Source organism: Aedes aegypti, chromosome 1 (genome assembly GCF_002204515.2).
Source record: "Aedes aegypti strain LVP_AGWG chromosome 1, AaegL5.0 Primary Assembly, whole genome shotgun sequence".
NCBI classification, from domain to species: Eukaryota; Metazoa; Arthropoda; class Insecta; order Diptera; family Culicidae; genus Aedes; species Aedes aegypti.
The window spans coordinates 200,218,999-200,362,559 of record NC_035107.1 but is presented as its reverse complement, the minus strand read 5'-3'; the positions used below and the strand labels follow the sequence as shown (position 1 = coordinate 200,362,559).

Below are 143,561 nucleotides of genomic sequence, written 5' to 3'. Positions count from 1 at the left end.
GTCCAGCGCATGGCCCAAGTGACAGTTGTCCATACCAATTAGTATCCGCGGTCGTACGTTACGATAAGAGTTGACTGGTAAACTATTCAGATAGTGATATTGTTGCGACAATTCCTTCATAGAAAGAGTTTGCTGAGGCAGAGCAAGACTATTCACAGTATGCACCTTCGGAATCCAGTAACTGCTTGTATCTTTCAGTCCAGAAATTTCCAACGGAAGCATCACAGAGTTCGTCTCCTGCCGCTGATGATCAGCTGTCCAGCCTAAACACAAGGGATACGGTTTGCCTTCGAGGTTCAATTCCTTCAGTAGGTCATGCTCCATCAACGTTGCAGATGAACCTTCATCCAAAAAGGCGAAAGTACGAACAGATTTTCCTCGGCCATGCAGGAGAACTGGAACGTAACGAAACAGAACTTTGTTGTCATTGCTTACATGAGTGTTGCATGTTTCAGTAGGAGATTGCGTCGGCGCTTGTGAAGTTGGTGCTTGAGTTTTCTCCCTTTGCTGGTACCTGGAATCATCATGCAACAACTCATGATGCATATATGAACAGCCATTTCTTCCGCAAGGTTGCTTCACGACACACGCCCCGAAATGCTTCGCAAGACACTTCCGGCACAACTTGTTCTGCTTCAGCGCTTCCCAACGTGCCGCAATATCAAGATCCTGGAACTTCTTACAAGATCCTACGCTGCTACATCCTCCATGGCAAATGACACACTGCTTGCTGACTGGTTTAGACGTAACTTTGGGGGTGGCCGATGTGCTGAAGCTCTGACTTGAACTGGTATCAACGTGGACGTGAACTTCTTCCTTTCGAACACGCTTCTCTGGCTTTCCAGTGTATGTACTGATTGAAGATGGAACAGTGACTATACATGCTGCTTCTACAAGCGTTCCCAACCAGGTACTGAAGTCCGATAGTGTGATTGTTTGCAACGTTTGCCGATGTCTCGCCCAGTCAAGCTTAATAGTAGGCGGTAATCTTTCAACTAGCTCTTGAAGAAGTGCCACATTGCAAAGATGCTCGTTCAATCCACAGGCCACGATCGTTGCGCACATGTTCTGGACTGCTACACCGAAATCGATCAGAGTTGCTAATTTCTCCGTCTTAGGCGCTGGCATTTCCCGAATCTTGCACACCAGCGAGTGCACAATCACTTCTGGCCGACCGAACAGCGTTCGTAACGTACTGATTACACCTCCAAGCCCGGCTGGATACAATAACCGACTCCTTACCACCTCGAGAGCTTTGCCCTTCAAACTCCGCTGAAGCCGAAGTAGGTTCTCCTCGTCACTGAAACCGCACATTTTGGTTGTGCTTTCATAGGTGGCGATGAATAGTGGCCACTCCTCAGGATTTCCGGCAAAGATGGGAAGTTCCTTTGCCACTGCTTGCCGCGCAGCTAGTTGACTTCTACTGAGCTCGTGAGAAATAGCTACCGAAGATTGACCAGAACTACGGTCTGGGTCAAATGAATCCGCATTAACGTTCAGACCACTTCTACTCCTTCCTACAGGATCGTTGGTTCCAATTTCCATCGCCCTTAATCGACCTTCAAGACGCTTCGTCTCTAAATCTTGTTTCTTCGCCATCTCTTCAAGCTGCTTTTGCACCAGCTGGATCATGTTGCAAACATCGGTCGTGGCATGATTTCCCCCTCCTAGCGTGGTCGAATTTGCATTAGGTAAAGCCACTGCAGGTGGAATCATCAATTCATCTTGAACTTGTTGCTCCCTTTGCTCCAAACGGCGCTGGAACTGATGCTTCAAATCATTAACTGCATTCGTCATCTCACGGTCTTTCTCCTCGAGCATCCTCTCGTACGACTGTCGCTGCTCTTCGAACTTCCGCTGCATATCTTCCATTTGCTTCTGGAACTCCATGAACTGCCTTTCTAGCTGCTTATTCTGCTGATCCTGGTTGCTGTGGGTTGACTTGGCCGTTCTATCTTGTGCTGGAACCGTCAAATGGGTCGGTGTGATCTGAGCTGCCCGCTTTGCTTCGCACGCTGTACAACTCCAATCTACTTCTTCGATCCCTTCGTCAACGCCCACGCACATGAAGTGAAACCATCCTCCGCAATCGTCACAGCACACCATTCGACTGTCGTCCGGATCTTTGCACACAACGCAACTCACACCCGGCAACGCAACTTTCCCACGATTCTTCGACATAATTTCCGCCACCCGATCGCGAATAAACGAGTTTTTTAAAATGTTGCAAATAGCAACGAAAATAAGACAGATTCCGGTTCTTTGAACGACGTGTATTTGGTGTTAACTTGGCTCAACGACGACAATGACGACGGCGTTAAAAAACTCCTGCCAATATAGTTCATACGGTAGTGTAAGTTTATACTGTACATAATAGAATAAGTTGTTTGCTGTCTTATGTTTCTAGGTTTATATAATTCAATAGAAATTTAGGAAAAACTTACGTTTAGTGTCTTTTCTGTCTTCGTAAATTCACTCGGTGTTGGGAATGCTGGAATTCGGGGTTTCTTAGGTTAAGTATAGGTTAAGATTGTTGTATTACTGCTTTCGAACCATACCTGCTTATGTCTGTTTTGGTCTGTTACTGACTGAAATCGTAAATGGCCCTTTAGGAGATGCTAGGCTGTGACTGTGTAATAAGTTTCCAGTAAGTTTTAGGATACAATTTAGATCAATTCACTAACCTATTCTGACGCACGACCTACTAATTTCGTCTTACTGGGAAAGCGGTACTGGTAACGTTTCAGTGACTGTTAGAGGAATCACGAACTGAAATTACAGACTGTACACTACACTTAGAAAATTCACAGACTTTTTAACTCGAATTCGTTTAAATAAATGCTGAAATTAATTGAAGCCACTAATTGTGCGCCAATTCGTTGAATTCTGACTCTAGGGCCGTTGTTAATTGTACCACGATTTTCTGGTGAGTTGCAAGCTTAGTGTCAATGATGATGTCGCGCTACACGATGATTGTTCATCTGCAACCAGACAGCTCACCAATCCACCAGGAGGTGGATCGTGCTGAGTTGTTGAGTTGAAGGAGAGCGAAAGAAGGAAGGCACAAAAGTCTGTTTGACAGCTCTGCAGAAAGCGCGTGCGCACGGAAAGAGCGCCAGTTCGGCTCGATTTGCAATGATCGGTTATTATTATTATTTTTCCGCTATTGGATATTCTATGGTTTGGTTGATCGATGTTAAAGTTTGTTTTAAAAGCAGCTCCACTTATTTTGAAACATGTTGCCGTGTACAATAGTAGACAACACAACTAATTTAATTAAAATAATTTGAAATTATAATAAGTACATAAACAAAAGGGGAAGAACGTTTAGGCTGGTTGTGCATTACGATAAAATCTCTTAACATAAGCAATGCTCGTTGTTGGTTCTTGTGAAAGGATCAACATGTTCGGCTTAACGAATCTTATTTTAAATATCGAATAACACCACATGCAGTTGAACAAAAAGGATGTGATTACAATAGACTTTTAATATTTTCAATTCTGAACCACCGCAAAAAAAAATATTGGGAATCAAAATTCTCCTGAGAGGGATGATGTGGGGGAGGCTCATTCTAATTAATATTGTCGTTCAATTATGGGGATAAATTAAAATTGTTATTGTTCTATACATACTTATTTATTATAATTACCTGTAAATATTGATACAGCACAATTCAAGTATTTAAATATCAAATAGCAAACATAGATATGGTCAGTGTTCAGACAGACTGAATCAAGTGTTTTTTTTAATCGAGTAAGAAAAATGTACCCCAAACATGTGAAACATCAAAATAGTATAGATATTTACTGTAATAATGAAACTTATCTATGTGATGATACATTTGTATCAAAATAACATGGAAGATTTAAAATTGATGGAGTTCTTTACGTATCCTTAGAGGTTCAAAATTCATCTAGTCTGGTCTGTCTAAACACCGACCATATGATCCTCAAAAACTCATGAGAATGGTATGGTAACACGGGACAAGTGAGAATCCGGGGTAAATGGGGCGTTTCGTCATAGCTCACTTAGGAAACGTTTTTCATGGTGGTATTCTTTCAGAAAATTGAAGATACAATGACAATGAATGTATTTAGTACTAAACATATTGTTATTTATATTACCATGTGGTTCATGTAACAGTTGTCGGTTCAGCGCTATTTTCAACTTGCATGATAAATTGTTACACGTTTCACGTCTTACATTGACTCTCAAAAAATAAATGTGTTATAAAGCGAATTTTCATCAGTAAGCTATAATTTTAAGTATTATTACAAGCTGCTAACGATAAACCAGTATTTTATTTTCATTTCATATGAAATTTTCGATAGTCTATCTTAACCCAAAATATCTTTGTACCCGGGGTAAGTGGGACCTATCAAAACAAAAACCAGAATCAAAACTTTTCGTATACGTTTCATACATTTTCCTAGAGAGTAGCACTAAAACATTCAAACAAATGATTTTTATCAAATAAGATCAATCTCAAATTACGTAATTGCATAAGAGGGAGAGGAAAAGTGTAATTATTCTTTATTTTTTTTTTATTTCTGAAACACGACTTCAAAGTTGAACAAACACAAAGATGAAATTTGAAATGCATCATGAGAACGATCACTTTTCTATTTTATTTGAACTTTATTTGTTATTTCTACCAAATTAAGTAGTGATGGAAAACAATTCCACCCAATTAAGTGGTTTTCTGCCATGCATATAAATAATAACAAAACATATTTATAATTTCGTCAATTATTGATTGTTTATGTGCTACATTTTAATTAATAACTTATAAATGGTATATTTTGAACATGTTTAATCCCTCTTTACGCTTTTATTGAGGAATTTTCAGTTAATATTAAATGTGAGGTGACATACTATTAAATAAAGGTTTTCTTCCTAAAACGTTACGTATTTCATGGTTGATCCCTTATGTACATCAAATATGTACTTAAAATTAAAAATCTATGATTTATCAATCCTTTTGTTGTAATGGTTAACTTGCTGATGTTTATTGACGCATGAAACTGGATGTGTCCCACTTGCCCCGTTTAGCAAGGTAACTGCGGCTAATGGCTCATTCTAAAACTTTCTTCCAAGGTTTTCACAATTTCGAAATTATTCGATCAGTTTCATGCACATACACTCAAATATGTTGCCAAAATATGATTGTGTTGTTGGATTTGAAAAATATTGACATTTGAAAATTTTATTAAACAATTTGTTTGAACTATCGTTTTTTTCGTTCCTACTTGCCCCGCGGTACCTTATTTTACTCTTTGAACTGTTATTCAATTTGGATGTGCTTAAAAGATTTATAAATTAAATTTATTATTGATGTTACGAGCTGTATCTGCAGTGAAACTTAATGCTACACAAGAAATATATTTGAATTTGAAAGTATTTTTATATATAAATCATATGAAAAAAAAAATTGTTCCAGAAATTACTCTAGAATTCTTTGGCAGCGTCTCCCGGGATTCTTCCTTAAATCACTCATGAATCCTTCAAATCCTTGCTGGGATTGTTCTGAAAATCTTGAGATTATTTCCGAATTTTCTTCCAGATATCGCTTTGGGATTCATCCAAAAAAAACGTTACCATTCCGGTATTACTTCTGAGATTCTTCCGGATATCCCATTGCGATTATTCTGGACATCTTTTTGGATTTTTTTGCAGAACTCTGTATGTGATTTAGGATTACTTTTGAAATCCAGGAAATTAAATTCTTTGAAATTCTTGAAAATTGTTTTCGAAATACTATGGAAGATTTTACCATAAATCCTGATGCAATTCATTTGGATATTTAAAGAATATTTAATCAAAAAATGTACGACTCTACTAGAAATTCTTCGAGAATTCCTCCGAAAATAACTCTAGATTTTTTTCCGGAAATACTTCTGGTATTCTTATGAGAATGCCTCTGGTATTCTTCCGAAAATGACTTGAGATGCTTTCGGAAATCTTTCTGAAATTCTTCAAGAAATTCCACTGAGATTTTTACGCCAATATCTTTGAAATACTCCTGGGACTCTTACAAAAATCCTGTTGGAGTTTTTTTTCGGATACCTTTCTATTCTAAATTTTTCAATAAATTTTGCTGGGATTGTGCTGTAAAACCTGCTAAGATTCATCCAAAAATACAACTGTCATTCTTCCGGATATCATTCAAGAATTCCACCGGAAGTTTTCGTGAGATTCAACCGTAAATCGTTCTGGTATTTTTCAGAAATTCCATTGAGATTCTTAAAAATATCCTTCTGAAAAATTTTCTGAGATTTGTTTTGGGATTATAGAAGGATTTCCAGAAGAATTCCAAGGCGATTCACAGAAACATCACTTCTGTATGAAGGATTATCGTTAATATCTGAAATAATCCCATGAGAATTCTAAATCCAAATTACAGTGATATTCAAAAGAATCCCAGAAGTTATTTCGCCAGAATACCTGAAAGATTTAAAGGATATTGACAGACATCCAGAAGATTTCATGAATATTTTCCAGAATAATTCCGATGTCCAGATGAACTGCAGAAAGATTCATGGAATAATTTCAAACGGGATTTTCGGAATCATTTGAAAGTAACTTTTAGAAGATTCTCAGAAAAAGAAATCAGTAATCAAAGTAATCGAAAAAATCTCATTATTTCAAGCAATGCTCGTTGGTTCATGTCGAAGGATCAACATGGTCGGCTTAACGAATCTTATTTTAATTATTGAATGACACCACATAGAATTAAACTAGTATGTGATTACAATTCTGAATCACCGCAAAAAAAAATATTGAGAATCACAATCCTTCTGAGAGGGATGATGTGGTGGATGCACATTCTAATTAAAATTGTCGTTCAATTATGGCGATAAATTAAAATTGTTACTGTTCCATAAATACTTGTTTATTATAATTACTTGTAAATATTGATACAGCATATAAAAAGACATTGGTCCAGAAATTACTCCAGAATTCTATAGAATTTCCCTCCTGGGATTCTTCCTTAAATCACTTATGAATCCTTCAAAACCTCTCTGGGATTGTTCTGAAAATCTTGAGATTATTTCTGATTTTTCTCTAAGTTCTTCTGGAAATCACAGAATACTTCCAGATATCGCTTTTGGACTCATCTAAAAAAAATCGTTAGCATTCCGGTACTATATCTGAGATTCTTTCGGATATCCTTTGTGATTCTTCTGGACATTTTATTGGAATATTTGCATAAATCTGTATGTGAGTTTGCGTTTATCTCCTTAAGGATTACTTTTGAAATCCTGGAAATCAAATTCGAATCGAAATTTTCGAAGATTCTTTCGGAAATTCAATGGAAGATTCTAACAAAAATCCTGATGCAATTCTTCTGGATATTTTTAGAGCATTTTGCCAAAAAATGTACTACGACTCTACTACAAATTCGTCGAGAATTCCTCCGAAAATAACTCTGGCCTTTTTCCGGAAATACTTCTGAGATTATTATGAGAATACCTCTGGTATTCTTCCGGAAATCACCTGAGATGCTTTCGGAATCCCTTTAGAATACTTTCGAGGATGCTTCCGAAAATCTTTCTGAAATTATTCTAGAAATGCCACTGAGATTTTTACGTCCATATTCTTGAAATTTGTCTGGGACTCTTCCAAAAATCCTGTAGGAAATCTTCCAGATATCTTTCTAGCATTCTTTCGGGAAGCCTTCTGGGATACTTTCGAAAATCTTTCTGAGGATCCTTCAAATGCTTCTGTTAAGGATTCTTGCAGAAATTCTTCCCGAATTACCTCTAGACTCTGGGAGTTTCCTGAATTTTTCAAGAAAACTGTTATTATTTCGACTATCTCTCTAGGATTCATTCGGAAATTCTTCTACAATACCCCCAGATTTCTTTCTGTTATCCTGCTGGAGGACTTCAAAACATCTTTCAAATATTCTTCCAGAAATTTTACTGGAATTTTTCAAGAAATTCTGCTGCGATTCTTCCGTAAAACCTGCCGAAATTCATCCGGAAATACGACTGGAATTCTGCCTGAATGATAAGCATATCCTTCTGAATTTTTTTCTGGAAATTGCTTTGGAATTAAAGGAGGGTTTCCGGAAGAATCCCAGGTCGATTTACAGAAGAACCACAGAGAAATCACTAAAATATTATCAGGGAGATTTCTAAAGGAATTGTTTTAAGGATGCTCGTAAATTCCTGAAACAATCTCAGGAGAATTTCGAATGGATTTTGAATGTTTTTTTTTACAGTGATATCCAAAAGAATCCCAGAAGTTATTTCGCAAGAACCCCTGAAGATTCAATGAAAAGTCACAGACATCCAGACGATTTCATGAATATTTTCCAGAATAATTATGATGTCCAGAAGAGCTCCAGAAAGATTTATGGAATAATTTCAAATGGAATTTCCAGAACCATTTAACAGTCACTTTCAAAAGATGCTCAGAAAAAGAAATCAGTAATCAAAGAATCTCATAGGTATTTTTATAAAGTCCCAGTGGCTGTCCGGTAGTTTTCTTGGAGGATTTCCATTTGAAGTCAAGAGGGATTTTCAGAAAATTCTGCCAAGGATTTAAGAAAATTTTCAAGGAAAATCAATGATAAATCACGAAAAAAATCAAAAACACTTCCTTATGAATTTCCAGAAGAATCTCAGAGTTTTTTTTTTCTCAAAAAATCTTAGAAAAAAATTCTAAAGAATCACGAAGGAATTTTCGGAAAAATTCTGGATATACAAAATTATCTCAGGCAGAAACAATAAAATCAATACCAATAAATCTGTAAGAATATAAGAAGGATTTCTGTAAGAATATAAGGAGCAATTCTCGCTGAAACCAGGCCGCCATCGGCACCCATCGTTAGAATTCCAATTTTATGTCTCTGATCGCTAGCTTTCGATAAAACTTAAGGGTGGTCCTTTTTGTTTTCTCAAATTGGTGGACCCCTCGTACGCCAGCTAGCTAAACAGTTTGCAAAAAAGCCCATTTTTTGATAAATCTTGGGTATTTCTTCACGTGATATGTCTCATATTTCCCTTGGAACACATACCAAACTTAATGGCATCGTATAGAGAAAGGATATAGCTTTCATTTGAAGTTAAAAAAAATCCGGCGGCCATTTTGAATTTGGCCGCCATGTTGAATTGTGTTAGAAAAATCGTTTTTTCACCATTAGCGCACCGCTCGTTTTGAATTCTGAGATCACCATCAGAAACCTGAGGAAAAATTGCGTAAGATAGGCTACAGAAACTAGGTGTGCAATGGTATTTACCCTATGAAATGAACGATTTTCTAAAACATGTTCCACGATTTTGACGTATATGGCGAGTGCAATCAATGCAAACATCATTTTTGGTACAACAAAGATACATGTTTTCAATAGTTGGTGTATTTTTCGAGTCAGATGAAGAATAGGAGTATTATTTTGAGTGAAAAAATCTGGCGGCCATCTTGGATTTTGACGCCATCTTGGTTTTAAGTAGTAGAATGAGTTTTCACCTTGATAACACTCAACATGTTGAATTTTAATGCCACCGTTACACTTACTATTCTTCTTGTTCTTCTTTTTCCTGACGTTACGTCCCTACTGGAATAGAGCCAGCCCCTAAGCTTCAAAAATAAATTAATAAGTAGAATTTTTTAACGCTTATTTGCCACCTGAATGATTGTTCTGCATATCTGCGAGTTGGAAAATAGCATTAATTCTTTCATTTATTTGGTCTAAGACCATTGATAGAAATGAACAATCTGTTGAACAGCTAAAATAAGATAAGAAATAAAGAATCTGTTTGTTTATTAACGGAGATCTTTAATTAATTAAACATGAAGAGCGCTGAGATGGTAAAAAATCATTCTACTGCTAAAAACTAAGATGGCGTCGAAATCCAATATGGCCACCAGATTTTCCAAACTCAAAATGATTCACCTGAGTTTCGGCATTACGTCCACATTAGAACAAAGCCTGCTTCTCACCTTTCAATTTCGCTATTTTTCACATGCATGTTGGGTGTTAGTAAAAACAATACTTTATGATTCAGAAAATCAAGGATTTTTTTTGCTTAAAAATTTAAGATTTCCATTCTAAATTAATGCACTTTTGGAAATATTTTACGTTAAAACTACAGATATTACCACAAAACTTACTAATGTCCCAACGCACAATTTATAAACTTCATTCGATGACAAAAAAGCATATGGTAAAAAAAAATTTGTTTATTTCAATCAATGTTTTTGGACGGTTTTTATTCATTAAATTTATTTATTCATAATAACTGAATTCAAAGATATGTCGAAGAAATATTCTGTTATTAAAAATCGTATTATAAAAGAAAATTCCTATTTAATAACCTGTATTTATAACTAATAAAGCTGAGTATCAGGCTCGGTTCCACTAGGGACGTAACGTCAGGAAAATGAAGAATAATAAGAAGAAGAGTATACGTAACCTTGTTTTTATTGGTAACCTCTAAATTCGACATGCTGAGTGCTATCAAGGTGAAAAATTCATTCTACTTGTCAAAATCAAGATGGCGTCAAAATCCAAGATGGCCGCCAAATTTTATCACTCTAAATAATACTCCTATTCTTCATCTGACTCGAAAAATACACCAACTATTGAATACTTGTATCTTTGTTGTACAAAAAATGATGTTTGCATTGATTGCACTCGCCATATACGTCAAAATCGTGGAAAATGTTTTAGAAAATCGTTCATTTCATAGGGTAAATACCATTGCACACCTAGTTTCTGTAGCCTATCTTACGCAATTTTTCCTCAGCTTTCTGATGGTGATTTCAGAATTCAAAACGAGCGGTGCGCTAATGGTGAAAAAAACATTTTTCTAACAAAATTCAAGATGGCGGCCAAATTCAAAATGGCCGCCGGATTTTTTTTAACTTCAAATGAAAGCTATATCCTTTCTCTATACGATGCCATTAAGTTTGGTATGTGTTCCAAGGGAAATATGAGACATATCACGTGAAGAAATACCCAAGATTTATCAAAAAATGGGCTTTTTTGCAAACTGTTTAGCTAGCTGGCGTACGAGGGGTCCACCAATTTGAGAAAACAAAAAGGACCACCCTTAAGTTTTATCGAAAGCTAGCGATCAGTGACATAAAATTGGAATTCTAACGATGGGTGCCGATGGCGGCCTGGTTTCAGCGAGAATTGCTCAAGGAGGATTTACAAACAATTACAGAGGAATTTTCGGATGATTTCCATAAATAAAGATTTAAAAAAATCCCCGTCATCTGGAAGATTCTTAGCAGGATTTTCGGAAGTATTCCACAGGGATTTCTGGGAGAATTCCATTGGGATTTACAAAAGAATTCCAGAGGAATTTCCGAAAGAATCCCAAGAATTTGCACGGAAGAAAGTGAAGTGAAATAATAGATTTTTTTTATTATAGTCTCAGGCGTCTTTCCGAGAGTATTCTAGAATAATAGGTATAATCTAAGACATTTTTCGGAAAGAATCTCAAAGGGATTTTGAAGAGCTTTCAAAGAGTTTCACGGAAGAAATACTGAAGAATTACGAGGAAAATATCAGAATTTAAATAATAATTTCGATTGGATTTCCAGAAGAAATCCCGAGAAATTTTGTGAGAATCCCCGAACCCAGATTTTTAAAATAGATTCCATTACACTGGAAAGCAATCATTAAATCATTTTCGGCAGAATTCCAGAATTTTACGGCAGAATTCCAGAATTTTACAGCAGAATCCTGAAAGGATTTCCATAATAACCCAAGATGGGTTTCTGGGATAGTCCAATAGGAAGTCCCAAGGAGGTTATTGGAAAAATCAGAGCGATCAAAGAAATAACTACATATAATAATTTCAGAAGGGTTTCTGAAAGAATCTCAGTGAATTTTCAAGATGTCCTCTAGCACCACAACTAATATATACTAATAAATACAACTCAATACTTAATTATAAATTGCGTTAAGCTGAGTGTACGCCATCCAGTTTGGGGGCGGATTGACGGTATCGAAGTGAATTAAAAACAATTATAGGAGAACGTGTGGAAAATACATATGAACTGCGCAGAATACATCAGACCGATTTACCATTGCTGATAATGATCATCAGTTGATTTTCCGCTACTGTTTTTTTTTTAAATCACAATTGTTATTTCTTTCCGTGCACGCGCTCGGGAAATGAATCTGGCCATGGTGCAACAACCGCGCTACATTCGATGAATCCTATGCGACAAAAATTGTCAGCGCTATCCGTCAAATTCGCTCACCAAAGCTATTTTGGTGACTTTAACATCACAGCTTCTGACTTGCAGTTTTGATCGTAACTATCTATCTGTCTGACGTTTATCATCGTTTACTTCTTATTACTACTCACACTAGTCCAGTTGTTAATTACACCTATCGTTTGTCTGGTGAGTTGCACGCTTACTGTCAATGATGATGTCACGCTACACGATAAGTGTTCATCTGCAACAACCAGACAGCTCACCAATCCACCGCGAGGTGGATCGTGCTGAGTTGTTGAGTTGAAGGAGAGCGAAAGAAGGAAGGCACAAAAGTCTGTTTGACAGCTCTGCAGAAAGCGCGTGCGCACGGACAGAGCGCGTGCGCACGGAAAGAGCGCCAGTTCGGCTCGATTTGCAATGATCGGTTATTATTATTATTTTTTCGCTATTGGATATTCTATGGTTTGGTTGATCGATGTTAAAGTTTGTTTTAAAAGCAGCTCCACTTATTTTGAAACATATTGCCGTGTACAATAGTAGACAACACAACTAATTTAATTAAAATAATTTGAAATTATAATTAGTACATATACAAAAGGGGAAGAACGTTTAGGCTGGTTGTGCGATAAAATCTCTTAACATAAGCAATGCTTGTTGTTGGTTCTTGTGGAAGGATCAACATGTTCGGCTTAACGAATCTTATTTTAAATATCGAATAACACCACATGCAATTGAACAAAAAGGATGTGATTACAATAGACTTTTGATATTTTCAATTCTGAACCACCGCAAAAAAAAATATTGGGAATCAAAATTCTCCTGAGAGGGATGATGTGGGGGAGGCTCATTCTAATTAATATTGTCGTTCAATTATGGGGATAAATTAAAATTGTTATTGTTTTATACATACTTATTTATTATAATTACCTGTAAATATTGATACAGCACAATTCAAGTATTTAAATATCAAATAGCAAACATAGATATGGTCGGTGTTCAGACAGTCTGAACCAAGTGTTTTTTTTTCAATCGAGTAAGAAAAATGTACCCCAAACATGTGAAACATCAAAATAATATAGATATTTACTGTAATAATGGAACTTATCTATTTGATGATACATTTGTATCAAAATAACATGGAAGATTTAAAATTGATGGAGTTCTTTACGTATCCTTAGAGCTCCAAAATTCATCTAGTCTGGTCTGTCTAAACACCGACCATATGATTCTCAAAAACTCATGAGAATGGTATTTTATTCTTTGAACTGTTATTTAATTTTGATGTGTTTAAAAGATTTATAAATTTAATTTATTATTGATGTTACGAGCTATGTCTGTAGTTAAACTTAATGCTACACAAGAAATATATTTGAATCAAAGTATTTTTATATATAAATAATATGAAAAAAAAATGTTCCAGAAAGTACTCTAGAATTCTTTGGGAGCGTCTCACGGGATTCTTCCTTAAATCATTCATGAATCCTTCAAATCATCTCTGGGATTGTTCTGCTGAAAATCTTGAGATTATTTCTGAATTTTCTTCCAGATATCGCTTTGGGATTCATCCAAAAAAAAACGTTACCATTCCGGTATTACTTCTGAGATTCTTTCGGATATCCCATTGCGATTATTCTGGACATCTTTTTGGATTTTTTTGCAGAACTCTGTATGTGATTTTGCGTGTATCTCCTTAAGGATTAGTTTTGAAATCCAGGAAATTAAATTCTTTGAAATCCTTGAAAATTGTTTTCGAAATACTATGGAAGATTTTACCATAAATCCTGATGCAATCCATTTGGATATTTAAAGAGGATTTTATCAAAAAATGTACGACTCTACTAGAAATTCTTCGAGAATTCCTCCGAAAATAACTCTAGATTTTTATCCGGAAATACTTCTGGTATTCTTATGAGAATGCCTCTGGTATTCTTCCAAAAATGACTTGAGATGCTTTCGGAAATCTTTCTGAAATTCTTCAAGAAATTCCACTGAGATTTTTACGCCAATATCTTTGAAATACTCCTGGGACTCTTACAAAAATCCTGTTGGAGTTTTTTTTTTCGGATATCTTTCTATTCTAAATTTTTCAATAAATTTTGCTGGGATTGTGCTGTAAAACCTGCTAAGATTCATCCAAAAATACGACTGTCATTCTTCCGGATATCATTCAAGAATTCCACCGGAAGTTTTCGTTAGATTCAACCGTAAATCGTTCTGGTATTTTTCAGAAATTCCATTGAGATTCTTAAAAATATCATTCTGAAAAATTTTCTGAGAATTGTTTTGGGATTATAGAAGGATTTCCAGAAGAATTCCAAGGCGATTCACAGAAACATCACTTCTGTATGAAGGATTATCGTTAATATCTGAAATAATCCCATGAGAATTCTAAATCCAAATTACAGTGATATTCAAAAGAATCCCAGAAGTTATTTCGCTAGAATCCCTGAAAGATTTAAAGGATATTCACAGACATCCAGAAGATTTCATGAATATTTTCCAGAATAATTCCGATGTCCAGATGAACTGCAGAAAGATTCATGGAATAATTTCAAACGGGATTTTCGGAATCATTTGAAAGTAACTTTTAGAAGATCCTCAGAAAAAGAAATCAGTAATCAAAGTAATCGAAAAAATCTCATTATTTCAAGCAATGCTCGTTGGTTCATGTCGAAGGATCAACATGTTCGGCTTAACGAATCTTATTTTAAATATTGAATGACACCACATACAATTAAACTAGTATGTGATTACAATTCTGAATCACCGCAAAAAAAAAAATTTAGAATCACAATCCTTCTGAGAGGGATGATGTGGTGGATGCACATTCTAATTAAAATTGTCGTTCAATTATGGCGATAAATTAAAATTGTTATTGTTCCATAAATACTTGTTTATTATAATTACTTGTAAATATTGATACAGCATATAAAAAGACATTGGTCCAGAATTTACTCCAGAATTCTATGGAATTTCCCTCCTGGGATTCTTCCTTAAATCACTTATGAATCCTTCAAAACCTCTCTGGGATTGTTCTGGAAATCTAAAGATTATTTCTGATTTTTCTCTAAGTTCTTCTGGAAATCACAGAATACTTACAGATATCGCTTTTGAACTCATCTAAAAAACATCGTTAGCATTCCGGTACTATATCTGAGATTCTTTCGGATATCCTTTGTGATTCTTCTGGACATCTTATTGGAATATTTGCATAAATCTGTATGTGAGTTTGCGTTTATCTCCTTAAGGATTACTTTTGAAATCCTGGAAATCACATTCGAATCGAAATTCTCGAAGATTCTTTCGGAAATTCAATGAAAGATTCTAACAAAAATCCTTCTGGATATTTTTAGAGGATTTTGAAAAAAAAATGTACTACGACTCTACTACAAATTCGTCGAGAATTCCTCCGAAAATAACTCTGGCCTTTTTCCGGAAATATTTCTGGGATTATTATGAGAATACCTCTGGTATTCTTCCGGAAATCACCTGACATGCTTTCGGAATCCCTTTAGAATACTTTCGAGGATGCTTCCGAAAATCTTTCTGAAATTATTCTAGAAATGCCACTGAGATTTTTACGTCCATATTCTTGAAATTTGTCTGGGACTCTTCCAAAAATCCTGTAGGAAATCTTCCAGATATCTTTCTAGCATTCTTTCGGGAAGCCTTCTGGGATACTTTCGAAAATCTTTCTGAGGATCCTTCAAATCCTTCTGTTAAGGATTCTTGCAGAAATTCTTCCCGAATTACCTCTAGACTCTGGGAGTTTCCTGAATTTTTCAAGAAAACTTTTATTATTTCGACTATCTCTCTAGGATTCTTTCGGAAATTCTTCTACAATACCCCCAGATTTCTTTCTTTCTGTCATCTTTCAAAGATTCTTCCAGGAATTTTACTGGAATTTTTCAAGAAATTCTGCTGGGATTCTTCCGTAAAACCTGCCGAAATTCATCCGGAAATACGACTGGAATTCTGCTTGAATGATAAGCATTCAAGAATTCCACCGGAAGTATTTGTGGGATTCAACCGTAAATTGTCCTGGTATTTTGTTTAAATACATTGAGATTCTTAGGGAAAAATATACAGGATTCTTAAAAATATCCTTCTGAAAATTCTTCTGGAAATTGCTTTGGAATTGAAGGAGGATTTCCGGAAGAATCCCAGGTCGATTTACAGATTTACCACAGAGAAATCACTAAAATATTATCAGGGAGATTTCTAAAGGAATTATTTTAAGGATTCTCGTAAATTCCTGAAACAATCTCAGGAGAATTTCGAATGGATTTTGAATGTTTTTTTACAGTGATATCCAAAAGAATCCCAGAAGTTATTTCGCAAGAACCCCTGAAGATTCAATGAAAAGTCGCAGACATCCAGACGATTTCATGAATATTTTCCAGAATAATTACGATGTCCAGAAGAGCTCCAGAAAGATTTACGGAATAATTTCAAATGGAATTTCCAGAACCATTTAAAAGTCACTTTCAAAAGATGCTCAGAAAAAGAAATCAGTAATCAAAGAATCTCATAGGTATTTTTTTAAAGTCCCAGTGACTGTCCGGTAGTTTTCTTGGAGGATTTCCATTTGAAGTCAAGAGGGATTTTCAGAAAATTCTGCCAAGGATTTAAGAAAATTTTCAAGGAAAATCAATGATAAATCATGAAAAAAATCGAAAACACTTCCTTATGAATTTTCAGAAGAATCACAGAGTTTTTTTTTTCTCAAAAAATCTTAGAAAAAAATTCTAAAGAATCACGAAGGAATTTTCGGAATAATTCTGGATATACAAAATTATCTCAGGCAGAAACAATAAAATCAATAGCAATAAATCTGTAAGAATATAAGAAGGATTTCTGTAAGAATATAAGGAGGATTTACAAACAATTACAGAGGAATTTTCGGATGATTTCCATAAATAAAGATTTAAAAAAATCCCCGTCATCTGGAAGATTCTTAGCAGGATTTTCGGAAGTATTTCACAGGGATTTCTGGGAGAATTCCATTGGGATTTACAAAAGAATTCCAGAGGAATTTCCGAAAGAATCCCAAGAATTTGCACGGAAGAAAGTGAAGTGAAATAATAGATTTTTTTGATTATAGTCTCAGGCGTCTTTCCGAGAGTATTCTAGAATAATAGGTATAATCTAAGACATTTTTCGGAAAGAATCTCAAAGGGATTTTGAAGAACTTTCAAAGAGTTTCACGGAAGAAATACTGAAGAATTACGAGGAAAATATCAGAATTTAAATAATAATTTCGATTGGATTTCCAGAAGAAATCCCGAGAAATTTTGTGAGAATCCCCGAACCCAGATTTTTAAAATAGATTCCATTACACTGAAAAGCAATCATTAAATCATTTTCGGCAGAATTCCAGAATTTTACGGCAGAATTCCAGAATTTTACAGCAGAATCCTGAAAGGATTTCCATAATAACCCAAGATGGGTTTCTGGGATAGTCCAATAGGAAGTCCCAAGGAGGTTATTGGAAAAATCAGAGCGATCAAAGAAATAACTACATATAAATAATAATTTCAGAGGGGTTTCTGAAAGAATCTCAGTGAATTTTCAAGATGTCCTCTAGCAACACAACTAATATATACTAATATTTACAACTCAATACTTAATTATAAATTGCGTTAAGGTGATTATAGAACAAAGCCACACCTCAAATTTTCAAAAGCACAAGACTTGAGAACCAAACAGCTCTCACCGTTGAAAATTTATCCCATTAGTCACCACCAGCAAGCAAGCAGATTGATTGGTTTTCAACGCAAACTGTTGTCAGATTCTCCAGTCTTGTGCCCTTGTTTGGCTTCGTTTTATAATCACCTTAAGCTGAGTGTACGCCATCCAGTTTGGGGGCGGATTGACGGTATCGAAGTGGATTAAAAACAATTATAGGAGAACGTGTGGAAAATACATATGAACTGCGCAGAATACATCAGACCGATTTAGCATTGCTGCGCACTTCTAAAAGCATTTTATTTTTATTAAAATGTTTGATAATAGTAGAACGACAATTATCATCAGTTGATTTTCCGCTACTGTTTTTTTTTTTAAATCACAATTGTTATTTCTTTCCGTGCACGCGCTCGGGAAATGAATCTGGCCATGGTGCAACAACCGCGCTACATTCGATGAATCCTATGCGACAAAAATTGTCGGCGCTATCCGTCAAATTCGCTCACCAAAGCTATTTTGGTGACTTTAACATCACAGCTGACAACCAACACAGTAGTCCAGTTGTTAATTACACCTATCGTTTGTCTGGTGAGTTGCACGCTTACTGTCAATGATGATGTCACGCTACACGATAAGTGTTCATCTGCAACAACCAGACAGCTCACCAATCCACCGCGAGGTGGATCGTGCTGAGTTGTTGAGTTGAAGGAGAGCGAAAGAAGGAAGGCACAAAAGTCTGTTTGACAGCTCTGCAGAAAGCGCGTGCGCACGGACAGAGCGCGTGCGCACGGAAAGAGCGCGTGCGCACGGAAAGAGCGCCAGTTCGGCTCGATTTGCAATGATCGGTTATTATTATTATTTTTTCGCTATTGGATATTCTATGGTTTGGTTGATCGATGTTAAAGTTTGATTTAAAAGCAGCTCCACTTATTTTGAAACATATTGCCGTGTACAATAGTAGACAACACAACTGATTTAATTAAAATAATTTGAAATTATAATTAGTACATATACAAAAGGGGAAGAACGTTTAGGCTGGTTGTGCATTACGATAAAATCTCTTAACATAAGCAATGCTTGTTGTTGGTTCTTGTGGAAGGATCAACATGTTCGGCTTAACGAATCTTATTTTAAATATCGAATAACACCACATGCAATTGAACAAAAAGGATGTGATTACAATAGACTTTTGATATTTTCAATTCTGAACCACCGCAAAAAAAAATATTGGGAATCAAAATTCTCCTGAGAGGGATGATGTGGGGGAGGCTCATTCTAATTAATATTGTCGTTCAATTATGGGGATAAATTAAAATTGTTATTGTTCTATACATACTTATTTATTATAATTACCTGTAAATATTGATACAGCACAATTCAAGTATTTAAATATCAAATAGCAAACATAGATATGGTCGGTGTTCAGACAGACTGAACCAAGTGTTTTTTTCAATCGAGTAAGAAAAATGTACCCCAAACATGTGAAACATCAAAATATTATAGATATTTACTGTAATAATGGAACTTATCTATTTGATGATACATTTGTATCAAAATAACATGGAAGATTTAAAATTGATGGAGTTCTTTACGTATCCTTAGAGCTCCAAAATTCATCTAGTCTGGTCTGTCTAAACACCGACCATATGATTCTCAAAAACTCATGAGAATGGTATTTTACTCTTTGAACTGTTATTTAATTTGGATGTGTTTAAAAGATTTATAAATTTAATTTGTTATTGATGTTACGAGCTATGTCTGTAGTTAAACTTAATGCTACACAAGAAATATATTTGAATCAAAGTATTTTTATACATAAATCATATGAAAAAAAAATGTTCCAGAAAGTACTCTAGAATTCTTTGGGAGCGTCTCCCGGGATTCTTCCTTAAATCATTCATGAATCCTTCAAATCCTCTCTGGGATTGTTCTGCTGAAAATCTTGAGATTATTTCTGAATTTTCTTCCAGATATCGCTTTGGGATTCATCCAAAAATAACGTTACCATTCCGGTATTACTTCTGAGATTCTTTCGGATATCCCATTGCGATTATTCTGGACATCTTTTTGGATTTTTTTGCAGAACTCTGTATGTGATTTTGCGTGTATCCTACTTTTGAAATCCAGGAAATTAAATTCTTTGAAATTCTTGAAAATTGTTTTCGAAATACTATGGAAGATTTTACCATAAATCCTGATGCAATCCATTTGGATATTTAAAGAGGATTTTATCAAAAAATGTACGACTCTACTAGAAATTCTTCGAGAATTCCTCCGAAAATAACTCTAGATTTTTATCCGGAAATACTTCTGGTATTCTTATGAGAATGCCTCTGGTATTCTTCCAAAAATGACTTGAGATGCTTTCGGAAATCTTTCTGAAATTCTTCAAGAAATTCCACTGAGATTTTTACGACAATATCTTTGAAATACTCCTGGGACTCTTACAAAAATCCTGTTGGAGTTTTTTTTTTTCGGATATCTTTCTATTCTAAATTTTTCAATAAATTTTGCTGGGATTGTGCTGTAAAACCTGCTAAGATTCATCCAAAAATACGACTGTCATTCTTCCGGATATCATTCAAGAATTCCACCGGAAGTTTTCGTGAGATTCAACCGTAAATCGTTCTGGTATTTTTCAGAAATTCCATTGAGATTCTTAAAAATATCCTTCTGAAAAATTTTCTGAGAATTGTTTTGGGATTATAGAAGGATTTCCAGAAGAATTCCAAGGCGATTCACAGAAACATCACTTCTGTATGAAGGATTATCGTTAATATCTGAAATAATTCCATGAGAATTCTAAATCCAAATTACAGTGGTATTCAAAAGAATCCCAGAAGTTATTTCGCCAGAATCCCTGAAAGATTTAAAGGATATTCACAGACATCCAGAAGATTTCATGAATATTTTCCAGAATAATTCCGATGTCCAGATGAACTGCAGAAAGATTCATGGAATAATTTCAAACGGGATTTTCGGAATCATTTGAAAGTAACTTTTAGAAGATCCTCAGAAAAAGAAATCAGTCATCAAAGTAATCGAAAAAATCTCATTATTTCAAGCAATGCTCGTTGGTTCATGTCGAAGGATCAACATGTTCGGCTTAACGAATCTTATTTTAAATATTGAATGACACCACATACAATTAAACCAGTATGTAATTACAATCCTGAATCACCGCAAAAAAAAAAAATATTTAAAATCACATTCCTTCTGAGAGGGATGATGTGGTGGATGCACATTCTAATTAAAATTGTCGTTCAATTATGGCGATAAATTAAAATTGTTATTGTTCCATAAATACTTGTTTATTATAATTACTTGTAAATATTGATACAGCATATAAAAAGACATTGGTCCAGAAATTACTCCAGAATTCTATGGAATTTCCCTCCTGGGATTCTTCCTTAAATCACTTATGAATCCTTCAAAACCTCTCTGGGATTGTTCTGGAAATCTAAAGATTATTTCTGATTTTTCTCTAAGTTCTTCTGGAAATCACAGAATACTTACAGATATCGCTTTTGAACTCATCTAAAAAACATCGTTAGCATTCCGGTACTATATCTGAGATTCTTTCGGATATCCTTTGTGATTCTTCTGGACATCTTATTGGAATATTTGCATAAATCTGTATGTGAGTTTGCGTTTATCTCCTTAAGGATTACTTTTGAAATCCTGGAAATCAAATTCGAATCGAAATTCTCGAAGATTCTTTCGGAAATTCAATGGAAGATTCTAACAAAAATCCTGATGCAATTCTTCTGGATATTTTTAGAGGATTTTGCCAAAAAATGTACTACGACTCTACTACAAATTCGTCTAGAATTCCTCCGAAAATAACTCTGGCCTTTTTCCGGAAATACTTCTGGGATTATTATGAGAATACCTCTGGTATTCTTCCGGAAATCACCTGAGATGCTTTCGGAATCCCTTTAGAATACTTTCGAGGATGCTTCCGAAAATCTTTCTGAAATTATTCTAGAAATGCCACTGAGATTTTTACGTCCATATTCTTGAAATTTGTCTGGGACTCTTCCAAAAATCCTGTAGGAAATCTTCCAGATATCTTTCTAGCATTATTTCGGGAAGCCTTCTGGGATACTTTCGAAAATCTTTCTGAGGATCCTTCAAATCCTTCTGTTAAGGATTCTTGCAGAAATTCTTCCCGAATTACCTCTAGACTCTAGGACTTTCCTGAATTTTTCAAGCAAACTGTTATTATTTCGACTATCTCTCTAGGATTCTTTCGGAAATTCTTCTATAATACCCCCAGATTTCTTTCTGTTATCCTGCTGGAGGACTTCAAAACATCTTTCAAAGATTCTTCCAGAAATTTTACTGGAATTTTTCAAGAAATTCGGCTGGGATTCTTCCGTAAAACCTGCCGAAATTCATCCGGAAATACGACTGGAATTCTGCTTGAATGATAAGCATTCAAGAATTCCACCGGAAGTTTTTGTGGGATTCAACCGTAAATTGTCCTGGTATTTTATTTAAATACATTGAGATTCTTAGGGAAAAATATACAGGATTCTTAAAAATATCCTTCTGAAAATTCTTCTGGAAATTGCTTTGGAATTAAAGGAGGATTTCCGGAAGAATCCCAGGTCGATTTACAGAAGAACCACAGAGAAATCACTAAAATATTATCAGGGAGATTTCTAAAGGAATTATTTTAAGGATTCTCGTAAATTCCTGAAACAATCTCAGGAGAATTTCGAATGGATTTTGAATGTTTTTTTTACAGTGATATCCAAAAGAATCCCAGAAGTTATTTCGCAAGAACCCCTGAAGATTCAATGAAAAGTCACAGACATCCAGACGATTTCATGAATATTTTCCAGAATAATTACGATGTCCAGAAGAGCTCCAGAAAGATTTACGGAATAATTCCAAATGGAATTTCCAGAACCATTTAAAAGTCACTTTCAAAAGATGCTCAGAAAAAGAAATCAGTAATCAAAGAATCTCATAGGTATTTTTTTTAAAGTCCCAGTGACTGTCCGGTAGTTTTCTTGGAGGATTTCCATTTGAAGTCAAGAGGGATTTTCAGAAAATTCTGCCAAGGATTTAAGAAAATTTTCAAGGAAAATCAATGATAAATCACGAAAAAAATCAAAAACACTTCCTTATGAATTTCCAGAAGAATCACAGTTTTTTTTTCTCAAAAAATCTTAGAAAAAAATTCTAAAGAATCACGAAGGAATTTTCGGAACAATCCTGGATATACAAAATTATCTCAGGTAGAAACAATAAAATCAATAGCAATAAATCTGTAAGAATATAAGAAGGATTTCTGTAAGAATATATGGAGGATTTACATACAATTACAGAGGAATTTTCGGATGATTGCCATAAATAAAGATTTAAAAAAATCCCTGTCATCTGGAAGATTCTTAGCAGGATTTTCGGAAGTATTCCACAGGGATTTCTGGGAGAATTCCATTGGGATTTACAAAAGAATTCCAGAGGAATTTCCGAAAGAATCCCAAGAATTTGCACGGAAGAAAGTGAAGTGAAATAATAGATTTATTTGATTTTGTCTCAGGCGTCTTTCCGAGAGTATTCTAGAATAATAGGTATAATCTAAGACATTTTTCGGAAAGAATCTCAAAGGGATTTTGAAGAACTTTCAAAGAGTTTCACGGAAGAAATACTGAAGAATTACGAGGAAAATATCAGAATTTAAATAATAATTTCGATTGGATTTCCAGAAAAAATCCCGAGAAATTTTGTGAGAATCCCCGAACCCAGATTTTTAAAATAGATTCCATTACACTGGAAAACAATCATTAAATCATTTTCGGCAGAATTCCAGAATTTTACGGCAGAATTCCAGAATTTTACAGCAGAATCCTGAAAGGATTTCCATAATAACCCAAGATGGGTTTCTGGGATAGTCCAATAGTAAGTCCCAAGGAGGTTATTGGAAAAATCAGAGCGATCAAAGAAATAACTACATATAATAATTTTAGAAGGGTTTCTGAAAGAATCTCAGTGAATTTTCAAGATGTCCTCTAGCAACACAACTAATATATACTAATATTTACAACTCAATACTTAATTATAAATTGCGTTAAGGTGATTATAGAACAAAGCCACACCTCAAATTTTCAAAAGCACAAGACTTGAGAACCAAACAGCTCTCACCGTTGAAAATTTATCCCATTAGTCACCACCAGCAAGCAAGCAGATTGATTGGTTTTCAACGCAAACTGTTGTCAGATTCTCCAGTCTTGTGCCCTTGTTTGGCTTCGTTTAATAATCACCTTAAGCTGAGTGTACGCCATCCAGTTTGGGGGCGGATAGACGGTATCGAAGTGGATTAAAAACAATTATAGGAGAACGTGTGGGAAATACATATGAACTGCGCAGAATACATCAGACCGATTTAGCATTGCTGCGCACTTCTAAAAGCATTTTATTTTTATTAAAATGTTTGATAATAGTAGAACGACAATGATCATCAGTTGATTTTCCGCTTCTGTTTTTTTTAATCACAATTGTTATTTCTTTCCGTGCACGCGCTCGGGAAATGAATCTGGCCATGGTGCAACAACCGCGCTACATTCGATGAATCCTATGCGACAAAAATTGTTGGCGCTATCCGTCAAATTCGCTCACCAAAGCTATTTTGGTGACTTTAACATCACAGCTAGTGGCGCGCAGACGGCTGGGCGCTTGTCATCGACGACAAGGCTATAGAAAAGAGGTTGGTTCATAAGAGGTGTTTGATTGTATGGGGCGTCGCACGCGAAGTCGCGACAATGAGCGTGTGGTTCTACCCCGGGCGCTCCGTAGAAGGGCACTTGATTCTGCTCACGGTGGACACGTTGGTGTAATGGCCATGAAGCGTGTAATGCGTCAATTTTTCTGGTGGCCAAAGATGTCTGCTGAAGTTTCTCGATTTGTTAAGAACTGCGAAACATGTGCCCTCTTGTCTAAACGCAATCCTCCGGTACCACTTGTATCCAGGGAACTTCCAGATGGTCCATGGGAAGTTTTACAGATTGACTTCTTGTCCGTTCCCAACTTTGGTTCAGGTGAGTTTTTGATTGTGATCGATACGTACTCCAGGTATCTTCATGTCGTGGAGATGCGATCTATGGATGCAGAGAGTACGAATTCAGCCTTAAGTGAGGTGTTTCAGACCTGGGGACTACCAATCGTGATTCAGAGCGACAACGGACCGCCGTTCCAAAGCGCCGTTTTTATCAAGTTCTGGAAAGAAAAAGGGATCGATATACGCAAACCCGGATAAAAAATACAATACAAAAACAATATAGCGTATTGCAACAGTACCATTCAATATATTGGAAATACAATACAGTATATTGTACAATGACAATACAATTACAGTACAATATATTGTTTTGAACAGTTCACTGTATTGTATATGAGATTTTGGCAATATAATGTATGGGTGGTTAAGTATCGTAACAATACAAATATAGATATTTTCTCATACAAACATTTTGAAAATACAATACGATATATTGTTCATGTATTGTCTTGATTAGCAATTCGTGTATTGTTGTACAATACAAAAACAATTCAACGAACTGTATCATGATTGCATTCGTCATTACAGCTAATGTCAAGTGACTTCTAAAAAACTACTTATTTTTACTTTTTGAATATTTTTCACCCAACATTTCTTGCTTTCTGAACTTGTTTTGTTTATTTCTTTCAGCAAAGCTACATAGAAAAAAGCAACAGTTGTTTTACTCGAAAATAGGAATTTGACCAAAATTGTAAGGTATAAAACCAATTAAAAACAATACAATGTTCTGTTACAATATATTATATTGTTTTTGAATTGTTTATCCAAACAAGAATAATATTGCTTCGACATTCAATTACAATACGCTGTATTGTATCCAATACGTTATATTGTACATTAATGGTTTATTCCATTCACTGAATGATACGTTTTTATCCGGGAAGCCATACCTCTTAGTCCTCAGTCTAATGGAGCTGTCGAAAGACAAAACCAGGGTATTATAAAAGCCCTATCAGCTTCTAGACTTGATGGTAGAAATTGGCGTGATGCTCTCCAGGAGTACGTTCATCGTCACAATACACTGGTTCCCCATTCGCGACTGGCGGTGACACCTTTCGAACTGATGGTGGGCTGGAAACATCGTGGCACTTTTCCCAGCCTGTGGAGCGGTTCATCTGAGCTTGATCGTTCAGAGATTCGTGATCGCGATGCAGAAGCGAAGCTTGCAAGTAAGGTGTATGCGGATTCAGTGCGTGGTGCGAAGGAGTCCGATATCAAAATCGGCGACGTGGTTTTGCTTGCCCAACAAAAACGATCAAAGACGGATTCAACATTTTCAGCGGAGCGTTTCAGAGTAGTGGCTAGAGAGGGAGCAAAAGTGGTAGTTATGAGCAAAACAGGTGTTCAATACGCGAGGAATGTTCAAGAAATCAAGAAAGCGCCTGGCTTTGTTGTGGATCCAGAGTCATCCGAAGAGAAGCAGGATATCCATATAGATAACGGCAGTTCTTCAATGCTTGAGAGTTTTCCGAACGCAGCAGATGGTATCAGCCCGTCTTCTGTCATCCCGACAAACGATTCAAGATTACTTCGCAAGCGAAATTTGATAAAACGTCCTTCCAGATTGAACGACGACTTCATATACCGTGTGTTCCATTAGCTTTCACGCTACTGAATAGTTTTTTTTCCTGAAGCAGTGGAAATAATTTGATGAAAATGTCATGGCAACCTGACAAAGAAAAATTGAAGTGTTAAGTAATAAAAGAGAAAAAAATGTTACCTACTTTGTTTTTTTATTTCTCGTAGCGAAAATTTTGTCGAATGTATTGGGAACTTTGCACTCCAACAGAAAAGTAATCGCCTATCTTGATGCGTGGGAAATTGCTTCCACAGAAATTATCACTTTTCTTGAGCGGAACAGCATAATTAGTTTGATATCTGAATTTAGTTTAAGAATACGCATTTAGCGTATATATGGTGTGTGTTCGATGTCGTTTTAAAAGTTATTTTGTTTAGAAAAATAATATCAACTAACAAGATGTTTTTTTTTTTCTTGAAGAGAGTACAGATGGGGAAAGATGTAGTAATCTAGGCGATAATTAAAAATAATAATAATAATAAATGTTTATGCTAGACAAAAGTTTCTTTGTTTAATATTGCAAATATTGTTCTGATAAATTTCATAAAGTCAAAGTGTCTTGACCTAGAAATATAAATAATTTATTATTGTTCATCTTGCAGATTGAACATTTATTTTTTTAAAGTGTATTCCACGAGAACTTTCTGAAGGGGAAAACAGAAAGAGAGAAAACGCAAAGATGAAACGCCAAGTTCGAATCGGATGCCGGTTGGGAGAGGTAAAAGGAGAAAGGAATGAAGCGAGGCATTCTGTGAACGATTTTAAACGCGAAGGTTCGGGTATTTTGCAGCTCCGAAAAAATATTGAAAAATACATAAATTCGTGTAATTTTCTCGATTACGGTTGAGAATACGACACTAGGTAATAGCAAAAAAAAGTTACACGCAGTGTTACTGGAGCGGATACGATTCGGACTTTCCTATAGCAAACTCGGTTATGTGGGTAGTTGAGTAAGCTTCAAGCTAAAATATATTAGCATTCCATTAGCGATTAAGTTAGATTTAATAGTTTGTTTACTTACAATATAAGTCTTTCACGTGTGCAAATGTTCTCCGTCGTACAGTAACAATTGTGTGTAGATTACTATTAAGCTATAAATCATATTTTAAGTGTTACATATGTGTTGTGTCAAATTCATTTATTTTACTTACAATTTCGTGTAATTATTTGTTAAATGTAATCGAATTCAAATAAGAATCTATTAACTTTATAATTTTTACTTCAATTTGCTTCTTCACGTGCAATGTTTGATGTCTTCAGTTTGTGTACCTTTTTTGACGTTTCATTTCATCCTCCTTGTGTCATTGTAGTTGTCTGTCACTTCACCAGTGTTGATCCCTGTTGAAAAGGCTGATTCCGTGTTGCCAACATGCCCCCACCCGTATTGCACGAAGTTCCTTCTGCTATACCATTACCTGGCACTTGTACGTTCAGAACAGCTAGCAGGGTCACTGGCCGTTGAATTATGCCGGTAGAGGTTTGGACATCCGCCTTCCGTACTCTTCCATCTTTCCCAGGATAAACTCGGATCACCTTCCCTCTTGTCCAGCTATTACGGATGTCGTTCTGCACAACGATTACTAGATCACCGACTCGCAGGGTTCTGACTTCATCAAACCATTTGGTTTGCTTGGAGATTACGGGTAGGTATTCCTGGATCCATCGTGCCCAAAACCGATCTAACATTGCACGGACTAAGTTCCAGTTTGAACGCAGCACCGTTTTCGGGTCTACTGGGAGCGCTGATGGTTGATTCACACCGGAAGAACTCAAGAGTAAAAAATGATTCGGAGTTAGCGCCTCCTGCTCCGAATTCTCCAGCGCCATGTAGGTTAAAGGGCGAGTATTCACCATACTCTCTATCTCCACCATTACCGTCATCAAAGTTTCTTCGTCCGGATTTTTGCTCACTGATGTAGCGTTCAGAGCCGCCTTTACAGATCGCACGAGCCTTTCCCAAGCTCCTACCATATGCGGTGCATAGGGAGGGTTGAACTTCCACTGTGTCGTAGTATTAGTGAAAGTGCCAGCCAGAGAGCTATTAATAGCGTAGATCTGTTCATGAAGTTCTCGACTCGCTCCTTGAAAGTTTGTGCCCTGGTCGGAATAAATTTCTGACGGAGCTCCTCTACGCGCTATGAACCTCCGAATTGCCAATTTGCAGGACTCAGTGGAGAGGCTCATGGTTACTTCCAAATGGATAGCACGAACCGTCAAGCACGTAAAGAGTGCAACCCATCGTTTTGCATTGCTGCGACCAATCTTCACAGTTAGCGGACCAAAGTAGTCCAACCCAACAAAGGAAAATGGACGGACGTAAGGAGTAATGCGTACAGCTGGTAAGGGGCCCATCGGTGGTGTTTGAGGTTTCGCCTTATACACTCGGCACCAGTTGCAGCGTGTGCTTACAGTTCTTACTAGAACTCTAAGTGCGGAGACAGCGTACTTTTGCATAGCCTCGTTCACTACAGTTTCTCCGTTGGCATGCTTGAATTTACGATGATACCAGTCGATTAGTAGAAAGGTCACGCAGCTCGATTTCGGTAGGATCACTGGAAATCGCATGTCATTGGGAATCCAGTCAACTTCTCCAGTACGCCGTTTCATTCGGATAAGATTACCCTCACCAATTATCGGAGACTTACTATAAAGAGCACTACTCTTCTTGATCTTCATCTGTTGACTCAGTGGAACATCTTGGTTCTTTAGTAATAGCTCATATTCGTTCGGATAAGCTTCCAGTTGCACCATTCTCAACACAGTGAACTCCGCATTCTTCAATTCTTCGCGACTCAAAGATAGTGTGAGATATGAACGTTCACCTTTCGTCTTCTTCTGACAGTTCTCGTAGAAACGACGAACAAAAGCGACAGTACGTATTAAACGTTCCCATTTTGAAAAACGCTTGAACTCGATCACCTGTTTGATCACGACATGGGTTTGTACGTGCACCGATCGTAATTCTTCTGAAGACTCTTGCAACGGAGGTTCACGTCGAGGCCAGCAGTCTTCGTCTTTATATAGAAAATTGGGTCCTTTAAACCAGCGACCGTTTGGCTCAATATTAGGCCCTGCGTTCCATTTGGTAGCTTCGTCAGCGACATTACATTTTGTTGGGACCCATCTCCAATCTTCGATGTCAGTAGCTTCCAAAATCTCCCCGATCCTGAATCCCACGAACTGCGTGTGGCGCCGTGGATCTGATCTCAGCCACGAAAGCACTGTTGTGGAGTCGCTCCATAGCACTTTGCGACAAATTTTAAGCGTGTGATTGGTAACGACTGTTTTCATAAGGCGTGCTCCCATAACCGCAGCTTGGAGTTCAAGTCGTGGAATAGACATCGGTTTGAGTGGAGCGACTTTTGATTTCGCCGACACTAGACAACATCGAGTGACCCCACGATCCACTAAACGGAAGTACGCGCAGGCTGCATAAGCGGTTTCACTGGCGTCCACAAATATATGTAGCTCCAACGAGTCGTAGGCCAGTTGCCCGTAGGCAGGAAAATAACAGCGAGGTATCTTCACCAGATCGAGTTGCTTCAACATCTGTATCCATGTTCTCCAACGTACGAGCAAGTTTTTTGGAATGTTTTCGTCCCAATCCACGCCAGAGCGCCATATGTCCTGAAGCAACACCTTTCCGTGAACGAGGATCACTGCCACCAATCCCAACGGGTCGAAGACGCTCATCACCAGACTTAAAGCTTTTCGTTTCGTCGGTACTGCATCGTCGGTTATGAGAGATTGAAGATTTTCACGCAACTGGAGAGAGAACGAGAAAACATCCTCCTTTGGCTGCCACGTCATTCCCAAAACACGTTCTATACTGCTGCACTTGTCCATCACGAATATTTTGTCTGTGTCCTCGCTACATTCGCCAATTCGCTGGATTACCTCAGTTGAATTTGACATCCAGTGCCGAATTTCGAACCCTGCCTTAGCGTGTATCGCTTTTACTTCTTCCGCCAACTGTATTGCTTCGTCAACCGTATCCACGCTATCCAAATAATCATCGACGTAATGGCTTTTCTTCACCGCCTCGGCTGCCTTTGGAAACTCGTCTGCCTGCTCGTCCGCGTTCAAATTTTTAATGTATTGCAAAGAACACGGAGAGCAACAAGATCCAAAAGTAGCTACATTCATGACGAATACTTGCATCGGGAGCAATGGGCTGTCCCGCCAGAGGAAACGCTGTGCATGTCGATCTTCCGGTCGTATCAAAACCTGGTGGAACATCTCCCGTATATCTCCACTGATGGCCACTTGTCTCTGACGGAATCGACTTAGCACCGCGGTTAATGAGGTGAGTAGGTCAGGTCCTTTCAGCAGAACAGAATTCAGTGAGACACCTTGTACCGTTGAGGCCGCATCCCAGACTACACGCACCTTTCCCGGTTTCTTTGGGTGGATGACGACCCCTAAAGGCAAATACCAAACTCGCTTTGGGTCTGTTTCTTCTAGTTCCTTGTCCGTTGCTATGTGCGCATAACCTTTGCGCTGATATTCAGCAATTTGTTGCTTCACGTTATCATACAACTCTGGTGATTTCTGCAGCCGCTTTTCTAGACAGACTAAACGGCGCTCCGCTGTTCGTCTACTGTCTGGGAATTGAAAATGGTCATATTTCCATAAGAGCCCCGTCTGGAATCGACCGCTAGAGGTGCGTTCTGTAGTTTCTTCAAGGATGTTTCGAGCGCGCCGGACGTCGGCAGAATCAAGAGCGTTTGTTGATGATACCCCCGTGCCCTCAATACGGAAGAAATTTTTCACTAAATCGTGAAGCACCTCATCACTGGACTGTTTACACAAGTGAAGAAATCGATGAGAAGAATTTTCTCCTGAGCCTCGGTTACGTCCGAATACAACCCAACCAATCCGTGTCTTTGCTGCTACTGGCTCATCAGGTTTACCTTCTCTAAGCTTTAGAGTGTTTTTAACCTTCGTGTTATCTAGCCCAATCAAAATCCCAGGGGATGCGTCGTCATAGCTCTTCACGGGAAGTCCGCGAAGGTAAGGAAAATCTCTCTGGAGCACGTCGAATTTCAAGGATTGTCGAGGCAAATCTAGACTCCTTACGGTGTGTACATCATTCAGTGCGAAACGCTTCGTCGAATCCAATCCAGAAATCAAGAGTTGAACTTGTTGCGCCATATCTTCAGTACGCTTCACTCCATTAGTCCATTGTATGCACAGCGGAGCCGGTTGGCCCACTATGCCTAGCTGCTTCACTATCGAGTTCTCGATCAGGGTGGAATCTGAACCGCTATCCAAAAAGGCGAAGGTTCGAATTGATTTCCCATTAGCGTGTAACAAAACAGGAATTATGCAGAACAGTATCTGACTACGTAATTGTTTATGAACAGCTACTGTGCCCGTGTTGTAGTTCATCGCAGTTCTATTACCCCCTACTTGTGGTTCGCCAGGATGAAGAAGGCGATGATGGCGCTGCTGACATCCGTCTACACCACATGTTGAAGCTTTGCATGGCCAACGTCCATGTGGATACAAACACCTCTTGCAAAGGTGAACTTCAGATGCGATCTTCCAACGATCAGCTAGATCTTTTTGCTTGAACATATCACAATCCTTCGGCTTGTGCCCAGATGTTTTGCACACTACACATGGTCGATCCACTTTGATGTCCGGTTTGCTCACATCTGAGCTTGGTACTTCTTTACTCTGCCATGGCGGTGAATCTACCGTCGAATGGGGATTTACAAATGCCTTTGTCTTCACCTTTTGTCGTTCAGCCTTTTGAAACGCAGGTTCAACGATGGTCGTGACGCTGCTAGCCGCTGTGACCAACACGTTCATGTAGTCAGCGAAAGCGCGAAGATCTGCTACCAGGACACGTTGTTTGTAGAGCGCCCAATCCAGCTTGATGTTTGCAGGTAATTTTTCAACAAGCTCTTGCAATAGAATCGGATTCGATAAATGCATATCTTGTCTTGTACTCACGAGGTGCACACAAAGGTTCCTAACTGCCAGTCCAAAATTGATCAGGGTCTCCAGCTTCTCTGGTTTTGGCGGTGGAGTGGCTCGTACTTCGTTTAGTAGTGTGTGTATTATAGCCTCGGGACGACCATATAACGAATGCAATGTGTTCATCACTTCAGGCACATTCGATGGATGCAGCAGGAAGCAGCTTACGGCTTTCCTAGCCTCGCCCTTCAGACTACGCTGTAGCCGCATCAAGTTTTCCGCATCGGTGTATCCGCACATTTGTGTAGATGTATCATAACTGCTCCAAAAGAGAGGCCACTCTGCTGGATTTCCCGCGAACGAAGGGAGTTCCTTTGGCACTACATGACGAGCGGCCAATTGCTGAGAATTAGGGCCAAAGGACTGCTGCATTGGTATGCTGGGTTGTTGCGGCACCGAGAAAATTGGAGTTTGATAACTGGTTACACTTATGCCGGGATATTGTTGAGAGGACAAGTTATATATCCCCCCACCCACACCAGATGATACCATGGACGGTAGAGAAAGGCTACTCTGCGTAATACTCGGAATACCTGGTGGTGCTGAGGGATAACCACTTTGCGGAAACGAAGAGCACATAGGGCCACTTGCCGGTACAGAGGGGCGCGCCGGTAAACCTTCTAACCACGAAGGGTTGATCGGTGCGGGAACACTAACTCTACTAACAGGCATTTCACCGCCAGGTTGACTTGCCCACGGTATTCGATTGTAAATAGACCCTATAACTGTTCCAACATTACCCTGTCCGCCCAAAGCATGGCTTACATTTTCAACAACATTCGGTCGATTACTTACTGATATTGTTGTCGTGTTTGGATAAAACGAACGGTGGAGAGTGTTTGTACCTGGCATGCTTGCTGATGGATGTATCGAGGTAGGCAATAACGAAACGGTCCCTAGCACATTTGCTGCTGAACTCCTCGGTGTGGATTGTTGCAATGGAACTGATGGGACGTTGCTTGGAGTTGATGTTAGCGTTTCCACTGGCAGCCCTGGGTAGGACGTCGTCACAGGCGAAATTAGGTCCTTGAATGTTGGACCAAAGGACGTAGCGCAGGAGATTTCTTCAGCAATTCCCGCAGGTTGACTGCAAGCGTTTTTGTTTACCGTTGATGATGAGGGTGGATGAAATACGTTGGATGCTGTAGATGTGAGTCCAGTGGGGCCTACTCCTCCAGAATTGGAACTCAGGGTCACGGCTGGCTGTGCATTCATCCACTCTTGGACCTTGTCCACTCCATGGCGGACACTACGGTGACTTCTGTGGCTTATTCCATCGTCGTCTTCTTCCAATCGGGCTTGCAGCAGTTGGTATTTTTTGTCGATAAACTCCTTTTCTAACGTCATCAAGTCAGAAATCGCTTTCTCTCTTCGTTCTTTTTCCAGTCGCATCGCCATATCGTGCATGTCCTTATCTTGCTTTTCCTTCTCCACCAGCAATCTAGCCCGTAGCTCCTTCTCTTCGGCTAGGCGTTGCATTTCGAGCCTCAACTTGGCCTCTCGTGCGCTTGCCGTTGTCGATTGTGCTATTGACGAGCCAGGTGATGTTGAACAGAAACCGCAGAGATATACTCTGCTCTCGTTGGCAATACTATCCCCAACCGCGGCGCATCTGAAATGATACCAGTGCCTACAGCCGTTGCACTGGACCATCTGGCTGTCTGCCTCATCTGGCTGGTTGCAAACGCGGCAATTTCTATGCTCTGTCGCCTCTCCGACATTGGTCACGGTCTCAGACGGTAATGTCGTCATATTTTCTGGAGCTTATCCCGACCGTCGGCAGATGAGAGGTTAGAATGTTTATATTCTTGAAGTTTGTTACTGGAGCGGATACGATTCGGACTTTCCTATAGCAAACTCGGTTATGTGGGTAGTTGAGTAAGCTTCAAGCTAAAATATATTAGCATTCCATTAGCGATTAAGTTAGATTTAATAGTTTGTTTACTTACAATATAAGTCTTTCACGTGTGCAAATGTTCTCCGTCGTACAGTAACAATTGTGTGTAGATTACTATTAAGCTATAAATCATATTTTAAGTGTTACATATGTGTTGTGTCAAATTCATTTATTTTACTTACAATTTCGTGTAATTATTTGTTAAATGTAATCGAATTCAAATAAGAATCTATTAACTTTATAATTTTTACTTCAATTTGCTTCTTCACGTGCAATGTTTGATGTCTTCAGTTTGTGTACCTTTTTTGACGTTTCATTTCATCCTCCTTGTGTCATTGTAGTTGTCTGTCACTTCACCAGTGTTGATCCCTGTTGAAAAGGCTGATTCCGTGTTGCCAACACGCAGTGTTGATAGACTCACACTCAAAATCTCAATCAATACGCTCTCCCGTGAGAGCAAACTCATTAGAGATCTGCTTCGCAAATCTCACGCTTGAGATTTTGATGAAAAATCAACTCAATCAACTCAAACCGTAAAAAATGATTCAAGGGGAGTCGTGAGTTCGATTCTCACTGAGAAGACGTGTAACTTTTTCGCAAATCTTCACATCAATTTGTCCATCTAATCCAATTGCAAATTATATGTAATGATTAGCTTTTCGGTAGTTGTTAAACTTCCACTCGGCTGGTTAGCCGTAAACCACGATTCATAATTAAAAACATGTATTTATCGAGCAACGGACTCATGTTCCGTAACCGGTCGTTTGAGAACGTCGCGACCCATTGGAAGCCCACACAATAGATACCTCAGCCAGCGCAGTTGCTGGCTAGTGTAGTGTGCTATTCCTATACCTAAAAAACAATGCGCTCTCGGGCTAGGCATTGGATATATATATAGAAAGCGTTGTGTTTGGATGGGCATCTAATTCTTCCGAAAGAGGTGCACTTTGCGAAAAAGGACCACTTGATTATTGAGCTGAAATCGAATTCAGGTTAAGGGGACACGGGAGACCGTGTTATTTTCCCTATCTTTCGTCTCACTCTAACAATAATCATCAAAACTTTGTGAAAGCAAATCTCGAGTTTTAGTAAACCGATGAAGCTGAAAATTTATTGGGTTGTGCGCTACATATATAGAATCATGTTGATACATTTTTCGCATCGATATATGGAGTGGTTCTTGAGATTTGCTTCTTGAAATGGATAGGGTGATTATGATGACGTCCCGTGCGGCCTTAACCTCTGCGTTCATGAGTCCTCTCATGGCGTAGTGGTAACGCGCCCCAATTAGAGATCGGGGAGTCGTGAGTTCGATTCTCACTGAGAAGACGTGTAACTTTTTCGCAAATCTTCACATCAATTTGTCCATCTAATCCAATTGCAAATTATATGTAATGATTAGCTTTTCGGTAGTTAAGTGATTATTGCCGGGTGGAAATACGAGACATTGAGTTAAAAAGGTGAGCCAACTCATCCGTGATTTTTTGACTGCTGAGTTGCATGATTGACAACTCACGCATGAAAAATCTCAAGCGTGAGTTGTGAGAAATTGAGTTTTTCACAACACTGGTTACACGAGCGGTCGCACTGGTGTACTAAGTACACGCGTAAAAATTTAGGTTAAAAACACGATGTTTTCGAATACTTTTTGTTGATTTTTTTCGAAAAATTTCTTCTGTACAAGCAAGAAGGAGAGTAGATCTTGGAATAGGACCAACACCCGGATCAATTTGAAGGGATTTTCAACGTGTTTTTCGACTTTTCGCATGGTGCGTGTACTCAGTACACTAGGGCGACCGACGGTAGGTTAAAAGCGTTTATTTGGTTCAGCTTGGGTGTATTATAAGCTATCATCATCTCCAATAATATCTGTAGAAAAAGAGTTACCGATTAATATTAATGATTTATCTCTATATACGGCAATAATGGGCAAATTACCCTAAAACATACATCGATGAACGATAGCTCGACAGATTCTTGACTTTCTTTGCAAACATAATTTGATATTGATGACAATGCTCTCGAAACTTTAACAAATTCCATTGTTGAAGCAGGCGCCAAAATGTATGCAGCTTGTAGGTATGTCAGGCATCTGTTCGGTATTCATATCCGGGTCGCACACCCGGGTAATCAATCACCACGATCACCACCACGAATTTCACCATTCACACCACATAGGGCGCAGAGCTACTTGTGCACTTCCATGATTCACTTTGGCGAGGGGGGTTTTTGTCGGCCGAATCGTCTGAGACCTTGCAATAAGATGCGCTTTACTTCGACGCATATTGTAGACAAATATGAGCTCTGTAGCTATCAAAAAACCCAAAGCCGTAGTGAATCTAGTTCCATGAGTAAGATCCGGCTCCCTACACGTAGTCACAAATAAATTAAAATTTGAATTATTTTAACTCAAATCGGCCCTTTCGAGGGATAATTCAAATTTGGCTTAACTGCAAAATAGTCGAGACGAACTGAATTGCGGAAAAACAGATAAAAAAGCAAAGTGCGATTTCCTCAAACTTGGGCTTTCAAAACATATATATTATTGCGGTTTTTTTTTTCGGGTATAATCCGGGTTGCACACCCGCGTTATTACTCACCACGCAACTCATCATTTTCACCACAGAAGAATTTCGGCCAAACGCGACAACCTGCGCGCAACAGTTCCCTTGATTTTGTTTACGTTTTCTTTGCGTCTGTTTGTTTATCCGAGGATGCACAGATGCACCCGAAAGTGCAACTGTCACATTTTCTAACGGAATTTTGAGCCCGAAAGAATCGATTCCGCCGCGAAGTTGTTTGTTTCCGATGCTTGGAAACCGTTGAAAAGTGGAAAGTGATGTGAAAAACGTTCTGCTTTTGCTGTTGAGTTGAGTGGAAGTGTATTATTTTGCGAACAATGGCCAACTTTAGTGGAAATTCCCGCGTCACCGATCAGATAATGGAGTACTACACGAAATACGGCCAGAATCGTGATCTGGAAAAGTTTCTTCGACTGCGAGCAAATACAACCCGGTCATCCAGTGACGGAAGTATCCCAACGTCCACGGCATTGCATGGAGAAGGGGATCAGGGCAGTGGGGGGAAAGTTGGCAAATCGTTGGAAAACTTGTCGACTCTGGGGAAGCGGAAGCAAGACGACGAAAGGGAGAGGCGTTCGGCAGAGCTGTTGAATGCTTCCGGAGGAAGTGATCGATCGAAATCAGGTCAACGGAAGGATGATGTAACGAAAGAGGGAGAAAAGACGCAAGAGCAAGTTGAGAACGTGGTGGTGAAGGAAACGAAGAGTGAGAAGAAAGCTGGCCGGAATTTCAACTTTAACCTGGAATCGGTCATCGAGATTAAGTTGCCTCAACAAGTGGCGACAATGCAACAGCCAATTGTCGTTTCGACCCCACCAGGAATGTTGGGTAAGTTTGGATGTGCCACGGTGCCCCCCGGACCGTTATTATCAGAAAAAAAAAAAACTATCAAAACTATCGTTTTGATCAGTGCATGGTTAAATTGCATGTCTTGGAAAACTGAAATCAAGGGATCATTTGGAAGTTACGCCTTTTGAAGGTATAGCTCCACAAACTCCAAGAAAATCGTATATATTCAAATGGTGTTTAATATCAAATGATCGCTTTAGCTGTCGAAAATAGCATAAACCACCCTAGAGAATAAAATTCTGTGTTGTTTTTTTTTAATTATTCCACTTAAAATTATTTTGGTATAGTTTGATCTACTCACAAATCCCTACAAATGTTCGAGATATGTAAATTATATAAGTATCTTTGAAATTTTTGGGTCGCATTTTTTGAATAAATTCTTGCTTTTATTAAATAAGACGCGTGTTCTTGCTACTACTTTGGCAAATTTTCCCGAAAGGTATACACAAAGCAAAATTTAACTGAAATTTGAGTTTAATTTTATTCTCAATTTTGTTTCATGTCTACACAAGTTTCTTCAAGGTGGCTTTTCAATGTTTTCTAATGAATGCATCTAGAAAATCCTGAAGGACTTTATTCAGGGATTCAATTACTTATTTAGCCGTAGTTATCTTAGCAATTCATCTAGAGCAGGACTGCCCAACGCACGGCCCGCGGGTCGCATCCGGCCCGTGACTTCATTTTGTGCGGCCCGCGGAGGGTTCGAAGATTCTTCTTATATTTTGCCCGTTGAATATTCTACTAACCCGAAGTTTTGGTAGTTGTTGTAGTTGTCTTTAAATTGTTTTGTTTTTTAACCCTCTTAGTTATTTTATTTTATGAATGCTTCAAATTCTAAATATCAAATTCAGGGTGTTTCAACAATGTTTCTACCATGACTTTTTTTGACAGAGTTATAAGAAAGGCAGGCTTATACAAAATCAGAATTCTGGACAAGAAATTCTTTGACTGAATAGCGCAGAGTCCCATTTGAAATGATATTTCTTCTCAACTGCGAAATGCGATCAAAGAAATGTGATTTTATCGACAATTTCATGCAAGTAATTTCTCACGTATCTTGATTGGCGATTACTTTTCTTGTCAGCAGCAAATCAGCCTTAACAATCGCAATATTCTCAGACTTTTTACCAGGATTCCATAGCCAGGATTTTCAACGAATTCAATTCATTTTTTTTTAAATCCTGGGCAAGATTACAACATAACGGTATGTAACATTTTGCCAGGACACTAAACAAATTTATAATAAAATTATGAGAATGTTTCTTTTGAAATACTTTTTAGCATTTTCAAAGATTTCTAGGTCCATTTGCAAATGACTATTGAGCGAGATATTGAAGGAATCCTAGCCACGGTTCTTGTAAAATTTTGGACATTCTGACAAAGATTTTCGTAAAAGCTTGATCAGGATTTAAGAACATCCCGGTTCAAAAAAATATTAGGTCGGATTCTGACAGAATTCGGGGTACGATTTAAAAAACAAATGGTATTCTCACAGGATCTAAAAATTCTGGTGTAGATTCTTCAAAATATTCTGAACTAGATTATTATATAATTTCGATAGGAACTCTCATAATGTCTAGCAGAATGCTTAGCAGCAAATATCTCTTTTTTTTAGATTTCTTCAAATGAAATTTACTTCATTCACTGATTTTTGTCAGGTTTTTTGAACTTCATTTACTGATTTTTGTCAGAATTGTTGGGAATATTTGTGCGTTTGAAAATGTGGCCCGTGACACAAAATTACTTATGCGATTTGGCCCGCGATTAAAAAAGATTGCGCAGGCCTGATCTAGAGAAATTTTCAAGACTTACTCAAAAATTAGAGAGTTTTTCAAAGATCCTCACAAAAGTTCATCCCGAATTTATTCAGAAGTTTCAGTAGAGATTACTATAAGATTTATTCGAACGATACTTTTGTGCGTCATTCAGGTATTGCTGGATTAATTTCTAAAGGTATTCTTAGAGAAATTCTTCTTTGAAGTCTAAACGACAGTTCTGGAGGAAATACTAAGAAACCAGTAGGTAGAAGCATCCGTGGAGAAATGGTTGTTCGATTTTTTAAATTATGCTAAACATAAATCTTGGACGAAATCCTTGCGAAATGGATTGAAAAATCCCTGGATGAGCATCAGGATTTTCATGAGGAATTTGTGAAAGATTTTTTTCGAGCATTCAGCATCAAAGCGGTGTTTTCGACAGTGATCAACCGCGTGACGATTGTAAGGTTAACAACATATCTTATTTTCTTTAAATTTGTGATCTTATACCTTCTTAAGGGTGTAACTTCGAAGTGGACCCGTTCTCAATTTTGCTTAGATATGCAATTTAGCCACAGAAAATGACTGGTGAGATTTTAAGGAGGTTTTTTTCTGATAATAACGGTCGGAGAAGCACAGTTGTATGCGTTATAGAAAATTAAAGATTTTATTTCGTATCTATGTTTTAGCTCCAGCGCCGATTATTCACGAAATAAGCACCGCCGGAACGCAAACCATGCCAGAAGGGCGGTCAGTTGAGCAGCAAACCGAGGAACCAATTCGTCCAGTCTTGAAACCAAGTGGAGTCAAATCTGGAGGCAATCTGAACGTGGAGGATGTGATGGACACAACGCGCGATATTTCCCCAGTGAGCAGTGTTGCGTCCAATAAGCAACGGCTAGAGTGGGACTCCCTCGGGGATATCGGATACAGCTCCAGCGACAAGTTCTATTTTTGTGGTGCTGGCGATTTGAACGAAACCGAGAAGCAATGCCTGCAGAAGTATTTCGCAAAGAAAGGGTTAAATTTCGATGAGAAGGTGGTTGTCGTGAAAAATGTACAAACTCCTAGAAAGAAAGGAGACCGAACGGAACAAGAATCCGTAGAACATATCAAGAAAAATGCCAAACATAAGTGGCAGGATGTCTATCAGAAATATAAGGAAAAATACCCGAATCCGTCCGAGATTACGCTAAGCATGATGAACCCGGAAGCTCAGAGTACCCCCAAGGTCACATCACTTCAGAACGTGCCACAAAAAGCGATCAAATCCACCCAAACCAGTCTGGTTAAAATCCTTACCAAAGCAGTGCAGTCCGAACAGCGCCAGGTTGACACATCGGACAAGCAAATCGGAACGGAAACGCTATCTTCAGCGACTAACAAAACGACTTCCGTCCGGGAAGCTAGCTCTGTCTGCGAACAGATAGAAGTGGCGGAAAGTTTTGAGTTCTTTTCCTCGCCACCAAGCAAGCTTGCAGAAGGCGAGGAATCCAGTAGTAACGGAACCCAACTCATTCCATCATCCACGACAGGAAACAGTTCAAAAAGTTCATCGGGCCGTTCGTCATCCAAACAGCAACAGTTATCGTCTTCATCGCGTGGCAGCGGAAACACCAGTTTGAATTCCACGGAGTACAACTTTGACGACGAACTACGACTGGGAGTCACACTGTACCACACGATTTGCGAGTCGCGAAGTTTGCCCGAACGGGTGAAGCAAAGTTTGGTCGATAAAATCTTCCGAAAGATGATGAAGAACGATCCCAAGGGCAGAACGAAGGAACAGCTGTTGCAAGAATGCTTGCGGGCTAGGCAGCAACCGGTAGGGCTAGTGGGTGAAGAGGATGGGAGAAGTAGCCCAGGAAGGCAGACGACGTTGAGTGGAGTGGAAACGATTGGAGAGAGTGGTAAAAGTTCTTCGGTGGGGAGGAGTAGCAGAGGTGCAGACGAAGTCATTGTGGAAATTATCGATGAAGGAAACAGCGAGGAGAAGGCGGCTTCTAGTCTTGAAGGTAATTTTATGTTAAGGAAATGAATCATTTTTAATAAGGGTGGAACATCTTAGAATCCAAAGTCGGTCGGCCGACTTGTGCCCTTCCTTACCCAGGTTTTCAAAGTAATAGAACAACGCACGAGATTTTATTATTTTAAGTTTTCTAGTAGCGCACAAAGCCAAAATAAAAATTGCATTGGATGCTTCCTTATCGAGATTAGTGTTTTATGAAGATTTGGTACAAAAATTGTAAGATGGATTCCAAGCTGTTTCACCTTGACCCACCGTCAGTCGCCTTAGTGTACTGAATACATGCACCTCACAAAAAGTTGAAAGGTTGAAACTTAATAACATACCCTTTATGGGTATTAATCACAGATACCATGTGATTTCTTTCAATGTCTTCCAATTGTACGAAATATTATCTTTCATTTCAAAGTGCTAAATTATCTGGGCAACTCCGTCAAATTTGTATTCTAGGAATTCTCCAAGCATATCCCAGAGCCTCAGTTTTTCAAATCGAACGACTCTCTGGTTTTTAGGCAAGGAAACCTTTAGGAAATCCCATAAAAAATTTTATTAAAATTGTTACGTGTTTTTTATTTGATAAAATTTTAATGAATTTTATGAATAATAATTGAAACATCTTTTGAGTAATCAAAATGGAATCTCTAGAACAATTCGTCGAAGAGTCTTTGCAAAAAATCTTGGTGTAAACCCTAGAGGGATCCAAAAAGTTTATATGTGACTCTTCCGGCGCGGTAAATGTCGGAACGTCAACGAGAGAATACGGACCGGAACAATCGGCAAAGACCACAGCGACGAAAATGGACTAGCGATTGGAAACTCGGTACGTGGAACTGCAAATCTCTCAACTTCATTGGAAGTACTCGCATACTCTCCGATGTACTGAAGACCCGCGGTTTCGACATCGTAGCGCTGCAGGAGGTGTGCTGGACAGGAGCATTGGTGCGAACGTTTAGAGGTAATCATACCATCTACCAGAGCTGCGGCAATACACGCGAGCTGGGAACAGCTTTTATAGTGATGGGTGATATGCAGAGGCGCGTGATCGGGTGGTGGCCGATCAATGAACGAATGTGCAAGTTAAGAATCAAAGGCCGATTCTTTAACTTTAGCATAATCAACGTGCATAGCCCACACTCCGGAAGCACTGATGATGACAAGGACGCATTTTACGCGCAGCTCGAACGCGAGTACGACCGCTGCCCAAGCCACGACGTCAAGATCATCATAGGAGATTTGAACGCTCAGGTTGGCCAGGAGGAGGAGTTCAGACCGACGATTGGAAAGTTCAGCGCCCACCGGCTGACGAACGAGAACGGCCTACGACTGATAGATTTTGCCGCCTCCAAGAACATGGCCATTCGTAGCACCTATTTCCAGCACAGCCTCCCGTATCGGTACACCTGGAGATCACCTCAGCAGACAGAATCGCAAATCGACCACGTTTTGATCGATGGACGGCACTTCTCCGACAAAACCGACGTCAGAACCTATCGTGGCGCCAACATTGACTCCGACCACTACCTGGTGATGGTGAAACTGCGCCCAAAACTATCCGTCATCAACAATGTACGGTACCGACGCCCGCCCCGGTACAATCTCGAGCGGCTGAAACAACCGGATGTCACCAATGCGTACGCGCAGCATCTTGAGGCAGCGTTGCCGGATGAGGGCGAGCTCGATAGGGCCCCTCTTGAGGACTGCTGGAGGACAGTCAAAGCAGCCATTAACGACGCTGCCGAAAGCGTTGTCGGATATGTGGAACGGAGCTCAAGAAACGATTGGTTTGACGAGGAGTGCCAAGAGGTTTTAGAGGAGAAGAATGCAGCGCGGGCTGCAATGCTGCAGCATGGTACGCGGCAAAACGTGGAACGATACAGACTGAAGCGGAAACAGCAAACCCGCCTATTCCGGGACAAAAAGCGCCGCCTGGAAGAGGTGGAATGCCAAGAGATGGAGTTGCTGTACCGTTCTCAAGAAACGCGGAAGTTCTATCAGAAGCTCAACACATCCCGCAAAGGCTTCGTGCCGCGAGCTGAGATGTGCCGGGATAAGGATGGGAGTATCTTGACGGACGGACGCGAGGTGATCGAAAGGTGGAAGCAGCACTACGATGAACACCTGAATGGCGCAGAGAACACAGGCACAGAAGGTCAGGACAGCGAAGGCGATGGCTACGTCAGCACAGCGGACAGCGGAAATCAACCAGCTCCCATGATGGAGGAAGTTAAGGATGCCATTCAACAGCTCAAGAACAACAAAGCCGCTGGCAAGGATGGTATCGGAGCCGAACTCATCAAGATGGGCCCGGACAGGTTTGCCGCTTGTCTGCATCGACTGATAGTCAGAATCTGGGAAACGGAACAGCTACCGGAGGAGTGGAAGCAAGGCGTTATATGCCCTATCTACAAAAAGGGCGACAAACTGGAGTGTGAAAATTATCGTGCAATCACCATCCTAAACGCCGCCTATAAAGTGCTATCCCAGATTCTCTTCCGTCGTTTATCACCTATAGCAAACGAGTTCGTGGGAAGTTATCAAGCAGGTTTCATCGACGGCCGCTCGACAACGGACCAGATCTTTTCCGTGCGGCAAATCCTCCAGAAATGCCGTGAGTACCAGGTCCCTACACACCATTTGTTCATCGATTTCAAGGCGGCATACGATAGTATCGACCGCATAGAGCTATGGAAAATCATGGACGAGAACAGCTTTCCCGGGAAGCTCACAAGATTGATCAGAGCAACGATGGACGGTGTGCAAAACTGCGTGAAGATCTCGGGCGAACACTCCAGTTCGTTCGAGTCTCGGCGGGGACTACGAAAGGGCGACGGACTTTCGTGCCTGTTGTTCAATATTGCGCTTGAAGGTGTCATGCGGAGAGCCGGACTTAACAGTCGAGGCACGATTTTCACGAGATCCGGACAATTTGTTTGCTTCGCGGACGACATGGATATTATTGGGAGAAAATTTGAAACGGTGGCAGATTTGTTCACCCGCCTGAAACGCGAAGCAACAAGAGTCGGGCTAATGGTGAATGCGTCGAAAACAAAGTACATGCTGGTTGGCGGAACTGAGCGCGACAGGACCCGCCTAGGAAGCAGTGTTACGATAGACGGGGATACCTTCGAGGTGGTGGACGAGTTCGTCTACCTCGGATCCTTGTTGACGGTTGACAACAATGTTAGTCGGGAAATACGGAGGCGCATCATCAGCGGAAGTCGTGCCTACTATGGGCTCCAGAAGAAACTGCGGTCAAGAAAGATTCACCCCCGCACCAAATGCACGATGTACAAAACGTCCTCTATGGGCATGAGGCGTGGACTATGCTCGAGGAGGACTTGCAAGCTCTTGGGGTTTTCGAACGTCGAGTGCTAAGGACGATCTTCGGCGGCGTGCAGGACAACGGCGTGTGGCGGCGAAGGATGAACCACGAGCTCGCTCAACTCTACGGCGAACCCAGTATCGTGAAGGTAGCTAAAGCTGGAAGGATACGCTGGGCAGGGCATGTTGCAAGAATGCCGGACAACAACCCTGTAAAGATGGTGTTCGCCACGAATCCGGTCGGAACAAGAAGGCGTGGGGCGCAGCGAGCTAGGTGGATTGACCAGGTACACCAGGACCTGGAGAGCGTGGGTCACAGTCGAGGATGGAGAGAAGCGGCCATGAACCGAGGGAATTGGCGAAATATTGTTGGCGAGGCTTTATCAAGATAATTGATGTAAAGCCAAATAAGTAAGTAAGTAAGTAAGTATGTGACTCTTCCACAGACACCGCCACTCTCTAGACATACGATCACTCTCTAGAAATGCCGCCAGCAAATCTGCCATTTGCACAGAAATTCATACAGCGATTTCATTCAAAGAATGCTTAGTGAAATTTTCCCCCAGGAAATCCTTCAGCAGTCCGACGCTGATTTGTTTGCAATTTACGTATTCCATGCGATCGCCCTCCCCTTGGTTATGCGACCTTGCCGCGATGGGAGGGCATAATCCATTAGCCCATATGATGGAAACCAAAGGCGTAACATGTAGTGGTGGTATCACATTTTGGAATTTTTTGCTTAAAGCCGCGTCATAATTCATATGGCATAGACGCACTAGTATCTCGGATGTGATCCAACGGACATTATGCGTCATTGATAGAATTGATGCCCATTTCAAATAATTAATATATTCGAAGTGAACATTAATACTATTGGTGACCATCAGTTTGCCTTTTGCTAACCAGAATGATCCGTAGCCACTCTTACTATTAGCTAGCTAGACACATCGTTATCATATACGACGTAGGGAATATTACTCTAAGGAAAATGACTAGTAGATTCACTGAGTAGAAATAGGTGGCGACAATCTTATTTTAATATGGTTTTTACATTGCCATAAAAAGAAATACCTCTTTTGTAACAACGGTATAAATAATCTAATTCCAGCTTCATTTTCGCAAAATTTACAAGTAAAAAGTAGGCGTTGTGAAGCATTGCATTTGCCACCGAAAAGTGAATCTTGTAGGAGACTGTTATAGAAGCCTAAGGTCACTTTACTCTTAAATATTCACTATAAAAATGACTATTGAAAGTAAGACGCTGAGATCGATCATTAGGGTTCACTTGCTAGGTTTGAGAAATTGTTGAACAGACAAGGAAATTGATTTTTTTCTTTAAGGATATATGAACGTAATGATCAATAAATACTTGTAACAATAAAAAATTAAATTAACTAGAACTACTACTAAACAGCCTAATTTTGTCAAAACTTCACTACAATTGACATTTAAGCCTCTTTTTTTTTTTTTTTTTCAAAAAAGCTTCAAAAGCCTGGCCTGTTGTGTGTTGGCACGGTGTGAGACTCACGTTAGGCGTGCTTAACCACTAAAATACTTTCGATACTGCTCCAGTGCCTCGATCCCCCCCCCCCCCCCCCCCCCGAAACAACATCAGGCAACTTCATTGGGGGAGGGCTGTACTCATGCACTTCTGTGCTCATGCACTTCTGTGCTCATGCACTTCGTCAATCTCAGCCTCTAGCTGTTCTGCTAGTTCGCTGTTGGAGCTTAATGTCGTCAAAAACGCAGATCAATACGACATTTCTACGGTGTCTCTGCGACTACTCGTTTTACCCAATTGGCGGTTGAAGATCTCGCCGGGCGGGTATTGGACAGCTTTCTGTGCGACGACGCATACTTCCCTTGGGCTAGCCTCGCGTCAGAGCCCTGTTGAACCTCTTCTGGACGCTCATGTGCAATTCGTTGCTCTACGACGACTCGTTCTCCGCTGCTGCTGTTCGAGCTCTCCTGGTTGACCAGTTGGATGCCGAGGTCGGTCCAGCGATTCCGGTTGGAAGATGACTTCCGGTTCACTGGCGCTCCGACGACTCAAGCCGGTGATACGCTACGTTCTACTCAGAGTAGTCCCCGGCGGTGGATCTATCTTACTCCGACGGAGATTTCCCCGGCGGCGGACGATCTCCCGAACCGATGCTATCCGGGCAGATGCCGAGGTCGATCCTGCGATTCCGGTGGTGGTTCCGGTTCACAGGCGCCCCGACGATCATTTGCCGGTGCAACAACGCGATCTACTCAACTAGTCCCCGGCGGTGGACTTAGCCTACTCCGAAGCTGGCCGGGCAGATGCCGAGGTCGATCCTGCGATTCCGGTGGAGGGAAACTTCCGGTTCACAGGCGCCCCGACGACCATTTGCCAGTGCTATTTCGTGAATTACTCAGCTAGACCCCGGCAGTGGACTCAGCCTACTCCGACTCGACGTTGGTCGGCCAAGTGCCAGGGTCGGTTCTGCATTTCCGGTAGGAGGATGGCTTCCGGTTTGCAGGCGCCCCGACGACTATTAACCAATACTACGCTACGCCCGCTCTACTCGGTCTAATCCCCGACGGAGGATCTAGCCTACTCCGATCGCGACCCGGAGCACTCTGGTCTTCACACCATCTTCTTTGCAGCAACGACATAATCGCCGTTACTCCCCTGTTCACCGCATTCCAGGTGCTTTCGTGCTGGCACATGTTCTGCACGATGTTGTTCGGATTTAGGACGCTTGCGGTTTCTGGCATCATCTCGCTTCGTATATCCCTGAATCGAGGGCAGTCGAATATAACATGCTCCGGTGTCTCCTCGATATTTGGTCAGGCCGGACATTTAAGCCTCTAATCTTACGTAAAAGACATGAGTAATCAGAATAGCACATAAATGACAAATTATTCAAAACCATTTTGACTTGACAGTATTAGTAACTACCTACTACACTACTATTTCAAACAAATTCTGATGGAACTGCTGATTTTCACAATGCTTCCTTTTCTCAGAAGCAAGGAAATATGGGTATTTTTCAAAAACTATCACGTCACAATACTAATAAAAAAACAGTGTTCATGTGGGCACCATAGCCTAGTCCGTCTGAGTATTGGTCCAGGTAGAGGGGAAACTTGGCAAAAGCCAGACCGAGGGTTCAGCCTTGACAAGTTAAGATGTCTCAATAAATTCGTTAGGGGGATTCATTATGATGTTGCTCCAGGAATGTGTAACCGAGATCTCTCTAGTGATTTTACAGCATTTCATGCAGGATATACTGCAGCAGACTCCTCTGAATATTTCTCGTGTGGATTTTTCATGAAGTCTAATAAAAGTTCATTTAGAGTTTACATCAGGTAAAATATGTGAGTTATATGCCAGCAGTTAATGAAAAAAAATTTCCATGACATTCATCAACGATCCAGAAGTTTCTTCAAAGATCCGTGCAGAAGCTTAAAAATGGTTTCCCAAGAAACTTTATTAGAGATTACTTTAGGATTTCCTTCAGAAATACCCTCTAGATTACCTATGTCAGGAATTTTCTCATTTTTTTTATAAATTGCTTGACAAAGTCTAGACGAAATTTCTGAAAGAATTTCTCATTTATTGTTTTTTATTTTGCAGCGTTTGGTGGGGCAATGAGAGCACAAGTCAGTCCAAAGCCGGGGACAGGGATAGGTAATGGCCGTAATAGTCTATGCGGACCGCTTGAACACCATCGGATAGGAGGGTTGGGGTAGGGTATAGGGAATTGGATAAGACTTGACACAATAATGCGATCAATGCTGCAAAATGTAAATGTGCTGATAGCAACTTAATTTGAGTTTTGAAATTTGATCTGCTTATTAAAATTTGAAATAGACTGGCAATTGTACAAGTAAGGAAGAATGGGCTGATCGTTTTTTTTATAAAATTTTAACAACAAAATAAAAACAATATGAGAGTGATGCTAAGGACTGCTCTTATTACGCTTTAGAAGTTTTTGATAATGGTTGTGCATTACTATAAATAACGCAATTCAATCAATGGTGACGACTTTACAAACTTTATCTGTTTTTATCATGTACTGAAATATAATTGCAAGTACTGATTTATAGAAAGATATTTTTATTATTAGTTCATTTGTTTGTGTGATTCAGCAGTTAATAATGAAATAAGTTGTAACTTCCCTGGCAAGGATTATCCTAGTTTTAAGCACCCTTTTCGAAGCTATTCTGTCCAGTTATCCATGTACTTCTAATTCTAAAATAATTCGTATTGTGCATGCTCATGCATAATATTAGTAATGATCATAATCATGCAACAGATAAGAATGTGAGAAAGAGAGAATATAGGGACAGTGATTAGTAATGAGTTGATTATGTAACTTTGTAAAGAATTCAACAATGTAACAGAACTGATGAGTAGCTTCAAAAGAATGATTTTACAGCATAGCTGAGCTTTTCGGATCGTAATCGTAATCGTTTGTTTTTTTTACAGATCCCATCGTAAAAAATTTGCAAGAGCTCAGTATCAAAAGTAATGATGCCCACAATCCTGTTCGAAGACCATCTCATCGTGAGCAATCCGCCACCTCCTCACAGCGCACGCTTTCATCCAATACAAATTCATCAAATCACACTGCCCGACAGTTGCCGGAACCGGCTTCGCTTTCAACTGGCCCTTCCAGTGGTGATGACAGAATTCGCAAAGCAATGAACGAGTACCTGAAACCGATGACCAATTCCGAGATCGATTACGCCAATCAACAGGAGTTGAAAAGAAGCCGAGAACAGGTCAAAGAGCGTACCAGTGAACCTTCTACGGGTGATAAAATATTTGAACTATTCCGCAAAGAGAAGCGGTCCCAATTGCTTAAAATCGACAGAAAGATTGAACATTTGAAAACGATGAAATTGCTGCTACTGGAAGAGCAAAAAGCGGTCAATGAGATAGGGGCAGATACACGTACCACTTACCCTCTGGAGTTCAAGACCAGGCCTCTACCGAAGCAACCATCAGACGAGAAAGAAAATCTCTATGAGAATACTGAACGCCGTGCCAAAAGTGCTTCCAGTGCTCCGGTTTACACATCGGTCCACGAGGACCCAGCCAGTGCACAGTCGAACAATAAAAGCACAGAGTTCACTTCCGGCTCCCGATCCGAATCGGGTTGGAACTCACACTACCATATGAAGAAGATGATACAAAATCGATCCAAGCTGGAAACTCCATCGTCTGCCGACGAAAGTATCGCAACGTTTATCAAAAGCCGCAAGGATAAATTCATAGAAAACTACGAACGTCACCGAAGGCAGATGTTCGAAGATCAGCATCACATCTACACCAAGCCCTACAGTGGACGTCAAAGCAAGCAAGATCATTATTCACGACTGGACGAAAAGTACAGCGTTCGAAACATTGGCAAGCGTAAAACGCATCTCCCCAGAAGTGAGGTCTTCATCTCTTCCGATTCCATGTCCATCCCTGCGGCCAACACTCTGACCAACACCACCACCCACCAGTACGACATCAAATCGTCCCGATCAAGTTCGGAAAGTCTTACGCTTCATGCGCGGCCAGCGGCTACTCAAACTACAGGATCAATCATGAAGACCAAACCGATCTTCGAATCGAAACCGAAGCTAACAGCTTCGGTTCAAACCGCAGGATGTAACTGCCCCTGTAACTGTCCCTGTCGACATCGCCTTCCATCCGAACCCTCACCAGCTACCACCACAGCAGCAGTAGCTGTCTCATCTCTGCACCACACAGAGATAGTCGATGACACGCAGCCCAAGCAGGACAAACAGCAGCAAACCAAACCCAGCTCGATCGCTTACGTAATTACATTCCAAGGTGACGGGAAGGACACCAAGGGACGAAAACCGCTGTCTGAAAAGGACCAAGTTTACCACCGATCAAGCAGTTCCACCGACACGAGCTCCAGCGCCAATCGAAGCAACGGTGGTGCTTCTGAGGAAACCGACTTGCTTCCGCTCAAGGACCAGTTTCAAAGGAACCGTCCTGGAACACTGCTGCGACTGAAGGAACGCCAAAAATGTGTCAACGAGTTGAACAAGTTGCGCGCGGAGAGGAACAAACAGCGGAAGAAACTGTTATTGCTGACGTCGGACGATTCGCTAAAGAAGTGCGACGCGAAGGAACGACTGCCGCCGCCACCGTTGGGTGAGTATTTTGAAGTTTTTGGAAAACTTTTTGTTTTCTCTGAAAAGTCTCTATTTGAGTGGAGAGGTTTTTAAAGTTCCCTTTTTATCAAAACGGTTCACAATGGCACATGGCCGGGAAAACGGAGACAAACGTACCAACCATTTCAGATTCAGAGGGTGTATAAAATCGTTGGGAGTGACGTGGCTTAAAGTTGATGTCACTCCATTGGTGCTGGTCTCTGTCGAATGGGGCAAAACTATGTCCACCTTATGACTGGGCCTATTAGCCTAGGATTAAGTGCCATTACTCGCTCTTTAAAACGAAATAGAACAATTGGCCTTCGCCCGTTACACAGTAGTAACATGCCTATCTCACTTTCCGGTAGAGACTTAGAAAAACTTGAAATTCTGAAATTACAAAATTGAACATGTTTGTCGTTTTGCGAAAAAAAATATCAGATCAATTCAGCATTTTGTATGGAAATCGACATGCGCTACTGTTATTCAGAACAGCACTGCATTTGAATCTGTTTAAAAATATAATAAAATAATGTGTTCTTTGTTTTTAGCTCAACGGCGCATTTTTTCTTCGAAAGCTATCCGAGAGAACACCCGCCGTCAGGTACGAAATCTCCCCGAGGTATTACGCAAAAAGGAAATGGAAAAGATCAATAACCTTAAGCGTAAGAATCTGATATTGCGCGATAAATTCAACCGGGTAAGTTAAACATATGTTGCGTACAAAAAAAAATGGAAAACGCCAAGTTATCAAATTGATTTTTACTTCTGTTAGAATCTGCAGCGAAAAGTGCTCCACGGTCAGGTAGACCTATCCAACAGCGTCCGAGTAATACGGGAGTAGTAGAAGCAAGCTGATATTGATATGCTCATTCCAGTAAGTACAAAACCGAACATGAGTTCATCGAAAATGTGTCTTATAAATTAGTTTTATAAATAAATGTTCTATTTTCCAAACATTTAATTTATGTATTTCCTGATAAAATTTTAAATAAAATATAATAGGGGCGGAACAAAACTGCCGAAAATAAGTAAGTTGCCTTATGGTACAGTACAGTAAGCGAGTGCAGTAATGAGTAAAGACGAATTCCATCCAGAGTAGGTCGAAAAAAATAAAAATCGTGCTCGAAATTCTTCGATTTGGATAAACAAAATTGTATACATGTGTGATAACTTTTCCAATGGACTTTGGAAGTTTTTCGGATCGCACTTTTTAAAACACCGTGTATTACTTTACACTCGTTAATTCACAACCGTTACTTTATTTACTAGCATAAGGACCGTTCCTTTGCCTTCTCCAATATAAGAATTGATCCGCCTCTTGGCTTGAGTGGCTTTTAAAATCCGCGGAGTAGAAATTGGAGAAGGCAAATGAGCTGATTTGTAATTGTTCATAGCTTATAAATATCATTCTAACACAGACAAACATACGTAACACTTAGAACAAATCTCGATTCAAACCATAGTCACGAGGACATGTACGGCCAATGCTAAAAAAAGGTGTGTTTGGCCGACAGGCCAACAGATGGCGGCTGTGTGTAAACTTCAAACACGAACAAAAACGATGCGAGCACTGTGGGTGGCAGATTGGCCACCTACCATATTTTTGAGTCGACCGTTAATAATGTGATCGATGGACAATGATAAGAGTGTGACGTATGTTTGTCTGTGATTCTAACAGACATGTTTCGAGTATGGTAGTGCTAGCGTTTTCTTTCAACTCTTGGTCGATTTTTTAAATTTTGTTTTTTTTTTGACGTTAACTACGTCTTACGGCAATATACTGAGTGTCAATTGAAAATCTAATATGTTGCGACCGTCACGAAATTATGTAAGATTTTGAATGGTAATAACTCAGCCATTTATCGGTAGATTTTCAATATTTTCCCACCAATCGGTCGGAAATTTATACAACATTTTACTTAAATGGAGAAAACTTTTTATTTTTGACGATAGACTGTCGAAAATTGGGAAAATGTCGACCCCTTTCTTACGCAACCAAACTCGTTCATATTGTCTTCCACGATTCCTTGGATTGGCTAGTGCACTATAAAGCAGACCAATTTCTGCTTCTTCGCGCATTCTTCTTTTGACGTTAACTACGTCTTTCGGCAATATACTGGTTGTCAATAGAAAATCTAAAATGTTGCGACCATCACGAAATTATGTAAGATTTTGAATGGTAATAACACAGCCATTTATCGGTAGATTTTCAATATTTTCCCACCAATCGGTCGGAAATTTATACAACATTTTACTTAAATGGAGAAAACTTTTGATTTTTGATCCCTTTCTTACTTCTTCATTTGAAAATGTCGACCCCTTTCTTACGGAACCAAACTCGTTCATATTGTCTTCCACGATTCTTTTGGGTTGGGAAGCGCACTATAAAGGAGACCATTTTCAGCTTCTTCGCTCATTATTCTTTTGATGTTAACTACATCTTACGGCAATATACTGGGCACAGACAAACAGACGTAACACTTAGAACAAATTTCGATCAAAATCATAGTCACGAGTACATGTGCGCCCAATGCTAAAATTATTGTATTTGGCCGACGGGCCAACAGATCGTGGTAGTGTGCAAACGTCAAACGCGAACAAAAACGATGCGAGCGCTGCGGGTGGCGGATTGGCCACCTACCATATTTTTGAATCGACCGTTAAAAAGGTGGTCGATGGACAATGATGAGAGTGTGACGTCTGTTTGTCTGTGTACTGGGTGTCAATTAAAAATCTAAAATGTTGGAACCGTCACGATATTATCACAGACAAACAGACGTCACACTCTCATCATTGTCCATCGACCACCTTTTTAAGGTCCTATAACACTTCCCCGAATACCATAACCCCGAAAACCATTACCCCGAAAACTATTACCCCGAAAACCATTACCCCGAATGAAACGATTCCCCGAATGGCACATTACCCCGAAAACCAGTTCCCCGAATGACACATTACCCCGAAAACCACTGCCCCGAATGTCACGTTACCCCGAAAACCTGTTCCTCGGAAGAAACATTTCCCCATTGATGCTATCAAATATTTAAAGCTTCTAACATTTGCAAATCGAAACTTCACATTGATGAATGAAAAGGAAAAGCATACAAATATATCTTTTATTTCAAATGTATTTCATACAATTTAGACGAATCTCCGTACTCGCACAGCATATCAACATGTTATATATAGCTACTAAGTAGATGATAAAAAAGATTTTGGAAGCATCAATACATCAGCAATCTTCCCATGAACACGAGTGCCATGAACGGACCATTTCTGAATCTTCTCAGTTCTAATAACTTTTCGTTAGCCTGTCTACGAATAGCAAGGATTTTGTTCTCATGCGTTGTACCAAACACAACGGCGAAATTAAAGTATGCAATTGATGACATTCGAGTAGATGAATGCTTTTTTATCATTAAATGCTTCGGTTCTAATCATAAACAAAACTGTTTCCATAGTAACGGTTTTGCTGTATGCAAAAATAATCATAGTAGACTAGCACTTTTAAATGTGAAAAAAAAACCATTACCTATAAGTCATTCAGTGCGACAAGTTCAATTTCAAGTCATGTCTTCGAGTGAATCCGAGGAGTTTTTCGGCTACTCCGCAAGCCCTGGACCAAGCTCGAAAGCAGCGGAAACGAAGGATTTCAAATTCATCCGAACGGCACGTGGTAAAGAAAAACTGCTCTACCAAGGATATTTTTACCACTTGAATAAAAAGGTAACGTCATTGCAAATATAGATATTTGATAGGATTACAAAATTAAATTTTTAATTTCAGAGTGAAGGTGTAACCTATTGGGACTGTGAATTCCGGAGAACCCCGACAGCAGCAGGACCATGCAAAGGACGTGCCATGCTCAGAGCTGACAAACTTAGCGTGAAAGGCACTCACAACCATGAGCCAAACGCTCTGAAGGCAGAAGTCTCGGAGTTTCGGTCTAAGCTACACACAAGAGCAGCTGAGAGCAACGAAAAGCCGGAAAAGGTTATCCGAGCAGTATCCGCAGGAACATCAGCAGAGGTAAGTTGGTTTTATGTAGTTTTTCGATTACAGCCTACTATTCACCGCTGTGAAAAATGATGTGGAAGCGTTGCCATAGCAACTGTTCTTCTGAACTAACTAGAATGTTTTTACACTACTTCTAGGTGCAATCTACAATTTCAAAAAACGCGCAGCGAAGAACTGTACAGCGATCTCGGAAAGGCGATATGCCAAAAGAGCCTCAGGACTGTGAGGACTTTGATGCTGTTGAAGAAAAATTCAAGCAAACGTTGGACGGAGAGTGTTTTCTTCAACAAAACTATGCAACCGAAAATGGTCGCATCATGTTGTTCACGACAAACGCACATATCAAGGTTTTGTCGATGGCAAAAATGTGGATCATGGATGGGACGTTTTCGACAGCGCCAAAACACTTTGCCCAAATATTTTCTATCCATGGGAATATTGGCGATGGTGCTGTTCGACGATACGTTCCACTGGTGTATATGTTGCTTCCTAAGAAAACCGAAGCCACTTACGAGTCTGCGTTCAGTAGCCTCACTACAATAGCAGAAAAACTTAACTGCCAGCTTGATCCAGACATGATTTTGATTGATTTCGAATTAGCTTCCATGAACGCTGCTCAAAGAGTGTTTCCAGATGCTAGTTTCCATGGTTGCTATTTCCACTTAACGCAGAATTGGTTTAAAAAAGTGAAGCAAATTGGGCTACAGGCCGAGTATGGAAATAGCTATCGATTGCAACTATTTTACAAGAAAGTTGTTGCAATGGCATTTCTTCCGGCTAATGATATCCCGGAAGCTTTTCAAGAGCTCAGGAAAAACAGTCCAGAGTCCATGAACGAATTCATGGACTACGTTTCTGAATTCTACGTGATCGGACGTAGAGTGCAGAACAAAAACTCGAACCGTGCACCCATATTTCCGCCAAAGCTGTGGTCTGTGTTTGACAATGTCAAAAATAATCTGCCTCGTACTTCGAATAATATCGAAGGCTGGCATTCGAAATGGAATTCGCTCTTGAAATGCGGCAATCCACCGTTTTATTCCGTCCTTCAACAGTTTCAGCTAGAAGAGAGAAACGCAAGTACAGAAATCCTACGTACTATACAGGGACAGCCAGCTCCTAAAAAAGTAAGAACTAATGTAGAAAGAGATGAGAAGTTGGCTAATATGGTTACTAATTATGATAGTGCCAATAAGATGGATTTCATCACTGGAATTGCTTTAGTATTGATTAACACATAATTTGGTTGTATTTTTAATGTAAAATGTAAAATGAATTCAAATTGAAAACAAATAAAAATGAATTGGAATTGAAATAAATATAACTTTTATTTTTTTAGAAAAACAAATTTATGCTTTAAATAATTTAAATAATTCTTATTTATTTATGATTTAAATAATCAATTACAACTGGTTGTTGCGGCACACAGTATTTACACTAAATATGCTATTTTCGAACATCGGACTACTTTTCAAGTTTGTGGTTTTACGATTGATGGACTAATTTTCATCAGTGTTTTTCCTTCTTTTGATCATAGGCTGTTCTTTCGATAGTTATACATAACTAGTTATCACCCGGCCAACATAGTTATTCTTGCTTAGATGTTTTAATATGATTTAATGTGTTGGAATTCGAGCATTCCCGAATCACCTATATTTATGTAGAATTCATCATGATTTTTATCTCATAAACCTTCCTTGCATGAAAACTAAGCATACGAAACAGACGCAGTGCAAATCGGATGATCCCTTCAAAGATATATAGGCTGTTATTTCAAGCTTGCACTGTTCAAATTGATTTTCAGCATTGTAACTGTGTAATATTTAAATTAAATCATTAATTTTTCCTTCTTTCTTCATAGGCTGTTCTTCAGAGTCGTCGTTTAGATTTCTGTTTGTTTTTCAAGCAAAGCCTATTATTTCAGCATCAATTAGATGAAAGAAAATCCTATGTTTAAAAGAAGGAAAAAACATCAATGAATAAAAAAATAAGAAAAAAAAACATATGTTTATTATAACATACGGACTTGTGCTTTTTGGGTCTACAGAGAAATAAAATTATTTAAATAAACTGTCCCTGATAACTATAGAAAGGCGAAATCAATTCCTGTTACTTTTGATTTACTTTGCTTTGAATTTAAGACAATTTTTGCAACGATAACATCCATTCCATGGCGATCAGGTTTATGAGGGTGAAGGGTAGTGTTTTACCATTGCTTGTATGAACAATTTGATGTCAATTTTTTGAATCATCATTTCGGGGTAAAAGTCTATTCGGGGAAACTGAATTCGGGGTAAAGGACTATTCGGGGTAATTGTTTTCGGGGTAACGGGCTATTCGGGGTAATTGTTTTCGGGGTACATGTTTTCGGGGTAGTGGACCGTTCGGGGTATTGGTTTTCGGGGTAATGGTTTTCGGGGTAATGGTATTCGGGGAAATGTTATAGGATCCCTTTTTAACGGTCGTTTCAAAAATATGGTAGGTGACCAATCCGCCACCCGCAGCGCTCGCATCGTTTTTGTTCGCGTTTGACGTTTGCACACTACCGCGATCTGTTGGCCCGTCGGCCAAATACAATAATTTTAGCATTGGGCGCATATGTCCTCGTGACTATGATTTTGATCGAGATTTGTTCTAAGTGTTACGTCTGTTTGTCTGTGATATTATGTTAGAGTTTGAACTAAAGGAAGGCTGCAACTATGAAAATCGACTAAAATTCAATTGCAAAAAATCACTTGGCGTAGTTAACGTCATGCGGTCGTGTTTTGTACACAACGGGTCTACCCCGTTTGGCATAATGCCGTATGGCATAATGCCGTTTGGCATACAGTCGTTTGGTATAATAGCTGTTTGGCATAATGCCATTTGGCATAACGGTCGTTTGGCATAATCGCCATTTGGCATAACGGTCGTTTGGCATAATTGTGAAAAAACATTGAATTTGATCAAATTCCTTCCATTAAGCAAAGGGATGTGTATAAACTGCTCACGATCGTACATTCCGTTGTCAGTAAGTGATAGGACATACTTCTTATCATCATTTTTTCAAGGAAACCAATATCCAATAAAGCTCTTTTGGAATTGCACCATACATGACTTCCGGGGTCATTATGTCCGGGATATTATGGCGCATTTTTAACAAACATATATCCAACCCCTAAGTTATTCCATGTCATTTGAAAAAAAAGGAACATGGAATTTTATGACGCACCTTATGGTACGGCATATTACTGTACCACTGCAGTATCTTCCTTTTTCAAATTATGCCAAACGACCATTATGCCAAACGACTATTATGCCAAACGACTATTATACCAAACGACTTTATGCCAAACGACTGTATGCCAAACGGCATTATGCCAAATGGCATTATGCCAAACGGGGTAGACCCGTACACAACCCCCTCTGATTTTTTTGTTAAAATAAATACGTTTTGATGACAAAATAAGAATATTGAAATTATTCTAAATACTATTGGTTATCATGATCACCTCTCTAGAATTAGCTGTCGTATTCTTTCAAAATAAATAAACTTTTTTTTTTTCAATGGCAACATCAGCCGTTTTTTTTTCTATTTTCACATCACGTACAAACACAAACCGTCCGCGTCAAAAATCGTTATTGGACTGACGATGATGCGCACCGACGCCGACTACTGAAGCACTCCCGAAAGCGCTCTCTCTTTTCCTCCTTCATCTACTTTCGTTCCATTCACCATTAGTCGCTACCTGTCGCCACGATTCAAACGACGCTGAAGAGCGTCCATTCAGCATAACCATTCTGCCTTCGTATCCGTGTGCATTGTCAGCTTGCATTCTCGTGATCTATTCGGTCATTTGCACTTGACGCGAACTTTCGTTTGGAAATTACGATTACACTGATGGAAATCTTCTAGCGATTACATCATGATAAGTTTTTTTGTTTTATTTATAAACTGCATTATGTTTCGGTATTCGTGTACATATTTTTTTTTAAACTTACTCTATAATACTACATTCGCTCTCTTCTCTACTCATTAGATGATCAATAAATTTTTATATCAAACTGTTTTGTTATAGAAGTATTATTTTTTTTAGACACCAACAAAACTTTATTTCATAACAGCAGTGTATGTAAACATTATTATTCTACAAACATAATTTGATGACTTTTGTCTTTTATGCTTACACGAAACTCAATTCACGCCAATATAAAAACATGCACCAAATTATTTGATATTGGTAATTATAATTACTTCGTATCTAACTTGTATGTTATCTGAGTGTAAAAGTTGAAATGTATTCATCGTAATGATTGTTAAATTGAATCAATTATTGTTCTTGTAACTTCATTTTATATTGCTGATTTATTTTTATTATGTCTCAAATTATTCTTAAGTAGACTCAGTGAGCAAACTTCATCAGAACCGAACAAATTAAACATCCTAATAAACGTATTCATTCACCTTATATGTTTAATAATGCCAGAATGCTATTGACTGCTATACGCTTATACAACTGCTATCATCAATAATTTTCCACGTTTCGTTATTAAAAATGTCAAAAAAATTCCAAACTTTTTTTTTTTTTTGTAATATCAATCTGCGTTTAAAACCGTTGATTTCCTTCTCCAAAAAATTATAACAATTGAGGAAAGGTTTCCGGATACTCGCTAATTCCATATTCAATGGCGATAGTACCATCAAGAGATAAAATCATGATCAAAATCTTTTTTTTTTCATCTAACTAAAAAATCAAAATAAGATTCAATGCCACATATATTAATAAATATTATAATTCTTTAAATGGATATACTTTAGATTGAATGAATTGAATATATAATTTCTTGTTCCTCAATAATCTTAATAATTAACCTATTGAAATAAAATCTTCAGAGGTTCTAAAAGAGGTTTTTTTTATAATCAGTTTTTTTTTGTAACCGATCATATCGATGTGCATTATCCACATTTTTATAAGTATTTAAAATCCTTAATGTTGATATTAAGAAAATAATCATGTTATGAGATACTAGATTTTAACTTGAGCCCTGAGTGAATATTCTTCTTGTATATGCATTCTCACCGTTTTTTTAAGTCTACAATATATGTAAAATGTGATACATGGTTTGTTTCTAATGAAACCCGCTTTGTTTTTTTGTCAAATATACCTTGAATTTCCCTAGGGTTAGTGATTTGATATATTTGTGACTACAAACCTGTTAAAACTGCATGTCAGAATATCCATAGCGAGAAACTATTACTGATGCAAGATCTTTAAATGCAAGTAGAGAATCAATATCTATTCTTCAACCAATTTGCTATACCTACAAACTTTACATTTTAAAACCCAAAATAAGCGAAAACATCTGATTCGCATATTAACTCACCATGCTTTTTTAAAAATTCAATCAAATATCTCAATTCTCGAATTTTACTTTTTGTCTTCCGTCATCGAGGGATATTCGTTAATTCTTAACACTTCTTTAACAAAAGTTATATTTTCTACCAGTCAATGTACAATATTTATCTAAGTAAATAAAAACCGAATACATTACTACACCATTATTTTTTAAGTAACAAAACCAGAACATTTCCAATTAAATTTCATAACTAACAGATACTACACTTTCTCCATGTCAATATTCGTTGTTTTTCCTCACTTCTTTTGGATGGAGCTGATAAGGCTACTAAAACACAAAATTTCCAAATAAATTTCGTAATCAACAAATGTTGCATTTACTACCTATCAAAAGCAATTGCAGCTGATTTCCATTACTTTCTTTGATGGAGCTGACTAGGCTCCTGAAATTCTTCAAGTAACAATATCGGAAATTTTCAAATCGAGTTTCTCAACCAAAAGATACCTAATTTTATACTTGTAAGAAAACAATAATATCTGATTTTCATAACTTTTCTTGGATGGAGCTGAATATCGTTTAAGTAACAAAACCAGAAAATTCCAACCAAATGTCTCAATCAACAGAAGCTACATATATTCTACCTGTCAATAAGCAGTAGTTGCTGATTTCCATTACTTCCTTGGATGGAGCTGACCAGGCTCCTGAAAAAATCTTTTAAGTAACAAAACCAGAAAAAATCCTATCAAATGTCTCAATCAACAGAAGCTACATTTTCTACCCGTAAATACACGATTATAGCTGATTTTCATTACTCTTCTTGGATGGAGCTGACCAGGCTCCTGAAAATCCTTTAAGTCATAACACCAGAAAAAATCCAATCAAATGTCTCAATCAACAGAAGCTACATTTTATTTATTTATTTATTTATTTATTTATTTATTTATTTATTTATTATCGTCAATCAAAGTAGACTACATGTTAACACTTAAATCTATATACTGCTATATCTTACAGAGTTAAAGTATATTCTTAGGTTACTACGCGACATTGTTAAGTCTATTGTTTCGCAATGTTGATTATATAAACTCATCATTCGGTTTAGAGGAGAAAATTTTGCATAATTAGTACGACGGTGATTAATAAAAAACAAGTTACGATTCCTCAATTGCCGGGAAGGAGTATAAAAATTTAAACTGTTTAATAGGTTAGGAGAATCAATACGATGCGAAACAATATCGTTCACGAATGAAACCATAGCGAATTCGCGGCGCTTTTTCAATGTCTGAATATCAATGAGCATGCATCTTGATTCATAAGATGGAAGAGGGAAGGATGTCCAGCCCAATTTACGAAGAGCATATAACAGAAATTGCTTTTGAACTGATTCAAGACGTTCTTCATGCGTCTTCATAAAAGGAGACCATACATTACTACAATACTCTAATATAGACCTCACGTAAGCGACGTACAAAGTTTTAATAGTGTATGGATCATTAAAGTTAGAACCAAAGCGTTTGATAAAACCAAGCATATTTGTTGCTTTATGTATAATGGTGTTGTAATGATCGATAAAAGAGAGTTTTGAGTCTAAAATTACGCCTAAATCTCTGACCCTATCGCATTTTTCAACGATTTGATTTCCTAAAACTACAGTTGTTTCTTCTGTGTTTCGCTTTCTGCTAAAAGTAATTAAATTACATTTTTTAACATTTAACTGAAGTAGGCTTTTACTACACCATTCATCAAAAATAGATATTTCACTCAGATAGATGTCAATGTCGTTAGCATACTGTCAGTACTGTGTGTTATACCTGTCAGTAAGCAGTAGTTGCTGATTCCAATTACTTTCTTGGATGGAGCTGATCAGGCTCCTGAAAAAAATCCTTTAAGTAACAAAACCAGAAAAAAAAACAATCAAATGTTTCAATAAACAGAAGCTACATTTTCTACCTGTCAATAAGCATTAGTTGCTGATTTCCATTACTTCCTTGGATGGAGCTGACCAGGCTCCTGAAAAAATCTTTTAAGTAACAAAACCAGAAAAAATCCTATCAAATGTCTCAATCAACAGAAGCTACATTTTCTACCCGTAAATACACGATTATAGCTGATTTTCATTACTCTTCTTGGAAGGAGCTGACCAGGCTCCTTCCTTTAAGTAATAAAACCAGAAAAAAAAATCCAATCAAATGTCTCAATCAACAGAAGCTGCATTTTATACCTGTCAATAAGCAGTAGTTGCTGATTTCCATTACTTCCTTGGATGGAGCTGACCAGGCTCCTGAAAATTCCTTCAAGTAACAAAACCAGACAATTCCAATCAAATGTCTCAATCAACAGAAGCTACATTTTCTACCTGTCAATAAGCAGTAGTTGCTGATTTCCATTACTTTTCTTGGATGGAGCTGACCAGGCTCCTGAAAATTCCTTCAAGTAACAAAACCAGAAAATTCCAATCAAATGTCTCAATCAACGTAGCTACAAGCTACGAACAAATTTACATTTGCTACCTAGCAATCAGTGATATTAGCTGATTTTCATCACTCTTCTGGGATGGAACAGACAAGGCTCTTAAAAAACCCTTTAAGTAATAAAACCAAAACAAGTTCCAATTATGTGTCTCAACTACAAATGTTACCTTTTCTTCCTGATATCTAGTATCTGATCTTTTTTATCAATATTGGCTGATTTTCATTACTTTCCTTGGATGGAGCTGACGAGGCTCTTGAAAAACTTCAAGTAGCAAAATCAGAAAATATGAAATCAAGTTAACAGGTACTACATTTTATACATGTAATTAAACGATTATAGCTGATTTTCATCACATTTCTTAGAGTAGAGCTGCCCAAGCACCTATAATCGTTTAAATGCGAAGATCTTCATCATCTATATTAGCAACAGTAGCCCACTCGCTCTGTATTTCGATTATATATCTCAACTCTAACTTCCCTCCTTCTAGCGAATGCAAAATCGGCTTATGTACCTTTCCAGCAGTAGCCCACTCGCTCTGCTTTATGAGTGTTTTTATTCAGTTTTATTTTACTTCATCCAGAAATCTATTGCTAGCAGTAGCCCACTCGCTCTGCTTTTTTTCTCTTCAAACTTTCTCTTTTCTCATCATATGCAGAAATCCACATATCTTTATTGCTAGCAGTAGCCCACTCGCTCTGCTTTGCCGTTGTCTTTCAATGAACTCTTTCTTTTATCATCATGCAGGAATCCGCTCATCTGCATTGTCAGCAGTAGCCCACTCGCTCTGCTTTTTTTTATTATTTCTTGTACTATGTTTTCCATTTTTTTTAAACATTGATAGCAGTAGCCCACTCGCTCTGCTTTATTTTTGATTACTGAATTCCTTTCATATATTTTTAATAAGCTTTTTTTTTAGATTTGCTTTTCTGCATTGCTAGAAGTAGGTCTCTTGCTCGTTTTTTTTAACTAATAATTCATTTTGATTTCTTCCTCCTAGCATTTTGTCCCAACTCGGACAGAAACTGCTACTCAGCTTATTGTTTTTATGAGTTTTTCCACAGTTAATCAATTAATAATGAATAATTAATACAAACAGCTTCCAAACAGCATGTGTATTTTATAAGCATGTGACGAGTACGAATATATTATAAGCCCGTAGAGCATGGTATCCCTTAATAGCTGCTCGCCTATCGATATGGTTGTTCGAACCCCCATTTATTTATTAACTTCATAATTAAATCATGTTTCGTTTTCTTCTAGCATCACACACAAAATTGTTTTGCTATCAGTTTTATTGTCGGGGCTCGTCTTGATTTCTGTTGGATCTACATTTCAATCGAACAAAATTGCGTCATATATTGTGCTATGCAAGAAAAACCCACACAACTGTCGCAGTGATAACAAAATGATCAAAATCTGCAAACTCAGAGAATTTGTAATACACGTTTCCTAAAAAAAACGAATAGACCCAAGCCTACTTGAGTCATGATGATGTGTTTGAATTGCGGGTATTTTGTCTGCGCGTAAAACGTATGGTATCAATTCCCTTTATCTTGATTATTTCCATGCAATAATACTCACTTAGCTCATCAAATGTCGGAATATAGCCAATTCAAAATATAACAATTATGTTCTGTTTCATTTCAAAATTGATAAACTCACCAGCAACACCAACGCATTCTCCCAACTTCCAGCAACTCTACATGCAAAATTAATTATTTAATTTTTGTTAGGTGCTCTCTGTCACTATTCTCTTTCACTTGTTTGGTGACGAAAGAAAATAATTGAAATAATAAATTTGCCATAGCAGTAAAAACAGCATACTTTTATTCATCAAAACTTCCTTTTTTTTATACGACACACATCTTGATGAAAGATTAGCTTGAGGATAAGAAATTTCAATTTCTCAAAGGTTCCACTCTCATGGTGACTGCAATCAAAACTAGCTAAGAAAACAAAAAGCATCCGAAGCATAAAATCAAAACTGGCTAACACCAAAAAGCATCCGAAGCACGAATGTTAGATCACAACAACCTACCTTTCATGTAGCTGATCAACACCATACCTCTTACCGCAAATTCCCGACGCGATTTGAGCAGGCATTGCATTTTATCTCATCTTTCGATCATCTGAGCAAGATATAGATCGAATAAACTGATATTATCTAGAGCTCTTTGATCATCTTTATGATGAAAATCTATGGCTCTTTTGATGCTCGATTAAATCTTTTCGACTCAGCAATCCGCGTTGTTTATACAGTGACAGCGTTTGCAAGAAGTACAAAACAATTCGCAGACTCAACGAAAGTAAGTGCACTAACACATTTGGAAGGGAACCAATTCTTAATTTATTCAACTTTTAGGTTTTGCAGATTTTCACTGATATGGATTGGAGGTTCTTTCACTGCATAGTGCATATTGAATTTTCGCATAACGAACCAGTGAGTCTAGCCGCATATTACATGTATAACTATTGAGGATCCTTAATACCACTTTTTCCTCAAACAGAAATCAAGCAGGACGATGGTTACCGTAAAATTGCAAACGACAATATGAATTTCATGGCTGACAAGCTCATATTAGCTGGAATCTGCTGTAAGCTGCTTTTAATCAACATAATTTTACATAGAAGGTTTCGCGTAGCACTACTGATTATGAATCAGTTTTATGAAAAATGAAATAATAAAGAGTACTGTTGGATTTGCTAAAATAAAAGTAATTTAAAAGAGAACGAAAAATCATACGCATGGATTTGGAGAAAAATCGACTTTCACGTGTGGATAATTAAGGTTCATGAGAGTTTTAAGGAGTGTACGTTTGCTTCTGTAATCGAAAACTTTTCATTGCGCGAAAAAAGCTCCACTAGTCCACTGAGTGTTTCAAGTGTCTTCTGATGTAAGACGGTTCAGTACCTGTGATACGTTAGAAAAACAAACTTTTACTTGTTACATATTTATCATCTCTAAAATGTTCAAAATCCGACTGCTATTAACCCCTACAGCAGTTTCTTTTAATCTTTTTCGGTCTTCAAATTCTTCGGAACACTGAACTACAGCTATAGCTCATCAATCAGTGGACGCCACGTTCTGAAAAATAACTCTTTCCGGGAGCCCAAAATATTATTTCCAAGAAAAAGATTATAAATTCAAAATAATTAACCTCAAATTACGTAACTGAACACAAGTAATCAGGTATGAAACAGAGAGAGAGAGCTGTCAAGATAATCAAGATGGAAAGATGATATCATTTCAATGCACTCTTCGATTAGGGATAATATCTTTGAATCATACGGAGATGATCTCTTTGATCAGATGAGATTGCAATGCCTGGATTTGAGTGAAACAAAAGGGCACTTAATTCTCACTACCGACTGGTTTAATACTTTTTTTTTACACTTCACATAATATTATTGATTAAGAAGCAAATACCGAACTACCGACTGTGCCATGTCGTATTCTTTCAAAATAAATAAACTTTTTTTTTTTCAATGGCAACATCAGCCGTTTTTTTTCTATTTTCACATCACGTACAAACACAAACCGTCCGCGTCAAAAATCGTTATTGGACTGACAATGATGCGCACCGACGCCGACTACTGAAGCACTCCCGAAAGCGCTCTCTCTTTTCCTCCTTCATCTACTTTCGTTCCATTCACCATTAGTCGCTACCTGTCGCCACGATTCAAACGACGCTAAAGAGCGTCCATTCAGCATAACCATTCTGCCTTCGTATCCGTGTGCATTGTCAGCTTGCATTCTCGTGATCTATTCGGTCATTTGCACTTGACGCGAACTTTCGTTTGGAAATTACGATTACACTGATGGAAATCTTCTAGCGATTACATCATGATAAGTTTTTTTGTTTTATTTATAAACTGCATTATGTTTCGGTATTCGTGTACATATTTTTTTTAAACTTACTCTATAATACTACAGTAGCCATTTTGGAATTTTTAGAAGTTCAATGCAAAATTTAACAAATAATAAAAAATGCCATTTTCATTAGTTATTCGCGACCCAAGTCTTGTATTATTGATCCCGCCACGTCGAACGACCCGATAAACCCCCAAGGCCCCACTACCACTACGGACGATGACAGCTCTGGCGCAACTTAACCACACCCATGAGAGGATCGTCGATCGTACAACTGACCTATGAAGGTTAAAAAAGGAATACTCGAAAGCTAAAGTGTAAACACATCAGCGCTCTAAGATCAAATTTCTTGAATTAGTTTATTTTCCTCAAAATAACTCCACATTTGAACTATTTATTTAAAGCAATAACTTTGCCAAGTGGGTAGGTAACCCGGTTCCCCAAATTTAGTATCAAAGATAATTCTAAAGATTATAATTCTAAATAACGCTACTTTACAGCTAAACTTATATACTCGATACCATTAATAAGTCAATGATATTAGTCTCCTAGAGAATCTATTTAGAGTTCATTGAGGTGAGAATATCTTACCACACTTAAACACGCACAGATATGTCATTCTAAAATCTAACTGTATTTAAGGCTCTGGAGATAATACGTCAGATATAAATCGAATTCATTCCATTTTGCGGTAACGAATCACCAAAAGTGAGTATTGCTAACATAAGATGTAATTGCGTAAACTTATATTTCCTCATCTCAGGAATTTTGTAATTTTCTCATCACTGAATTGCCGGAATAAAATTTACAAAATCTTCTGATTCGTGTATCGCCCAACATTTTACAAAATTCTTTTGTGGCGAACGATACGATGTCTGGCAAAGGATCGAAGACTGGACCCGGGAAGGGTAACGCCCTCGCAGCTACGCTCACTGGTCGTGGCCCCCCGGTAGAAGGGACAGGTGAAACACATCCTGCAGCGACTCCGGCGAGAGAAATCGGCGACTTAGCCGCAGCTGCTCCCACGAACAATCCCACTGTCGTTGTATGTACAACGAGTACAGCAGCCGTCGCAACCAGCGAAGCAGTGGACGTGACGTGTTTGGGAGCCGGCGCATTGCGCACTGTGGATGACGTCATCTCATACCCATCGTCCGACCCAAAAAGGCCAGGAAACCCTCTCCCTACCATGTCATCCTCCCACCAGGTAAATGCTGATATTGCCAAACTATTAGGAGCGAAGCAAAAGCCATCTTCTTCAATATTCGAATCAAAAAAGAGCTCAGCCCTGTCAAATATACGCGAAACGGTTGCTGTTAGACGTAATCCGGATCGTCGCGCGCGTCCACATCGGTACAATAGTTGTGAGTTGTGTGCAATTAGTGATAACAGTAGAATGGTGCAGTGTGATGGTTGCGGGAGATGGTTCCATTTCTCGTGCGTGGAAGTTACAGAAGGTATTGCTGACATCAGCTGGATATGCCCATTCTGCCCGGTTATAGAGATCGAAAACCAACAACGAATTCCTGCTACAGATGCCCAAGTAGCAACGCCCGCTAATAATCCACCCCCTAAGGACAAAAGCGATACGAAATCCTCCAGCAAGAAGAGTAGTAAGAAAAGCCAACAGCGAAAATTAGAGCTGAGACTACAGAAGCTCGAGGAACAGAAGAAGCTGGAACAAAAGTTCCTAGATGAGAAGTTCAGAATCTTGGAAGAGTTGGACAGTGATTGTGAGACGAATTTGGATGAGGAAGACCTAGAGAAAATGTCCGATATTTCTCAATGGGTCCGAGACACGGAACGCGGTAGAGCAGCTGAAGACTCCGGAGTTATGGAAGAGGATCTACCGGAAGAATCCAGGATTCCCTCTGGACTAGCCCAACAATTTGCAGCAATCAGCCTACGACAAACAAATCAGCAGCAGCGTTTGCAAGTAGGAAGACGCAATACGTTACCGGATTTCGTTCCCGCACAGCGCTCTACGCCGCAGGGACAGCCAACATCGTCTTTCATAAACCCTACATCGGCACGATTCTCGACATTTCCGACATCAACGCAAAGACACCCACAGCCACCTATGACGTTCCGTCCATCCCAATCTGAACCAGTTCATGCTGAGGAAACAATCTGTATCCTTAATCGGAGCCAAATAGCCGCGCGTCAAGCGGTATCCAAGGATCTGCCTGAGTTCGATGGGAACCCCGAGGACTGGCCACTGTTTTTTGCAATGTACTCCTCATCCACGCAGATGTGCGGCTTTTCCAACGAGGAAAACATGCTACGGCTACGTAAGTGCCTTAAAGGAAGGGCACTGGAGGCCGTTAAATGCCGGCTACTGCATCCTTCAAACGTGGGCGGAGTGCTCTCGACGCTGAAAATGCTCTACGGTAGGCCAGAGGCGATCGTTCAAGCAGCTATACGGAAAGTTCGCTTACTACCATCCCCTGAGATCGACCGCCTGGAAAGCTTGGTCAACTTCGCCCTAACCGTCGAGAATCTGGTGGCAACAATAGAAGCCTGTGGAATAGAGGACTTCATGTACAACAGTTCGCTTAAGTTCGAGTTGGTGGAACGACTTCCTCCAACGCTAAGACTGGACTGGGCAAAGTATACTAGAGGTAATCCTGCTCCCAATCTCATGGATTTCAGCTCATGGCTCTATTATATGGCGGAAGATGCTAGTTCCGTCATGCAAACGTCCACCAACGTTCCAAGAGGCCGAGGTATTAAGAAGGACGCTTTCATCAACGTACACTCTGAAACTAGCAATGATCGATCCGAATCTCCCGAAGCACATGCATGCGAAGTACACACCAAATTACAAGAAACTTCAAAGGAGTGTATTGTGTGCAAAGGTGCATGTACGTCAATTGCGAAGTGCAAGCGGTTCATGGAATTGAGCTACGAGTCGAAATGGGCTGTTATTCGTGAAGCTAAGCTATGCCGCAAGTGCCTTCGTAAGCACAACGGTACGTGTCGCCAACAAACGAAATGCGGAATCAACGGTTGTACTTATCTGCACCATCCTGCCCTCCATAGTGAGAAAAGCGAAGCCTCTAGAGGTTTCTCCTCTGTGGAAGTCACTACCAACACCAGTTGCTACGTTCATCAAGGACAGACGAATGATGTGCTGTTCCGCATCGTCCCTGTAGTACTCTATGGTCCGTCGAAGACGATCGAGACTCATGCGTTCATCGACGACGGGTCTGAACTTACACTCATAGAGCACTCGCTAGCGCGTGAGCTGGGACTGCAAGGATCTTCAAAAGCACTCTGCCTAAAATGGACAGGTGATACCATGAGATTGGAAAACGAATCTCAAAGCGTGGAGCTGGCAATTTCCTCCACGAGAAACAGATCCCAAACATATAAAATGGCGGATGTCCGTACAATAGAGGAGCTGAAGCTACAACCACAAACTTTGATAGCTTCCGAAGTGCAGAGCCGATATGCTCATCTCACTGGAATCCCCTTCGATTCCTACACCGAAGTCAGTCCACGTATCTTGATTGGTCTAGACAACGCTCTGCTGGGACATGCACTGAAAAGTCGGGAAGGAAAACCGTCTGAACCGATAGCTGTCAAAACACGTCTCGGATGGCTAGTGTATGGAAACTGCTCGCCTAGTAATCAACTAGAGAGTCACGTGAACTACCATGCCGTACACATATGCGAGTGCAACGTAACAACAGATGAAAGTCTCCATGCAGCAATGAAAAACTATTTCACGCTTGATAGCATGGGTATCTGCAAACCTGAAAGGCTACCTATTTCCACCGAGGACCAACGAGCTATGGAAATGCTAGAAGAAGTAACACTTCCCAAAAATGGCCAGTACGAATCCGGTCTTCTATGGAAATATGATAATGTGCGACTTCCTGACAGTAAGAAGATGGCTCTCAAGAGATGGGAGTGTTTGGAGCGGCGGATGAAAAACGATGAAATACTAGCAGAGAATCTTCGTGCTAAAATGACCGAATACGTCCGAAATGGATACGTTCGAAAGCTAAGCGCAGAGGAGCTAGCAATCCGTCAAACACGTGAGTGGTACCTACCTGTGTTCCCTGTACACAATCCCAACAAACCCGGGAAACTAAGACTTGTTTGGGATGCAGCAGCAACCGCTCAGGGAATCTCCTTAAATTCAATGTTATTGAAAGGGCCCGATCAGCTGACATCCTTACTGGCAGTTTTGATACAATTCCGAGAGTTCCGTATTGCAGTGTGTGGAGACATAAGAGAAATGTTCCACCAGGTTCTAATGAGGAAAGAAGACCAGCACTGTCAGCGGTTCTACTGGAAAGAGAACACAAGTGAAGGGATGCCAGACGTATACGTCATGAAGGTGATGACCTTCGGCGCCTGCTGCTCGCCTGCGACCGCTCAGTACGTAAAAAACCTTAACGCAAAACGATTTGAACACCAGTCTCCAGTAGCTGTCGACGCTATTGTGAAAAAGCATTACGTCGACGACATGCTTGTCAGTGTCGAAACAGAGGAAGATGCCATAAAACTGGCGAGGGACGTGAAGCGTATCCACGCAGCGGGAGGATTTGAAATGCGTAACTGGCTCTCCAACTCACCAACCGTCGCAGCATCCCTGCAGGAAGTGAAAACCGCCGAGAAGAACTTCGGAGAAGAAAACCTTACCGAAAAAGTCTTAGGACTCTGGTGGAATACGACCACAGACTGCTTCACATTCAAGGTGTCACCACGATACGACGAGGGCTTGATGTCAGGACGCCGTCGGCCCACCAAGCGCGAGGTACTTCGCACTCTCATGATGATTTTCGATCCACTTGGTTTTATTTCGCATTTTCTAATGTACTTGAAAGTACTCCTGCAAGAAATCTGGAGATCGTCGGTTGATTGGGACACACCTATTGAAGAGCCACAGTTTCAGAAATGGCTAACATGGTTAAGAATTCTACCGGAGGTGACCAACGTTCAAATTCCAAGATGCTACAGAGTATCATTCATCCTTGACAACACCTGCAAAGTCCAAATGCACACGTTTGTAGACGCAAGCGAAAACGGCTTCGCAGCTATTGTATACCTTAGACTCGAGAGAACAGACGTAACCGAAACTTCATTTGTCTGCGCGAAAACAAGAGTAGCTCCATTGAAGTTCCTATCCATTCCCCGCTCAGAATTGCAAGCCAGCATACTTGGATTGCGTTTAGCGAACAGTATTGCTCAGGCACTATCCATTCGGATTATGAAGCGATATTTCTGGACTGATTCCAAAGATGTCCTGTGCTGGTTGAACTCAGATCACCGGCGATATAACCAGTTCGTAGCATTCAGGGTGAGCGAAATCTTGGAATCCTCTGATGTTAAAGAGTGGCGTTGGGTCCCAACAAGACAAAACGTTGCCGACGAAGGGACCAAATGGACACGCTATCCCGATCTGAACATGTCTAGCCGTTGGTTTCAAGGACCTGAATTTCTTCGAAAATCTGAATCTGAGTGGCCCACAACTTCAAGATACGGAGTGACGGATACTGAGTTGCGAGCACATCTACTCACACATATTCCCGTGGTCGACCCTATCATAACTCCGCAGAACTTCTCAAAGTGGACTACAATGTTGCGAAGCACTGCATATGTATTCCGGTTTATCTGCAATTCGAAACAAATGGTCAAGTCAAAACAACGAACTGCGGGACCCCTAACGCAACAGGAGCTAATAAGAGCCGAAAACTTCCTCCACCGGCTTGCGCAAACTAAAGAGTACGCTGACGAAATCGCTATACTTCTCCGCAATCGGTCGAATGAAACAGAGAAGACAATTCCCAAGAGCAGCTCTATCGCCTATTTTTGTCCCTTTCTCGATGGATCCGACGTTCTGAGGGTCCGTGGACGGACCGGCGCTTGTGAACTGATCGGCTATGACGCAGTGAACCCTATCATCCTTCCTCGCGATAACCATGTCACACATCTGATAGTACTCCACTATCACCGGAAGTACCATCACCAAAATCATAATACCGTCCTCAATGAGATTCGGCAACGGTACAGAATCCCTCGTCTCAAGTCCGTCTACCACAAAGTCCGAAGGCTATGCCAGAAATGTACTAACGAAAGCGCAGCACCCCAATCACCAATGATGAGCGACTTGCCGGTAGCACGCTTGGCTGCCTACTCTCGTCCATTTACGCATATGGGGGTGGATTACTTTGGGCCGATAATAGTCTCCGCCAACCGGAAAAGGGAGAAACGCTGGGTGCTAATAGCTACCTGTCTGACCACCCGCGCCATACACCTGCAAATTGCACACACTCTTAGTACCGATTCCTGCATTACAGCCCTACGCAACGTCATTGGCAGAAGAGGTACACCGGCAGTCATCTACAGTGATCGAGGCACTAACTTTCGAGGATCTTGCAAGGAGCTGAAGACTGCCATGGAGAGCTTAGATCATGAACGATTGATGACCGAATTCACTACACCAGAAACCAGCTGGAGCTTTAATCCACCGGCCTCCCCGCATATGGGCGGAGCGTGGGAGCGTCTAATCCGCTCAGTCAAACAGAACCTATCGAAGTTGCTCCCAGACCGATCGCTATCATATGAAGTCCTCGAGAACCTTCTGGTGGAGGTGGAGAATGTGATAAACTCTCGACCACTAACCAGTATCCCACTGGAGGACGATGAATCCCCAGTACTCACCCCAAACCACTTCCTGCTGGGATCATCCAATGGTTTAAAGCCGCTGGTGCCATTTGATGATAGCCCTACGTCACTGCGCAACTCATGGCAACTTTCTCAGGTTCTGGCAAACCAGTTCTGGAGACAATGGCTTCGAGATTATCTACCATCAATCACTCGCCGATCCAAATGGTTTAATCCTGTAAAGCCCATTGAAACAGGTGATGTGAGGTGATATCGTGGTAATTACGGACCCGAATCATCCACGCAATTGTTGGCCGAAAGGGCGTGTGATAGCTACAAAACCAGGGACAGACGGCCAAGTAAGATCTGCCACCGTACTGACCGCTAGTGGAATATACGAACGTCCAGCTCTGAAGCTCGCCGTGCTAGACGTGGGCGTTTGCAAGAATACGACTCAGGATGACCATCGGCGTATTTCGGGGGGGGAGTATTGATCCCGCCACGTCGAACGACCCGATAAACCCCCAAGGCCCCACTACCACTACGGACGATGACAGCTCTGGCGCAACTTAACCACATCCATGAGAGGATCGTCGATCGTACAACCACAGATAACAGACGTTTATGCTAGAACAAAAATCTTCTGGAAACATGTGTAAAGATTCAAATTAAAACACGTTGAAAACACTAGCGCCGCCACACAACGTATTGCTGCAATCAGTGGTGAATATCAGTATCTTGAAATGTTTCATATTCACCACAGACATCACCATGAGAACTTAACGATAGCAGCGCCACCACGATGTTGCTACTTGTATTGCCACTTAATATCACCATTAATTGTCTTACACAGTTTTATAATCGGACATAAACATCTGTTATCTGTGGTACAACTGACCTATGAAGGTTAAAAAAGGAATACTCGAAAGCTAAAGTGTAAACACATCAGCGCTCTAAGATCAAATTTCTTGAATTAGTTTATTTTCCTCAAAATAACTCCACATTTGAACTATTTATTTAAAGCAATAACTTTGCCAAGTGGGTAGGTAACCCGGTTCCCCAAATTTAGTATCAAAGATAATTCTAAAGATTATAATTCTAAATAACGCTACTTTACAGCTAAACTTATATACTCGATACCATTAATAAGTCAATGATATTAGTCTCCTAGAGAATCTATTTAGAGTTCATTGAGGTGAGAATATCTTACCACACTTAAACACGCACAGATATGTCATTCTAAAATCTAACTGTATTTAAGGCTCTGGAGATAATACGTCAGATATAAATCGAATTCATTCCATTTTGCGGTAACGAATCACCAAAAGTGAGTATTGCTAACATAAGATGTAATTGCGTAAACTTATATTTCCTCATCTCAGGAATTTTGTAATTTTCTCATCACTGAATTGCCGGAATAAAATTTACAAAATCTTCTGATTCGTGTATCGCCCAACATGTATAATATGTGATCTTGCCCTAAAAACCATTGGTACCGTAAAATGGGGCGAATAGAAACACTTTCCGACATGTTGGAATGTGTACAACTTAAACCGTTAAAACTTCACCTCATGCAAAACCACACACTGTATTTGATTACGCCTGTGTTTTTGTTTATCAAAGTGATGGGCGCATCTGAAATCGAAATCAAAACACGGCGAGAGTAAACGGCGACACTGCAAACAAAAAATAAACAAGGCGTACATGGTGGGCTTAATTGAAACCAGAATGTAAACACGGCGCAAAAGTAATAGGCGACACTGAAAAAAATATCGATTACAGGCTCATAACATTGGGCGATACTGGCATTCTTGAGTGCGTTTAAGGCGAAACTTTATAATATTTTTTTTATCGCGAAATAGCTAGGGAAATTGTAGGAGATGTGTGTGGTATTGATGAGGATTTTGAAACTAGGTTTATGAAATGTGTATTAAAATGAAAAGGTTAAAGTTTGAGTATATTTTCTCCAATTGGGATTAAAAATTGCACATGAAAATTTCATTGGTTATTTTCTCATTGTTATTGATTTGTCAGATAGGCCCTAATCGCGAATCCCTCTCGAGTTCAATTTTCGATCATTTTTGAAATCAGCAAAAATGGCGGATGTTTCAAGCTATCAAAAATGATTGAGATTTCAATATTTTCTTCTCAATTTTGTAATGAGAAATTTAGCAAAATTTTTAATTTGAAAATAGTCTAGCGGTACTCTGTTGCTATTAAACTAATGGGAAAAAAAGTATTTCAGTAGGTTTTTAAAGGTTATCATTACATGACATTCACATTTTTAACTGAAGGTCGCTTTGTTTCTATTCGCCCACTTTTTCTATTCGCCCCGTTTTACGGTAACCACTCGGCTACTGACTTTATTTATTTATTGACTGGTTCGCTGGATATGACACACCGCGCGGCTGTTGTAAAGCTTCCAAAAACACGCATTTGCCCAAAATTAAACGCGGCGAATGGTCCAGGAAAAGAACAACCGCGTTTGATGAAACGCCGCTGTTTTCTTCCATAAGAATGAGGTAAAAAGGAAGCAAAACCGCAGTTGTTCCTTTCCTCTGGGGAACGCCGCGTTTCCTTTTGAGCAAATGCGCCTCAATGAAAGACCGCATGTACTTTTGCGCAAATACGCTATATCTAAACATCGATAAAAAGTTTTGCTATTCACCGAAAGATGTCGTTTCCCTTCTTCAAACTCACCACCTCAACTCGCGACAACCCACGCCAACCTTTTCCGATTTTGACAGCTTATTTCGCCTCAGTGGTGAATTTCCCGCATCCAAACTCGCCCATCATTCGTTTTTCACTGTCTTCGTCGTCGTCTTTCTGGTACGCGTACGAGGAAAAATTCCTGCGAGCTGAGAGCTGAACTTGTTCAGTGCGCGAGAAGAGGTCACAAAGTTTTTTCTCGTCCACCCGTCAGCAGCACTTGTGTGTCGTCGCTCATCCCGAGTCGGAGTGTCTCCGAGGGTTTTCTTTTCGGTGTCACGCGGCAAGTTTAGGCAGCAGACAGATCCATCCAGAGGAAGGAACCGCGGATCGGAACATCAAAGCAGGCAGCAGTTTGTGAAGAGCAGCAGCGCAGAAAAGAGACGATAGGAAAAAAATGTCCGTCAATCGTACCATTTCGGCCCATCAGGCCGCCAAGGAACATGTCCTGGCCGTGTCCAGAGATTTCATCTCGCAGCCACGACTGAGTAAGTACCCGTTTCGATTCGTTGCGATTCTGTAAAACTTCGGTTTTCTGCGGGAAAGTTTTCCCTTCCCTATAAAAGATTGAACAAATTTGCGTAGCTCAGAAGTGTCATGTGATAACCTTCGCGGAAGATCTTCGATTTCGAATCGAAAACCCGAAAGGCTGCTTTGAGTTTTTGGTAATTTGTAAAATTCATATGAGGAATAAGCCTTCCGTAATCCGTAGGATGACGGGAAAAAGGAATAAAAATTATCGATTAGTAGGCAATTAGATGATCCAGAGTTGCTCTTTGGAAGGTAGAAAAGGCTTTTACTTCAAACTAAAATAGTATTAGCTAAGCATTACGGGTTCTATCCAGTCAACACATTGAATTTTAATCGTAATAAAAGTAGATCTTGCATTAAAATTATCGATTATCCTAAAATTTTCGTTATTTTCCTTAGAAAATCGTGAGGAAAATTCTGTTTTGATGTCACATGACTGTCAAAACACCTGACTCTCGCTCGTTTGAGAGCCGCTGTCTCTCGCCCTCACTAACACCACCATGTCCATAAGTTCCCATCAAAGCTGTGTGCGTTTGGCGCCGCTGTGTTGCCTCCCGCTCTGGCGATCGATTGTTTTCATGCTCGAATCGTTCCCTCTCCTCTGCCGTCGTTGCGTTTTACACACGATACCGTATGATGATGCACGAGTGTATTGGTAGTAGAAGTTGATTTGCAATCGCTTCTGATATGAATGGGTGAGTGATAATGAATGGATTTTTCTCCGCTCTGAAGCCGTCAGCTGAATATTTTGCATTGCGAGTTTGATGAATGAAGTTGGAATTATAGTTTCATTGAAAGTTTTTTTAGGCAAACAACCAAATTGTAAGCGTTTCTTCCCGTAATGAATTAGTTAATGACATTTTGAAAGACGAAAGCTAATTCAGATTTGCATTTTTGATAAAATCCAATTTTTGAAACTAGTAGGTATGAATTTTCAGATAAGATAGCTTTTATCAGTTTTGTTTGACCAGCGGAGTGGAGACGATAGACAAGACATCACATGCTATGTCAGTTATGTAAAGTATTCGTGGCTGGAGCAAGCCTCTTTATGGAGACTTGGTCTCTATTTTAATGCAAATTTTTAGAAAGTATTTTTAACTGAAGGTCTCGTAAAGTCTCGAAACCTATATGGTCTCTTTTTTAACTGATTTTGATTGCAAAGAATCCTGATGCAAAATTCTAGAGGTTCAAGAGAAACTTTCACAGACTGTTACGCGGTTATTCCATAGTTCTTCAGGAATTTCTCCTCAGATTCATCAAGGAATTGCTTCGTGAATTCTTCTTCTCTGGAGACTTCTCTTGAAAAACAATCGGTTTCAGAAATTTTTCTGATGTTTTGAGGATTTTTGCAGGAAATCCTCGAACGATCCACAACAACAACAAACTCGAACAAACCCACAACCCCTAAGTAACAAGTGAGGAATTTGGTGGAAAAATAAGTGAGGAACTATCTGACGAAAATCTTGGAATAATCTCTGGGAAAATTTTCAGAAAACGAAAAGGAAGTCTTCTGAATGAAATAAAAATCTAGGAAAATAAAAACGTCTGTCGGCGAGATGGACCACCCATGGTCTTAGCCTGAAATCAGCAAATAAAAAAAATAAAAACGTCCGATTCTTCATTTTGACAGTTACGATGGATAGGCGTTCTTGTTTTTCGTAATTTGCTAACCTATCAGAAGGAACCATTCTTACGAGAGCTCTAGCGAGGTCCTTTCGTAACTAAATGTGGTTATGAGTAATGATAGCTATCTTTATACCGTTTTTTTTTCATAAAATTGCAGCTTGAGCAATATGATTACTTGGGACGCTACTACTTCCAGTAAATGCCCCAAGTTTTTCGTCAAATAGTTCCCCACTTATTCTTCCACCAATGTCTTCAGTTGTTACTCTAGAAGATCTTTCCCACTACTTTCCAACGTAATCAACTAGGGTTAATTCAGAGTTTTTGGTGAAATGTGTTAAGGGATTTTTTTTATTGAAACCCAGCATGAATTCCTACGTTCATTTTACTTTTTTTTTCTAGGCATTTTAATTTGGATTTCTTCAGGAAATCGTCGACTATTACTCCTAGGGATTGTTTGCAAATTCCTCCACTAATTATTCAAGGAAATCCGAAAACTTTTTCCATCCTGGGTTTTATCATGAAGTCCGTTCAGATTTTTTTCTACGCTTTATTCCAAACATGGATTCATCGAAATTTCGTTTAAGGTTCCACATCAGGTATAAATATTACACAAATTTATTCAGGCATTCCGTGTGATGTTTTTCAAAAAATCCTGCATTATCCAAAGATTCGAATCATCTTGTTAAACTTCCTCAAGAGTCCTGGAGTTCTTTCAGAGATCCCTGTAGGAGTTCTTCAATGATTACTTTATAATTTGCACAAAATTCATCAGTCATTACTTTAGAATTTTCTGTAGAAAAGCCTTCCGTTTTTTTGATTCGTCTATATTCACTCGAGACTCGATTATCCGTGATTCGATTATCCGGAATTTTAGACTCGATTATCCGGAATTTGTTTGTTGATGTTCTTGTTTTTCAATTTTTATGCATAAATCTGAGGAAATTTGGTATTGCAATATACAGTTAACTCTCCCTTACTCGATATTCCGTATCTCAATATCGAGTTAGAGAACCATAGTAAAAGTTGGTTTTCATGGCTAACTCGATGGTCCCTTAGATCGCAGTTGCACTGGTTTCGTGTTCTGTAACTCGATACCTCCCTAACTCGATGGTCCCTTCAATATCGAGTAAGGGAGAGATGACTGTATTTTGAAAAATCTGAACAAATTTTCGCAATAAAAGTCATAAACATGTATTAGTATACCAGAATGGATTGTATCAGAATGAAATTCATATGATTTCATTTTATATACTATTTATTAGAAATAATTTTAGGCTGTTTAAGGCATTAAACATGAATACCAATGATTTTATTATGGCAGATCGAAAAATGCTTCTTAGCTGTCACGATTTAATGTGTTGTTGTACTATAGTACAAAGATAACAACCAGCTAATGAAAGTAAATTAATTCCAACTAGTTGTGGGCCTCGTGGCCGAGCGGTTAGTGTCGTATCCTAATAAACAGTCCATGGTAGATACAAGCTTGCAATTCATTTTGTCTACTTCATCAGTTGGTCCAAAGGCATATAACTGTAGTCCTGTTTCATAAGTATTTTTTAAACAAATGAGGGGTTACATACGGTATTGTTTATTATAGATTCTTCGGTTATGTCAGGATAAGGACACGGTCAGTCGACGAATTATCCAGTCTAAAGATTTTTGCCATTTTTCTTATAAAACTCACGCAATTCAGAAACTAGCGTCACTTGGGCGGTGCCATTTTGCATGAGGATGAGGATTCATTGTTAATTATTGCTGAAGATTGATTTGAACTAGCATAACCGTAACCATTATCCCAGTGCCGCGAGAAATGGGTAGGGCAGATAGGAAATGCTCTACGCACACATACCAGGGTGGGACAGTCAAAGGATTGTCCTACCCATGATTTCATATTACTTTTAACAAAACTTAATGAAATTTTTGTTGACCTATTGGGGCACATTGTGATAGTGAAATTCTTGAATGAATGACTGAATTATTCAAACACATTTTAAAAACATCTTTTGAAGAAAATAAAACATTACGATAGATTCCAAACATTTTACAAAGAATTAATCTTCTGCTCTATGATAAAATTATAAATATAGTGCCAACATGTCGCACTATCCAATCTAGACAGGAAAAAGCGTTTTTTTTTGGAATCACAGCACGATAAAAAAACAGTGAGAAGGCCAGACCAGATCGGTATCTATTGAAAGATGTCAAAAGCGGATGTACCTACGATGCATAATGGTCAGAAATTGTTCATCCAAATGTAAAGTCAAACTTATTAGTCCTCCAATCGTCTTTTGTAGCATAGCTACCGTGAACGTACCATATTTGACGCGGGTCCAAATTTGACGCATTTTCTAATTAATTTTATTATAAATTACTTCTAGTTCATACTAGCATTCGAAAATTTATTCCTTAATCTTCATTTACATGTTATTGAAAGATCTCAACCAAAAAAAGTTTATTTTTGATTAATAATAGACAAAAAATAAAAATTATTTGAAAATGCATCCGACAAGTGCGTCATTTTTTTCATTCCTTAGCGAATGTGCTAAATATTGTTAATCAATTTTCATGAAAATATTGTGCTGTTTTACAGCAATATCATCAACAACAGTTAGTAATATTCTTTTATTCATAAATTGACGTCGACATTTTTCTATTTTCAAGGTTTAAGACATATTTTTGTATGAAAATCTTGTGCGTGAAGTTAGGCACACAATGTTCCTAATTATTTGCTATTTTGTTCAGCATGTTTTGTTGACTCGAAAATAGGAAAGGAAATATTTTTGGAGCTTGCATTAAAACTCCGTCTGCAGAACAACCCATTGCTTTATGTAATCACATGTAATGGGTCATCCATAGATTACGTCACGTTTTTAGGAAGAGGAGGAGGTTTAGGGAAACGCAACGATTCATACAAAATATTCGCACGTTTCATAAAATAAATGTGCCTAAGGTTGAGAGGATTTGAAAATTGTACAATTTATCGCGGTTTATGGATGTCCCCTAATGTTTTAGGGAACTTTCAATAAATGCGTCAGGAGGTGAGGTGTAGGTTCAATGGTTTGTTTCGTACAATTTATACAATAGGGGGTGTCCATGAGATACGTGTCACAAAAACATACCATTTCCTACAACAACCCCGCCCATCCGCACACGTCACACTTTTTATATGGATTAAAAAAACTTGTATGATTCGTTACATCTTGCAGAACACCTCCTTCCCCCTAATAACATGACGTACTTAATGTATGACCCCATATATGGTTCTCGATCTATTTCGAGGCCCATACTGCCGTTGGTTCTACGCATATTTGTCCCGCGGTCCATAAGGGTTACATAGAACATGGGACATGTAGACGTAGTTCACGTGTTATAAGTAACGAAGATTCTCAAACGGCCATTTTTGGAACCGGTTGTTTTCGTTTTAGTTTTCGACCAATTTGTACTTATTTTAGCAACTACCTTCCCCGTTCCAGCGCAACGTACTTTTCAAACTTTTCCCTTGTTTGATATCACGACGAAAATACATTAAACTAAACAATAATGCTTGACTATGGATTGAACTCAATCGTCGGTTTTATTTTCTACACTTTAACTAAACGCATAGCATAAATTCTACTGGAGACGTCATTCAAAACATTTTCCAAAGGTTCTAACTTTTATGTCCACTCTAAAGCGCTTTTTTCAATTAATTGAACTATTGAATACTGAAACTCTTGTATATTTTTAACTTTAGCAATTATTTTTTAGTGCGTCAAATAAGGAACATCGTGCGTCAAATTAGGCACATTGAAGAATTGATGCGTCAATTAAGGAACCTAATGTGCTCCACAAAAAGTCAATCAAACATGAAGAAAAAAACGTTTGATATTATTTTACTGATTTTTCCTTAATTCTCAAATAGTTGAGCTAGCATAGGTTCAAATTTCAACAAAATCGGACAAATTTTGACGATTTGACAAATGTTTGAATTTAGAATTTTCTTAACCGCGTCAAATATGGTACGTCCACGGTATTAGTGAAATAAAAACATAAAGAAGTGAACAAATCCAATAGAAATCGTTCATTAGATCATCCTATTTACACTATTCATTACCCTTTTAACCTTCAATTCTCATTTGCCTCTCTTCCACAGCCTACAAGACCGTGTCCGGTGTGAACGGTCCGCTGGTTATCTTGGACGAGGTCAAGTTCCCCAAGTTTGCGGAAATTGTACAGCTCCGGCTGAACGATGGCACCGTCCGCTCCGGTCAGGTGCTGGAAGTCAGCGGTTCCAAGGCCGTCGTCCAGGTGTTCGAGGGTACCTCGGGTATCGACGCCAAGAACACGGTGTGCGAGTTCACCGGCGACATTCTGCGTACCCCCGTGTCCGAGGACATGTTGGGTCGTGTGTTCAACGGCTCCGGCAAGCCCATCGACAAGGGCCCGCCAATTCTGGCCGAGGACTTCTTGGATATTCAGGTAAGATGGTGGGGTGGCATCCAGTGATAACGTGATTCTTATGGTTTCGTTTTACAACTCTAGGGTCAACCCATTAACCCATGGTCCCGTATCTATCCCGAAGAAATGATCCAAACCGGTATCTCGGCTATCGATGTGATGAACTCCATTGCTCGTGGTCAGAAGATTCCGATTTTCTCGGCTGCCGGTTTGCCTCACAATGAAATCGCTGCCCAGATTTGTCGTCAGGCCGGTCTGGTCAAGCACACCGGCAAGTCGGTGTTGGACGAGCACGAGGACAACTTTGCCATCGTGTTCGCCGCTATGGGTGTCAACATGGAAACTGCCCGTTTCTTCAAGCAGGATTTCGAAGAGAACGGTTCTATGGAGAACGTGTGTCTGTTCTTGAACTTGGCCAACGATCCGACCATCGAACGTATCATCACTCCGCGTCTGGCGCTGACGGCGGCTGAGTTCTTGGCCTACCAGTGCGAGAAGCACGTGTTGGTCATCTTGACCGATATGTCCTCGTATGCTGAAGCCTTGCGTGAGGTGTCGGCTGCCCGTGAAGAAGTGCCTGGACGTCGTGGTTTCCCAGGTTACATGTACACCGATTTGGCCACCATCTACGAACGTGCCGGACGTGTCGAAGGTCGTAACGGATCGATTACCCAGATCCCCATTTTGACTATGCCTAACGACGATATTACCCATCCAATTCCCGATTTGACTGGTTATATTACCGAAGGACAGATCTACGTCGATCGTCAGCTGCACAACAGACAGATCTATCCACCAGTGAACGTGTTGCCATCGCTGTCTCGTCTGATGAAGTCTGCCATCGGTGAGGGCATGACCCGTAAGGATCACTCCGATGTGTCCAACCAGTTGTACGCTTGTTACGCCATCGGTAAGGACGTACAGGCCATGAAGGCTGTCGTCGGTGAGGAAGCCCTCACTCCGGACGATCTGCTGTACCTGGAGTTCTTGACCAAGTTCGAGAAGAACTTCATCTCGCAGGGTAACTACGAGAACCGCACGGTTTTCGAATCGCTGGACATTGGCTGGCAGCTGCTGCGTATCTTCCCCAAGGAAATGCTCAAGCGTATCCCGGCCTCCATTTTGGCCGAATTCTACCCACGAGACTCGCGCCACTAAGCGGTGTGTTTCTTTTGGGCCACGCTTGAATTATGTTTTTTTCGTTTGTTATTTTCCTTATATCATTTGCATGTTGCTGTCCCTTCTAGCAGGGGGCATTTTCTCAAGTTTATCCCAAATTTTCAAAATTGTTTATAAATCTTTCGTTAGATTTTTGGTTGATTTGCCATACACCCATGAGCCGGAAAAGTATTGTTATATAATGTAATGAAGAAATTCTTCCTCCCCTTTGTAACAATCATTTTTTTACAGTTTTCATTGCGTCCATCTACAACTTATTACCAATCACAAGCGATAGATTCAACTTATCAATGTCGTAGGGAAACGAGAAGACATTCAAGGGATAATGTTTGTCTTTTTATCAATATTCGAATCTAAATGTGTGTGTGTCGATACAGCAAATGTCATTTCGAGTAACGAACATCCTGTTGAATCGCTGTGCAAATTAAGCATTCCTAATACGAAAAATCGATAATCTACTTACAATGTTTCAAAAAATCAATTCTATCAAACACCTCGAGAAAAACGACCCAGAATTAAAAGGTAGCCGAAATTGTTATTTCTGAGAATAGGTTTTCCCATTTACGTTTTGCTTTCCTTCGGGCAATTTTCCGCCGAGCCAAACCGAAAAAGTGCCTACGAAAATCTCCGAATCGATCCTCCAATCGCGCCGGAACCGAATCGACTTTCAATCGACAGTTTAAGATCCAACAAGGAACAATACAACAACAACATACAAAATCCATCCAAGAAGAAAATGTGTGCAAACTTTACCACCAGAGATAAAAACGCAACAAAAGAAGAGAAGATTGAAACGGCATCGACGACCGGTTGAAATTGATTCCAGAGAAAATTATCAGCATCCAATTTTCTTAGTCCACGTTCCGAAGTCGCACGCGGACTCGCCCCAACATCTTCCTCTAAAAGCCAAAGGGTCCGTGGGGGTTGGTTGGACTCCATTCGGATGAGCTTTCGGGCGCTTCAAGCGCTGCACGGATATTCTGGAAGATTGCACCGATCGTGGAAAGCGAACCTTAATTTTTATGGTACTCTGCTTATTAGGTAAAATAATCAACAGTTTATATTTTCGAAAATTTAAAAATAACTATGTAAAATCAGCATAAGTAGTCAAATATGTAATCGAGGAAGAGGTACTTCTAGATGTACTAGCAGGGATAACATTATACTGCGTATTTCCCCTCCAGATTCCCCTATTTGATTCGTTCGTGCTATAAATTTAATTTTGTTGATACATTTCTATCGTGCTAGGTGTTTAAGCTATATACAATTAGTCGTTAAGTTATGAGCGTTTCCTTTTTGCATGATCTTAAATCGAAGAACTGCTTCTCGACAGCTGGAGTGCTGTGCTCCATTGACTAAATTTTCGAACGGATTCATCTTAGGCGTTGCTTTCTAAGTATTTGGAAAGGTGGAATCGATCCTTTCCGGGTTGAGCACCAACAGCTCGCTCCATCAGTTTAACTTTGAACAATCCCCTTTGATTATCACCACGTTAGCCGACCATCTGCTAAAATAACAGTTCGATGTGAACTGAAATTCGGAAAGGAAGGAGACTTCAACCCAATTTGACCTCGAATGCATTCGTCAGGAATGGATTCAAACGGAAATGAACGTTGATGCGGACTGTCTCCCTCTGGAAGGAAGCACTTCTGTACAATAATTAGTTTGTAAGCTGCTAAGGTCTAGAAAACAAAATGAACCACATAAAATAATCGGGATAGAAGAAAATAACCGTTACGCGACGTCACAAACTATTTTAGCTGAGAGTTTTACTTTAACCAGGTCTTCGACCACTTCGAACAATTGAAACCGTAACTAAAATCCCACTACATAATTCGCCAACGCGAGTGGAAAACTAGAATCAGACACTGGGCAATCGATTGGAGGCCGATCTAGACTATGCATCATCTACACACTCTGTGCAAAATTTAGAAGCGAAATGGTGGAGAAAATATATTACGATACATATATTATTAGCTGTTGAAGAAAAAGTAAAATTATTCACGTGTATACAACACTAAAAATGATGAAAGAGAAAGAAACAAAAAAACTAATAAAAGCGGACAAAAACTTAGCGGATTTTGAAGATGGATAAGCGTAGAACAGTATCACTTTCCCCATTCGATATGAATATCGTTTTTCTTTGAACAGTTAGTGAAAGTATGATCTATGTTCAATTTCAATTTTAGAATACTGTAGCATAGTTTGGTCACCATTTTCATCAACCCATGAAAATCGTATAGAATCAGTTCAAAAACAATTTCTGTTGTTCGCACTTCGAAAATTAGGTTGGACAAGATTACCTCTACCATCTTATGAAGCACGATGCATGCTCATTAATATTCAAACATTGAAGAAACGTCGCGAATTTGCAATGGTCTCGTTCGTAAACGATATAGTTTCGCGTCGTATTGACTCGATGACACTTTTATCAAAATTAAATCGTTATGCTCCTTCAAGACAACTGCGAAGTCGTAGTATTTTTTATACAAACCATCACCGCACAAATTATGCCAAATTTGAGCCTTTAAATCAAATAATGTCTGTTTACAATAAACATTGCAAAACCATTGACTTTACTATGACGAAATCGGAACTAAAACAAAAATTTATGTCATATCAAAATTTGAACTAGATTAAGAAAATAACGTTTTCAAACTATATAATATTAAGTGTAAAATTGTAACAATATGGTCTACTTCTGATTGATGACATGAAATAAATAAATAAATAAACTATGAACGAACAAGATCTGGACGCTGTAATAGTACTCTGCAGAAGCACTAAAATTTCTTATAATAGCTCAACATATTTTCAACGGACTTGTATTTCAGCATGTGTCTAGGGGAAAGTGGGGCAGTTTGGCCACCTTAAGAAAAAGTCGATAAAAGTGCTGAAAATATTATGGAAACTTTTTGCGTGATTTCCTCACGCAGAGAAAACATTTTTAATATCAAAAATATTCTTTATCATTACAACCATTTTTCTGTATTATTTGCCGGCTTATAATAGCCTTTCATTGTTTTAATAATTACTAGTTGTTCAGTTTAAAAATAATAATTGTTGAATTTGACAGCTGGGACCAATGCTTTAACTGTTTTTATTTGAAATAAAAAAGGGTTTTATTGATCCCAGACCTACTCCACCTCACCATACCAACCCCATCCTCTCCCATTATCCCCCGCCTTCGCTCTTATTTTGAAATAAAGAAAACGGTTACAACTTTGAATACCGTGATGCTACCATATTTCGCGCACGCTCCTAATTTCGCTCACGGCCATTTTATTCATATTTGTCGATACCTATTGGACTACATAAATGCATGTTATGCAACCTTGGCTGAAGTAGAATTATTCAAAATACTAACCAACTAAAATTTATTTCGCAAAATATGTTTAAAATCTCAATGAGCGAAGTTAGGAGCGCGCGCGAAATATGGGTACTTTACGGTACCTTATTTGTATATTTGTATTTATCATACATAAAACATTTTACGTACTTGGCTTGGCTGTTATTTCTTATGATGGCTTATCCCTTCCATGAGTTGTTTATAGGTGGCCGTGCATGAATCCGCAGCGTTTCAATCGTGTTCCTACAATCACGAAAATAGGCTGATGAGAATCTAAATTCTACTAAAGAATAGCCAAAACTTACCAATAAAGCTTCAATTTTGGTTTCGATTATTCTGAAACTTGAGTTTTATTGAACAATTCAATGATTTTCTCCACAGTTTTTTTTTACACTTCGAGTTCTTCAGTAGAGATGTACCGAATAATCGGGCCGAATATCTCGATTTTTTTAATTTTGCCGGATATTCGTTCTGCCGAATAATAAAATCCGTTATTGGGCCGAATATTGACCGAAAAATAACAAAATAAACTCAACTGTAAGAAAAATATTATGGGTGCCGGTGCCATTAGTGTACTACCTAAGCTATAAAAAATCATAACATAATAACGAAAAGCCTTAACAGAGATCTTTTGGCGTCAACCTCTATGGTAAAAATATAAAAATATAATAATTTTTGAGCATAAAATCACTTGAGCCACTATTGGTACACGTGTTCCAGTAGTTGCGCTACTGCTCCAGTAGTAGACGTTCCGGAATGATACAAGCAATTTTATACAAAATAGTTGATTTTTACATAGATTTAACATTTTTCCCTCGGAACAGCAACTTATATCTTTCGAATGAAGCATAAAGATCATCTCTGGTACTTTCCTTCATTTTTATACATTCATTTTAAAAACTGCTTCCACCCGTTGATCCACTACTGGAACACGACGGCAACTACTGGTGCAAAGGAGCAAATTTTTTGCGTTAACTTACACGCAGAGAAAACAATTTTAATATCAAATATATTCTGTATCATTACAACAATATATCTGTATTATTTGCTGGCTTATAATTGACTTTTATTGTTTCAATAACAACTCCTAATTTATTTCAAAAATAAAAATTGTTGAAATTGACAGCTGCGTTAAACGGGATACAACAAAATATTTTTTTGTTTCAACTATTTTTTCTTTTGAAACAACAAATTTTTGCATTGAAATAAAACCTTCCATTTTTTAAATTAAATTACACTGTTTTTTTGAAATAAAAACACTGTTTTGTTGGTCCCAGTCCCTTTATTATTATTTTTTTTTTAGGAATTAAACAATAAACAACGAAAACGAAATGTCTACTTTTCATTTATTTTGTGAAAGTAGAAGTATTGGAACATGCACCAAAATCCATTTAACTGGAGAATGTTCTTTATCCGCTTCGCGACAAAGTGACGGGATGAAATAACCGGCTCGTGTAAGAGTTGACTGCAATACTGGAGAATGCATTAGTGGAATTAAAATTTTAAAAAAGATGGTTAATACTCACCAGAAATAAATTTGATTCTGGTTTTCCTTAATCCAAAACTGATACAAAAATCTATGACCTGAACTTCTCGCACGAACATTTTAACAACGCCATGTACTTCAATTTAATATAATGTATCGGAAACATTCGCTTTTTCACCGGTTCTACTAAGCAACAAAATGGCGAGACAGTTTTTTTGCATAATTATTAGAATCAATAAAGATGTAAATTGAAACAAATAAACTTTCATTTGACGTAAAGTTTTTCTTTTGTTGTTTCAAAAATAAATCTAGTTAAAAATGTACTCAGTAAATCCAACAATACTGTTGCTTTATTCTGATAAAAATGATTGCTGTTTCAACGCATTTTTTGTATTACAACAAATTCAACAAGTTTATTGAGAACAACAAAGTTATTTATTGTTTTGAATAGCTGGTATTTCTCTGCGTGTTAATTATTTATATGACTTTTTGATAGAATTAAAAGCTGAAATTCGGCAACTCGACTAAATTAGAGGCGATCTATCCATGAAAAATAACGCATGTCGTTTTTATTGGAAAAATGTACGTTTTATTCCACAGTCAAATCTACTGGTACATTACAACCATTGGTACCGGCACCCTATGTAAGGAAAATTAAAAAAATCAATAATTTAGGGGTCTATTTTATAAGTCGAGTCGATCAAAATGACTCGACTGGAGTCACTGTCGACCGAAAAATTTGCTCGACTCAGCTCTGTCACTCGAGTTTCTTGACAGTTATCACTCTATGTGACTGGATTACTATGGACCAATGCACGAGTTCACGAATTTGACGTTTGAGCGGTGCCAAATTACCTAGTCGCATAAATAACACCGCACCGCTCAAACGTCAAATAGTGAACTCGTGCATTGGTCCATAGAGCTTAGTGACATTTGAACACACGTAGACTAGCATACGCTCGTCATACACAGTTTGTTTTTGTTTACCTCAAAGAAATTTGCACACGCTTTCCAGACTCATCAAAATGCATATGGAAATATTACCCAATTTGAAAAATTTATACACGGATTCTGGGTGTTTTTCGAGACTGAGTGCATATTGTTTTCCTCTAAGGTTCACAACTACATCTACACTAGGTCACCCATACCATCGGGCGTGAAAACCACTATGGAAGTCGACGGGTGACATCTGAAATATGCATGCTTACTTTGATCGACAATGAATAGGGGAACTGTGGGTAAAATGAACAGGGGGGGTAAAATGAACAGGTTTGTGTTTTACGGTAATTATGCTATAAATCTATGCAAAACCTAGTACCATCCTTAATCCTCAGACTAAGAAACTATTTCGACAACTATAGCGCGATCGAGAACTGTCAAAAGCTGGAAAAGTAAACAAAAACAAAGTACGCCTCCCCGTTTTCTCATATTTTCACTCGCGGAATTCAAGGTTTTTATGACTAAAATTATGGATAATCTATTGAACCGCGCAGCACATCATATCTTTAAGGTATTTATGATAAGTAGACGGAAATTTAAAGTACTTTTATCTTCTAATTTCTTAGAATAAATGATTTGAATAAGTTGATTCTTTTGGGGTAAAATGAACCACTCGAGATGGGGGTAATATGAACACCATGGCAGGGCGATTACTACCGGATTTTATTTCAGATGCCGAGAGTTTTCCGGAGAAAATACAAAGGCAGATATGGACCACCATCCAAATGGTCGCAGCTAAACGTTCCATCGATTCCGGAATATCTGTGAGATATGGATTGATCATGTACCAGATGCCGAGAAACATGCCGCAACCCGTAAATTTGAATGGTGTTCATTTTACCCCCCCTGCATGTTCATTTTACCCCCAGTATATGTTCATATTACCCCCATTGTATGTTTATTTTACCCTCAAGTATATGTTCATATTACCCCCGTTAAATGTTCATTTTACCCACATGTTTAGAACATTGACTCTGTGGAAAGAAATTTTCAAAATTATAATAATGTTAATAAAATTATACTTTGATCACAATATTTGAACTTGTTACATTGCATAAACATCCTTCTTCAATTCTAAGCTATTTAAAAAGTATCTGACAGCTTCATAAGCAAGAAAACATGAAAATTGCTTAGGGTGTTCATTTTACCCCCATTTCCCCTATAGACAAGTCACATGAATCTGCTCGATTTACAAAATAGGCCCCTTATTCAAATGATGACCGAATTTTTCTTTTTATGGACACCTTGAATAGACTTTGATGTCAAATATTGAAAAGTGAGAATTTTCTCTGTTCTATGGCGTTACCATTTTCTGCAAATCAAATTGTATCTCGTCTTGCAGGAGCTGTAACGTACCGCTTGGCTAGTTAGAAGCGTTTGAAAATTTGTTTTCAAGGTATAGATGCATCGAAGCTAAACCCGGCATTTTCAAGAGCACAAATCTAGTTTGTGCTGAAAATTTAACTTTCTGGTCAATCGCTGGTGTTGACCAATTATTCCAATATTCAGCGCGAACGGCTGTCAGATTCTCTAGTTTTATGGTCTTCGATGCAGGTATGGCTTCGATGCATCTTTACCTTAAAGTCCGTCAATTATCAGGACTTTCTATACGTTCTATATTCTTTGCAAAACCTACTGATCACATTCTTCTATTATTATGAGAGTCAGGGGTCTGTCGTCTATTTGCCTCAATTTTTATGAAACACTTCCAAAAGTCGGATGAATATCTTCAGTTTACAGCGCGAAATAAAATGGCGGGTCACACTTTGCCTTACGCACTCATTTTAATTAACAATAAAAGTGACTGAAACAAATAAATCTATAATTTGAAATAAAGCTTTTATTTTGTTGTTTCAAACAAATCAAATTGAAAATGCTATCAGTAAATCTAACAATACCTTTGTTTTGTTTTGATAAAAGTCATTGCTGTTTCAGCACAATTTGTTGATTTACAACAAATTTAAAAAAGTTGATTGATTGCAACAAGAATAATTTATTGTTTTGAGCCGTTGTTAATTTTCTGCGTTAATTCCAAATTTTGAACTAATCTTTCAAAACCTAAATAGGGTTTGCTAGTATGAGTGTACTTCAGGATCTGAAAACAGAATTTTGTTTACATTCGATTACCTCGAAAATGTTTCACTATGTAATTGTAAAGTGGGTTTGCATGCAGGTATCGATCGCAGAGCAGTCAAGCAGAACTTCGTGCATCTGATGATTGTATTTACCAAAACGAAGAACATGGTTGCAGATAGGGATAACGGTAGGATAACCTACGGATTACGTAACCAGCTTAGGTCCCATAAGCTGCAAACGGAAACAAAATTCGCTCTATATCTTGTGCCTCTAGCTTTAGCATAAAATTGAATTCGGTTGTCATAATTTACTTCTGCCCTTGTTACTATGCGTTTAACATTTTGTCGAAAATAGTGCGCTGCATTGAACTTCAGATCAATACTACAGCGAACACTTTAGACTAATTTAGCCTAAATTACTAGAAATGCTAGGAAAGAAAAACACAAATCTCATGAACATTTGAAATTTCGGATTATTGAACTCACAGGCGAATTCAAGTTTTTTTTTCTGTTAGCACTTTATTTTGTTTGCCATTCACTAGTTGGGTATAGTACTTCCATATTGGGGATAATAAGGACTACACGTTCAGCTTACAACCTAAGAAGGGTTTTTGTTTCACAGCGGTGTTTAATAAGGGTTTATATTTGTGTGTGTAAGTGCTAAGTTAAGGAGTAGTGCATAGAATACATTTATTGATACATATTTTATGCCAATCATTATTGTAGTAGTTCTTGTGTCTTGAGTTTCTTTTGTGACAGCTATACATTTTAGTGGCAACTGTTAGTTACGGAGGGTAGAAGATACAGCCCAATGTTGCTAAGTTTTGCCCCAGTCAACCTATTTTGTTAAACCTTGCAACTTGACAAAACTAATCAATTACTGCTGGTTGTATGCTACGTGTAAGCCATTGAAATTGAAAGTCTTCGCTATGTGTTTGCCGGTTCTCCTTGTACATAATATCTTATAACGTTTGTAATTATATAAAACCAATTTTGTTTATATTATCAGTGCTATCGGTGCTTTATGTTAGTATTTCTCTAATCAGCTCACAATGTTCAAGCAATTTCTGGAATGATACCAAAGGTTTTCTAGCGATTAACTTTTTGCTGTTAAATATTCATATATTATCTATACATCATAAACGAAAAGTTATAACCGATAACGAATTAAACTTAGTATCACCGCAAACGTAAATCTACGTAAAATGCACTCTTCTATAATACTTCGCTGCCTACACATCGTCGAAGAATCCTCGGGGAGCTCCTCCGCCACTACTGCTACCTCTTCCTCCTCGACCATCGTCGTCTTCTCCAAAGTCGTTATATCCCTTGAAACCCACCGTAACATTCGTACTCACACCGAATCTTTCGTTGATTTCGTCCGACAGCGAACGTGAAAAATCCCCTCCTCGGCTTCCATTCGTACTGTAATCCAAATGATCACCATGCCGCACCAGATCGTCATTCGGTCCAACTGAATTGGCCACCGAGTCTAGGTTTCGTGATTTATACTTTGACAGAATATTGCCTACTCCTCCACCGTTACCATTGCCATTGTTTCCGTTACTTCCCCCGGCGGAATCCCTTCCGAGATTGCTCAAAATGTTATCACGGCGTCGCGCAATCGCATCTTCCGCTCTCTGGCGTTTGCGTTTCTCACGTACAATCAAATCCTTGCCTTCCTGCACCAACTCCGTAGCAATTGTTTCGTTCAGCATAAACTGTTGGAATCCCAGGGCATTCAGGGCTCGGCTTCCCAAAGAAAACCATGTGGCCAGACAAAAGGCCAACATTACCATTGGGAAGTAGATGTTGAACCCATCGGAGATGATTCCCAACACATCCATATGACCCATTATCTGAGTATAGTGCGTCTCCAGGATGCGTTGCTTGATGATGTGGGAGTCCATGTGAATCATACCGAGGAAGTTCAAACACATCGGCGGCGTCAATCGACAGAGTAACATTCCACTGAATATCAAACTGTACTCGTTCGTTTGATGATGAGCAGCCAGATAGTACAAGTTTAAGAACTTGATCCGGAAAACCGTTGAATAGGCGCAATAGCAAAGATAGCACAAGGTCATCATGGAGAAAATTTCAATGGTCACAAAATCGTAGTTTCGTTTCGCTATCTCCAAGACATTCGCAAAAATTGAAAGAACGGGTTCACGGTTGAAGAACGTCAGTTCGCTCCACACGACAACAAACGACAGGAAAGCGGTGATCACGGCGAGTGCTTTCAGGAAAGGAGCCTTAACGACACATTCCCAGTACCACTCCAGGGTAGGACTGTACGTAGCGCGTGCAAATCCTGCTCGATGTTTCGGGAATTCAGTTTTGAAACGATGGTCCAATGAAACGGCATTCTTGGCGACATCCTCCAAATGAAGGACCTTGTTCACCTGTACATTCCAAAGGGCTTCCGTTCTCTGGAGCGTCTGCAGGGACTTGATCACCTGACGATGCAGCCTTACCAAGGCTTTTTCCGATGGAACAGCAACAGGAGATCCATCATCTCGGCTGATTCGACGAGCACGTTCCATCAACTCGGTCGGTACCTTTCGGATGATGGTTTCCAATGCTGGTCGGAGTTCGTGCCTTGAAGGAACAGCTCGGCTAGCCGACTGCAAACTTTCCAGCACGTCATCCACGTGCTCTTCAGCTTCTGCCTTTTCAGAACTTAACTTCGACAACTTGAAATAAGCGTATTGCAAGGTAAACCCTGGTTTTGAGTTATTCCATAGTCCTCGAGGGACCTCAACCAGTGCATAGCCAAGCAGCAGCACTAAAAGGAACAAACCCCATGTGTTTGAAGCTGACGACGCAATGGCTTTCAGTTTTTGCCAATCCAAAGAGATTCCAGGCTGCAGCGCCAAATAAATCAGCAAAATTCCGCAGATAAACAGGTACGAGCCGTAGTATATGGCATTGTCCACCAGAGCGGACTTGAGTTTGCCTTTGATGGTAAAATCCCCGGCCTTCAGGTAGGACTGCATCAGGGGCATTATCAACCAGGTGAGAAACTGCGAAGACCAGTAAATTATTCGCCATAGATTCGGAAAGACCTCCTCTTCGACCATTCCCCAGGGACGCTGGCACGAACTATTGGCGCTGCCGGGTGGTATATTTTTGGATGTTTCATTGTGCTCCAGAATGCAGTTACGATAAACGGTCTGAAAAGGGACGAAAACATTGAAGTGAGTGAAGTGCTATAAATAGGTAACAAAACCGTTTGGTATAGTTTAAAAGGTTATTAAAAAATACACATTTTACATGTTTTGCTTATGTGAGGTAGAGGAGAAACAAATTTTTAGCTTTAGGAAAATTTGAACAATTGTAGCAAATTGCATTGGTGTCTTAAAGTAATGTTTGTTACATTGGATAGAGAGATTGTCTAAAACTATGCACTGTGGGCTTCATCTGCGTCTTCAGGGGAAGGTTGTTCCAGAGCTAACTTTATGTACTAATACACTTCGTCTCAGTTGAGTTGAATGGGGTGGTATGACGAACGACCGGCTGCGTTGCATTTGGCCTTTCTGCAGGATGTATTGCGATAGTTCTTGAAGATATTCCTTTCGAATCTAGCAGCAGATTCGGTAGATATAGTTGTCCGGAAGATCTCGACCAAACACACGATTCCTCACACCGGCAGTAGTATCTCGGACTCGTAGTCTATGTACAAAACGGATTGTTGTGTTGGAACATCGATACAGTCGGACCCTTAGGGCTGCTTTCAATCCGAGATAATAGATCACATCTCCGTAGGTGAAAAACGGTGCAACTACCGACTAAGCGAGTTTCTGACGAATCGCTACTGGGATGACAAATCTCCGGAACGTTCGCAGTTTACCATAGACTTTTGCGATGACGTCGTTCACCTGATGGCACCAAGTTAAGTTATTGTCCTTGTAAAGGCCGAGATTTTTGACACTATCAGTCGGTACGATTACCTCGTTACAGAATACTATGTAGGACTGGTCAATGACTGTACCTTCACGATGGCCTGCGTCTTCTTGGAATATGGAGACAAACTATTAATAGTTGCCCAGCGTTGGATTGCCGAAAGGTTGGTGTGGATTTTACCAATTTTATCATCCAGTTCGACGGGGTCAGTTCTGAAGCTTATCGCCGTACAGATGATACTCGCACTGAGAACATGTTATAGAATGTAGAGTGAAAAAAGGAGCTGCAAAATCCCTGCGGTGTGCCATCGGTTAGTTGGTGATCGACAGAGTGTCTCCAACTTTAACCACTTAACTTCTGTTGCCAAGAAAAGATCCGAGGATATTTTAAATTGCAGGGAGTACTCTTATTGGTCGATAGTCCTTCGGTTCCGTTGGTTTAGCTGATTTGGGTATGAAGGTCACAATAGTTTTTTTTCATCTCGAGGGAAACAATTCTGCGTCTATTGTGGCGTTGACTAGATGAACTAATTGGGGAAATATGAACGAAGAAAGCAGTTTGATAAACGAGATTGCTATATTATTACAACAGATGGCATTCGCATTGCTGTGAATTTCCCCACATTTTTTGCAGTGGTGTGCTGAAAGCGGAAAGTTGGGCTGTTTGCTTTCGCTTTAGGGTAGGTGTACCAATTATGGATGCAATATGTCAACAGTACAGATAAAAATCAAGTTTTAACCGCGTTCCTAAAACGTAAGCATGACTTGTTGGTGTTAATTACTAGTTTGAAGCCTTGCAAAGCAGTTAAATTAAACAGTTTTAGTACTAAATTGACTTTAAGCTTCTAAAAAATGGTTTTAAAAAGCGTTGTCTTTGTACCAATTATGGCAATAGAGTTCCTAGCATTCGACATAAAAGTGTCCCAATTATGGACTATCGAATATTTTCACGAAATGAACTCAAACGTCATCCAGAGCGAATAATAATACAACGTTAATATGTAATGAAGTGATTGCTCATAAAATTTTCCAAAAGTTTTGTGTTAAATACATGTTAAATCAATTTATTGCAATGGGTTCATGGGAGCAAATTAATTTTCGAAAAGGAGTCGAAATGTAGTGAAAACGTAATTTATGATGCAAAACAGCATTAATAAACTCAAATTACCTTTTCAGCGCCTAATTTGAAGGAAAAAAGAGGGAAAATTCAAAAATCGAGTGTCACTGAAAACCCCCCTCTACCATGAAATTAGCATCTTCCGCTAGCAAACATTTTCGAACGTGTGATTGAAAAATCTTAGCAATTGAGTACAAAACATGAAGATAATGCCTTACCGAACCTTCCCGTCGTGGAAGTCACCAGTAAAACAGCTTTACTTCTTTTATTTCACAGATCAAAAAATGTAAACAAACTGCCTCCAGAGTATCGCCATAATTGGGCTCTCATACACTCCTTGTACCAGTTATCGACATAGTGGAAATAACACGATTTCCAGCTTAAAACAGTAGATATGATAGCTCACCAGCTAAATTTATTCATTTGTTCTCACAAGGCACCATACATTATTCGGTTGAAGCAGTTTTTCCGGATGAAAACATACAGTTCGTAAGTGGTGTCCTTTAGCAAACTGCTAAGAAGATGACATATGTGTGAGGCAATATTTTCAAATGTTCATTTTTCGAAGCTTATTGCACGAATGTTCTTATCAAGGTTTAGTTACCATCAAAAACAAATAGGTTTATCATTCCTATGAATATAAACCGTTATATTCTAGTGAAACAATAAGAAAAATCTCTTTTTGTTTCCACTATTGCCATAATTGGTGCTATAGCCATAATTGGTACTTCTACCCTATTACATCTGTTGACTTGTATTCATAAAATTTGAAATGTGTAGCTTGATGCAGAATACCTATGATCAATGATAGTTAAAATATGTAATTTAAAAGGGTGTACTTCTTGCCCCGCAGTGTATTTAAAGCTACTGAAAAAGTTTTCTTTTGTTTAGTCATTTTATCCAATGATTTTTTTTATTATTTCATTGAACCGATTGCTGCGAAAGCCCAAGCCTAATAAGCTAATAATTTGCTTTCGCGCTTTATCAGCGCGTTTTTCTATCCTTACTATTGCGTGTTGATGCCTAGATTATAACTTTAATCGAGGATGGATTACCAACTGGTGAGCTTGTTTTGTGCTCGTACTGGCTCGTATCGTGACAATGTTACATTTATTTAATCGTTAACCCTCTAACACCCAAATTTTTATTTTCCATCTAAATATCATTTTTAGTTATCTAAAATCGTTCTAAACACGTTTTGGGCAATGACTTATTTCTATTCCCAAATCTATGATTTTTGGTTTTTATTTTTGAACATCCCTATCCTTTTTCATTTTTTCTTGAAGCCTCTTCTAGTTACTGATTTTTGGCAATAATAAAAATTCAAGCTCTTACGGTATTTTTGAAAAAAATAAATTTTTAATATTTTTCTGGAAATATTTTTGTTTTCCGTGTAATTAACGGAAAACAGGTTTGAAATTATGTGTATACCACCAAACTGTTCTTCTATGATAGTTTGATAGTAGAAACATATAAAAGGTACGATTTTTTATATTACACGTTAAATGAATCCCACGCATTTGTAGGTTATATAAGAATACAATTTTTCAAACATTTTTTAATAATACAAAAAAGTTTCAAAAGTCATAAAAAACTTTTCTCATAACACGCATATGGGTCAAGGTTTAAGCCAAAAATAAAATCATTTTGATTTCCGAGCCACGAAAAAATACACAAAATTCCAAAGTGTAACCCGTCTAAAGACGGGGTTGGGTATTACAGGGTTAAAGACCCTATAGATGGTTCGTCACTAGAAGTGTCGACATGAGCCCTGATTCTCGTTTTATAAAAAAATAAGATTGTCATGATTTAGGCTACATGGCTACATGAATTGCATCACTAACCAAGGTGAATTTTGACCATGTAGCTTTTGAACCCTTCCACTAACAAAACTCCTCCCTGTGGATAGTATTGATATGCAGAGGTGATCTCGGTCTCCAATAGCAATGTTCAATTTTTACTAGATCTGATCGAAAGTTTTGTTTTTTTTTTGCTTACATCAAATTAATGAATAAATTACATATAATTAATTTAGTAGTGTATTGTCATCACTGCAAACAGTATTCGTGGATACCGTGGTTACTACCTGACTACGGTTGCTACCGATCAAAACACCGATCGTAGTAAGTGCTGCTAAAAGGCAGAAAAATAGTTATTAAGTGAACGTCCAATAAACCAGAAGCAAAACTTAATTTGAATATTATTCGAGACGTCACAGTTTGGCGACGAGAAAATCAAATTCTAAGCCTCCAGAATTAAACGGCTGGAAAGTTTGTTCGTGACCTTTACGCCAGCGGTTTACTCCTATGGTGTACTGTGTTTTATTTTCTCGATTTCATGCGCTTTTTGAATAGCGCCCAAACCGTTGATTTTAGCGATATAGTTTGTTCGGAGAAGTTTCTTGGTATATTAAAGCGCAACTTTTGACGAAAAAAGTTTATCTTTTGAAGTAACAAAGTTATTCATGATTTACTCTTTTTTCAAGGGGTAGTTTAGTTTAGTATGGTAGTTTAGGCGCCATTTTGCGCCGAAGCCAGTTATAGAGGCCTAAACTACCCCTTGAAAAAAGAGTAATTCATGAATAACTTTGTAACTGCAAAAGATAGAGTTGATATGTTGAGCAGAAATACGGGTTTTTTCATGACAAACAACTTTGTAGAAAACACAAAAAATGTTAAAAATCTTGGAAAAATGTTATGATAAAAAGTATGATACTTAGGGGCCATTCACATACAACGGCATGTATCTCAAAAAGTATAAGAGATAGAAAAATCGTGTTTTCGACAAAGTGGTTTCAAATTGCCAATTCTACAACTTTGCCAAAGACACCGTATGTCTATCTAAGTGTTTTGAAAAAATAGTTTTTCTATTTCACTGCTAGGTGGATTGATCACAAAACTTTTTTCGTCAAAAGTTGCGCTTTAATATACCAAGAAACTTCTCCGAACAAACTATATCGCTAAAATCAACGGTTTGGGCGCTATTCAAAAAGCGCATGAAATCGAGAAAATAAAAGACAATGTAGTGGTAGTCTTCCGAGAGCGTTCCAGATTTTTCGAAGCACGTTTAGGCGACAGTGAGACGACGATGGTCGAATGGCTGCCGACTGTGATTTTGGTGCTGATTTGAGCAACTTTGTCAAGAATATGGATTACGTCGTGAGCCAATTTTTTAGAAAGTTTGTGAAGAGGAACCTTCGGTGGCCTACGATTTGAAGAAAGAGTCAACTCTACAGCTTGAGCTCTACAGAGTTGACTCTTTCTTCAAATCGTAGGCCACCGAAGGTTCCTCTTCACAAACTTTCTAAAAAATTGGCTCACGACGTAATCCATATTCTTGACAAAGCGTGGTATGCTAGAAGTGCACCGGATCCAGGAAGCCAACAGGAAGAAGAATGAAACCGCGTAGTGTTTTGCTTGCGGAAAGGGAGACCATGATTTTCGGAAGTGCCAGTATAAGAGCTACGTTTGCAAGGTTTGCTCAGCAAGAGAGGAGGACGAGGCGGCGAATCGGAATTCCGGTGGAAAAAGAAGAAGCCCGAAGAAAGTGAACCATCTGCGTTTGACCAAGGTGGACTTCCTTCCACCCATGCTGCTGCGAATGTGCGTCAATGTTAGACAGATTGACTTTGAGATGGACACAGGAAGCCCAGTAAACGCCATGTGTATGGGACTCTTCCAAAAGCTATATTCAAACAAGAAACTGAATACGGATGGCCAAGAAGAGTTTGTGTGCTATAATGGTGGTAGTAGTTTTCGGGCGGTCGGAATGTGCTACGCTCGTATAAAGTTCAAGGCCCACAATACCAAGGAGGAAATTCTCGTTTTCGACGGTGACCGGCACCCATTGCTGGGACGACAGACCATGTCCAGCTGGGGTCTGAAGATTGATTTTTGCGCATTGACGATTGCTGAAGACCACACTAAGAAGCTAGAAACGATTGTGGAATGGAGAACGCCACATTCATCGTTACGTCTTCGCGCTGACTATCGTGCCACTGTCAATCCGTTACCTATCATCGATGAATATTTCGCGACTTTGCAAGGAGGTAAGCACTTTTCCAAACTGGACCTCAAGAATGCTTATTACCAGCCCGAGGTCGATGAGGAAACTAAGAAGCTTTTATCGTGGAGCACACATCGAGGCGTGTTCCATATGAATCGTTTGCCGTTTGAAACGAAGACCGCTTGTTCCGTGTTTCAAGCTACAATGAAGAGAGTGTTGCAAGGCTGCCGTGGTACTGCCAGTTACCTAGACTGCGTTATGGTCACCAGGTCCACTGCCGAGGAACATCTACAAAACCTGGATCACGTTTTGCAACGGTTCGAAGACGCTGAAATGTTGCTAAATAAAGAAAAAATGTGATTTGTTTAAGGAAGAAGTGGATTTTCTTGGCAATTGCATCGACAAGGAAGGTTTGCATAAGGATCCACATAAGGTGAAGGCCACATTGAACGTGAAGCCACCAACGGACGCTAAGGAGGTCCGTTCCTTTGTGGGACTCGTAAATTACTACGCAAAGTTTTTTCACCATTTGGCACACAGTCTGAAGCCCCTGTACGAGCTGCTGAAGGAAGGTGTTAGTTTCTAAGAAGCAACAGCGGACTAAGAAGCAACAGCGAGCGTTCGAAGAAGCTAAAAGATCTTCCGATCAAGCTGTACTGCAATGCGTCGAATCGGAGCTGTCATTTCTCACGTTTTTTTTTTCGGATGAAAGTGAGCGTCCGAAATAGTTTGCTTCAAGAGTTTTCAAGAAACGCGAATGCAACTATTCAACCATCGACCGGGAAGCTCTGGTAATTTTCTACGGAGTCACAAAGTTTTATAGTCATCTGGCCGATCGACATTTCATTCTGATGACCGATCACTAGCGACATGAACTCAGCGTTGAAGAAGGTGTCCTCCTTTGGGGCTATCACATCGTTATTCCAACCAAATTGTGGAAGAAATCCTGATGGAGTTACACTCAGTTCACTTGGGCATAGTCAAGATGAAGAGCCTTGCGCGGTCATATTTTTGGTGGCCATCAATGGACAAGGAGATTGAAGAGCTTGGACGAAAATGCGAATTGTGTATCCAGTTACGACCAGAGCGTACGGATCCAATATCACCGTGGAGACTTACAAGTTCCCCTGGGGATCGAATTCATATTGACCATTTACAGTTCTGAGGTGCCGATTTTCTGATTATGGTGGACAGCAATAGCAAGTTGATAGAGGTGTTCTACTCTGGACGCCATCCAGTCGGTCGTTCAGACAGCTGAGGTGGTAATCGAGCATAAAAGGAGCGGCATCCATTACTGCGCGGTTGTCACTCTGGATGTGAAGAATGCGTTCAACAGCGCAAGCTGGGAAGCAATAGCACACGCGCTTCTCCGCCTCAAGGTCCCGGTACAGTTGTGTAAGCTTCTAGAAAACTATTGTGATGGTTGGATTCTACTGTATGCCACAGAGGAGGGGCAGAGAAGCGTTCGAATTACCGCGGAAGTACCTCAAGGTTCAATCCTGGGCCCGCTGTTATGGAATGCGATGTACGATGACGTACTGAGGCTGCCCGCTTCCGACGGGTGTTAAGATTGTTGGCTTCGCCGACGATATCACCCTAGTGGTGTATGGTGAATCGATGGAGGAAGTAGAGTTGACAGCAGCGCACTCTATTTCCATAGTTGAGAAATGGATGAAGTCTAGGAAACTAGGACTGGCCCGTCACAAGACTGAGGTGGTGGTGGTCAACAACCGCAAGTCCGAGCAACGGGCGCTTATCTCGGTAGGTGATTGCACCATAGAGTCGAAGCGATCCCTGAGGCATCTTGGGGTAATGATCGATGACAAGCTCAGCTTCGCTAGCCATGTTGAATATGCCTGTAAAAGGGCAGCTACGGCTAAAGCGGCGCTTTCGAGGATGATGTCTAACAGCTCTGCTGTAATAGACCATTTCCATCAGATCTAACCCCCAGTTTTTGTATTTTTCTACGAAAGACAATCATTTTTAATGAATATTAACGCTTTCAGATTTTGTTTATATGTACTCCTGATTTTCTTACAAATTTTTGAAAACATGGATACTCACCACATTTTGAAAAATAATTCGAGATGCGGCACAGTTTGTTCAACCCTATGGGTATCAGCGTGGTGATTTTGCAACAGTTTTTCGATAACTCCCCTGCATTGGGATGCTTGTTTACATTTGAAAACGTCAAATCAGGTGCGCGCTCAAACTGACCGTGATCCCGGTCAGGGCGCCCCAAACAGGAGCGCCACCGAAACTACTCAAACAAACGTTTTTAAACCAGGTTGGAACTGGCGCAACCCGTTCTGAATAATAGTTCCAACTCCAACCCGATTCAAGTCTTCCTTTAGGAAAATATATTTTCCTCCGCAGATTCAAAATTCAAAACCACCCCCTAACAACAAATCTCTCATCCACCCAGCAATTACGGTACCGCTAGTTCTATTAGAGGCTATTTTTTACTATTCATGCCGACAAATGCCTTAATCTATCTGTTGGCTGTTGATCCGGAAGATTTCCGCCTTGAGGCAGCAGCAGCCGCGTAAGGAAATTTTGAGCGGCTGTTGTTGCCTCTAGGCGGGAATCTTCCGGCATATTCAATCCCTTCAATCCTCGTCGGCACAAAGCAGAGAGAGCAGTCATCTGTCGACTACAATCCTTGCGTTACAGAACCGTGTAGTGTTCGCCGGGTGCGGTCATAACCGGCCGAAGCGGTGAAGGTGGTTTCCGCGGTGATTACGGAGACTTCAGGAGCCGTGAAGGAAGAAGGGAGCGAAACCGCAACGGAGCCCATTATCATGAATGAAAACATAAACAAAAATCATCTGGCCATGCCAGCTGATCGTAAATTCACCACAACGTGGTGGCAAAATCATAGGGGAAAAAGGGGTATGCATTTTTTCGAGGTGAAACAAATTGTAGGGGACCGAGGGGTGAACTAACGTGCCGCAAGTTTTTCATTGTTTTCTAACAGTTAAAGGCTCCAAAACATATCGGTTCCTCAGGAAAGTTTGTTCAGTAAATTGACAGAAAGCATATAAGCCAATAAAAAAATTTCACGGAAATGGTCTATTGCCAGCAAACGCAAGCTACTGGCGAGCGTGGCGCTATCCATACTAAGGTATGGAGGACCAATCTGGTCAAAAGCGCTTAGAACGAGCAGAAACCTAAAGCGGTTCCTCCTTCTGTCGGGTGTAAGATCACTGCGTCCATTTTTTTAGAACTATTGTGATATACCCTTTTGCTTTTACAAAGACCCTCAGTGGCGGGAACGCCACCGGAACACTTTGCGCGGTGACTGAACTTTTAGCCATCTGCCATTGATGGGCAGAAGTCCTAAGTTGCAGCATTGTGAATCCCCCAATCTGGTACGATCAGCCTGATAAAGCCGACCACTTCCCTGGGAGATGCGTTCCAAATATCGGCCGGCTCCAAAAAGGGCTTGCCAAATATTTTGGATCTTCGTTGTATATGTGCACTGCAGGAGCAGAGAAGGTGTTGTGAGGTTTCGCACGTTTCACTACAGAAACGGCAATTTGGGTTTTGGATGGCTCCGATCTTTTGTAAATGGTATCTGCTGGGGCAGTGTCCAGTTATAAGACCGGTGTAGGTGCTGAGGTCCCTTTTGTTGAGACCAATGAGTTTTTGTGTTTGTTTCGAATTAATTGTGACGAATCTTTTAGATTGATTCGCATTGGAAACTGTTTTCCAATTGGATATAATTTGCCTGGACAACCAGCTGTTCAGTTCAATATTTAGTGAGCAGTTTGATATGCCAAAGAATGGCTCAGGACCAATGAATGTATTGGCCGATCCATTCCTGGCTAGCTCATCGGCAATACCCTCTAGACCCATATGCCCGGGGATCCAATATAGTTTAACTCGATTGCGGATGGCTAGGGTTTTTAGAGCAAGAGCACATTCCCACACTAATTTTGAGTTAAAAGTGTAAGCTTTCAGAGCATGAAGAGCTGCTTGGCTGTCGGAGAAAATACAGATTGTGGCATTTCTGTAATTCCTCTTTATGCTGAGCTGCACACATTCAATGATAGCATACACTTCAGCCTGAAAAACTGTAGGCCACTGTCCGAGAGGGACAGAGATTTTGGTTCTTGGTCCGTGCACTCCAGATCCAGAACGATTGTTCATTCTCGATCCATCAGTGTAGAATTTGATTGAGCCTGGAGGAATACTCGGTCCACCTTCTTGCCACTCTTGGCGAGAAGGAATGAACACCGTATATGATATGTCATAATTCACAACCATTTCCATCCAGTCACTGCATTTTTCTACAATTGGATTTATAGAAAATTCGTTTAGTATGCTTAGGTGACCGGTTAAATCACCTGGCAGAAGGTTTATTGATCGTTTTAGCCTCAGAGCGCTTTTCTCAGCATCCAGCTTTATGAATTGATCTAGCCGGGGCAGATTAAGCATTGCATCTAGGGCGAATGAAGGGGTGCTGCGAACTGCACCAGTAATGGCGACGCACGCGGCGCGTTGGATTTTGTTCAGCTTGGCTCTAGCCGTAACCTCGCTTGTTTTTGGCCACCAAACAAGGGAAGCGTAGGCTATTCTAGGCCGAACGATGGTTTTATATATCCACATGATCATATTAGGTTTTAGGCCCCACTTTTTTCCACAGGTCTTTGAGCAGACCCACAGAGAATTGAGACCTTTATTTACCATGTTTTGAAGATGTGTGTTCCAATTGAGTTTAGCATCAAGCGTAATGCCAAGGTATTTGACTTCATTTGAGTAAACCAATTGTGTTTGATTAAGGAAAAGAGGTTTCAGCTGTACCTTTCTGCGCTTTGTGAAAGGAACAATCGTAGTTTTTGAAGGATTTATCCCCAGTTTCTCTTTCAGACACCAGGAGAGCGTGTAATCGAGAGCTGATTGCATTCTTGCAAGGACAACGCTTTCAAATTTGCCGCGTACAATGATGACAACATCATCAGCGTAGCCAACAACCTCGAATCCTCTTTTTTCCAGGCTATTAAGTAGATCATCCACCACTAGAGACCATAGCAAAGGTGAAAGTACCCCTCCTTGAGGACACCCCTTTGTGGCCATGACAGTGGCGCACGATCCGCTCAACTCGGATGAGATTCGGCGATTTGCTAGCATAGCATGTACCCAGGTAGCAATGCATGGGTCAAATTTTCTCCTATGCATTGCTGACACTATAGACAAATAGGAAGCGTTATCGAATGCACCCTCAATGTCAAGAAATGCCACGATGGCGATTTCCTTTGCATGAAATGTTTTCTCGATCTTGTTGACTAGCATGTGTAGTGCTGAGATCGTAGATTTTCCACTTTGGTAAGCGAATTGGTATTTGGAAAGAGGCATTGCTTCCATAAATTTTGAATTTATGAACTCTCCTAAGACCTTTTCCATTATTTTAAGCATCACTGACGACAGACTAATCGGTCTGTATGCTTTGGGATTGGTTTTGTCTTTTTTTCCCGGCTTCGGGATAAAGACAACTCGAACTTGACGCCAGCCATCTGGAATATGTCCTAAGACTAAACTGGCCTTAAAAATCTCTATCATGGGAGGAATAAGCGTTTGCTCCTCTTTCTGGATAAGCGCTGGAAAAATTCCATCCATGCCAGCAGATTTAAATGGCTCAAAGGATCTCACTGCCCTTTCCACCCTTGCTCGCGTAAAGGCTTCTTTGGCAACCTTCAATGCGTCTCTTTTGGTACTTGAGTCCCATGACAGGAGCTCTTGTTGACCAGAGACGCCATGTCTGTTGCCATTAGCGTTCACGATCGCTTCAGGGATTGAATCAGGGAAGTGAGTCCTCAGCATTTCACTCAGTGTTTCTGTGGGATCCACAGTGAGCGAACCGTCAGTCTTTCGGAGAGTTCCCAGACCATTGGAGTGGTCTTTCGATAGAGTTTTATGAAGTCTGGCAGCTACGGGAGTCTTCTCAATGCTTTTACACATGAGGACCCATGATTTCCGCTTAGCTAGCCTTATTTCCTTGTTGTAGTCTGTCAGAGCCTTTCGGTATAGGCTCCAATCAGTAGAGCGTTTGGCACGGTTGAACTCCCTCCGTGCCGTTTTCCTAAGCTTTTCAAGATGGTTGTTCCACCACGGAACATCTCTGCTCGACTTAACAGTTTTAGTCGGACAGCTTTCTTGATATGCATTAAGAATTTTAGTTTGTATAGAGTCAGAAGCCATTTCTAACTCTAGAACTGTTTTCCAACCTAAAGCGGTTGGAAAGCACGTACAGGATTATGTGCTTAAGAGTAGCAAGTGCATACCGCACAGTATCTAAAGAGGCCGTGTGCATCATAGCCGGGATGACGCCCATCGGGCTCATCATCAAGGAAGATATTCAATGCTTCAACCAAAGGAGTACCAGAGGAGTCCGCGACGCGTGTGAAGAGGAAACGCTCAGAAGCTGGCAGCAGGAATGGGATAACTCCACTAAGGGTAGATGGACCCATCGGCTAATACCAAATGTGTCAGATTGGTATAGTAGAAGCCATGGGGAAGTGAACTTCCACCTGACGCATTTTCTGACAAGACATGGTTGCTTTAGACAGTACGTGCATAGGTTCGGGTACTCAGAATCTCCTGCGTGCCCCAATTGTGCTGGTGTGGAGGAAACAGCGGAGCATGTCGTGTTCGATTGCTCCCGTTTCATTGTTGTGAGAGGTCGCATGCTCACTACATGCGGAGGGGACACGTCCCCCGACAATATAATAGAGAGAATGTGTGCGGATGCCGAGTGCTGGAATGCAGTAACTACGGCTGTCACTCACATTATGTTAGAATTGCAGCGCCTATGGCGCACCGACCAAAAATTGGCTGCAGAGGATTAGCCCTGCCGAGGCTGGTCCCTTGTAACATTGTTTAATTCGGCTAGGAGAAGCAGTTTGCCTAGGCTACTTCTGCTACACGTGTTGTGTTATATGCGAGCAACAGTCGTGAAGAAACTACGTGCTGTCCTATACGAGTGCGAAGCAGCTTCAATAGGTTTGATCAAGAGAAGAAGCCACCAGCTGATTCAGTATCCCTACAACGATTTCGACGACGTACATAGTCGGGCTACAATCATTGCTGAGAGGGAACGTGAGAATGCTGAACCCAGCGTCGAGTCATCGTGTACGGATATGATTTCCTCGAAGCAGAAGAACCACCTCGAATTGGTCAACGACAACCAGCGATCAGAAAATTAGTTATTAAGTGAACGTGAACGTCGAATAAACCAGAAGCAAAACTTAATTTGTTCATTATTCGAGACGTCACAAATTCTTAGCTTAATGGGCCAAAGTTTCGCGGACTGTACCACTAGACAAAAGAATACCTCAAATGGCATTTGGCACAAAGGCCATTTAACATAGCATGGAGCATAAATAAGACAATTGGCCATATCAAACCTAGTCTTATTTGTAATTTTATTTAAAACGGTAATCTGCAAATTTACACCATCATTCTGGTCAAGGAACATTTCTTCTACAATCTGACAACAAATGTATCCCAAATCCGTATAGATACTCACCGAGGTAACATCCAGCGGTATGGTGAACACAATTAGGAAGGAAAAACTCCACGCCGTCAGGACGGAGAAGGTAACCACCGGATGCTGCCGTTGGATGCATCCGTACCGGTACAAGGATATCGAAGCCAAAAGGAGGGCCAAACATATCGAGAACACCAGTAAATAAGCCATATTTTGTCGTCGATGCGATCCTACTAGTTCAACTAGTTTAGTTTCTTTAAAATCTGTCTACAGCGGCGGCGGAAGCGGCAGTTCGGGCTCTGGTCTCCTGTAGCTGCCGGTGGGCTTCCTTTTGCATCTTTTCCAGCTTCTCCAGGCTGAACGACTTCAGCGGAAGAAGCTGCGGTTTGCACAGGACAAAGTCCTGCTTCTTTTCGTAGAATAACTTTCCGCTCGTGGGCAGAATTAGCGTAATCGGTTGTTGTTGTGATGGCTGCTGGGGATTATGAAAGCTTCCTCCTCGTTTGCCTTGTTGCGAGATTTTTTCGGCTCCAGGCTTTGATGCAATTTCAGCTGCAGATGACGGTAATGACATTGCTCCACATTACGCAGAATTGGTTGCTGAAATGATGGCAGAACGTACAATAATACTGATTATGATTTCTTCCAACAGATTATGAACCTACTGTACATATTTTGAATATCTATTATCGATTTTCTCAAGAGCTCTGAGACACGTAAATTTTCTATAAGCTTATCAAGTGAAATCTGCAGATCTTACCTCAAATCTACGATTGTTTTCTGAGAACAACTTAAACTTTAAAGTTCGTCACCATAATGATTCACTATTATTCACGTCTCTTTTTTCAAAACTCCAAGCAACGTAAAAAATGTATTTTTACGATCTTTGCACAACAGATTTTTTTTTTTTTTTTTCTCTCGATTTGATGGCTCAGACCTTTTGATACCGAACATCTTTTTCGTGACTAATACAAGCAAACACATACTAAGAGCCGGACCTGTTATATATGACATTGCTTTTGATCCATAAAGCCAAGGGTTGTGAAGATAGTAGTGGTGTTGAAACTTTAATCGAATAGGTCGCCCGAAACTGAAGCCCCTCTGGTATTTTTACTGTTTCATACTCTTGACATAATTACATCCTTTATTTAATTTTTCTCAAACATACTTGTTGATCTTTTTCAGGTATTTCACTATTTGTGTGTACTCCCCGGGATTATTATTGATTAATATATTTACTATAGGTGTTTTATTATTAAGTATAGATATGTTTTTACGGACTGATTCATATTTGGGACAATAATGTAGAATGTGTGTTAAGTCTTCATTATCACCACAATGATCGCATCGAGAATTAGCGACAAGATTCCAATTCGCTAGTTTGTTTTTAGTCACTACATGACCAGTTCTTATTCGTCCAATTTGTATTGTCTCTATAGTTGATAAATTCAGTCCTTTAAACCATGGTTTATTGTCGATAATTTTTGAGTGCTCGTAATGGAATTTTCCTTTGTCTATGGATATTTGTTCATATTGGTCCTGCCATTGTTTATTGACTTCATTCTTAAATAAGTTAAACATATCTTCGAGTGTATAGCCTATAGTTTCTTCTACATCCCTTGTTGTGCCCATTTTGGCTGCGTGGTCCGCTCTATCGTTTCCTATCAATCCTATATGGCTTGGGATCCATTGTACATAAATTTTTTGTATATCAGATTGATTGATATCGTTCAACAATTTCATTATTAAGCTGTTTTCTGTTTGGAATGGTTTTGAAAGAAGTGTGCATGTGTTTTTAGAGTCTGTAAATATTACTAATTCATTTATATTTTTACTATTCGCATAGTCTATTGCTTTGATAATGGCCACTATTTCTGCACTCAAAATTGTAAATCCAGTTTTTAATTTGCAACTATATGATAATTTCTCTTGAGCATCATAGTACCCGCACCCTACTAAAGAATTTAAAATAGAACCGTCTGTGTATATTTGATAAACTCCCTTATACTTTTCTTCTATTAATTGTAATACCATTTGTTTTTGTGTAATACTGCTTAAATTTTTCTTTTTGAGATCTTTTATTTCATTTGATATTGTAATTTTATTGTGAATAGTAGTGTTGTAATTTTGACTTGATCTTGGGATGAGTTGAAAAAATAAGTAATTATTCAATGAAGCTGTTCTTTCTAAGTATGAAGTGTGTTTTGGAAGATAATCTAAACTCATAATGTTCTGCAAACTATTTTCTATCAAGCTATTATTGTAAAAAAAGGTTTTTGCAATTTCTTTCAAAGTTAATAATTCAGCCCTACATTTGAGTGGGATTTCTCCGGATTCATATAATACAACATGATTGGGTGTGGAATTTAATTGCCTAAGACAGGTTCTGATAGCTAGATGCTGCACTGTTTCTAGTTTTTTAAATGTTGTTTTTGGTACTGAGCCTATAATTGTTAAACCATATTCTAGATGGGGCCTTACTATTGCTTTGTAAATTTTTATCATTTGGTTTGGATGAGCTCCACTACGTTTTCTACTAATCATTTTGAGTAAATTTATTTTTTTCTTTGCTTTAGTTATACTATTGTTAATATGTGATTTAAACGATAACTTGTGATCTACTTGAACCCCTAAAATTTTATGGTTTGCTACTACTGGAATACGTGAATTGTCTAACTTTATCGAAATGGTAGGATCATACTTATTTTTAAATATTATTGTTGCTGATTTATTTGGGTTGATTTGCATACCTAATTTTTTAAACTGTAATGACAACCTTGTAAGAAAGTTGTTCATTTTTTCTGCTACCGTTGCTGTACTAAAACCTATTACAATTGCTGTAAAATCGTCGGCAAACTGTATGAGGATTTCACCTTCTTTAGCTATATTGTGGATCAAACTTGTATAAATGTTAAAAAGAACTGGAGATAATGGGCATCCTTGTGGTAGGCCTTTATTTGAAATTTGAATTATTTTAGTGCAATCTTTTAGTTCTAAGATCATTTTTCTTTCTTTTAAGTATAAAAAAACCCAATTTATAATTTCTGTCGGAATTTTTAGTTGCTCCATTATTTTCAAAAGTTTGTTGATGTCAACATTATCGAAAGCTTTGGTTAAATCTAGAAAAGTGGCTGCTAATACCATACCTTCTCTTTTTGCCTCATTTACCTTTACTATGAGAGTGTTTACACAATTTATTGCCGATGTGTGTTTTTTAAAACCATATGAATTTATAGGAATTATTTCATGTTCGTGTATATAATTATTCAGTCTATTTTTGATTACATTGTTAATTAGTTTGATCAAAACATTTAACATAGCTAATGGCCTGTAAGATTGTACATTATCTGGATCTTTGTTTGGTTTGAGCAATGGTATTATTCTAATTGATCTCCATTCGTTGGGTATTTGTCCTGTGTTAAGAACTTCGTTCATTAGTTCTGTGAATCGGATGATCAGATTTAAATTTAGGTGTTTTAATATATAAAATGATAAATTATCTATTCCAGGAGTTGAATGATCTTTTTTAGACTTGATAATCTTAATAATTTCTAAGTGATCAATTTTTATTAAATTGTCTGATATGGGGGGGTTAATAATAATGTCTGTGATTGGTGGAAAATTCTGGTTGATGAACTGCTGAGCTAATGGTTTATTATTCAAAAGGTTCAAGTTATTTTTCGCTGGACGACCTCCACTGACCATTTTAACTGTGTTCCAAAGTGTTTTAGCATTCATATTTTCATCGATTGAATCTATTAGTTCCTTCCAAGAATTTCTTTTTTCTCTTCGTATTTCTCTTTTCAAAACGGCTCTACTTCGCTTAAAGTCTGTGTAATTTTCATCTGTTTGGTTTCTAAGAAATTCCTTTAATTTATCGTTTTTTATTTTCAATAATTCTTTGATTTTCTCCGTCCACCATTTCTTTGGGCTCCTGTTTTTATTATTGTTGATGGTGTACGTACATTCGTTGAATTTCTCTTTAATTATTTCCGTTATATCATCTGTTGTATGGAAAGCATGTGGTTGTAGCATATTCAGTTTATTTATGGCTTGTTTTTTATTGAAATAAACTTTATTGTAATCGTATTTACGTGCTGTGTTATCTATATCAAATTCAATTACTCTATGGTTACTAAAGAAATCTTCATCAAGTACCTTCCAATTTATTTTACAAGCTATTTCTGGTGATGCGAATGTTAGATCTATGGCAGACGGAGTAGTGTTCGGTGATTTTATCAGAGTACTTGTACCATCGTTCAATAGTACTAGTTCCTGATTGTCTAGTAAGTGCTCTATCAGTTCTCCTCGTGAACAATTCTCATGAAAAGGATTCCAGAGTCGATTGTGGGCGTTGAAATCTCCTGCTAATATTACTGATCCGTGAAAAGTGTCTATTGTTTCAAATAATTTCTTCAAAGGTTCTCTGATATCGTTATTATTAACCGGTAGAGGTGGAATATAAATGGATATGAACAATATTTTAGGTAAAGTGTTTTGTGTGACTATAGCTATTGATTCTATTGGCTGTAAGTTAGGTAGTTTAAAATGTTTGAATTCTATTTCATTCTTGACCAGAAACCCTACTCCTCCATAACCAGCGGATCTGGTTTCTGTCAACAATTTATATCCTGTAAAGTTGTAAGTTTCTTCCGGTTTTAGCCAAATTTCGCTTAGCATTACTATATCAGTGTTGTGCCTTAAGAGGAAGTTTTGAATGGACTCTCTTGTATCTATTGGTCGCAAGCTTGTGACATTGTTTTGTACTATGGTCAGTTTCCTGAAGTTGTCCTGCATTTCAAGAGTTTTTCGATTTTATTTTAATTCTGTAGTAGTAACTTCCGGGTTAACTATTTTATTCAATTCTTCGCTGATATTAATAAGTAACAAATCTTGTTCTATTGTATCTGTTTTATTTGTGCTTTGGATTATGGTTTTTTGTATAGCTTTGAACATATTGTTAAGGTTGAACTGGCGAATTAGGTCTTCTTTGACCATTTGTGTGATTTTTTCTATTTCAGAGGTTTTGTATGGATTTGTTAGAAATTCGTGTTTTGTGTCTTGTCTGTTAAATTCATTTTGGGGTGTTGTGAAATATGGTGTTTGGTTAATCGGTCGTTTGGTTTTTTGTCTCACGTTCGTCGTACTGTTTTGACTGTTGTCTTCGAGTCGTGGAAAATCGCGCAATGAATCCAGTCTAGTTTGTAGGTTACTTTTGGTCTGTTTTGGGTATTTGTCAGATGCTTCAAAATATGATGATTTATTTACTGCCATGTCTTGTCTGATTAAGTCCTGTCGCAGTCTTTCCGGGCATTCCTTATTCGAAGCCTTGTGGTTTCCTGAGCAATTTACACATTTAGGTTCGGGTGTATCGCAATTCTGTTCGTTATGGAATTGTCCACAATTACAACATCTGGTTTCCTTCGATTTACAAAATTTTTCTCGATGACCAAATCGCCAACACTTAAAACAAATTTTCAATGGAAAAACGTATGGTTCGACAAATCGATGAGTACCGTAGATCTCAATGGACTTTGGTAGAGTCTCGCCTTTGAAAAAAATTTTGATCGAATATGTGGGCTGAAACTTATTTTCTCCTACTCTCTTCTTAATCCTTTCCACTTTGTAAATTTTTAGATTGTTTTCACAACTGCTGTTTTCAATTATTTCATCATCTGTTATGGATGGAGGTACATCCCCTACCACCCCTATGCTCTCCTTGAACCTAGTAGGTACGAAAATTGAGAAACCAAAACTGTCTGTCAGAAGTTTGGAGTTCAACAATTGCTCTGCATCTCTTGGTTTTTCGAAGCTAATCTGGAATTTGCCTCTACCTACACTTTTCATTGTGTTGTATTTCGTCACGCCTATGTTTTTCAGCATTTTTGCCACTTCCATCGGGTGCGGGTACTTTACATTGTTGTTCTGTTCCTTGTCCTTTATTTCTTTGTGGATAATAAATGTCTTGTAGTTTTGATTTTTAATCCAGCCGTCATTGTAATTTCCATCGGTGTTGTCCTTGTTTTGTCTTTTTGTTGTGAATTGGTCAGTTTTGCGTTTAGTACCGGTGTTCGATTGGGATTTGTGTGCGTTATTGTCTTGATTTTCGTTGTTTGTGTTCGAGTCTCCATTTTGTATTCTGTTTTCGTCATTTAGATTGTCGTCGTCGTCGTCAGTCAAAACCCGAGTCGCATGGTATTTGTCTTTTTTCGGTTTCGTTTCATTGTGTTTGTTCCGTTTCGTTTTCCTGTCGTAGTCACTGTCATTCTCGTCGTCTCTGTCTTTGTGCTTAGCCTTCGACTTCCGTGCCAGCACGTGTGTCCAATCATTGTCCTCCATCTTGTCACTAATTCCCTCCGCCATCATGTTCCCATAATCGGTTTCCCTTCCCTTCCCTCTTTTGTACAAAATATCCCCGAAAAGCACACCAAATAATAAACACCCTATAAAATCAACTTAATGGAGAATACTTACAACAACTTAGATGTAATCTTATCACTAATATATACAGTAACACTAGAGGTTAGTCAGTTTATTTTTCACTTTTCTGAAACGTTCGCGGAAAATTAAAATTAAAATTCACAACACTCGTCAAGGATCGTCTGAACTGGTCGACTAGCTTGGAGAGAATGTTGCACAACAGATCCACGGAAATTTTTCTGACCCTTTTTGACAACTCGCCAGCCACAGCCTTTTGTGTTTGATCAACTTGACGTTTGCATTCCCCCCCCCCATCATCCTTCTCTTGCTCCATGATCCTCCGTTGGCTAGGTTTTGCAGATCATTGATGACTGCCATAAGTTGTCTCTTTTCCTCCCCCTCCAACTAGCTATGGAAATAGTGACGTCACTATTTCCACTGAAATAAGTCAACGGGTGAGTAAAGGAGAGAACCAAAGTGGTCTGCACCTGTTACATTCAATCCGAAAGATTGCTCCCGAATGACGACGATGACGACAAAAACATGCTGTGAGATATGCTGGCAGTTAACTGCTGGGGGCTGGGGACTATCAAAATATTACGTTATTTACGTCGTTTACACGCAAGAAAAAATGCGCGGTGAAAACTACCATTCATGTCAGGCCCATGGCACGGGACGACTTTTAGCGTAGTTAACATCTCTATGTGTTTACTCATTTTCGGGTGATTTGAATCGAGAGTGCAATCAGAATGCGAAGTTTTGTTTAATGTTTATGATCCATAATCGAACAAGTGTCGCAATTAAATCACTGATTGCTTGCTTGGAGGCTTGCAGAATGCCTTTTAATGTTTGCTCTCCTTCCAAAACCATCGAAATGTTGAATGTGCTTCAACTTTTTGGCACATTATTAGCTTATTTAACAATATCAAAAATTGATAATCAAATCATAGCAAACAATTAAGGGTTTATTCATATATTTCATAACGCCAAAAATGGCCTGTTTTCGACACCCACCCACCCCCTCGTAACGCTTTTCGTATGAATATTGTATATTCACTTCAATGTTGGATTATCCCGTTCAAAACAGTCGTCGGAAATCGAGGGGAATCTCAATGTATTCCATCCAGATGAAACAATGTTGGCAATGTTGTTGAAACACATAATTAGGATAACTATACATACCTTACGCGCAATCAACTATTGCCAATTATTGAATTGTTCCATTGAACCTGTATTTTGAGCATTAGAAACATTTATCACAAGTTAAATTTTGTTTAGTAAAACATACTTTGATAAACATTCCATCCAAACACCCCTCATTTTCCGAGCCGTGCAGCCGGCAGCCGAGTGTCAACAAAAGCTGTTTTGGAAATCGGACTCGACGCCCACTCTGCTGTCCTTGTTGCTCTACTTGAAAGAGTAGGGGAGCTAATTTGCGCGCGAAAATCTTCTCGCTCGTTGTTGCTGCCAAATCTGACAGCGACTGTTTCACCGACCGTTTAGAACGACGACTGTTTCAAACGGTCGCGAACAGTTGGGAACTGAACGGTCAATATTTTACATATTATGTATGAGCCGTAACAGCGCGAGGACACCCACCCACCCCCTTCAGCGTTATGAAATTTGTGAATGGGCCCTAAGGCTGTGAACCGTTTCACCGATTCGTTTAACTTTTAGTTAAAATTTGACAGCTCGATAGTTATTTCCCCTCCGGTTAAAAATAACCCAGCTCTGGAGCATAGTTAAACTTGACAGTTCGGAAGTTATTTTCTGCTCCCTTGAATTTGAGAATAACTATCCATCTGTCAGCTTCGTTCTGAAATAACTATTCGACTGTCAAATCTCAAATGGGCCGACCGCGAAGTTCAATTTAACCATTTGAGGGGAAAATAACTATCGAAACGTCAAATTTTAACTGAAAGTTAAACGAATTGGTGAAACGGTTCACAGCCTAAACAAAACAACGGTCTTTATTTTCGCAGTTCTTACAACTGACAGTGGGCAATATTTACACCCTTAATTTATTTCGCCGAGGCCGGCGAAAATAATTGCCGAGAACTCAACAGCTGAGATTTCGTTAAAAATCTCGGTAAAAGTTCAAAGTGCCGATCACATTGTAAAATTTATAAATCAATCCAGCTGTCAAACTTTGACGAAGATATCGGTAATCCATTGCCGGAAATCTCGGTATACCTTTACCGAAATTCGGCGAAGCAATATTATTTTTCATTGGATGAATGGAAAAATAAAAAACAATTAATAATAAATAAAAATTTGATTAGAAAACAAATTTATTATCAATATTTAAGAAATCTCGCGTAACTTTTCAAAACGTCCTAAGTAACAAATGTAAACAAATCGAGATTATCATTGGAAATCATTTGCGTTGCACCACTTAGCAGCACACTAGAACACTCGTTCTGATATATTAACAACAAATTAATCTATTCAAAGCTTAACAAAATGACCAATGTTCAAAACTGCATCGCCTTTAATCAATAGGGTCCTAAAGCCCTGTCCCAATTTTAGTGCCAAACGCTTAAGTTTAAGCCAAGAACACATGTTTACTCAATTTTCTAATGTTTTCCGTTGGTTTGAGCCCAAAAAACATTTTTTGAGATTTTGTCACATCCTTTGGCTTAAACTCAAATTTTGGGTGTATTTTGTTTTCCGTGTCCCTTACGAAATGTCAGATAGGAACAACCCCAGTGGTCGAACTCAAACCCCTGTGGTGTTTTTGTCGACTAAGCGAACGTCAAACATGATCAAAAGTGTCAAGGTTCATTTATGGACCAAATTTTTAAATTAAAGTTAAAACATGATATAGCCATTATTTGAGCCGGAAAAATTGTCAAAGTTGTTACAGTAACATGCTCTTTCGTGTTCTTACATAAAAACAAAATTTCATTAAACATTTTAGGACCCAATTATTACATTGGACCTTTGATCAGAGAACCAACCACATATCCTATGTAACATTTATGAATAAACACGATTCTAATGTTACATTGGACATTCCTGAATAAAGCTTTGGAATGGAGTTTAAAAGGTAGAATGATTTGTAGAAGCGTGTCTGAGACACTACTTAGATGCATGGAATGCCATAATAAATGCTTCTCAATCATTTCAGTCGATATTTTCAGAGTCGCACTGCCTCGCAAAATTGAAAACGCTCAAGTGACAAAAAGAGAATGAGTTACAAAAAACTGTATTTTGGTCTTTTTGCCAAACCATGTTTTACCGTTTCGCTGGATTGGATCAGCTGCAACATCTCTTTTCATATTATTAGCGCATTGCGTGCATATAGGGGAATGATATTGAGCACAAGATTGAGCATCATGATGTCATTGTATCAATCTGATTCAGATGTATAGTCGATCAAGCATATAAATATGCTTCCCGGCAGCAACACGAGCAACGTACATGCGCGACATGCTCACACATATTTGCAGAGCGATCAATCACCGAAGAGAGGAGAAGCTGTATGTATTTGTTAGACGTGGGCTCCTTTCTCGAGTTCCTACAACAAAATGGACGGCGTCGTCATCGTCATCATTCCCCACCGCAATTTCTTGTTTCAACCGACGGCTGGTGCTGATTGCAACACAGCCGTCACCACCACCACGTCATGCAGTGGGAAACTCACACATGATCATGTGGGCGAAACCAGCATAAAAACGGGGGGGAAATTGAGGGAGAATCAGTGAGAGAGCAAAATGTCCCACATACAGCTCAACGTTTCCCCTCCTTCTGTTGTTACATAGGACACATATACGGAGGGGAAGAAATGACGTCGTGAAATTGAATGAATCAAAACAAAGCACAGCTGGTGTCTCCGATTAGCACACCGCAACAAAATGTCGATTATCAGCGTATTGAGTGCATGTAGGGAAATGATATTCAGCATCATGATCTTATTGTATCAATCCGATTCAGATCCATGGTCGATATACATATGCTTCACGGCAGCAACACGAGCAACGTGCATGCGCGACTTGCGCACATATATTTGCAGAGCAATCATTCACCGAAGAGCGGAGAAGCTGTATGTATTTGTTTGGCATTGGTTTCCTACAACACAATCGACGGCGCCGTCATCGTCATCATTTCCCACCGATATTTCTTGTTTGCGCCGACGGCTGGTGCCGAATGCAACACAGTCGTCACCACCCATCGTGCAGTGGGTAACTCACACACGAACAAGTGTGGGCGAAACCAGCATTGAAACGGGGGGAATATTGAGAGAGAAACAGCGAGAAAGCAAAAAGTCCCAAATACAGCTCAACGTTTCCCCTCCTTCTGTTGTTACATAGGACACATAGACGGGGGGGAAAAGTGGCATTGAATGAATCAAATTGTTGTTGTTCGTGAGAGACTTTAACCCGAAGGTCATTCGTCCCTTCTGAATAAAAACAAAGCACAGCTGGTGCCTGCGATTATCACACCGCAACAAAATGAGTAGTTCAACTTGAATGGTAAAGCAGTTCAACGCACGTGGATACAAAATGAAATAAAACATGATTGTTGTGTGCTCAAATCAAAATATCCGATGTTACTATAACTGAAACAAAATGATCGAGATGAATGTCCAATGTAACAATTGTTGAAACAGAACGACCTATGTGATTTATCCTATGTACATATTTTTGGTCAAAACGTCCTATCTGATGTTTTTATAGATTTCAGTGTAATTTCCAAATAAATTGACAAAATTTCATTTCATACGTTGAACTCTATTACACTGCTTCCCTCTACAAGCAACACAGTGGGGAAAAATTGGTTCATTTTGATACAGTTTCAAAATATATTTTCACAACCTTCAAGCTCGATTTACTCGAAATGTGTGAATTGTTAGATAGGCCGTTTTGAAAAGTTACGCGAGAAATGCCTGCACTACAAATGCATGAAATACTGCCACTCTGATAATCTCACTTTACCCTCAATATGAGATATATTAGCCTTTTCCTTGTAAGTTGGGTTTTGCCTGCTTCCGTTACCATTTTCACCGTGCTTCATTAGTAACGAATTTTATGAAAATGTAATAAAGCTACACGAGAAAAAATTCTGTGGTAAAAATTACTATTTTAGCTGACTACGCCCATTCTTGAAACTACCATGGAATTTCAGACCAATTTACTATGTTTATGGTACATCCCACCACATTACTGGTACATTTGACAGAAATAATTTGCAACAATCTGATTTCGACAACAGACATGGTAAAATCAAGCGCATTTCTGGTCTGCTGAAAATTGTCGGTGCAAGCGCTTAACTAAACCCCCAAAATGGTAGTTTTTACCACACAATTTTTTTGCGTGTAGCAATAGATGAATGCTCACTACACTGAACAGATAATCTGTATGCACAATTGGGTTGTTTAGTGAAGAAAAATTCAATGTTTGTTCCAGCTTGATCGAAAGAGCTCATCTTTCTAAGGGTTTATTCACAAATTTCATAACGCCGAAAATGGTCATTTTTAATACCCACCCACCCCTTCGTAACGCTTTTTGTAAGGACATATAAGAAATTTTGTATGAGCTGTAAGGGCCCATTCACAAATATCATAACGCTAAAGGGGGTGCGTGGGTGTCCTCATGATGTTACGGCTCATACAAAATTTGTAGAATATTCATACAAGAAGCGTTACGAGGGGGTGGGTTGAATGAACCCTAAAACTTGTCAGACACCCACCCACTCCCTTCAGCGTTATGAAATTTGTGAATGGGCCCTAAGTACAACACGATTGATGTTGATATTAAAAATGATTATAAAAAAAGATTTCAATCCGACGAATCAATGACATTTCAATTTACACAATGACAGTTCGTCCCGAAGTAAAATTTGCCGAGGGGTGATTCAAAAGTGATTTCCATACTAATTTCAAATGTTTCAAAAATAACGGTAACGGAAATTTGTGAAACTTTGGATTCTAGTTTACTTTTTAACGTAGATTCAGAATATGTAAGAAAATTGATACCCCTAAACAAGCCAATAGACCATTTCCGTGAAAAAAAAATATTGACTTATATGCTTTCTGTCAATTTACTGAACAAACTTTCCTAAGGAACCCATATGTTTTGGAGCCTTTAACTATTAGAAAACAATGAAAAACTTGCGGCAGTGGGTGAACTAACGACCCCTCGGTTCCCAACAATTTGTTTCACCTCGAAAAAATGCAGACCCCTTTTTCCCCTATGGTTTTGCCACCACGTTGTGGTGAATTTAAGATCAGCTGACAAGACCAGATGATTTTTGTTTATGTTTTCATTCATCATAATGGGTTCCGCTGGTTTCGATTCCTCCTTCCTTCACGGTTCCTGATTCAGGAATCCTGAAGTCTCCGTAATCACCGCAAAAACCATCTTCAACGCTTCGGCACCCGGCGAACACTACACGGTTCTGTAACGCAAGGATTGTAGTCGACAGATCTCTCTGTTTTGTGCCAACGAGGATTGAATAAGCCGGAAGATTCCCGCTTAGAGGTAGCAACAGCCGCTCAAAATTTCCTTGCTCGGCTGTTGCAGCCTCAAGGCGGAAATCTTCCGGATCAATAGCCAAGAGATCCCGGTCAACCAGTCAGTGATTTTCGATAGCGATCGATATAGATTCGTTTTGAACCGTTAGCGATCGCCATCGTTGGTCAAAGATCTATAAAGAATTATGAAGACTGGTTGGTCGGGATAGATTTAGGCATTTGCCAGCATGAATAGTAAAAAATAGCCTCTAATACAGTGGTCACCAAACTGCGGCCCGCGGGCCGCATGCGGCCCTCGTGAAGGTTTTGTGCGGCCCGCGAAAGGATTTTGAATAGTCGTGTGATGCGGCCCGCGAGCTGTAATTACTTGGTGACCGGCATCAACTAAGTTTTCGGAAAACTTTTCTTTCGAACCAGTGTGCTCTGCGTTGCCCATGTTGAAAACTCGAATGATTATCTGGAAATTGCATATAATGCGATCTGTCTAAAGAATTTCATAATTTTATGGAAATACAAACAAAGCCTAGGTCACAGACAAACAGACGTCACACTTTCATCGTTGTCCATCGACCACCTTTTTAACGGTCGATTCAAAAATAAGGTAGGTGGCCGATCCGCCACCCGCAGCGCTCGTATCGTTTCCGTTCGTGTTTGACGTTTACACACTACCGCCATCTGTTGGCCCGTCGGCCAAACACACCGATTATAGCATTGGGCGTACATGTCTTCGTGACTATGATTTTGATTAAGATTTGTTCTAAGTGTTACGTCTGTTTGTCTGTGCCTAGGTAGTCTGAGTGCTTCTGATATGTATCGAATCTCCAAATATTGATTGGCTTTGCGAAAACTGTTACTTTTTGCTTGGTAAAGATATTTAAGTTTTATCGAAAAAACGTTTATTTCTGAGTTTCATGGACGCTTGAATGAAGGTGTCCAAAAATCTTAAATATTTCATCGAAGCGTGTTTTTTTTATTTTGACTTTGTTGATGATATTGGAAGATTTTGAAAGTTACGAGCCAAGCGTTAGGTAAACTCGAAAGAACACAAATTCACAGACAAACAGACGTCACACTCTCATCATTGTCCATCGACCACCTTTTTAACGGTCGATTCAAAAATATAGTAGGTGGCCAATCCGCCACCCGCATTGGGCGTACATGTCCTCGTGACTATGATTTGGATCGAGATTTGTTCTAAGTGTTACGTCTGTTTGTCTGTGACAAATTCTTATTCCATTGAACTTCGACGCTGGGTCGGTGCGTCTCTCTCTGTTTTTGACAACATTATTGTTGCGAGAGAAGCAAAACAACCCAACCGTGGGTAAAAACTAAATGCAGTTTACCCAAATTTGAGTAAAAATAACTTATATTTTGGGTAGTCTGATTTCTCCGTGTACATTGGCTATGCTATAATGGGTGTTTATTTACCCATTTTGTATTTCTGAATTCCCCCATTTTTTGACAGATACATGTTCTATTTGAAAATGAGTTTTTTTTTTCCCCTCCTTTTTTTTTCCACAAACAACCGTGAGGGCCTATTCACAAATTTCATAACGCTTTAGGGGGCGGGTGGGTGTCCTACCATTGTTACGGCTCATACGAAAATAGTAGAGTATCCATACAAAAAGCGTCACGAGGGGGTGGGTGGGTATCCAAAATGGTCAATTTAAGCGTTATGAAATATATAGTTTTCGCAATAAAATTCATTTCACTGGTACGGAATTGTGTTGTAACGGTTGTAACAACCCAAAATTAAGGTGTAAACCTGAGACGAGACTCGCGAAGAGGGTCTTCTTTTTCTGTGATTGCTGAGTTTTTTTCTTATTCCACTTTGTGTTTATACCAATTATGCGCATGCTGTTCAAACTCTCACATGAACCTCTCAGCAAAAAATGATTGAGTTTGCATCACATCGAATCATAAATAGACGTTTGAGTGAAATTTCATGCCAGCAAACGTAACAGACATTAGAAATAATTAATCATCTGCTTAGATTTATCAGCAACTTTAGAAAAAAGTAAGAGGTTGTTTCCGAGATACGACCGCCAAATTCACGTTGGATAACGTTAGTTTCTTCTATTTCCTGGTTTGAGACCATCACGAACCTGTGAAAGATTTCCACTGCTAAAAATCTAATCAATTTCCACACTATTTGGTGCATGTCAATTCTGACCTATAATGGACATTTTGTGTTATTATTTGTTTGGTTCGATTAACACTTCAACAATAGAACCAGTCGACGAAAGAAGAAGCATGAGCGGTAACTTTTGCTCTTGAAACAAATATTACGGTTGATCCACGTACATTTTTGGTTTCCGCTTCCCACTACACGGAGCCAAAAATTACGTACGAATTTCATAAGAGAACGTTTGTGAATTGCTTTCTTGAATTGGTTTCCCTCTTTCATAATGAATGATTCTTATGAAACACATAAAGTCCGGTAATCACAAGAAGTTCTTGTCGGTGTCATTAGAGATCTTATGAAAATCTCTCTTTGCTTAAATTCAAAGAGTGATTCTCTAAATACATAATAGTCCTAAAGAATTCCATAATTGAAATCTATAATCCTTCGTAAGAGTATCTTATGATATTACACTCATTTGTATTATGAACGCAATGATCGATGGAACTTCACAAGTTTCTCTTACGAGTCCCATTAGCTGCTTCTTATGTCTTTATTCCATTAGAAATTCGTATGAAACTCCTACGTGTTTTTTGATAGAAAGTTTTTTCACAAATGTTACTAATCATTGTCATACGCACACTTATGAATCTCTATTTATAATATTATGTTATTGACATCGCTCCTCGTAATTCATATGATTTAGGCATGATTTTTTTTACAAAAATCGTACTTCATTAGATTGTCTTATGAAAGCCAACGATCAATGCATATGATTACCAAAAAGAGTTTCTTATAAAATTATGTCTGTTTATGTTATGAGTCTTTTATGGAATATTATAAGATTCTCGAATGAAAAATCAGAGCGGGTTGTGTACAAGACACGACCGCATGACGTCAACTACGCCAAGTGATTTTTTGCATTTGAATTTTAGTCGATTTTCATAGTTGCAGCCTTCCTTTAGTTCAAACTCTAACATAATATCGTGACGGTCCCAACATTTTAAATTTTTAATTGACACCCACTATATTGCCGCAAGATGTAGTTAACATCAAAATAAGAATGAGCGAAGAAGCTGAAAATGGTCTGCTTTTATAGTGCGCTTCCCAGCCCAAAACATTCGTGGAAGATAATATGAACGAGTTTGGTTGCGTAAGAAAGGGGTCGACATTTTCCCAATTTTCGACAGTCTGTCGTCAAAAATCAAATGTTTTCTCCATTTGAGTAAAATGTTGTATAAATCTCCGACCGATTGGTGGGAAAATATTGAAAATCTACCGATAAATGGCTGAGTTATTAGTATTTAAAATCTTACATAATTTCGTGACGGTCGCAACATTTTAGATTTTCTATTGACACCCAGTATATTGCCGTAAGACGTAGTTAACGTCAAAAAAAATACTTCTCATGTCGTTATTCCATAAGAAAATCTTATGTACCTCATACGTTCCATTTCCTCAGTGAATAATATTACTGATAGAGATTCATAAGCGTGCGTATGACAATGATTAGTAACACTTGTGAAAAAGAGTCAACTTCCTATCAAAATGTAGGAATTTCATACGAATTTCTTATGGAATAAAGACATAAGAAGCAGCTAATGAGACTCATAAGAAACTTGTGAAGTTCCATCGATCATTGCGTTCATAATACAAATGAGTATAATATCATGAGATACTCTTATGAAAGATCATAGATTTCAATTATGGAATTCTTTAGGATTATTATGTATTAGGAGAATCGCTCTTTGAATTTAAGCAAAGAGAGATTTTCATAAGATCGCTAATGACAACGAGAAGAATTTCTTGTGATTATCGGACGTTTTGTGTTTCAAAATAATCTTATGAAAGAGGGAAACCCAGTCAAGAGAGCAATTCACAAGCGTTCTCTTATAGAATTCGTACGTAATTTTTGGCTCCGTGTAGTGGGAAGCGGAAACTAAAAATGTGCTTGAACGCAGAAGCGCGTCCACGTTTGAAACCATGGGTAGGACAAACATTTCTCTAAGATCTAAGACTTTTCTTGAGAATTCCTCATTACAACATTACAACAAGTATTATTGTACGTTTTATTTTCAAATTTGTCCTATTGTTCAGATATTACACCGGATATTTTTAAATAGTTCATGTAGTGATAATTTCCCAAGAAATTTCTCCACGAATTTTGTTTAGGACATCTAAAGAGTTCAACTTGGATTTTCTCAAAAAGAACCACAGAAATTAAATTTCTCCAAAGATTAAATTAGAAATCGTCTGTATTCCTTCAAAAATTCATTAAGAAATTTTTCAAGAAAGTCCTAATATCTCCAAGATATTATCCAATGATTTATCCATCGTAATCGCTGGCACATCACCAATATTTCCGCAGGATATTCTGTAGTTTTTTTTTTTTTTTTTGAAAAACTTTGGACAGAATCTTTATAGAAATTTGGGTAGGAAAGACCGGAGGAATTATTGGAAAAATTACTGTAGTATTAGCTGGTGTGAAAACCAAAATAAAACTTTTTAAGATTGCCTGAGATTTTTTGAGAAACTTGTAAAGAAATGTTAGGAAAAACTGCAGGAGTAATACTTGAATTAAATGCTGGAGACATTTCTGAAAGAAAGTAGATTTGATCAAAGAAACCCTCAATAAATTTTAGCTTTCTGGGAGGTGACGTGGATGAATTTTCGGAGAAATGCACATGAACAGGTGGAGGAATTCTTACATGGTTTATTAAAAAATAACCCTTAAGATTTTTGTTTTTAAAGAAAAAATAAATGAATAGGACCAATCTTTGTGAATTTTCAGGTAATAATTTCTGTAGAAACCTTTGAAAGATCTTTTATAGTAACAACTGGAGAATTTGGTTGAAAGATTAGTAAAAAATATCTGGAGGATGTTCTAGGACAGTTTTGGAAGGAAATAACTGGAGGTAGTTTCGGAGTTTCCAAAGATTTCCTCGAGCAAATTCTAAAGAAATTATTCTGAGCGTCCTTTGGAAAATAAGTGGAATAATTTGTGGAAGAATTTGTTAAGAAATCTATAGAAGAATCCATGAAAGTATTCTAACAATAACTAAAATCACTACGATAATTCCTGAAGTTTTTCCTTGAGGAATCTAAGACGAAATTTTTGAAAAGCCTGTTGAAATCGTTATTGTCCATCAAAAGTTTCTTTGGAGCCTGTACAATTTTGCATCAGCATTCACTGTGAGCATAATAAGGAAAAAAGAGAATTTAGACACCATTTTGGTAAAAATAAATACTTTTCACAACAAAGGGACTCTCTAAAAAAATGTATTCAAATAGAGACTAAATCTCTAAAAAAAACATATTACCAGTCCTGTTTCAAGGATCATTCATTGGATTTTGTTAGGCGGCATCCACAAATTACGTAACACTCTAAGGGGAGGGGTGGGAGTAGGCTCAAGCGTTACGGCTCATACAAAAAATTGAATTTTTTCATACAAAAAGCGTTATGGAGGGGGGGGGGGAGTCAAAAATTTCCAATTTTAGCGTTACGTAATAAATGGACGCTGCCTTATGTGATCATCCTATAATCCTAGTTTTATTAATTTTAAATCGATTTTATTAAACAAATTTGACAAAAAAAAATAAACTGCCTACCTTTACAACCAGTGAGGTTGTTCTAATATGCTTATATATTTCTAGATAACAAATGGATGAACATAAAAAATTCTATGAATTTCTGTAGTTTTTGTTTTCTTTGCACCGATGTGATCCTGCTGATAACAGGTTTCAGTTTTCTTGAGATTTCTTCGGAATTTCTGAAACAGTCAAGAACTTCTAGAAAGTGTGTTGTAGGATTTTTATACAAATTGCTCTGAAAATCGTCAAGAGATTCAGCAATGCTTTGATAGATTATATCAATAGTGATCGCATGTTCAGAAATCACTTGCATCATCGGACTCGTGCTGTGTATTTTTTTTAAGAAACCATCCATTGATTCAGGGGCCCAGATAGCCGTAGCGGTAAACGCACAGCTATTCAGCATGACCATGCTGAGGGTTCGTGGGTTCGAATCCCGCTGGTCGAGGAACTTTTCGTAATGGAAATTTTCTCGATTCCCAGGGCATAGAGTATCTTCGTACCTGCCACACGATATACGCATGCAAAAATGGTCAATCGGCAAAGAAAGCTCTCAGTTAATAACTGTGGAAGTGCTCATAAGAACACTAATCTGAGAAGCAGGCTTTGTCCCAGTTGGGACATAACGCCAGAAAGAAGAAGAAGAAGAAGATTGATTCATTCAAAAACGCCATAAGGGCTTACTCCAATTGCTTTTCTAAAGGCTGAAGAAATTTTCGGTAGCAATTATTACAGTTAGTTTCCCAGTATCATGTGTCAGGTGTCATGTTTAAGCTTTACTTGGCTTGAGAAAACCATGGAAAACCGTATCGTGTTTCCTTCCTCCATAAGAATATAGAGTTGGTTTGTATTTTATAACAGATGATAAACAGTTTAGATTTTTTTTCCAAGCTATCTGGTGATCTTGATTTTTTGTGGAATCGTGGGTAGGACAATCCTTTGACTGTCCTACCCATGGGCTTTTGTGCGTAGTACATGTCCTACCTGTCCTACCCACTTCCCGCGCCACTGCTTGAACGTAATTGGTTAGATAAGAAAGGGGTCAACATTTTACGATTTTTCGATAGTTTGTTGCTAATAATCATTAGTGTTCTCCATTTGAATCAACGCGTAGGTAAATTTCCGATCGATTGATGGATAAATATTGAAAATCTATCGATAAATGGCGGTCAGAACCTGACCATTTTTCATTACATGCTCAATTTTTCGTTTTTTGGAATTGTACGAGGGATGTTATCCAACGTCAAACACATTTGTTAGAAAATTTTGGCACATGAGTCAAAGAAGTTGACCGTCGTACTTGTTTTCCTGCATTCAGTTGTTTGGCATTTTAAACATAATTGAAAACAGACAAGAAAAAGCATGAAAAATGATCAAATTCACCCGAAATCACGGTACCGTAAAACGGGGTATCTTTGATAATGCGGGTAACTTTGATAGTGCGAGACCCACCACATACTTTATATGAAATATCATAATTTCTGTTAATCAGTTAAGCAAAACGAATGCAAAACTAAAGTATATCAGTATGACACTTCATGTAAGAGCGGTTTTCATTTGAATCAAGAACATTTGAGGCTTTTTATATGAATATTAATAATTGACACAATTTTAGCATTTTTGAAACGCTTACAAACAATCTGTTCTACGATCACCATTTGATGTAGTTTTGAATAGTTGGCCACTTATTTTTGATAGCCTAGTTATCTTCTTCTTCTTCTTCTTTCTGGCGTTACGTCCCTACTGGGACAGAGCCTGCTTCTCAGATTAGTGTTCTTATGAGCACTTCCACAGTTATTAACTGAGAGCTTACTATGCCAATGACCATTTTTGCATGTGTATATCGTGTGGCAGGTACGAAGATACTCTATGCCCTGGGAAGTCGAGAAAATTTCCAACCCGAAAAGATCCTCGACCGGTGGGATTCGAACCCATGACCCTCAGCTTGGTCTTGCTGAATAGCTGCGCGTTTACCGCTACGGCTATCTGGGCCCCTAGCCTAGTTATCATAGAACTTGAATACGGTCTCAAATCTCTTAGCGAAAAGCATTTTTACAAACTGGGACCATTGTTGTAATCTAAGTCAGAAATTTCCATATAACGTTAAACGCCTAGAGGTATGCAATGCCCTACAAATGTTAGTTATTCATTCAATTTTGTTTGAATTATGCTCCATTATCAAAGTTACCCCAAAACCGAAAACCAACTTTCGATTATATGAAAAATTATATATCCATTCAAAATAAATCTTTTGGCAATTTATCGACTGCAATCGATAGCTAGGACACCAGTACTTGTTTTAAAAATGTAAATAATAATTCTATGAAACAGCATCCATAAATATTAAAGTTTTCTTCGAAAAAACTATCAAAGTTACCCCGTTTTACGGTACATGTAACTTCAAAACGTCAAAACCTTATAATAGCAAGAAAAATGTGCTTTTCTTTGAAAAATAAGACATGCCTCGATATTTACCTATTTTTCAATAGTTTTGTCATGAAAATCAATAGTTTTCATTATTGGAGTCGATTCGTAGAAAGATTTCCAATCGATTGGTGCAAGAATCTTGAAAATCTATCCGGGCGTTAGTAAGTTATTAACAGTCAAAATCTAACCACTTTTCGTGACGCGAACGATTTTTCGTTTTTCGAAATTGTACCCCAGTATGTTGCCGTAAGACGTTATCCAACGTCAAAACTGCTCCGTCGACTGAGGTTTTTAATAACAGTTTACTTTGAACACAATACTTTTCGCTTTTTCAGCCATAAAAACGGTGGGCTGCATTTGACGTTTCGTGAGAGGGGAATCTGGGCTGCATATGACGTTGATATTTTTCCTCTTCGCGAGTCTCTCTCAGGTGTAAACGCATCTCCTGTGTAGGCTGGTTGACCGGGTTGGCCCTTAAAGCACGCAGCCGCGCACAGGACTGCCAGCATAAATTATCACCTTCCTATCCCTCGTTTTATTTGTCAAATTGAATTGACATTTCAACTGCAAGCACTCGGCGCTTCCATCAAGCTGACAGCTTGTCACATTTTCAGCCCTCTTTCCTTCCGACATCTTGAACTACGTGAAACACGCGTTTTTCGGGTGTAGAAATAATTCAACGTAAGTTTGTGAATATTTTCGCTTAAAATGTGCTGTTTTGTAGTGAAATCAACTCAACTGTAGTGTAACAATGGAATACTAATGGAGTTTTGTGTTTTCGGACCGTTTTTCCAGCAAGATGAAGCTGAACAAAAATGTTTCCTCGTCTCGCCGCAAGAGCCGTAAACGACATTTCCAGGCCCCGTCGCACATCCGCAGGAAGCTGATGTCGGCGCCACTGTCCAAGGAACTGAAGCAAAAGTACACTGTCCGGTCGATGCCAATCCGCAAGGATGATGAAGTGCAGGTCGTCCGGGGACACTACAAGGGCAACCAGGTCGGTAAGGTGGTCCAGGTGTACCGTAAGAAGTTCGTCGTCTACATTGAACGGATTCAGCGCGAAAAGGCCAACGGAACGAACGTCTATGTCGGTGTTCATCCTTCCAAGTGCTTGATCGTGAAGCTGAAGATGGACAAGGACCGGAAGAAGATCCTGGATCGCCGTGCCGCTGGACGTCGCGCTGCTCTGTCCAAGGAGAAGGGCAAATACACCGAGGAGAGCGCCGCTGCTTCCGCCATGGAAACCAGCTCGTAAAGTTTCCCCAGGGAAAAGACCCTTTGGCCACCACCTACAAAGGAACTGGGACAGTTCGTTTCATTCGTACAAAGGAAATGAACCGTCAAAGACTGTTTGTTGCATACAGTTGTGGAAGTGTAAACAATAAAATACCGAATAAATTGTAAGAGAGGAAAAATACTTGGAAGATGTAGTTGCCGCCCTTTTGGTCGATTGTTCGTGATTAGAGAAAATCCATCCATGATCTGGTGCTGATAACGGAAAGGTAAGTATTCTGTTATGGGAAATGCGGTTGGGATTTCGGGACAACAGACGTTAGTATACCGATATGGACAAACATAACCAATAGCGCACCGCGGAAAACCCTCTCCGGCCGTAACAACAGTACAAACAGAATTATAATTACAATTACTCAAACTAATATTTGTACAGGGCACTGTTTTTACATCAAGTTGATAAAAAACTACCAAATGAGATACCTAAATTGGCTCCGAATTATTCTATCCAGGGCTGGTAGCGAGCCACTTGTCAGAAAAATTGTCATTAAAGTCACTATTTGGTGATCTAATGATAATGGAATTTAAGTCTGGACTAGCTTTTCAAAAACAAACAGCAAGAAATAGACATATTTTGTTATTTGATGATGATGATGGTCACGCCACATACCCCTACAAAGGTTTGAGCAAGACGATATATCTTTAAGATAATTAATTATGATCAATGTTAACCAGATTTGCAAACAACAAATGGTCTGCTTATTTCAACATATATAAACAACAATCCAAGTTTCCATACTATACAGCAAAAAAATGGTAAAAATCTGTTGGCCTCATCCATACTTTTTCATAAGTTTTACTAGTGATCAAAACAGTTCAACAAAATCCAAAACATTGCCAGAATTGATAACCCCGCCGATGATGTCAAAACTATCGGAAACGTTTGCATTTTCAATAAATTTCTGACATTCAACCAGAAAACTCACTACTAATACATGGCATCCTCTCTCAATTCAAATGATAAGTAATCAAACAACGTCATATGCAGCCCAGTTGCCGCTATCACAAAACGTCAAATGCAGCCCTCCATTTTTTATGGCTGCAAAAGTGAAAAGTATTGTATTCGCAATATTTATACTGTTAATAAAAACCTCAGTCGGTGGAGCAGTTTTTTTCCAATGTTGCTGATCTCTCTAAACACAAGATTAATTATGTATAATACCTGCTACGTTAGCTGGCATGGAATTTCACTCCGAAGGCTATTTATGATTTGGTGTGATGCAAACGCAATCATTTTTTGCTGAGAGGTTCATGTGAGGGTTTGAACGGCTTGCGCATGATTCCATGGTAGAATCAAGGACAGTACGGGACAGCTCAACTGTTTTTTAGTCGATAACCTTGACGATACAAAGGCCTTAGCGTAGAATTAAGAACTGCACCAACGATTTTCAACCGACTACAAAAATCTGTCAAGTTTGTAGAACACACCGGGAAAAAGCACTAGATAACTTCGACAACGTTAACGTTTCTAGTGTATTTCAAGAAAGGATATTTGTCAGTAGTCAGAAGTTAATAACAACATTCAAAGTTATTTTTAGTATATATCATTGCGATCCTTGAAACGTCTTTAAGTATACAGGGATTGTAGGCAGGGTAATGAGATGCTTTATGAATTTCTATTATGATTAATGGCACATTTTTCATGTTATTTGAAGAGTTTTAGCTAATAATTATTCTTGAAATTTTGGAAAAATTCCTGACAGTTGGTTGGAAAATTTGTTCAATGATCTTTTGGACACATTCATTGAGAAATACTTTTTTGGCGGATACCCCGATGAACTGATTCGGATTTTGAAGAAGCTTTATTTGGATTTTTAGCTGCAGCGTATTGCAGCGTAGTTATGTCACAAGCAATACGCTGCGAATGACAGGAAGAATTCGTTGTAAACCTGTAGAATTCCATTCAAAATCTCCTCATAAAGAGTTAGTTGATGGATGAATAAATGACAAGTTCCTTTGGGCATTCTTGGGCAGACTTTGTTTGGAGTTATGTCAAATGATTTTGGTGAGATTTCGTTTCTGTCATAAAGATCTGAACTTGTATACTAGTAGGTAGGTTCGACGGATTCTTTAATTAAATGCGGTTTTTTGACAAAAAATGAATTGATATACTTAAACAAATCAAAAATCTGATCTAAGGGGAACTTTTACAAACTTGTCTTGGCAATCTATGACAGTTTGGGTAGTAAATCATCTTTACTTTTGGGCTTTGAGATGTTTCAACCACAGAAATTTAAAACTTTCTTATTTTTTTCATAGAGATCAATTTTTAAAAAGTTCCACTCAAAGATAAAGGGAGTCTGTAAAATATTTTTGAAAATGATCAAATGAATATGCGTCGCAAGGAAAAATTGAAATTTTATTAGGTGGTGAAAATTGAGCAAGCCTACCAACCTATGCATTTCATCATTTGCAAAAATCTTCTACAGACTCCTTTTACCTTCGAGTCGCATGACCGATATACCGTACCGTAATCCGGGGGCAAATTGATCACTGGGGTGAATTTGATCAGGTGAGTACCAACAAACATTTCCTCCCAAGGATGCTGAAGGTTTCGGTGGCTATGGTGGCTATATTCCATGTTTTATAGTTTATAGATGTCTAATGATTATTTTGAACTATTTCATTTTTATTGGGGTCAGTTTTTCATAGAAATATTCACACTTTTTGAAGGTGTAAGCAATACAATTGGAAATGTCGGTGCTAAACAATCCACTGATGTTATGCCTACATGTCAACTTTAAAAATTAAAATGTTGTGTAAGCTTAAGTATGAACTACTGAACTCATTTTTGCAGTGGCGTCTCGTCCTAAGGTGCACTTGGTGCACTGCACAGTGCAAAAGTTTGGGTTCACCCCCTCAAAAACATACAAAAGTGTTCTGTCCATATCTCTGCGATTACAAGTCCAATTCAAACTCTTTAAGCCGCATTCGAAAGGCAAAGAGTTATTCTTACTTCGTATGTATTTTTCCAAAAACATTTTAATTTTGTATACTAAATTTATACTTAAAGTTGTAACATTTTTCAAAAAACAAACTGAAAAATCATATCTAATTTCCTCTGCGTTGGGTCGACCAAAATTTTAAATCAAAGTGTCATTAGAATTGTAATCTTATATTCTTTGATGAGACACCACGAAATTTTGGCGGAAAAATCTGGAAAGTATTCAAAATCAATGAAACAGTCAGTCAAGTCATCGTGCAAAAGTTTGGGTTTACCCCTCAGTATGATGCAAATCGTGCAAAAGTTTGGGTTCACCCCTCAGTATGATAATAAGAATTATTATATAGAATAACAACGTTAGGAATAATGAAGATTCGAAATTTTGCAAAAGCCACGAAATCCACGGAATTTACCCTTCATTGCGAATCTTGGAAAATAACGCCTCAATAGTTGAATTCTGAAGGTTTATATGATAATCTCAGAAAAGTTCAGATTTTTGCTCATAAGAATGGTTTATTCATTCCCTGTCCTTTGGTTCAGAAAGGGGTATGGGCGCGTTCTGCCAACTCGGTCGAGGCAGATTTCTTGTGTGAACAAGTTATAACATGGACGTTCTAAAGTGCCAGAATGAAGTGTTGTGCTTGTGGGGAGCACTTGAAGATGGGATGGAAGGTCATTACTTCGCGTTCGTGCTATTCTTCTGCTTATCTATAAAGTTATATACAATAACCGACCCTTAGCTTAACTATTTAAATTAACAGTTGCAAATACAATAATCGTTTTGAGCTTACTAACATGTCGTCGCGTTAATTTAATCATAATGATCTTTTATCTACATCCGTCGAACCATTCTGAATGGCCGTTGTGAGAATATCACTAAAAACTTCTCACATGCAATAAAGCTGGATTGTCCTACATTGAAACATTAAGGTTTTCACTCTTTTGGATTCACTTTTTGTTGTTCGTCATCAGTAGTGTTGAGATGTCCTGAATGCCGCACATGGCGTACAGTGATCATTACCATGGAGTTTCTCGGAAGCTGCATGGGGATTGTTATGATGGGAATCCAAAGAGCGAAAAGTATGATTTCATTGTAGGTCAATACAGCAATAAAGCATGTAACAATCACTAACATTTCTTCTCTCTTTATCCTTGTTTTCATATCTAACCCGCCATTACAACGAGGAAAAAATCATCCGAGAGGAAAGACATGGCAGCGTATTGGTCGAGACAAGATAAGTATTATGTTTCCGTAAATATTCTTATTATTGATTGCAAGGTGAATCAGATCAACTAAATTTTTAACTAATAACAAACTTGTTCCACAGAGCTATTTACAAAACACCACACAAAATCCCTCCTTTTCCATGTCCTTAGGCAAAACACTTCACTACCGCTATATGTATGGTTGATTCATGTTCTTTTGGCCTTGCATCATTCATACGTGTATTGGAAGTCAAGAGTAGAAGCAAAACTTAAAGAACCTTCTGGTCAAAGATGTTGCGTTGCCTACTTCCCAAACTCCAAAACCCCCTCGGTGTATTATGGACGGTGTGAGTTTTCAAACTTATGCTGGAGACTTGGCCCCTGACCCCCTTGTACATCAATAAAATAAAATAAATAAGAATGGTTTATTCATTTGTAAGCCGAGTTTCATATGAAAAAATGTGCTAATCGTTTAGTTTCAAGCAGAGGCGTCGCGTGCTCAAATAAGCCACCTGTGCAACAACAGGAAAAATATATTTTTTTATTGGGTAAATAACGCCTATGTAAACGGTAAACTGGTGATTAACTGGATTTTGCACGTTTCAGTTACAAAACATATCAGAAATAACAAAATGTATCAATGTGCGCGTATTTGCATATATTCTTGCATTTAGTAAAATAACTGCAGTGTGCATTTTTTTTTACGATTTATTGGTACGTTTTACTTGATTTGCAAATGTTTTCATCTGCATATTAATCTCGTGTATCCGACAGAAATATAGAAAAAAAAACACTATTTTTTTAAATAATTTTCTTGGTCCCTTAGGCATTACAACTAATATGTGAATATGTGCGTATTGTGCTCTGCAAAAAAATCCACGGAATGTGATTAACAGAAAATGATGGTATATCGTCGCAGTGATAATAAAAATCACCAAATGTTTCAGATTTAGATAATTACAAACATTCGCGTACTTGAAGAACAAAAAAAAATCAAATCTACTTGAATGTTGACGTTGCGCGCATATCTGCGCGTTATCGCCGCCGCTGGATGTGGATTTAAAATGAGCAATACCGTCGTCTTTGGTCCATAAGGGTGACTTTGGGCCAAGATTTTTACAGCAAACTATAACCAGAATAATGAAAACAATGTGGCAAGCTTCAAGAATACGTTATATATAGCCACTAGATGGTCATGGATTAGTTTTTTGCCTCCCATGCAATTCAAGAGATGCATCGAAAACGGCGGTCAAAGTCACCCCCTAGGACCAATGTCACCCCACACGGCGGTACTTGAATTGTATGAATGCAGCGTAAGAACACATCGCGAATGATTTGTACGCTGTCCACTTCGGTGGCGAGCCGAAAATCCCGTTAGAAAGGTTAATCCTTCTTTAAAAACAACATGAAACCCACAATAAACTATAGAGAAAACAGATATGGAATCATCTATTATTAAAATATGGAAATTGGAGCAGTCTACGGAGCAAAAATAAATGCGCTAATTCCATTGATAATACATTCTTCCTGAGCTTTTATCATCTTCAGCTTGTTCAAATCGGATGGTTGAACCTGTCGAGAGAAACCGATTTCGTATTGCATGAAAGTTAGCACCGTAAAGCATGCAATTTGCACTCTAAGAACACTCTATTTCCATATTGACTGCGCTAACTTCACCAAAGACCAGAAATGATTAGTTTAACATTGGATTAATCGAATTTACGTATGCTTGGTATGCATTCGGATTGTTATAAATTTGATTTTAATTATTAAAACCTCTCATTTTATAATGTGGATATCCTTCTAAGTTGATGTAAATATGTCTGGATGGACATTGGACATCCGATCTATTCCGAACAAAATGCATTCTATTAGGAAACTGCTTAGCGTGCACCAATATTTCGGAAGGAGAAAAAGTAAAACCTGTTCAACTTCTTTCGTTGAACGGGTTGTTTCCACACATGTATGCTTTTGAGCGTATACAGATTACTAAGCTGTGAATGTATGTGGGACCTTAGTTATATGGGATTTGGTTCAACAGCAGCAGTTGAACAGGCACAGTAGTTTCCCTTCAACTTTTGCGCTGCTGTCTTTGGTGAAATACCACGCTTGTGCTGTGGATGTCAAGCGAGCTTTTTACATGGTGCGTGAACTCTGCACACTACGCGATCGTTCTTGGTGCCTTGGGACAATTGTTATGCTACTTTCTATGTAGTACGTATGAACCCACACTCATGCTATTTTAAAATTTGTTGAATTTGATTTACTTTTTTAAATTAGTTGTACGATTTTGATTCAAATGGTCTACCTGTTCAATGAACAGGTTGAACAGGCTGACCAGACGCCTCTGGTTTCAAGTTAAACGTCTTTCTTCTTGCTTTAAATTTTGTATTGATAATATGATATTAAACTTATTATCTCAGTTCGCAAAATACGAAAAATGCTTGAAATTTACGCATATAAAGGTCATTTTTACTGGAAATATACATTTTTATGTCAAATATTATCAAACTATGGGACCGCGATTAATACGCAAAATTTTTCTTTCATCCCCTAGATATCAGCGAAATTTTGAGAATTTTTCTTGTCCCTAAACATTGTATATTGGAATCATCCAAAATTCTTAAAAGTTACAACTAGTGATTGAAACGAAGAAAACAAACAAAAAATACGTCCAATGAGCAACAAATATAATAGCTTCCAGACACTTCAAGATTGCATACAGTATTGGAAATTACATTTTAAGATGTTAATAATAAGAAATTACATTTTAAGCTGAAATACATTTTAAAAAATCAATTGAAAAATTCGTGTTCATAATTCAAAATAAACGGTTTGTGCGAGTCAGTGCACAGGTAATCAAATTCCTCACGGGACGCCTCTGCATTTTTGATATCATACAGCATATCATGTACAGTTTTTTCCTCATAAAACCGTTTATTCTCAAATAATGTGCTCATTTCAAGGGAAGTTGCCTACATTCAGGCGTATTAGGCAGATTTTCGAAGTTTAATTTACAATAAAATGATCAAATACTCGATTTGTAAGAATTTTGACACCATATTCAGATTCAGAAGATCCAAATTTAGTAGATAGGGAAATTTTTTATTCTTAAACCTGCTTTGTTATATGGTGATCAATTTCGCCCCAGTGTATCATTTCAATTTTTTGGTATTAATACTATTTTTATGATATGTTAATCATTATTTCATGGAAAGTCGATTATATAAACTGATAAAGATCAATGGAGTACTGATTTTGTCGAACTTTGTTTGACACTATTTGAATTTCGAAGGGTAACCACCGTCAGAACCACCTCGATGCTGTTGTGAACGAAATGCGAGTTTTTTCCAGCAGTGTTGTACAAACATTTTTTTTTTTAATAGTTTTGAAAGAAACTCTACAACGTAGGCGAAAACCTCAACAATCTGTGGGAGTCTATCCACGGTACGATGAGCACAGCAGCGCGAGAGGTGATAGGTACTGCTCAGAGACGACCCAGAAACGGTTGGTTTGATGAGGAGTGCCAGAATGTGACGGATGAGAAGAATGTTGCCAGAAGTCGGATGTTAGTGTCTGGTACCCGGCAGAATAGAGAGCGGTACAAGGAAGCTAGAGCAGCCGAGAAACGAATTCACCGCAGAAAGAAAAGGCAGTATGAAGAAGACATCATTACTGAGGCGCAAAACAGCATCGAACAAAACGATATGCGGAGATTTTACGAAACTGTCAATGGCGTACGGAGAAAAACTGCGCCGTCTCCCGTCATGTGCAATGACCGCGAAGGTAACTTGCTGACAGACAAAATCTTGGTGGCTGCCAGGTGGAAAGAACACTTCGAGCAATTGTTGAATGGAGAGGACACGAGCGCGTCTGAGAACAGATTAATCATCAGCAACGATGGACAAGCTGTGGAGCCCCGACGCTAGATGAGGTTAGAAGAGCGATTAAGGAGTTGAAGAACTGTAAGGCTGCTGGAAAAGACGAGCTCCCGGCCGAACTTTTCAAGCACGGTAGTGAGCAGCTGTACGAAATGCTGCACCGTACTCTGTTAAGGATATGGGAGGAAGAAGAATTGCCTGCTAGCTGGCTGGAGGGCCTCATCTGCCCTCTATAAGAAGGGCCACAGATTGGAGTGCGCCAATTACCGAGGAATAACGCTCCTCAATTCGGCGTACAAAATAATGTCACGTGTTCTGTTCAACAGATTGAGACCGCTGGAGGAGTCCTTCGTCGGCGAATACCAAGCTGGTTTTCGTGAGGGCCGATCAACGACGGATCAAATGTTTACCTTGCGACAAATCCTTGATACGTTCCGGGAATACAACTTGCAGACACATCATCTGTTCATTGATTTCAAGGTGGCGTACGATTCAGTAAAGAGAAATGAGTTATGGCAGATAATGGTAGGTAACGGTTTTCCGGCGAAACTGATTAGACTGATTCGTGCAACGTTGGATGGATCGAAATCAAGTGTGCGGGTTGCGGATGAGACTTCAACCTCCTTCGTAACCTTAGATGGATTGAAGCAAGGAGATGCGCTTTCGAATCTTTTGTTCAACATTGCTCTCGAAGGAGCTATAAGGAGAGCGGGCGTGCAAAGAAGCGGTACCATCGTCACCCGGTCGCATATGCCCCTGGGTTTTGCGGACGATATCGATATAATCGGAATTGATCGTCGAGCCGTAGAAGAGGCATTCGTGCCTTTTCAAAGGGAGACAGCGAGGATTGGACTTACCGTCAACACCAGCAAAACTAAGTACATGATCGCTGGTAGACAGCGTGGTTCCAATCGTGACGTTGGTAGTGAAGTGGTGCTAGGTGGTGAAAAATTTGAAGTAGTAGAAGAATTTGTGTATCTTGGTACTTTAGTGACTTGCGATAATGATGTTACCCGCGAGGTGAAAAGGCGTCTTGCAGCTGCGAATAGGGCTTTTTACGAGCTCCGTAACCAGCTTAAGTCCCGTAGCCTGCAGACGAAAACAAAATTCGCGCTATATAAGACTCTCATCCTTCCGGTTGCTCTATACGGCCATGAATCCTGGACGTTAAAAGAGGTCGACCGGAAAGCGTTTGGAGTTTTTGAGCGTAAAGTGCTGCGAACAATACTCGGCGGTAAACAAGAAAATGGCATCTGGCGGCATCGCATGAATCATGAGTTGTACCAAGTATATAAAGAAGTGGATATTATCAAGCTCATGAAACACGGCAGGCTGCGTTGGGCTGGTCACGTGGTACGAATGCCGGAAGAACGACAAGCAAAAATAATATTCAGTAGAGAACCCGGACGAGGCCGTCGGCTTCGTGGTAGGCCGCGCACACGTTGGCTTTTTGCAGTTGAAGAGGACTTAAGGGCACTTAACGTTCAGGGCGACTGGAAGCGATTGGCTCAGGACCGAGCCCAGTGGAGAAGAATTATCCATTCGGCGTAGATTCAACGTAGCGGATTGTAGCCCATCAAGTATCAAGTAAGTTGTACAAAATACAACAGCGCGATGACTGAAGTGTTAAAAATGTCTAAACATATGAAGGCACTGTGTAATGATTTCACCCGGTTTTAAACGATGGCTAAAATCCGGGAAAAATCCGGGAATTGGAAAACTGCTTTTGAATGGACACCCTGTAAATATTCTTTAGTCAAAACTAGTGATCCTTTATAGAGATATAAGCGGAAGTAAAATGAAATGATTTGGCAACAGACCAGCAGTGCTGATTTTGATCGGCATCAAGAATAATATTGTAACACGGACATGACTTCCTCAGTGCTAAAAAGTGTTTTCGTTATAGATCTTTGAGCAACATATCCAAACTAATAAACAGCCGAAAAAATCAACAACCAGGGTCGATGTACCAACAGCCGCATAGCTAAGAACAAAAATTCGTATAAAATCGAAAAATAATGCTAGCGTCATTATTTTTACATCATCTGATAGCTTTTTATCTTGGTTTTGTGGGAAAAATATAAAACATACGAAATCTCAAATGTTTGTATTTATTATCGCGTGTGCCACTATAGGAAAACATGTGCCTATAGTAGCATTATTTCTAATTTCCGTTCCTATAGTAGCACTAGCATCACGGCGTCGGCAAAATACTTATCAAAACCGTATGTTTACAAAACTTTTATATTTTTCCTATAAAGTGTGGATCTTAAGCTTTCGTATGATGTAAAAAAAGTTATAATTTAATCAATTATTTCGTATAATAAAAAATAGTTTCTCTCAGTAGTGCTACTATAGAAACAATAGGTTTACTATAGGCGCAAGGGAGCTCAAATTTTAAGCAAAAATATTTTTTTCGATCATTTTTTGAGCAAAATCAAGATGTAAATCAATGGTACTTAGATAAATAGGTCCTGACCTTCATGTCAAAAAATGTTTTGAAAAGATTTATAGCAAAACGGCCGTGAAAAGTCACTAGTGCGACTATAGGGTGTCCACTAAGGGAACACCGACCCTAATAATGGCATTGACAAAAAATTAAAAAAGAAAAATATTTCATTTTTTTGCTTTATGCAAAATTACTTTTACCAAAATAATTTCAAGCGGATTACATTACTCTTCAAGAAAAGTTCAAAACAAACAACGCATGTTCGTTTGGCTCACACTTTGACAGCTCTCGCTGCTCGATTGGCTCACACTTTGACAGAAATGTCAGCTTCCGCGAATCTCTCTTATAAAGGATTACTAGTCAAAACTTCCTCAAGATACAAGCTGTGATGTTAAAGTCACCAAAATAGCTTTGGTGAGCGAATTTGACGGATAGCGCCGACAATTTTTGTCGCATAGGATTCATCGAATGTAGCGCGGTTGTTGCACCATGGCCAGATCCATCTTGGGTTATTATGGAAATCCTTTCAGGATTCTGCTGTAAAATTCTGGAATTCTGCCGAAAATGATTTAATGATTGCTTTCCAGTGTAATGGAATCTATTTTAAAAATCTGGGTTCGGGGATTCTCACAAAATTTTTCGGGATTTCTTCTGGAAATCCAATCGAAATTATTATTTAAATTCTGATATTTTCCTCGTAATTTTTCAGTATTTCTTCCGTGAAACTCTTTGAAAGTTCTTCAAAATCCCTTTGAGATTCTTTCCGAAAAATGTCTTAGATTATACCTATTATTCTAGAATACTCTCGGAAAGACGCCTGAGACTATAATTAAAAAAATCTATTATTTCACTTCACTTTCTTCCGTGCAAATTCTTGGGATTCTTTCGGAAATTCCTCTGGAATTCTTTTGTAAATCCCAATGGATTTCTCCCAGAAATCCCTGTGGAATACTTCCGAAAATCCTGCTAAGAATCTTCCAGATGACGGGGATTTTTTTAAATCTTTATTTATGGAAATCATCCGAAAATTCCTCTGTAATTGTTTGTAAATCCTCCTTATATTCTTACAGAAATCCTTCTTATATTCTTACAGATTTATTGCTATTGATTTTATTGTTTCTGCCTGAAATAATTTTGTATATCCAGAATTATTCCGAAAATTCCTTCGTGATTCTTTAGAATTTTTTTCTAAGATTTTTTGAGAAAAAAAACTCTGTGATTCTTCTGGAAATTCATAAGGAAGTGTTTTTGATTTTTTTTTGTGATTTATCATTGATTTTCCTTGAAAATTTTCTTAAATCCTTGGCAGAATTTTCTGAAAATCCCTCTTGACTTCAAATGGAAATCCTCCAAGAAAACTACCGGACGGTCACTGGGACTTTAAAAAAATACCTATGAGATTCTTTGATTACTGATTTCTTTTTCTGAGCATTTTTTGAAAGTGACTTTTAAATGGTTCTGGAAATTCCATTTGAAATTATTCTGTAAATCTTTCAGGAACTCTTCTGGACATCGTAATTATTCTGGAAAATATTCATGAAATCGTCTGGATGTCTGTGACTTTTCATTGAATCTTCAGGGGTTCTTGCGAAATAACTTCTGGGATTCTTTTGGATAGCACTGTAAAAAAAACATTCAAAATCCATTCGAAATTCTCCTGAGATTGTTTCAGGAATTTACGAGAATCCTTAAAATAATTCCTTTAGAAATCTCCCTGATAATATTTTAGTGATTTCTCTGTGGTTCTTCTGTAAAGCGACCTGGGATTCTTCCGGAAATCCTCCTTTAATTCCAAAGCAATTTCCAGAAGAATTTTTAGAAGGATAATTTTAAGAATCCTGTATATTTTTCCCTAAGAATCTCAATGTATTTAAACAAAATACCAGGACAATTTACGGTTCAATCCCACAAAAACTTCCGGTGGAATTCTTGAATGCTTATCATTCAAGCAGAATTCCAGTCGTATTTCCGGATGAATTTCGGCAGGTTTTACGGAAGAATCCCAGCAGAATTTTTTGAAAAATTCCAGTAAAATTTCTGGAAGAATCTTTGAAAGATGTTTTGAAGTCCTCCAGCAGGATAACAGAAAGAAATCTGGGGGTATTGTAGAAGAATTTCCGAAAGAATCCTAGAGAGATAGTCGAAATAATAACAGATTTCTTGAAAAATTCAGGAAACTCCCAGAGTCTAGAGGTAATTCGGGAAGAATTTCTGCAAGAATCCTTAACAGAAGGATTTGAAGGATCCTCAGAAAGATTTTCTAAAGTATCCCAGAAAGGCTTCCCGAAAGAATGCTAGAAAGATATCTGGAAGATTTCCTACAGGATTTTTGGAAGAGTCCCAGACAAATTTCAAGAATATGGACGTAAAAATCTCAGTGGCATTTCTAGAATAATTTCAGAAAGATTTTCGGAAGCATCCTCGAAAGTATTCTAAAGGGATTC

General features: G+C 39.0%; 6 protein-coding genes and 1 long non-coding RNA gene across 7 annotated transcripts; 5 read left to right on the top strand and 2 right to left on the bottom strand.

The window, feature by feature from the left end:
* Window positions 1–37,117: 37,117 nt before the first annotated feature.
* Window positions 37,118–52,048, top strand: LOC110681370. Its single transcript, XM_021857116.1, has 5 exons — window positions 37,118–37,812; window positions 40,280–41,605; window positions 49,397–51,085; window positions 51,636–51,784; window positions 51,860–52,048. The coding sequence occupies exons 1-5, from the start codon at window positions 37,302–37,304 to the stop codon at window positions 51,926–51,928; spliced, it is 3,744 nt and encodes a 1,247-aa protein (XP_021712808.1). The 5' UTR covers window positions 37,118–37,301; the 3' UTR covers window positions 51,929–52,048.
* A 2,609-nt stretch (window positions 52,049–54,657) lies between these two features.
* LOC110674308 (FLYWCH-type zinc finger-containing protein 1-like) lies at window positions 54,658–55,713 on the top strand. Its single transcript, XM_021838594.1, has 3 exons — window positions 54,658–54,813; window positions 54,874–55,116; window positions 55,705–55,713. The coding sequence occupies exons 1-3, from the start codon at window positions 54,658–54,660 to the stop codon at window positions 55,711–55,713; spliced, it is 408 nt and encodes a 135-aa protein (XP_021694286.1).
* Window positions 55,714–63,773: 8,060 nt separating this feature from the next.
* Window positions 63,774–65,627, top strand: LOC110681363. The gene is made up of 2 exons (XR_002503175.1): window positions 63,774–65,353; window positions 65,421–65,627. It is a non-coding gene; the product is annotated as an uncharacterized LOC110681363 (long non-coding RNA).
* A 10,578-nt stretch (window positions 65,628–76,205) lies between these two features.
* LOC5567068 (V-type proton ATPase subunit B) lies at window positions 76,206–85,863 on the top strand. Its single transcript, XM_001651408.2, has 3 exons — window positions 76,206–76,599; window positions 82,401–82,726; window positions 82,790–85,863. Exons 1-3 carry the CDS (start codon window positions 76,509–76,511, stop codon window positions 83,861–83,863), a joined length of 1,491 nt encoding a protein of 496 aa, XP_001651458.1. The 5' UTR covers window positions 76,206–76,508; the 3' UTR covers window positions 83,864–85,863.
* Window positions 85,864–92,286: 6,423 nt separating this feature from the next.
* Window positions 92,287–109,206, bottom strand: LOC5567069 (LMBR1 domain-containing protein 2 homolog). The gene is made up of 3 exons (XM_021857089.1): window positions 109,070–109,206; window positions 108,349–108,909; window positions 92,287–94,969 (listed from the first exon to the last, which is right to left on the bottom strand). Exons 2-3 carry the CDS (start codon window positions 108,517–108,519, stop codon window positions 93,026–93,028), a joined length of 2,115 nt encoding a protein of 704 aa, XP_021712781.1. The 5' UTR covers window positions 108,520–108,909; window positions 109,070–109,206; the 3' UTR covers window positions 92,287–93,025.
* LOC110681343 (BBSome-interacting protein 1) lies at window positions 108,551–108,909 on the bottom strand. Its single transcript, XM_021857094.1, has one exon. It carries the CDS (start codon window positions 108,881–108,883, stop codon window positions 108,566–108,568), a length of 318 nt encoding a protein of 105 aa, XP_021712786.1. The 5' UTR covers window positions 108,884–108,909; the 3' UTR covers window positions 108,551–108,565.
* A 20,673-nt stretch (window positions 109,207–129,879) lies between the features above and the next one.
* LOC5567070 (60S ribosomal protein L26) lies at window positions 129,880–130,768 on the top strand. The gene is made up of 2 exons (XM_001651406.2): window positions 129,880–130,025; window positions 130,140–130,768. The coding sequence occupies exon 2, from the start codon at window positions 130,144–130,146 to the stop codon at window positions 130,597–130,599; it is 456 nt and encodes a 151-aa protein (XP_001651456.1). The 5' UTR covers window positions 129,880–130,025; window positions 130,140–130,143; the 3' UTR covers window positions 130,600–130,768.
* The last annotated feature ends 12,793 nt before the right edge of the window (window positions 130,769–143,561 follow it).

What these genes read in the sequence shown, in the direction of transcription:
- LOC110681370 (XM_021857116.1), top strand. Translation starts at nt 37,302, where the DNA reads ATGGCCAACTTTAGTGGAAATTCCCGCGTCACCGATCAGATAATGGAG. An exon ending in GGCGGCTTCTAGTCTTGAAG is followed by an intron (nt 41,606 to 49,396) that starts GTAATTTTATGT and finishes TTTTTTTTACAG; the next exon opens with ATCCCATCGTAAAAAATTTG. An exon ending in ACTGCCGCCGCCACCGTTGG is followed by an intron (nt 51,086 to 51,635) that starts GTGAGTATTTTG and finishes CTTTGTTTTTAG; the next exon opens with CTCAACGGCGCATTTTTTCT.
- LOC110674308 (XM_021838594.1), top strand. Translation starts at nt 54,658, where the DNA reads ATGTCTTCGAGTGAATCCGAGGAGTTTTTCGGCTACTCCGCAAGCCCT. An exon ending in TTTACCACTTGAATAAAAAG is followed by an intron (nt 54,814 to 54,873) that starts GTAACGTCATTG and finishes TTTTAATTTCAG; the next exon opens with AGTGAAGGTGTAACCTATTG.
- LOC5567068 (XM_001651408.2), top strand. Translation starts at nt 76,509, where the DNA reads ATGTCCGTCAATCGTACCATTTCGGCCCATCAGGCCGCCAAGGAACAT. An exon ending in CATCTCGCAGCCACGACTGA is followed by an intron (nt 76,600 to 82,400) that starts GTAAGTACCCGT and finishes TCTCTTCCACAG; the next exon opens with CCTACAAGACCGTGTCCGGT. An exon ending in AGGACTTCTTGGATATTCAG is followed by an intron (nt 82,727 to 82,789) that starts GTAAGATGGTGG and finishes TTACAACTCTAG; the next exon opens with GGTCAACCCATTAACCCATG.
- LOC5567069 (XM_021857089.1), bottom strand. Translation starts at nt 108,519, where the DNA reads ATGGCTTATTTACTGGTGTTCTCGATATGTTTGGCCCTCCTTTTGGCT. An exon ending in TACCGCTGGATGTTACCTCG is followed by an intron (nt 94,970 to 108,348) that starts GTGAGTATCTAT and finishes GTCCCTTTTCAG; the next exon opens with ACCGTTTATCGTAACTGCAT.
- LOC110681343 (XM_021857094.1), bottom strand. Translation starts at nt 108,883, where the DNA reads ATGTCATTACCGTCATCTGCAGCTGAAATTGCATCAAAGCCTGGAGCC.
- LOC5567070 (XM_001651406.2), top strand. Translation starts at nt 130,144, where the DNA reads ATGAAGCTGAACAAAAATGTTTCCTCGTCTCGCCGCAAGAGCCGTAAA.